The 144,179-nt window shown below is 42.0% G+C and overlaps 5 protein-coding genes and 1 long non-coding RNA gene across 8 annotated transcripts; 2 read left to right on the top strand and 4 right to left on the bottom strand.

Moving 5' to 3' along the window:
* The first annotated feature begins 17,237 nt into the window (after nt 1-17,237).
* LOC122774156 (glycogen synthase kinase binding protein) lies at nt 17,238-19,007 on the top strand. The gene has a single exon (XM_044033212.1). The coding sequence runs from the start codon at nt 17,819-17,821 to the stop codon at nt 18,338-18,340; it is 522 nt and encodes a 173-aa protein (XP_043889147.1). The 5' UTR covers nt 17,238-17,818; the 3' UTR covers nt 18,341-19,007.
* Nucleotides 19,008-31,072: 12,065 nt separating this feature from the next.
* On the bottom strand, nt 31,073-37,235 carry kcnv1 (potassium voltage-gated channel modifier subfamily V member 1). The gene is made up of 4 exons (XM_044034194.1): nt 37,230-37,235; nt 35,515-35,834; nt 34,233-34,903; nt 31,073-31,665 (listed from the first exon to the last, which is right to left on the bottom strand). The coding sequence occupies exons 1-4, from the start codon at nt 37,233-37,235 to the stop codon at nt 31,139-31,141; spliced, it is 1,524 nt and encodes a 507-aa protein (XP_043890129.1). The 3' UTR covers nt 31,073-31,138.
* A 4,611-nt stretch (nt 37,236-41,846) lies between these two features.
* On the top strand, nt 41,847-46,105 carry LOC122775030. The gene is made up of 2 exons (XM_044034706.1): nt 41,847-43,199; nt 45,146-46,105. The coding sequence occupies exons 1-2, from the start codon at nt 42,308-42,310 to the stop codon at nt 45,553-45,555; spliced, it is 1,302 nt and encodes a 433-aa protein (XP_043890641.1). The 5' UTR covers nt 41,847-42,307; the 3' UTR covers nt 45,556-46,105.
* A 1,085-nt stretch (nt 46,106-47,190) lies between these two features.
* LOC122775144 (sialic acid-binding Ig-like lectin 15) lies at nt 47,191-49,529 on the bottom strand. The gene is made up of 3 exons (XM_044034915.1): nt 49,457-49,529; nt 48,353-48,742; nt 47,191-47,860 (listed from the first exon to the last, which is right to left on the bottom strand). The coding sequence occupies exons 1-3, from the start codon at nt 49,521-49,523 to the stop codon at nt 47,424-47,426; spliced, it is 894 nt and encodes a 297-aa protein (XP_043890850.1). The 5' UTR covers nt 49,524-49,529; the 3' UTR covers nt 47,191-47,423.
* A 10,334-nt stretch (nt 49,530-59,863) lies between these two features.
* si:dkey-22o22.2 (neural-cadherin) lies at nt 59,864-141,749 on the bottom strand. Its single transcript, XM_044034192.1, has 19 exons — nt 141,670-141,749; nt 136,175-136,280; nt 133,684-133,908; nt 132,913-133,162; nt 131,847-131,974; nt 131,579-131,765; nt 129,387-129,530; nt 110,696-110,979; nt 107,063-107,692; nt 105,986-106,982; nt 105,697-105,790; nt 104,579-104,763; nt 73,898-74,133; nt 72,267-72,544; nt 71,511-71,725; nt 71,296-71,423; nt 68,434-68,546; nt 68,059-68,197; nt 59,864-59,881 (listed from the first exon to the last, which is right to left on the bottom strand). Exons 1-19 carry the CDS (start codon nt 141,747-141,749, stop codon nt 59,864-59,866), a joined length of 4,437 nt encoding a protein of 1,478 aa, XP_043890127.1.
* On the bottom strand, nt 115,073-118,755 carry LOC122774605. Of its 3 annotated transcripts, none has more exons than XR_006361012.1 (6): nt 117,854-118,755; nt 117,156-117,290; nt 116,980-117,061; nt 115,902-116,440; nt 115,682-115,782; nt 115,073-115,573 (listed from the first exon to the last, which is right to left on the bottom strand). It is a non-coding gene; the product is annotated as an uncharacterized LOC122774605 (long non-coding RNA). The 3 variants fall into 3 exon arrangements; XR_006361011.1 differs by having other exon boundaries at nt 115,682-116,251; nt 116,334-116,440; XR_006361010.1 differs by having other exon boundaries at nt 115,682-116,440.
* Nucleotides 141,750-144,179: the final 2,430 nt, after the last annotated feature.

Here is a 144,179-nt window from a genome sequence, read left to right as displayed (position 1 = left end):
CATTTTGCCAAAATGAAGAATAATTTATTTATTTATTTATTTCGGTCATGACATTTAGATCACTCATCACACATCAGTGTAGTTCACACAATACGAAAGGGAAAGTGGGAGAAGCAAAAGCTTGTCTAGTCCCGCCCCCATTATCATCGTACAATACATAATTATTCTTTTCTTATGACATTTGACCAAAACATGTTTTGGTCATCAGGTAGCACTCAGGTAGCACTCAGAGATGTAGTCTAGCTCTGGACAGTCAATCAGACTCCATGTGTGTCTGTACATGTGTCCATAATATTCCATTGTGAGTGGCAGTCTCTCAGTCTATTGCCTGGCATGTTCAACTTCCCAAAAGTCACAAAATGATCCAATCAATAGAGGTCAATTCATCTTTTTTTTTTTTCCTTCTCCTTTAGTCATCCATCTCATCTGTAGAATTCGCCTCGCTTTCACGTATCTGTGGATGTTTTGCTACGCATTTGTTGACCAGGTGTCTAATCTCTCTGTCCTTCACTTTATTACTTGTGGGTCGTGTATCTTTTCTTTGTGGTCTTGTTGAATCTGTTTTGTTTTCTTTGACTTCTGAACTGAGGTGCCTTCTACAAACAGGCTTGACAAAAACAACTCTGAGTTGATTCAGCCTGAGATGTTAAACTCAGAGTGTTCCGTTTCAGAATAACAGCAGTTAATTAAATAGAGTCATATGACTTGAATAATCAGACACGTTCCTCTGTACTTGTTTGACAGTCTCCAAGATTTGACTTGCTTTGTTCTGGATTATAGCAATGGTTGCTGGGATAGAAAAAAGGTGATGGTGAAAAGGGAAAGATGCCCAAATACTCGCTCAATGACCTGGATGACAAGCTCTTCAGGTGCATACACATATGATTCTGATGGCAATCTTTCTGCTGCTGATGTCTATGATACCACTCACTCACCTCACTTTCTGCATATCCCAACCCAAACTCACCCACTTGCCCCAGTACTCCGCAACCTGGTACCGGGAAGCCTATTTTAGAGACTGAAACATTGGCTGAGCAGGAGAAAAAATGCAGAGAAAAGTTAAGGGTCACAACAACAAAAAACTGATCCCCTGACAAGGTTTTACTACTTCAAAGCAGAGGTGCCTAAGACAAGGCAACTCTGAGGACATTGTCTTGCCCTTTAATTTGACGAATGTCAAGATCATATCCCTGTAGAAATAACGACCATCTGACGAGTCTCTGGTTTGGGGATCTAAAGGAACCCAAAAATGTCAGAGGGTTGTGGTCTGTATAAACCACCAGGGTGTGCCGTTCCACAAACATATACCTCGAAATGTGCCAAGGCCAAGATGAGTGCTAAGGTTTCCTTCTCAGTCACAGAATAGTTTGCCTGATGTTGATTAAACTTTCTGGAAAAGAAGCAAACCGGCCTTAACAGGCCTCATCACCCCCCTGGAGTAGGACGGTGCCCGCCCCAACCTGGCTGGCATCTACCTGCAGCACAAATGGTCTGTCGAACTGAGGAGCTGCCATCACAGGAGAAGAACAGAGCAAAGACTTGACATTATCAAAGGCCTGCTGACAAATCAGTAGACCACAAACTTAACTTTAAACTTTAATAGTTCGGTTAACGGAAACACAGAGAAGTTTCTACAGAAACTTCTGTAATAGCCAACCAAACCCAGGAAACGTTGGAGCTCCTTTTTAGTGGTAGGTTGGGGAAATTCAGACACTGCCAGTACTTTTGCCTACACAGGAACCACATTACCCTGCCCAACCACACGGCCCAGATAAGTTACAGTCGCCCGACCAAACTCACACTTTGCCAGGTTAACTGTTAACTGTGCTTCAGCCAACCTCTTAAACAATGCTTTTATTCTCTGTAAATGAGAATGCCACGTGTCACTGTACACAACCAAGTTATTCAAATAAACTGAACAGCCCTCTAAACCATCGACAACCCTGTTCATAAGCCGCTGAAAAGTGGCCGGAGCGTTCTTTAAATCGCTGTCTAATCGGCTGAGCTTCACCCATATCAATATTGTGCTCAACCAGCAGTGTCGAAGCCAGGACCTGATCCCCATGACTAAACTCATGGCGCTCTGTACCCCGGTCATAAAGAGCTTTCATTTTGGTCTGAGACTGCCCCAGTTTCTCCTTAGCCAACATCCCTGCCACAAATAACTTTTCACATATTTTCAGCGCTGTCAGCGGTCCGCGTACAGAGTGCCCAAATACCAAAAAAGCCTGTACTCTCATGCACTGCTTCTCTTGCCGCTAACATTAACCATGGGAGACCTTCCTCCCAGTCCCGATCTAACTCCATGCAAACTGCACGCAGAAATTATTTAAGCGTCTGATGGAACCTCTCTAACACGCCTTGGCTTTACGCATGATATGCAGTGGACCGATTATGGCTAACCCCCAGTGTTTTCAACACCTGAGCAAACATGTGCGCAAAAATTAGACCCCCAGTCACTTTGTATGACTTTTGGTATCCCAAACACTGAGATGAACTGAGAAAGTGCTTTAACAACAGATTTAGTGGTGAAGTGGATAAGCAGCAGGGTAACAAGTGCTTGACACATTACAGTTAACAAATACTTGAAACCTGACTTAGCACTAGGCAATGGACCAACACAGTCTATAATCAGATGCTCAAAGGGCTCACTTACCACAGGAATAGGCTGCAAAGGTGCGTGTTTTATGCTCTGGTTCGGTTTGCCGGTCAGCTGACACACGACTCGTCTTCACATACACAGCCACATCCAAAAGACCTGTCACTGTCATCCACAATCACGGCTTTGTTTCATCCGCTTGTGCACAACACGGCCAGACCTGGGGTAAACACATTTTTATTTTTTTAACAAAGGGCATCTTTGGAACGTTCAGGGTGCACAACAGCTGGCGTAGATTCGGCCGCACGTAACGCCGCCATCACTACCTTTAAACCCCGCTCCTGCGCACGCATCTCAGTGAAACTACTCCTGTGTGTCAAAACAAAATCATCTGCTAACTCGGCCGCTCTAAGTGCTGTAGCTGGATCCCTCTCATTTAAATAGGCAGTTACGCGCTGAGGAGCAACATTTTTGTTCCATTATAATCAGTTCAGACAGATGCTCAAATGTGGTAACTTTCTGTGCGGCACACCAGAGGTGAAAGTGAGTCGATAAGTCACGCACAAATTCAACATTTGTCTGCTTATCCCCTTTAACCCAGTATCTAAACTGTTGGCGATACGCTTCTGGAACCAATTCATATGCCTTAAGGACAGGTATTTCCATTCTCATGATAGTTTAATATTGTACTTTATATTCTTTAATTAAGAAAAGCTGATAGTACTTACTTTTACTGTAGTAGGAGTTTTCGTGCAGGATCTTTTCTTGTAATAGAGTGTTTTTACATGACATTACATTACATTACATTACATGTCATTTAGCAGACGCTTTTATCCAAAGCGACTTACAATAAGTGCATTTAAACATTTGGGTACAAATAAGAGCTAGAAGTAAGTAAGAGCTTCAAGTAAACCAAACTATGAAGTGCTAGTCATAAGTGTGATGTATACGTTTTTTTTCGGTTTTTTTTGTCATCTTAGTCGAGGTAGAGTCGGAAGAAATGCGTTTTTAGTCGGCGGCGGAAGATGTGGAGGCTTTCAGCTGTCCGGATGTCGATGGGGAGCTCGTTCCACCATTTGGGAGCGAGGACAGTGAACAGTCTTGAGTTCTGCGAGTGCCTCTGCGATCCTCTCAGTGAGGGGGCAACGAGCCGGTTTACCGATGCAGAGCGAAGTGGGCGGGCTGGGGTGTAGATTTTGATCATGTCCTGGATGTAGGCTGGACCGGATCCGTTTGTAGCATGGAACGCAAGCACTAGAGTCTTGAAGCGGATGCGAGCAGAGTCAGACGAGCGGTGATCCGTTCTGCTACATGTGTGTCGGAGCTGGGAAAAGAGAGAATGAGTTGGGTGTCATCGGTGTAGCTGTGATAGGAAAAACCATGAGAGCGAATAACCGAACCAAGAGAGTTGGTGTATAGAGAGAAGAGGAGAGGGCCCAAGACAGAACCCTGAGGGACCCCAGTAGCTAGAGGACAGGGTTCCGACACAGATTTTTACATTGCTGTATTCGCACCTTCCAACCATTTCAGTGCTACGCGGAGGCAACAGTGTGAAGTTAATTTTTCTGTATTCAGGACAATTCGACTTCATGTGACGACAAAACGCATGCCCATGCTCCATCAACTATGTGAGGGCCTCAAAGTAACCTCATCAAAGTGATACAGATAAGGCCAGAAGTATGTTGCAGCCTCTTCATTGCTGGAGACAATGACTTGGTATGCTGTTGTACAGTATAGCTTCAAGGTTTTTACAAGTTGTACTACATGGTATTTCCATAGCTTACCCCTTGCTTAAGTGGGTAATTATCAGGGAATCTCAGATTACTTTTTTTTTTTCCATCTGGCCCCGAACTTCAGCTCAAGTGGTTCAAGTAAGCATGTGAAAGAACGGAAAATCTTGGCGTACTTTCAGGACTTCCTTCTTGAACTTGAAGGTATGTACAACCTTCAATTTAAAGTAAGTAGTAGAATGCCGTATCACCCCGATCTTGTTTTTTCTGCACTGGCTTCCAGTTTATTTCATGATTCATTTTAAAATATTGGTTATCACCTATCAGGCCATTCATGGACAAGCTCTGAACTCTTGAAAGATTTACCCTCTAAACATCCCATACTTGTGTACTTTTTTACTTAGCCTAACTGTTTTTTTGGTGAGAAGATAGCTCCCAGATGTCTACTTTTTTAACTAGTAGTGCAGTTTAGAATAAATAAAAATCACAAGTACCACAGTCATTTTCCAAAAAATTACATGAGCATTTACAGCAAACCAACCCAGGCTTCTGAAACACACTGAACACAATCAAATTGTTGGCATAGAAAATGACAGATTTGTTACAACTTAACTTCAAGATTACATTACATTACATGTCATTTAGCAGACGCTTTTATCCAAAGCGACTTACAAAAGTGCATTTAAACATTTGGGTACAAAGATGCACACCCTGATCGTACAGAAGATACCCTGACTGTGTCCGCAGTCATACCGTGGATTACGGGTCACGCCCACAGACATCTCCTTTTGGAATTCAGTATCACTGTGAAATTTAATCATGAATGTATGAATGACATGCCGACTCATAGTATTTGCTTTCCAACTGTCAATGCTTGCATTGACACGATCACATTTCCAGTCGCCCACATCAAAGACTATGAGTCCTTCAAAACACTACTGCAAACTGCAGTCAAGTAAGGTGCAAGATTTGACAGAGTGTGATGTGGTTTGTTAAAACTGGTGAGAATAAGTTAAAGTGTACGTTAATGTTAATATTGATCTTATTGTATCATTCAGTCTCTGTCCCAAATGCCTGTTTTTGCATTATGGAACTTTGTTTTAGATTGTGTACTACTATTGTTTTTTCATAGTGCTCTTTAATTTGCAGTACAACTGAATTAGAAGGCACCAACTACTTCTAGAAGTTACCTGGTTGCTTCTCATTCAATTGTACTGCGAATTAAATAAATTAAATTAAAAAAATTAAAAGTTAATACTGTACTGTGACTAATGTTATGGGTACTAAAAGTTGTTCTATTTCAGCATTCAAGTCACCTCCACTCAAATCTGTATTTGTTATTATGTGGAAGAGAACTCAAAGTTACTTGGCTGCTTCTCTTTCATATTAAAATATTTCAGCTGACAAATGAACGGGAGGCTTTTATTGTGTCAATTTAACAGGAATGTAAATGTGTTTATTGTTTTGCCTTTTGCCAGAGCTTTGGCAGTGCTACTATTTAATTTTCAATATAACAAGGTACAAAGAATAACATGAGGATACTATATATTTGTAACTATTCAGTGGATCAGCTAAAACAGTGTAGGAAGAAAGAAACGCACAAACGGCCACAATGAAATTTGAGTTATCCTGTCTGACTTCTGTTACAATGCACATCATACTCACACAATGTTGGTGGGTGTTCTGGTTGCTGGATTTGTGGTGGAAACAACACACTGGGACAGCACAAATAAGCAAATAAGCAAATAAGCACTCCAAACGTCTCTCCACAGGCGTTCCACCCTAGAAACAAGCGACAAGGGGATACAGATGAGACAAGACTATGTGAGGCTTTTCACTGAAGTAAAATCTGAAAACAACTATGAAATATTTAATAGATTTGATAACCTGATAAATGTTATTACAATGAATATCATTTTCATCTAACGTTTTAGAACAAAGTAAAACTGGCATTGGATTTTTTGGAATATCAGGTGTTTTTTGTTTGTTGGTTTGTTGGTTTTTGACTTCTACGTATTCTAATTCTAAAACAGGTGAGCTCTGGTTTTCAGTTACCTCTGGTTGTGGACACTTTTCCCAGCGATAAAGCTGCCACGACCTAATCCTCGCACACTAAACATGCATCTAGCAATGTCTAGGTTTTCTACCCCTTGATCACCTCTTACTCTGAAAGACAGATAAGATACAAAATCAGGACAGTTTCATTTATGAAAGACATATTCATAAGCTTAAGTTAAGCCAAACTCCCAAAACAACAGTGTAAAAATACTGAATTTTAAGTAGAAGTCCTCTGTAGAAAAATGGTACAGTTAAAGTCCATAATTATCAGCTCAGTGTATTGTGGTAAAGTAGTGTTTTGATCCCTCTGACTGATACATTATTATATATAACATATTTAGATTTTTAATAGTGAAGCATTAGTGTTGGAACAGCATGTTACAGTTTTAGCTACTGGAGGTGGAACTTGTTTACACTTTATATGCATTCATTTTAGTCCAGTTGTTTACAACCGAAGTCCCATGCCACTCCAAAAGGCTAGCAGAGAAATTTGAGGGGTGGTGAGATGATTAATGGGAATTACTTTTTTTTCTAACCTCTCACTTTAGGTGAAATATTTGATTAATTAAACATTTATTGTTTACAGTTTATCGTCCACCTGCACCTTATTCAGAGTTCCTATCAGAGTTCTCTGAGTTCTTATCTGAGTTGGTGCTTAAAACTTTTTCTTCTTCTTTTCAGCACTGTAGCCAGGCTGACACAGAGCCACAGCTCCACTGAACCATCTATTCCTTTAACACTGAGCAGTGATGACTTTATCAACATCTTTGTGAATAAAATAACATCAAATAGAGAAAAAATTGATCATCTCCTCCCTCATATTGGGACTGACTCATCTTCTAGCACAAGAGCTTTAGAAGCACCAGGTGCACAGTTAGACAGTTTCTCCCCTATAGATCTCCCTGAGTTAACATCATTAGTTTCATCATCTAAGCCATCAACCTGTCAGTTAGATCCAATCCCCACCAAACTGTTTAAAGATGTGTTTCCTTTAATAACAGCTCTATATTAACTCAAATTAATCTATCCTTATTAACTGGATATGTGCCCCAAACGTTTAAAATAGCAGTTATTAAACCCCTTCTCAAAAAAGCGACCCTTGACCCAGATAGTTTAGCTAATTACCGACCTATATCTAATCTTCCCTTTGTCTCTAAAATCTTAGAAAAGCCAGTTGCTAATCAATGATGTGAATATTTGCGCATTAATGGCCTGTTTGAAGATTTTCAGTCAGGTTTTAGATTAAACCATAGCACAGAAACAGCACTAGTTAAAGTTAGTAACTCAGATAATGGTCTAGTCTCTTTACTTGTCCTGTTAGATCTTAGTGCTGCATTTGACACCATTGATCATGATATTCTACTGCAGAGATTGGAGCAGACTCTTGGTATCACAGGTGCTGCCCTCTGCTGGTTTAAATCATACTTATCTGATAGATTCCAATTTGTTCATGTTAATGATAAAGCCTCACTACAAACAGAAGTTAATTGTGGAGTTCCACAAGGCTCAGTGCTTGGGCCTATACTTTTTACTTTATATATGCTTCCTCTAGGGAACATTATTAGGAAGCACAACATACACTTTCATTGTTATGCAGATGACAAACAGCTATATTTATCAATGAGGCCGGATGAAATAAATCAGGTTGTTCAACTCCAGGAATGTCTCAGAGACATCAAGTCCTGGATGACCTGTAACTTTCTACTTTTAAACTTTTATACTCGGCCCTAAACACCTCAGAGAAAAACTTTCTGATCACATTGTCACTTTAGATGACATCACCCTGGCTTCCAGTTCCACTGTGAGGAACCTTGGAGTTACTTTTGAGCAGGAAATGTCTTTTGATTCACAAATAACTCATTTCCAGAAAATTAGAAACAGTCTGTCTTTACAGGATGCTGAAAAACTAGTTCATGCTTTTGTTAATCTAGATTAGATTACTGTAACTCCTTATTATCAGGATGTTCTAACAAGTCTGTTAGAACCCTTCAGTTCATTCAAAATGCTGCAGCACGAGTTCTGACAGGAGCTAGAAAGAGAGACCATATAACTCCAGTGTTAGCTTCTCTACACGGGCTCCACCCACAGTTTAGAATTCAATTTAAACTTTTCTTAGTCTCAGTCACAGAATTGATTCTGTAAGAATGAATATCCTTCCACGATATCTCTTCTTATTCCAGGCACTCCCTGTAGAAATTTCCTCAAAACAATTTTCTGAACTGGACAAGATTATTTCCAGATTTATTTGGCAGGGTAAAAAACCCAGGATTAGGTTTAAAACTTTACAACTTCCAAAGAAGCAAGGGGGATGGCACTACCTAATTTTAAGGACTATTTTTATGCAGCTCAGATTAAACCCCTGATTAATTTGTGTAACCCATCCTTTCGAGCCAGATGGAAAGATATCGAACTCTCCACTCTGATTGACCCTCCAATACAAGCAGTACTACCGCACAAACATCTGGGAAGATTTATAGACAAGGCACAGAACCCATGGATCAAAGCACAGCTAAAAATCTGGAATATGATAAAAGACGAGTATAAATTAAGTAATAAATTACAGATAATTCAATGGTGTGCCTATGATCCGGAATTTAGGCCTAACACGATTGATAAGGGATTTAAATCATGGATTTTGAAAGGAATAACGACTTACTACTCTCTCACAGAAAAGGGACAATTTAAAAACTTTGAAAAGTTGAAAGAAGACTGTAACCTTGAAAGAACAGATTTTTTTAGATTCCTCCAGGTACGTAACCGCTTTGAACATATCAGAAAGGACACTGATCTTAATGACCCAATATTGATAATTTTTATTGATGCTTACCAAAGTAAATCGAATAAGGGTGTCATCTCTAGAATTTATAAGGGTCTACTGTCTAAAAAAACACACAGTACAGGATATGTTAGGGAAAAATGGGAGAGAGAGGGTAATCTAACAATATCTGAGGAGGATTGGCTCAGTGTTTGCCAATCCCAGTGGAAATGTACCAGCTCTCATGTATGGCGGGAGTTTGGATGGAAGTGTTTGATACGCTTTTTCATTACACCAAAACAAAAGGCACATTTTGCTGGAGGTGAAGCTGTGTGCTGGAGACTGTGCGGACACCGGGAAGCCAATCATTGGCATATTTTTTGGGAATGCCCAGTGGTTAAATCCTTTTGGACAGAGCTTCACAAAGTATTAGGCAGCATGTTTAATACTAATCTACCTATGCAGTTTTCTACATTATTTTTAGGAAATTCGGATTCACAGGTCAGGCAAGCTGATGAATATTTATTTCGTATTATGATAACTGCTGGTAAAAAGGCACTGACACGGCGTTGGCTTCTCCCTGATCCGCCTACAATACAGGAGTGGATAAGTATAGTAAGTGACATTTACCTCATGGAACAAATTACCTTCTCCATTCGCCTACAGAAAAACATATTTATCGAATTGTGGTCCAAATGGGTAAGATATGTTAGTTTAGAACAGGCAGAAGTATTGAATGGATGATCCTGTATGCTATTTTTTTTATGCTTTACTCTTGAATGTTTTATTTGGCCTAACGACTAGTGTGAATTGTTTTATTTTATTTATTTAAAAAAAAAAAAAAAAACTCCCTGGTGGACATTTCTTTATTTGCTATCTTTCCCAACTTGTTTGAGTTCTCACGTATACTTTTATTTGACTTTTTGTATTTTGTTTCCTGTTTTGTATACTGAAATTTCAATTGTGAGTCGCAGAAATACCATTGTTTGTTATCTGAAATGAAAGTAATTGCTGTATTGTAATGCTCTCACAAAACAAAAATAAAAAATATAAAAAAAAAAAAAGAAAAAGAATTCAATTTAAAATCCTCCTCCTCACGTACAAAGCACTTAATGGTCAGGCCCCTTCATACCTGAAAGACCTAGTCTTACCCTAATAGACCACTTAGGTCACAAAATACAGGTTTACTTGTGGTTCCCAGAGTCTGTAAGAGTAGAATGGAAGGCAGAGCCTTTAGTTACCAGGCTCCTCCTCTCCTGTGGAACCAGCTTCCAATGATAGTTCGGGAGGCGGACACTCTCTCTGTATTTAAAGTTAAACTTAAAACTTTCCTTTTTGATAAAGCTTATTGTTAGAGCTGGTTCAGGGAAACCTGGACCAGCTCTTAGTTATGCTGCTATAGAACTAAACTGCTGGGGGATTTTCCTGTGGTGCACGCACATTCACTCTCTCACACTCAGCATTTGATTATGACTTTTTATATGTCATTAACCTTGTCTCTTTCTCTCCCTAGTTTGTGTCTTTCCTTCCTTCCCTCTCTCTCTCTCTCTGTATTCTCATCTTGCAGGTTGCAGGATCCAGATCCAGTTTTCGAGGCTATCCATATCATACATATCATCACCACTATTATTGTGCTATAATTAAAAGTCAATATCATTAACTGTATAAACTTGTAACCTGATACAGTTGTTGTGTATCTGCTCCTGGTCTCTCTCTCTCTTTTGTCTCTCCCTCATCTCCCTCTTGTCCTTTCTCTCCCCCCTTTCTGTCCCCCACCTCTCCACTGTCCCCCATTTTTCCTTTCACCCCAACAGGTCGAGGCAGATGACCGCACATCTCTGAGTCTGGTTCTGTCAGAGATTTCGTCTTCTGTTAAGAGGGAGTTTTTTCTTTCCACTGATGCCTAGTGTTTGCTCATTGTGTGAACTGTTGTGTTTCTCTGCTCTCCTTGATGTTGTCTATGTACAGACCTGAGATCATGTATGTTATGATTTGGTGCTATACTAATAAAATTGAATTGAATTGAATTGAATTGATAGTAAGTGTGTGTGACTATAGTAGTGTTTGTGAGAGAGTGTGATGTAACATGTGAGTGAAGACTGAATTATTTCTCAAATGGCCTCTCATACTCTCATTACTCATCATCCCTCTCACATGGCCAGAGAGCTCAGTCTGGTGAAGATGATGTTGTAAATGTCACACACACACACACACACACACAGTTGGATCATTGTAAACACAGTAGTTCACAGAACGTGTCACTAGAGGTCAGTAAAGACCAGGCAGACATGTTTCTACTGTGTCTCACTCATTCATTTTTCTGCTCCTTTGTTAATACAAATCCTTCATATTGATTAATCTACAGCAGTTAAGTTTGAACCCACTTTTAAACAAACATATTTTTACAAGTGAAAACAAGCGACTATCGTCATTTGTTATCCTATATTTGTTATCCATTTGTTATGCTATATTTTTGTTTTCTATTTATAAAAATAAGTATATCACTGCTTTATCTCTGACTGTAACAATAAACACTCACTATTATTATTATGATGAGGTTTAGTTCATAAATCACTGGCAGACTGCTGGTCAGTGTGTTACATAACAGGTGGTAACTGTAGCTCACACACACACACACACGAGACACTATCACTCACTGAGACTGAGTTTCAAGACACGTGTACACACACAGACACACACACACACACACACACACACACACACACACCTGAAGATGTTACCAGCAGCACATTCAGACTTTGTCTCATGAAGTCATACTGCCCTCCTGTGGCAGCATGAGGTAGTGCTCAGTTTCACAATCACACCTGCTGAACAATCCTGTTCTTGTCAACAGTAAATCAACATATTTACTCACTCTCCCACACCAAAGTCCAGAGAGAAAATCAGAAAGATTAGCTCACAGGGACACAGGAGCTGCTGGTCCTCTGCTGGTGTGGTCACTTTGTGTCATTACATTACAAACAGAACTTGCGACCATGAAGTCTTTTGCACACAGGGTCTTAACCACTGAGCCACTCCACCCCTCGTCACTGAGGTCAATCTGAACAAAGGATTTCAAACACTGAAGAGACAAAGTAAGACCTTAGAACTTAGTGATGGAGGCAGCAGTGGATCAAAAGCTCCTGTGTGTGTGTGTGATGTTTAAATCACTGATTTTCTCTATGGACTTTGGTGTGGGAGAGTGAGTGCTTTACAAAAGTCTGTGTAACAGTGAGATAAAGACGTGAACATGTTCTTCACATGTCTTACACTTACGTTAGTTTAAAAAAAGACTGTGGTACATTATGTCCTGCTTCCAGTTATAGATACATACGTCTGCAGCGCGTGTGTGTGTGTGTGTGTGTTGGACAGAGAGATGGGGGGGTGAACATGTGTGTTCATGTACAGTATGTTTGCCAGTGAGTTCACATGTGAAGCACATGCTGCAGCAGAGTTCACTCTGTGTCTGCAATGGCACGTTTCACTTTTTAAACATGTGAATCTCTTCAATTTCTTTTCTTTGTTTTATGGAGCAAAGAATCCAGAAAATATTCACATTTAAGGACCTGAACAATCACAAAAAACAGAAACACTCAAACCATTCATTCATTTTATCAGAATAGTTGATGATTAATTTAGAGAAGCGACTTTCTCTGTAAACAGCTGCTCTTCATGCATGTAGTATGTGTGTGTGTGTGTGTGTATGTGTGTGTGTGTGTGTGTGTAGGACTGGATCCAGGCCACAGCTCCACTCAACAAACACGGGCCTGGACTTTGCAGCATCACGTCGTCAGTGTGCTCGACTTCTAAATTCAGACGGGAGATTCCTAGAACCACCACTGACACTGAGCGGGACAGAAATAGCATCAGTGGGACAGCAGAGGGTCCATGGTGTCTGCACCTCAGGCACTGTCTGCTGGACTCTGAGGTCCTTCACCTAGGCGGGGTCACACCCTAAATCCTGAGAAGCGAAGCCACACCCTGATAGGCGGCATCACACTTATGAGACACTGTGTCCTAATTACGAGATATGAGACACTACGTCATAATTATGAGACACTACGTCATAATTATGAGACACTACGTCATAATTATGAGACACTACGTCATAATTATGAGACACTACGTCATAATTATGAGACACTACATCATACTTATGAGACACTATGTCATAATTAAGAGACACTACGTCATAATTATGAGACACTACATCATAATTATGTGACACTACTACTACGTCATAATTATGAGACACTACATCATAATTATGAGACACTATGTCATAATTATGAGACACTACATTATGAGACACGTCATAATTATGAGACACTACATCATACTTATGAGACACTATGTCATAATTAAAGACACTACGTCATAATTATGAGACACTACATCATAATTATGAACACTATGTATGAGACACTACATCATGAGAGACACTATGTCATCATTATGAGACACTACATCATAATTATGAGACACTATGTCATCATTATGAGACACATTATGAGACACTACATCATAATTATGAGACACTATGTCATAATTATGAGACACTACATCATAATTATGAGACACTATGTCATCATTATGAGACACTACGTCATAATTATGAGACACTACATCATCATTATGAGACACTACGTCATAATTATGAGATATGAGATACTACGTCATAATTATCAGACACTACGTCACAATTATTAGACAGTTAATTATTATTATTATTAGAGAAATAAACAGAGAATAAACTGAGTCCAGGTTTCTCTGAGAACTAGAAAGAGTGGAGTCAGGACATGTTTGAAGTTCAAACACAGTTATGTAAGTGAACACATGAACTCACTCCTGCTGCTGCTTTCACAGAATCAGTAACATGAGGTGAGACGTTTGTACATGCTACTATCACACACACACACACACACACACACACACACACACCTACACACACACACACACACCTACACACCTCACACACACACACACCACACACACATGCACACTCACAAAAACAGCACACACACACACAGCACACACAAAACAGCACATACACACACACACACACACACACAGCACACCTACATACACACACACCTACACACGCACACACACACAAAACAGCACATACACACACACACAGCACACACACGCCACACACACATGCACACACTCACAAAACAGCACACACACACACAGCACACAAAAATAAAGCATACACATACACACACACACACACACACACAGCACACACATGCACACACAGCACACCCACTCACACACACACACACAGCCACTGAACTAAAGACTTGTGGAATAAAATCTACGTCAGTTTAAGTCTATGATATCTTCAAAACATCTTCACATGACAAGCACAACAATAATAATAACAATAATAATAATAATAATAATAATAATAATAATAATTAATATTTATTACAAATGTACAAACTATTGAGTCGTGACTTCATCAGCTGAGCTCCTGGTTCACCTGGAGCACAGCAGCAGGAAGTGAGTGGACAGAAAACACACACACACTCCTCACTCTCTCGTGTGTGTGTGTGTGTGTGTGAGTCAGTGTTGGCGTAAACAGCAGCTGCTGCTCTCTCACACATTCCTATATGAGCTCATCCTCTGCCTGTTTGTTTATGTTTGAATCATAGTCTGCAGGTCAAACACCACATGAAGAAGACCAAGCATGTGCTCGCTGCTGGTCTCTTGTCTGTCCAGGACACTGTAGTGTACTGTGCAGAGACTCCAGAGTCTGAGCCTCAAACACCATGTGACTTCAGTGAAGGTTCCACTCTCTCTGCAGTTGTTATGTGTTGTTATGTTGTAATCATGACACTGAGGCTGAGGCTGAATGAAGAGAAGAGGCCTTTCAACTCTGACAGCAGCTGGACGACGGCCAACAGCTCTGGTTCACCGGGTTTATTTTCTCCATTCAAACACAGAGAGGGAGAGAGGGAGAGAGAGGGAGAGAGGGAGAGAGGGAGTCCATTTTTATATCACCCCCTCTCTTCTAAAGACACTCCTCTTTCTGGGAGAGGAATGTGAGGACGTTACACGAGGCAGGAAGTTACTGTATCTCAAACGATGGCATCATTGCTGTGAACGTGCAGAGCTCTGGTGTCGACATGTAAACAGAAATATGAATAATACACAAAACCAGTCATGAAACACTGAATGTTTGAGACACAGAGTGAAAACATGACCTTCATCTCACTGTGAGACACACTTTAACAACAGGAATGTCAAGTCTGTAAACCACTCACTCTCTCACACCAAAGTCCACAGAAAATCTGACTTTTGGAGGTCTTGGTTCAGATTGACCTCAGTGACACAAAGTGACCACACGAGGCAGCAGAGGACCAGCAGCTCCTCTGTGTGTGACGTTAAAATCACTCATTTTCTCTGTGGACTTTGGTGTGGGAGCGTGAGTTGTTTTCAAACTTCACTTTCCTGTTGTCAAAGTCTGTCTCACAGTGAGATAAAGATGTGATCATGTGACTTACTTAACTTAAAGGGGACATATTATGCAAAATCAACTTTTTAACCATTTAATACTTATATTTGGGACTCTGGAGGCCCTACCAGTCGCCAAAGTGTGGAAAAAGAATACTCAGTCATGTTTTCGTGGTTCCGCTTAGTGTAAGTATAGGCGATAAAACGCTCGATGTTGAATTCCCTGCGCTTATGACGTCAGCATGCGCATTTCACCGCGAATGTTACCGCCCCACCAGTACGTTTACTTCGCAAGCTCCACCTTAGCTCCACCTTGTCCCTGCGAGAGTGCAGGCGAGGGAGGAAGAGCGGTATTATGTCAACGCGGAGGGACAAGTGTGCTGTTGGTGGCTGCACAGTGGAGCACAGTGTTTTACAGAGGATTTTATATATGAAGCTAATGTGCCGGATAAAGTCAGCAAACGTGTGTACGTCAGATTTAGTTTTTTCCTCGAGTCACTGCTTGTCTGTGTTTTTGACCATGTGTCAAAAAAAACACGTCTGTCCCTTTAACTGATGAATGAATTCCAGTGAAACTTCACTGTAAATGTTTTGAATTGTTTTTACGATCCACTTCCTGTTTTTAACCGGGAATGTTTCCCTCTGAAGTGGAACAGCTCGTGTTAAAGGGAGAGGCGACAGTTTATCTTTTGTTTCACTTTGTCTTGTGCTGTCCGTCAGCCTCTCACTGGACTCCTCCCACTGCCTTTGTGATTGGCTCATGTACCACGTGGTGCCAGTGATAGTAGCTCCATGTATGGTCAGGAGGGGCTTTGACTGGAGCATCAGGTTCAGCCGGGCTGCTGTTTCTCAGAAACAGAAACGTACACTGTGTTCTCACTCACACTCACACACACACACGCACACGCGCACACACACACTCCACACTGCTATTGTGACTGTACACAGACACACTGCCAGACCAAACCCTGATCACAGACACATTTACTCATCATACTCAACTGTCTCCATGTTTTCACATAAACATGAAGAACACTTTATTACATCATATATATGATATATATGATTAAATGTGATTATTAAAACAAACACTAACTACTTTACACATTGTATCTTGACATATTCAGTATTAATAGTGATATGTGATAATTCAACTTTCTAACACTGGTCAGACGTGTTCTTCTCTGACACGTGAAGGTCATCTCCATCTCCACCAGTCTGACATTTTACTGGATTAATCAACATGGTGTAGTTAACAGCTGGTTAACACTTAACCCAGCAGTGAAGCAACACGTCCTCTCTGTTCCAAGGGTTACATTAGACATAAAAACAAGTGACAGATGTGCACCGCCACTATATGGATTTTCTCCTCAGACTCTGTCAGTTGTCTGATGGTCTGTCTTTGTTAGTCAGACTATGACATTAGTCTGACTAAACTGTGAGTGTAACTGCACTTGTGTCTTCTTCTGTCATGTCCTCTGTGACTGCTGTGTGTGTGTGTGTGTGTGTGATGTTTCATGTATAAAACACAGAGATGAGTTCTAAATGCTGATGAAACACTAACACCAGAGTCGTTGGTATGTGATAGGTGTGGCTGTAACCGCCACACATTACATGTGATTACACAGCACGTGCGTGTCGGTTTATAACGTGTATGTGTGTTCGGTTTCACACGCGCGGGCTGCGTGGACTGCTCCATAAATAAACGCAGAGGTCGTCTGCGGTGAAGTTTGTCGAGGTTTCATCATTTTTGTTGGATTAATAAAAGAGCTTTTGTTTGTATTGCCTGGACAGACAGACAGACGTTCAGCTCTTACGTAATGTTCACGTGGAGGGAGCAGCTCAGCGCAGCGCGTGGGTTGAGGCACTCCGCCTGCTAAACACGTAACACGAGCCTTAAAGTACACATTTACTGCCTTAAATGTGTAAAATACACGATCAGCTTTACTCAAGGACGACGCTTCCACTCCACGAGTGGCTCGCGTGAAGCGAAACACTTTATTTTGGGTAACAGAACCCCCCTCCCTCTCACAAGGAACATGGTAGAGTCCACAACGCGTCATCCATTGTTTACAAATGAACCTTGGTTGTTAGTGTGTGTGTGAGCAGCGTGGTGAGCGCGAGCAGCGGTCCCGCGGCTCTCATTCATCCAGACCGAGCACAGCACAACACACGCCGAGCCGAGCCGAGCCGAGCCGAGCCACAGCCGCCGTCATGCCGTGTCGGAAGGAGAACTACATCTTCCTGGAGCAGTCCGTCACCGTGGACTCGAAAGAAGTGGACGCGCTCGTGACCAAGATCGGCGAAGCGCTGCAGCTCCACAACAACAACAACAACAATGGCGTCGGACACCACCAGAAGAAGACGGTGTCCGTGTCCGTGTCCTGTCTCCACGGGCTCGGCGGTGCCGGCGCCGGCGCGGGGATGAAGCCGGCGGCCATCATCGGCTGCGGCGGCACCGGAGCTCCAGCGCAGAGACAGCGCGGCGGCTGCTGTATGAGGCTCCGGAGCCGGAACAGCAGCAGCAGGGCGAGTCCGTATCACATCCCCGGGTCTAACGGTGAGCAGGACTGGGACCAGATTAGGCCGTGGAGCAGGAAGAGGATCGGCGCGGTGGACGACGATGACGACCCGCACCGGCTGCTACAGGATTTAATTCTGTCGGGGAATCTGATCAAGGAGGCGGTGAGGAGGCTGCAGTTCTCCGGCGCGGCGGTGGACACCGTGTCGAGCTGATGACGGGGCACCGGACTCACCGTGGACACACGGGAGCGACTGTCTCAGACTTTAAGTCCTCACAGGACTGGACTGGTAGCCACGGTATTTTTCTAATTTCATGACATTTTCCTCAAGAATTTTTTTTCCCTTTTTAATGTTTTGTTAGCGGTTAGCTTAGCTAACTGGCTAGCCTCTGCGGCTAATGAGCCGTGTTGTTTATGTTTGAATGTCTGGGGGAGGGAAGGGGCGGGGCATCTGAGAAACAAACAGACTCACTTAAATCAACAGGAAGTCACATTATTTCGGTTAACATTAGCTCAGGTGCTAACACGCGTGTATAACCATGGAGGACGCATTTTCTGAACAGGAATGACGTTTATCAGATTATATCAGATTTAAATCAAGTTCATGTCATGGAAAAACATTTTTTTAATGATTTGAAAAGTGTGTTGCTAATATACTGTCGTAGGGATTTATTTCGCCACAGGGGGCGCCTGTGTCTCCAATCCATTCCAGAAACCTCGCAGTTTATCTTCAACTAACCTTCAACAAAATCTAGGTTTTCTTGGTAACACAGCACTGTTTTATTCAGTATTTCCTTTTACGTTCGCACTCACAAATACGGACTGAATATAGTGGCTCCGCCCACATCCTCTTTTAAATCATTAAAAAAATCAACATTTAAGCACTTGTGTTTTTACAACAAATACTGCAATAATATCACTCATCACAAAGTTCTCACTCCTGTTTGTGAACAACAGCGCCACCTTCAGGAGACCAGTGGTTTCGTTTACAGTCTGTGTTTTTGGTTGGAGCTGCTGTCAAAGGCCCCGCCTCCTCTCTGTTATTCTCCAGCGTCTGGCTCCGCCCCCTCCTGTCTCCTCACACTCACAGGATGATTTTGTGGTGCTTTCACTTCCTAAATCAGGAGTTAAGTTGTTTTGTTTCTTGTTTTATTTTTATTATTATTATGATTTTCTTGTCAGTGTAAAGAAAAATGAGCTCGACTGCTTCGTAACGAAGTCACTGATGATGATGATGATCCTGAATGTTCAGGACTTTTGTGTTTTTCCTCTTTTGTCGTAATAAACACATTTGTTTTTCACACACTTCTCTTTGGGGTGTTTTTTTTCTCCTTTGTGTGTGTGTGTGTATGTGTGTGTGTGTGTGTGTGTGTATGTGTGTGTGCACTCATTATCAGACTATAAATATACAGCAAAACATGTTTTGCTGCAGTTGCTTTCTCTGAAGCTGTGAGTCGGTCACACACCTTTGTGCCCTGCTGCGCCCCCTGCTGTTGCTGCTGCTTAGTTACTAGTGTGTGTGTGTTGCTCTTTGACTTTGTGTGTAGGTTCTATTTGTTTTTCTTGTTTTTAGAGGAAAAGGAACCATAAAAATAAACATGACAACAACAAACCAGTAATAATAATGATACTGAAAAAAAGAACTATGACATAAATCAAACATTTGAATTTCTTTTCTTTTTTGGAGCTATTAAAAGACAAACTGTTTAATTTGTCTTTTTCATTAAAGTGAAGAAAAGAAAGATTATTGTTGGGAAATTAGATATTTGTGAACTTTGTGGTTTCCCCTCTGTGTAAGTGGCACTCTGTCGCCCCCATGAGGAACTCTGAGTAATTACCAAAACACTGATCCTTCACTCCGTCAATTCAATTCAATTTTATTTGTATAGCGCCAAATCCTAACATACATGATCTCAGGTCTGTACATAGACAACATCGAGGAGAGCAGAGAAACACAACAGTTCACACAATGAGCAAACACTAGGCATCAGTGGAGAGAAAAAACTCCCTCTTAACAGAAGAAGAAATCTCTGACAGAACCAGACTCAGAGATGTGCGGTCATCTGCCTCGACTGGTTGGGGTGAAAGGAAAAATGGGGGAGAGTGGAGAGGTGGGGGACAGAAAGGGGGGAGAGAAAGGACAAGAGGGAGATGAGGTAGAGACAGAAGAGAGAGAGGGAGACCAGCAGCAGATACACAACAACTGTATCAGGTTACAATTTTATACTGTTCATAAACACACACAAGCTTCAATGAAGAAGAACTCAAATAGACCAGAAAAATATGCAAAAAAAATGCAAAAATACTTTTTTAAAAAGCTCAAATGTTTAGAAAAATATGCATATAGGACATATTTGTATATAGGACATACTGCATCTGTCAATCAAATGACATCATCTCTACAACAGAAGCAGGGACAAACATCAGTGTCATCACTTCCTGTTTCCTGTTAACATGAAGGTGGTCTCCCACACACACACACACCTGACTGCTGTGAGTGAGGAATAAACTGATTTTAGCCTCTGAACTAAACACTGTTGTCATAAAATCACGTCTTTATCTCACTGTCAAACTGATGTTTGTATACCACTCACTCTCCCACACCAAAGTCCAGAGAGAAAATCAGTGATTTTAGCTCACAGGGACACGGAGCTGCTGGTCCTCTGCTGCCTCGTGTGGTCAATTTGTGTCACTGAGGTCAATCTGAACAAAAGACTTCAAACACTGAAGTGACAAAATCAGACATTTGAACTTAGCGATGGAGGCAGCAGTGGATCAACAACTCATGTGTGTGTGTGTGAGAGAGTGTATGTGTGTGTGAGAGTGTGTGTGTAAGTGAATCAGTTTTACCTCGTGTCTCTAGATCATCTGAACTGTCCCTAAGTATAAGTGTTTATGTTTATGTGTTATTTGTCTGATGTCAGTTGGATGAATAATGAGTTCAACACATTAAAATCAGAGTCACTTTCTTGTTTTTATTCCCGTGACTGTGGTGCCCCCTGCTGGTACAACACTATACCTGTTCTTTTTGACGTGCAGATACAGGAAATGACAGAAGGTCATCAGAAGGTCATGTGTTGAGTCAGAATCAGAAAACAACAACACTCTTTTTACAGATGATCATTTCAATTTGACATACAACTGTATTTAGGGAGGAAATCTAACGTCGTCACCAGTTTAAATGTAAATATACTGACTGTGTTTAGTTATTAAACATTAAGTCAAATAAACTAAAGTCAACAAAAACATGATCATATGAAGGAGAGAAATAACACACTTCATTCACTGTTTATCTCTTTATTCCTGTTTAAACTAATATAATAAGATCTGTTAAAGTATACTTCAAAACATACTCATAAAGAATGAAAGTACACACATACATATATATATTACATGAGTCGTATTAATTATAACACATTTGAATCAAACTTCTTCAATGTGATGAGATGAAGTTATTTAAATGGTGCAGTGAGGCCTTCTCTGCACATCTCCACAAGCCAGCATCCACACAAATGAAGTCCGGTCTTATTACTTTCCATTGACACGTGGGACCAGGCAGGGATGCCCTTTGTCCCCACTAATATTTGCTTGAGTGAACCTTTGTTGATCGCTCTGAGGTCATCCTCCCTGTTTAAGGGTTGACCCGAGGCAACAAAGAATTTAAATTGTCATTATTTGCTGATGATCTGTTACTGTATATCGGACCCAATCGAAAGCATTCCCTTAATAGTGTCTATTTTGGAACGTTTCGGCATAATCTCTGGATATAAAGTTAATCCACTCAAAAGTATTTGTTATCCAGTAAATAATCTTGCACTCGAACTTCAGCAATCTGAAATTCTCTTCAAAATTAACCCTGAGGGTTCTGATACCTAGAGATCAACATAACACGAACATTGCCCTCTACCCTTTGATCACGCAGGTTAAAGCTGATGCTTACCACTGACAAAGCTCCTAGGACTCCTAAATCACTATTACAAAATTGTAAATTTAATAGGGGTCTTGCATTGCCTAATTTTACATTTTTGGTCATCACATATTCAGAAGATAACTTATTGACTTAACTTTGCAGACAATCCTTGGTGTCGACTCGAGGCACAATCTTGTAATCGATCCTCTGTCAAAGCTCAACTTACATCCCATTGGCTTTACTGACGATCCACCCTAAGGATCTGGGGTCAATTGTATATGTATATATAGATATATACATACATATATATGTATGTATGTATATGTGTATATATATGTATATGTACGTATATATATATATATACATGTACATATACATTTACATACTGTATATGCAACCTTAGGAGGTCACAAGCCAGTGTCTTTTTGAGCCGGTCCCAAGTCCGGATAAATGCAGAGGGTTGCGTCAGGAAGGCTTAAAACCTGTGCCAAAACCAAATATGCGAATCGAACCTATGACTTTCATACCGGATCAGTCGAGTCCCGGGTTAACAACGACCGCCATTGGTGCCGATAACCTACGGGCTAACAGTGGATATTGGGCTACTGTGGGTCGAAGTCGAAGAAGGAGAGGAGGAAGGCGGGTTCAGAAACAGAGAAAAAAAAAGGAAAGACAAGAGTCTGGGACTGAGAGTAGGGACTTTGAATATTGGGACGATGACGGGAAAAACTAGAGAATTGATTGACATGATGCAGAGAAGGAAGGTGGATATACTGTGTGTCCAGGAGACCAGGTGGAAAGGTAGCAAGGTGAGAAGCTTAGGTGCAGGTTTGAAGTTGTACTACTATAGTATTGATAGGAAGAGAAATGGAGGAGGGGTTGTCCTAAAAGAGGAGTTTGTTAGGAATGTCCTGGAAGTGAAAAGAGTGTCACATAGACTGATGAGTCTGAAGCTTGAAATTGAAGGTGTGATGTTAAATGTTATTAGTGGCTATGCCCCACAGGTGGGATGTGAATTAGAGGAGAAGGAAACATTCTGGAGTGAGTTAGATGAAGTGATGCAGAATATCCCCAGAGGTGGGAGAGTGGTAATTGGTGCAGACGTCAATGGACATGTTGGTGCAGGAAATAGAGGTGATGAAGAAGTGATGGGCAGGTTTGGTATCCAGGACAGGAACACAGAGGGACAGATGGTGGTAGACTTTGCCACAAGGATGGAAATGGCTGTAGTGAATCCTTCTTTCCAGAAGAGTCATGAGCATAGGGTGACTTATAAGAGTGGAGGTAGGAGCACACAGGTAGACTACATCTTGTATAGACCATGTAATCTGAAGGAGATCAGTGACTGCAAAGTAGTGGTGGGTGAGAGTGTAGCAAGTCAGCATAGGATGGTGGCTTGTAGGGTGAATCTGGTGACAAGGAAGACGAAGAGGACAAAGACAGAACAAAGGACAAAGTGGTGGATGCTGAAAAGAGAGGACTGTTCTATGGTTTTCAGGGAGGAGTTGAGAATCTGGGTGGTCAGGGAGAGCTGACTACAGCTAATGTAATCAGGGAGACAGGTAGGAGAGTACTTGGTGTGTCGTCTGGAAGGAAAGTAGATAAGGAGACTTGGTGTTGGAATGGGGAAGTGCAGGAGTATATAAAGAGAAAGAGGTTAGTAAAGAAAAAGTGGGACACTGAGGAGACTGAAGAGAGCAGACAGGAGTACAGGGAGGTGCAGCACAAGGTCAAGATAGAGGTGGCAAAGGCCAAACAAAGGGCGTATGATGACTTGTATGCTAGGTTGGAAAGTAAGGAGGGAGAGAATGATTTATACAGGTTGGCAAAACAGAGAGATAGAGATGGGAAAGACGTCCAGCAGGTTCAGGTGATTAAGGACAGAGAGGGACATGTGTTGACAGGTGCCACAGAAGTAATGGGAAGATGGAAAGAGCTAATGAATGAGGAAAATGAAAGAGAGCAAAGGGTAGAAGAGGTAACTACTGTGAACCATGAAGTAGCAGAGATTAGTAAAGATTAAGTGAGGGGGGCACTGAAGAGGATGAAGAATGGAAAGGCAGTTGGTCCTGATGATATACCTGTGGAGGTATGGAAGTGTCTAGGAGAGGAGGCAGTAGAGTTTCTGGTTAGACTATTCAACAGGATCTTAGAGAGTGAGGGGATGCCTGAGGAATGGAGAAGAAGTGTGATGGTGCCCATTTTTAAGAATAAGGGAGATGTAACTATAGAGGAATAAAGTTGATGAGCCATACAATGAAGTTATGGGAAAGAGTAGTGGAAACTAGACTGAGAGCAGAAGTCAGCATTTGTGAGCAACAGTATGTAGTATTTGCTTTAAGAATACTGGTAGACAAATACAGAGAAGGTCAGAGGGAGCTGCATTGTGTCTTTGTAGATCTGGAAAAAGAGAGAGGAACTATGGTACTGTATGAGGTGGAGATATGCTCTAGAAAGGAGAGGAATGAAGGCTAGTCGCAGCAAGACAGAATATATGTGTGTGAATGAGAGGAACCCAAGTGGAACCATGAGGCTACAGGGAGTGGAGATAAAGAAGGTGGAGGATTTGAAGTATTTAGGGTCAACAGTCCAGAGCAGTGGAGATTGTGGAAAAGAGGTGAAGAAACGTGTTCAAGCTGGTTGGAATGGGTGGAGAAAAGTGCTGTGGTTGGAACTGCCAGGCAGGAGGTCAAGAGGAAGACTAAAGAGAAGGTTTATGGATGTAGTGAAAGAGGACATGAAGTTAGTTGGTGTGAGAGAGGGGGATACAGAGAACAGGGTGAGATGGAGGAGGTTGATTCGCTGTGGAGACCCCTGAAGGGAGCAGCCCAAAGGAAAAGAAGAAGATAATATATTATCCTCAATAAAGAAACTAATACAATAAATGGTGCAGTGACAGAGTTTGTACTGTAGAGGGCAGCAGGACACCACCACATTTCAATGTCTCTCATTTTGACCACAAATGAATGAATGAATGAATGGCCACACGGTGTTATAGTGGTTAGCACTTTTGCCTTGCAGCGAGAAGACCCAGGTTCTCCCCGTGTGTGTGTGGGTTTTTTCTGGGTTCTCCGGCTTCCAGTCCAAAAACATGCAATGTGGAGGTTTGGTAAATTGGACACTCTAAATTGACCATAGGTGTGAGTGTGTCTCTGTGTGTGTGGCCCTGCGATGGACTGGCCAACTGTCGCCCGATGTAGCTGTGATTGGCACAGCACCCCCCACTACCTTCTGGTGGAGGATAGAGCGGTAGATGATGCCGGCTCCGGACAAACCAGGAAGTAAACCGTACGCGGATCTCGTGGAAATTCTGAATGATCACTTCTCTCTGAAGCCCATTATTATTACGGAGAGATTCTGTTTCCACAAACACAATCAGGAAGAGGGAGAGAGTGTGGAACAGTATGTGGTGTTTTAAAGAAGCTCTCTGGACACTGCTGCATGAGGCTTTGCACGACAGATTTGTTTGTGGCCTAAGTAATGAAACTATCCAGAGAAAACTGTGACTAACTTCTCAGCGTTTCAATGTCAATGGAAGCTGTAGCTGGAGAGTATCAGCACCTCTCTGAAATGGCATGCTGTGTCCGTATCTTCACCACAAGGGGGAGACTTTCATTGTTGGAAGACCAATCACAATGAAAGGGACTGTTACTCCAGAGAGCTGATCAAACGTACACCAAAGAAAAACACAAACCAAGGAAGCTGAGTCCGCATCAGATTCAGACTCTGAATTAACATATGGTGTCAGCAGAGGACGCAGAGCCGTCATCTTTGATGATGATCAGTCCCAAGACTGAAGGTCATCTCATTGATATGGAACTTGACACTGGGGCAGCTGTGTCCTCCATCTCAATGGAGAGGTACAAAACCACATTTACCCATTTACTTTTACAGAAGACTGATGTTGAAAACTTACCCAGGGGAAGTGCTGTTAGCAGAGGGCATGGTGAGAGTCTGGGTGAAGATGATTAAACAGAAGGTCAGCGGTCCTTTATACATTGTAAAAGGGAAGTCACCCCCACTCTTTGGTCGCTAAGGAACATAAAGCTCAACTGGAAATAAAGACACTTGAAAGAAAATGTGCTGAACTGTCACACCCAAGTTTTCAGTGAAACCCTGGAACACTGAGGGGGTTTGAAACCAGGTCCCAACACCCGAGGTTCTGTCAGGCGCGTGTAGTCCAGCAGGGAGTGATATCTCCAGTTCAGTTCAGAGCGTGGGCAGAAGAATGGTGGCGTGAGGATCTGCAGTGATTTCAAAGTTACTAGTAATCCGGCTTTATGCGTTGAACATTACCCAATACCCTGTACTGAGGATCTGCATGTGTCTTTGTCCGGAGGACAGCATTTCAGCAAACTAGATCTTTCACAGGCTTATCTCCAGGTGCTGGTCAGTGAAGATTCACAGAAATATCTCACTATCACTCACATAAAGGCGTGTTTTGTTCGGTTACCTTTCATGAGAACACCAGCGCCCTCAATTTTCCAGAAGATCATGGACCAAGTGTTACAAGGGCTCCTGGTAACAGGTAACAATGACGCTCATCATCTGAAAAACCTGAACTGTGCTCAGTCATTTGAGAAAATATGGATTGAGAGTTAAAAGGAGAAGAGAGATTTTTTCAGGAGTTCTCTGGAGTATCAACATTAGTGCCATACTGGATTCTCCTGAACCAACACAAGTCAGTTAACCTTTTTAGGACTTTTTTCATTACTATGCACGTCTTGTTCCAAACCTGTCGACCTGACTCCACCCACTGAAAAAAGGTAAAAAGGTAAAGTGAGAGTGGTCAAAAGAATGTACCAATGCATTCTGTGAAGCAAGTGTTCTAACACATTATGATCCAACACTTCCAGTGATACTTGCCTGCGATGCTTCTGAGGTGAGAGCTGTCCTTTCCCATAAATCGCGGAGTGACGAAGACAAATCATCTTTCATTTCATTTCCAAATCATTTTTGGAGTTAGGTGTTTTCACTCCTATCTGTACGGTCGACATGTTGTTAACTGATCGCCGTCCACTAACAAACATACTGAGCCCTCGCGACTCTTTCAATGACTGCAGCGGTGGGCACTCGTACTGGCACTGATCATGGAAGCGCTGACGGTTTGTCCCGTCTGCCACTTCCCGAGCATCATACGGACAAACAGGGGACAGTTGACACTTTCCATATGAACCACCTGGAATGCTTCTGTACTGATGTGAGGCGAGAGAAACCATATCGGACATTACTCTGTCTCAGGTCATGGTCATCTATCCATCACCATCAAACACCGCAGTCGGGCAGTAGTCTCTCACCGTTTGTTGTACGGAGGAATGAATTGATTTTACTGCAAGGCTGAGTAATGTGGGGAAATGGCACCGAGCTGGCACCGAGCTACGTGTGCTGGGTGAGTCTTGATGTTCAGATTGAAGAGAAATGCAAAACTTGTGTGTCCTGTCAAACACATCCAGAAAACACCTGGGGCCTCACGTATAAACCGTGCGTACGCACAGACGGCGTGTATATAAATGTACTTGCTGTGGAAGTTTGTGGAGAGCGCCGCAAACTGTTGTCAGGTGGAGACGCTGCAATATTAAGATCTGAAACTTATCAGTGTTTCAAAACAATATTATTAATGTGTCTACAGTGACAAACATGAATTATTCTGTGACAACAATAAACTGATACACCACGTAAGTCTGAACATATGTGGAGAACGTCAGAGACACACTCACACACTCACGCACACTCACACTCACACACACACACACTCACACACTCACCACACACTCACACACCACACTCACACACACACACACACACTCACTCACACACACACACTCACACACACTCACACACACTCACGCACACACACACACTCACACACATACACACACATACACACACACACACACACACACATACACTCACACACATACACACATACTCACACACTCACGACACACACTCTCACACACTCACACACACACACATACACTCACACACACATACACACACACACCACACATACACACACATACACTCATGCACATACACACTCACACACACATACACACACACATACACACACACGCACATACACTCACTCACGAACACACACTCACGCACACACACACATACACTCACACACACATACACTCACTCGTGCACACTACAAACCTCTATGTTTGTGTGTGAGTGAGTGAGAGAGGGAGTCTTACTTCAAATGACTATAATGAATTTTCCACAGATGAATCTTTTCTTTATGTAAACAGACACACAGCTGCTGACATGAACACATGAACACGTGTTAATGTTTTAAACGCTCCAAAATCAAGTTACGGACTCATTTGTTGTAGGAAAATGGGACTTGAACGTTGAGTAGAACATTTTCTTTATCTCATTTTAATCATACGATAACGAAATAACTGTAAAAAAAGTTATTCTGCCATCGCTGCACCTTTCATCACAAGAGAAAGACGACGTTGGTGCGCGGTCGTCAGGAACACACTGGTATCTTCTTCCTCCTCTTCCTCCTCTGTGAACTCTGTGTATGTAATGTGTGTAGATGATGACACAGGATCAACTATCAATGCACAGACAGTTTTTTTAAGCATCAATATTATTATTAATATTAATGTTAATATTAATATGAGAGCAGTCACTGTGACACTGACATTTAGTTCCTTCGTGTTTATCACTAATTCCAAAAAAAAACCAAGACCAAAATAATATATTTTTAAAGATTCATAAATGGACGTGTTGATCGTGCACTTTCCTTCTTTTTCTTTTCTTTTCCTCTTTCTTTGCTGCCGCAGTTGTCCTTGTTCTTCAGGAAGAAGGCGTCACAGTCATGTGTGAGTGTTACAAGAAAAGAGGGGACAGGAGTCATCAGTCGCGTTTCTCATAGCAGGCTGTTAGCTGTGTTTATTAAACAGATTTCACTCGTCCTCTTAATGCGCTCACTTCTCTATTCATGGTGTCATCAACTCATCGTGCTCCATTCCGTTCACCACAAAATGAATGATAACTTCACATATCATATTCCCAACATATGATGAAATTACAAAACATGTTTGTGTCTTTATAATCCCATTTCCACTGTTTTAATCAGCTAAACAACGTTGTACAGTTCTTATTATTCTACTGCCTGTTAAACACGTCTTTCATATGGAAACCATCATGTAAACAACGTTTCAACACACTCTTTTCACCAGAACGAGTAACATTCAAACACAACACACATTCATGCACTCTCAAACAACTGCTTATGTTCTACTTATAAACATTAAGCCACTCATATTAAATGAAATGAAAATAAATGACCAGGAGCCACAAAAACCGCATGAAAACATCGACAGGCCGCCGTTTTCTATTGTTGAGTGGAACTCCTTCCACTTTATCGCTCACAGTTTACAACACAACCGGAACCGTTGTGGTCCAGTATCCCACCAGGTCGGCGTGGGACCGCCATGCTGACCAGATGATGTCACCCTAACATCGTCCACGCCCAGCATGCTCCAGGACTTCCAGCCCGGTCAGTAAGTGGGTCACTACATCTGCAGGTCAGTCAGACATCGCCCACACTGACACTGCTACAGTCCAACGGTCTCGAGCCGGTACCTCAGGCGGGACCACACAACTCCTCCCCTCTTATACAATTACCAGCTATTCATAACCACAGCAATGGTTATGAATAGCTTTTAGCTGCTGGTCCTCTGCTGCCTCGTGTGGTTACTCACTGAAGTAAGTCTACATTAAATACATTAAAAGCTGGATTCACTAAAATAAGACATTAGAACTTAGTGATGGAGGCAGCAGTGGATCAACAACTCCTGTGTGTGTGTGTGTGTGTGTGTGTGTGATGTTAAAATCACTTAAACGTCCCTAGATTTAAGACACAAGTGTTTTCTTTATTCACTCTCCCACAGTGATTTTATCTGTTGGAAACAGGAGCTGAATCTAATGTGATCAACCAACCAAGAACAAAAAGTGCAATTTCTTCTTATATTTTTATATACCATATATATATATATATGTATATATGTATATATATATATATATATATATATATACATCTGTAGTTTAATTTGGAAGAAAACCATCTGCTTTTTAAACAGCTTCCTGACACAAACAGGACAAATCCCCGTTTATACCCAACACTGACTCTGAGCTCATGCAGAAATGTGTTCTATATCTCTGCACGTTGATATTCTCGTGCCTATTATATGGCGTATGAATATTTAAGTGAAAGAAACATTGTCGTCTCATGAGTGTCCCTGTCATGTGACCCACTGAAGCTCCTCCTCCTGCCTCTCATGTGAATATTTCCATTAAAGACACAACACCCTTGAGTGCTGAAGACGTTGAAGGATGATGAGACTATATTTAGAGACGGTGAGGAGGTTGACCTGGTTTCTCTGCGCTCAGCTGGGACTTCTTCTGTCCTTGAAATGACCTACAATCACGTCTCTGTGAACAGAACTGGGCCAACGACGCGTCCACGCTGGACATATGATGATGGGATGTTATCTCTGAGCACACACTGACCAAAAAGAAAACATGGACACGCCTTTCACTGCTGGACACGCCTCCAGCAGCCTCACGATCACTCTCCCACACCAAACCTCAGAGATAAAATCAGTCCCACACAGGAGTTGTTGATCCACTGCTGCCTCCATCACTAAGTTCTAATGTCTGATTTTGTAAAATTCAGCTTTTAAAATATTTAATCTAGACTTACGTCAGTGACACAAAGTGACCACACGAGGCAGCAGAGGACCAGCAGCTCCTGTGTCCCCGCAGCTAACATCACTGATTTTCTCTCAGGACTTTGGTGTGTGAGAGTGAGTGGTTTACAAACGTCCGTCTCACAGTGAGATAAAGACGTGATCGTGTTCTTAAAGACATCGTCGACTTAGAGTGACGCAGATGAACACATGTTTTTCAAGTCTTTTTCACTTTGAGCTACAGTTAATCGTACACATCATTGTCTTTGGCGTCGCGCTCATGACATTTTAGTGACGACACTCTCTGACCAATCAGAGGCCGGCAGTCTGATGACGTCTGATGACATGTTGAACCTCGTCAGAAACCGTGCTGGACTGTGCTGGACACGTTTCACCAGCACTCTTCTTCTGCGCTGCTGCGTGTGCTCGTCCGCTCGCATCCATGCAGGCTCATCATTTCCAGCACGCTCCTCGCGTAGGCGTCCCTCAGGTTCACTCCTCCCCCGACTCCGTCTTCCCCCGTCTCCCCCGCGAATGAGCCGCGGGCCAACCTCCTGAGCATGTCGGCGTGCCGCACGTCTGCCTCCCTCACCTTCATGGTGAAGTAGCAGGCGGAGAAGCGGTCGTTGATGATGGCGATGGGCAGAGCCAGGACCAGGATCCCCGACAGGATGCAGACAAACGCCAGCACCTTCCCCACCGCCGTGTCGGGACGCACGTCCCCATATCCCACCGTGGTCATGGACGTGGTCGCCCACCACCATGCGGCTGGAACGCTGGTGAAGGTCGTGGCGGGAAGGTCATGCTCTAACGCGAAGATCACCATGGCGAAGATGGAGATGCCGACGCCGAGGAAGAGGAGCAGGAGGCCGACCTCCTCGTAGCTCTGAGTGATGGTCACGGCCAAAGACTTCAGTCCTGCACACGTCAACCAGAGGACAAATGTCAACCAGAGGACAAGCAAGGGACATCTACAGATTTAAAACCTTTAAAAACAAATCCCTTAATGTTAAATATTTTATAAGCGTTATTAAAGGAATATTTCACCGTTGTAAAGATGAATGTCTGTTAAAACTGACTCATCTATGTCGTAGAAATGTGAAAACATTTGAGTGCCTTTTTGGCAGAGAAAAGCCAAAAGAAAAAAGATGTCATTTTGGCTCATGTAGATCATGGATGTATTCAGTGGTATACTGTGTATACTGTGTATATGTATACTGGGTATACTGTGTATACTGATGTATACTGTGTCTCAGTGTGACGGTGTGGTACGGCAGCTGCACGTCACAAAACAGGAAGGACTTAGCCCGGGTGGTGAGAACTGCACAGGGGATTGTGGGCCGCCGTCTACCTGATCTGGATTCTGTTTACACCGCACGACTCCAGAGGAGGGCCAGACGGATAGCAACAGACCCCACCCACTCGGGCAACGCTCTTTTTGCACCACTTCCATCAGGAAAACAGTACAGGATCATCAGATCCTCCACCAAAAGACTCAGGGACAGCTTCTTGCCCAGAGCTGTGAAATCAATGACCCCCTCCCCCACTCCCCCCTCGGTAGTGGACGACACAGGTCTTGCACTAAGCTGCACTTTATATTTATATTTATATTTATCATACCACTGCCCCTCTTTCCCCTGTACATACATTTTCCTCCACTGTTCACTTGCAATTTGCACACTTCACCTGCAATAACCTTTCTTGTTTTCTGTTTTGTTCATTTCTATTTTTTCTATTTGTTATTTTCTTTTCATTTCAATGTGTGCTGAGAGTCTCGGGAGGAAATTTTGTTATGCTTGCATAACAACAATAAAGAATCTTGAATCTTGAATCTTGATGGCAAACCGTGAGCACTACAGCTGGGCCTTCACCTTGAGAAGAAAATAAATAATCACGGAAAAAAAGCAACAGTACGATGAATTGAAAGCGTTAAACAACTGCAATTCTTTGTTGACAAGGATGTAAACAAATAGACCATAACATAACATCAATAACATTCCCCACAACAGGATACATTCTCAACATTAACTTCATAAAACTGGAGACCATTATGGCTGCATAGCTACAAATGAAATAAACATACTCAGTGCAAACATAGCCAACATCTGGAAATATAAAAATGATGATGGTCACCCCGTGACACCGAGGATTATTTCATCACCATGGACAGTGCTATGAAATCAGGGCGCACAACAAACCTCACACTGACAAAGAAATTCATGATCATCCTCAAACTACAATACAATTACTACTTTTTAAGATACAATAACTTACGCCGTGTGGCACAGACCACCGGTGGCCAGGGAGAGGGCCCGCGAGGGGATCCTTCCGCACATTCTCAGTTTTTTGTATGTGCATGTGTTATTTTTCCTTTTCCTTAGTGTCAGAGCTACTCAATACACTGTAATGCAGTGCATATTGTAATGAAAGTACCAGCACTTTTATAAACACAGTGACGCCCTTGATGTGACTTAAAACACAGGCCTACCTAAGGCCTTACCTCAGAAAGTTCAGCAGGTCTGATGGGCTCCATGTTTGTACATGACTGTCAGTTCAATGTTAAGCCTGCGGAAGTCAAAGTGCAGCCCGTAGTTTTCACTGTGCAGCTTCCGGTACGCTGTGCACACGTCTCCAACTAAGAATTTTCGGTCTTGAAATGTCTTTCCACTTTCATAACCTTTTCTTTTAATTCCAGTTCTGGAGTTGGACTTCCATTTTCTATTACTTGAAGTGTTTCTGTGAAAGGCCGCCTTGATGCTATCAAGCTAGCCACAACATCGCTCTCTCAACCTCGCTCAGCACTCTGGGGGGCGTGGTCTGCAGTTAGACCTGCGCTGTTAGGACTTCACAAAGGCCTAGGATCTTTTGTTTTTGGCCCGCCCACTTAAAATCAAACCGTGATTGGTCAATTTTCCCATCACTCTCCAAACCAAACAGACAGTAACCCTTTCATTGCTGATGAAACTTAACTTTAGAACATAGATGAGAGAAAATTTATTAAATGTACTGTATTAAATTAAATTACATTTTTTAAATATATATAATATATAAATATAATTTAATACTCATATTTTGGGCGTTCTCTGAAGGCGTAGAAGGCCGTGAAGGTTCCCCACTGGATGTATTATAAGAACTGGATGTAGCTCCGCCCCCTCTGCCTTGAAGACAATTTTGTCATGGTGGCCACTTGTGGTACTATGTTGCAACAACAAACACTAATGCAGCCCAAAAAGCAATTTTCCCATTGAGAACGATAGTAAAAGAGACAAAAGTGTTCACAGGACACTGGAGACATCGGGAGACATGGACACAGGCATGTATAGATCTTCATATTCTATATTTTTAATTCATGGATTTACACACACACGCACACACACAAACACACACGCAGGCACACACACACAAACTAAGTCTAAATGAACTAAGTTATGAGAGAATGTGATCCTGTGGAGGTTTGGATAGCCCCGCCCACCTGCAGTGTTTACCTGTGGAGTGTCGTCCCAGCTTCAGCATTCGCAGAGAGCGCAGCAGTCGCAGCACCTGCACCACGCGGCCCATGTTCTCCAGCTCGCTGCTTCCTCCGCGCAGACTCTCCACCACCAGCGTCACATAGAACGGCAGGATGGCGAGCAGGTCGATGATGTTGGCGACGCTACGACTGAAGTGGCACTTGTTCCTCGCACAGAGGAACCGCAGCGCGAGCTCGCCCGTGAACCACACCACGCACACGTTCTCCAGCGTGGCAAACAGCACGGGGGCGCCGACACCGACGCTCCTCGCACCAAAGTCCTCGCCCAAGTCCAGCGAGACGAGAATCATACTAATCACGGACAGAACCACGAAGAAGACGGACAGCGAGCCTAAGGTGCGGGCAGCCGGCGACGAGTCGGGTTTCTCCAGAAGGTTCCACAGACGCCGGCGCAGAGCAGGACAGGCCACGCCCACAAAGTCCTCATCGCCATCGTCCTCAGCCTCGAGCTCTGTGTGGACGGTGAGGGTTCGTCTCCGCTCTTTGCGGCGATAGTAACGTTCACGGCAGCACGGGTGTATCCGGAGCTCGTCGATGCCCCAGTACTGGATCTCCTGCAGGAAGCAGATCTCACACAGATCCTCCATGACGTGAAGGTGACCTGTGCGGTAGAAGTTCATCACATACCTGACAACGACACATGAGGGAAACAATTTATCCATGGAACAGCTCAGAAGAACATGTTCAAGTCTTCTTCCACACCAAGCCTCACAGAGAAAACCCGTGATTTTAGGAGCTGCTGGTCCTCTGCTGCCTCGTGTGGTCGCTTTGTGTCACTGAGGTCAAAGGATTTCAAACACTGAAGAGAGGCAGCAGTGGATCAACAACTCCTGTGTGCTGTGATGCTAAAATCACTGATTTTCTCTCTGGACTTTGGTGTGGGAGAGTGAGTGCTTTACAGGGTTCTGTCTCACAGTGACATAAAGACCTGGTCTTAAAGGTCCAGTCGAAAGGTATTAGCAACATCTACTGGTGACACTGCAGACTCACTTCCCTTCTCTAAGTGGGTAAAGGGAACTACGGTGGCCTTCATAGACCAGAAAGTATGTAAACCTCTTCACTCTCTGCCGTTCCCTTCTTTTTCTTCATTGGTTAATTCATCAGGTTGTGTGGGCGGAGCCATGCTACTTCATTTGTTCAAGCCCCACCTAACAGAAGTTCTGTGGCAGGTGTCTGTGTTCACCTCACATCTATCCCTTTAACTCTATTACAGCTGGATGTGTCACAGCGCCACCTACTGGAAGGTCTGTGCGTTGCGGTCAAAGAAGAACTCGTTCTCCAGGAGGTCCGCGTCATCGCAGAGCTCCAGCGCCGCGTCCCGGCTGCAGCGAGCCAGTTTCCCGAGCCGCGTCTCCGGGTGCGATGCCAGCAGCTCCTGTGACAGCGCATGGCGACGCCCACCCACGTTGACGACGAGGACGTCTCCAAGGACGCAGGACGCCATGGTCTCACTGAAGAAGACGCTGGAGTCCAAAGACAAGGCTGAGGTGCTGTCGCTGTGGAGCTCCGCCCCCAGATCTGAGTCAGAGGGGAGGGTCATGGTGGGGAGGGGGGGGGTCTGTTGGGTGGTGAAGAGGGGGAGGAGTCAAGAACAAAGGAGGTGGGATTCTAATTTTGGATGCTGAAATCAAAAGACCAAAAATAATCTCTTTAGATTAGAATATGAACATAAATGCCATTGTTAGGTGCAATCTCAATCTCAATCTTAATCTTAATCTTAATCAAAGATCTGATATATTTAAAATACAAGGTGGCGCTAATCTTCCAGTCATAGAGAGCGAAGGTAAAATGAGCGGATGAAAGTTAAACGAGGTCAAATGAACTTCTTCATCACTGCGACCTTTTAACCAGGAGGCTCCGCCCCCAATGCTGTCATCTGAATATCACATGAGGTAATTTCACCAGAAAAATTACAATTTCAAAGGTCAAAGGTCAGAGTCCACAAACAGGAGGTGATTTAAACGCATGAACCAAGAGAGGAGAGGAGTCGTGTTTTTAATCAATCCAGTTCAAAAATATTCAGTCTCACAAACGATATAAAAACATTTTATATTTAAATAAACTCTTACCTTTGAAAGACGAGATCACAAAGATCACAACGGAGGATTAATCGGTTCACATCGTCTTCGTCTTCCTCAGCAGCAGCAGCTTCTGTCTGTGACTCTGAGAAAACTGCAGCTTTACATGAGTGGATGTATGGAGGGTGATTAATGCCACATTTCACTCACAGTTCAGTCACAGAAAGACGTACAGAGTCTGAGCACTTACTGTCCGTGTACATATGACTCCGCCTCCCTAGGTGGCGCTGTATCTCTCCATAAGATAGAATTACACTATCGTTCATAAAGTTACTGATAAATGTGATGAACACATGAATTAGACTATCTGTTCCTAAAGTCACTGATAAATGTGATGAACACATGAATTACACTATCGTTCATAAAGTTACTGATAAATGGGGTGAACACATGAATTAGAGTGAAAGAATCTGGAGTTAACACATTGTTATTGTTCCTAATAATGTGATCATGAGTCTGCAGGTTTATTGTAATATTTGATGATTATTATATTTACCATAAATTGTAATTATAACTATAAAGTTCACTTTATTTGTTATAAATTTAAACCAAAATAAAAAGCATAGCAATGAGACCAAAATCATATTCATGGTTAAGATTCAATGGATCATAAAAGTACTTCATGTTATTATCATTATTTTTTTCAGTCATGTGACAGTTTATCAGTGAATGGAAGAAAACAACATCATTCCTGTAACAACACATATAAACTAATATTCACTGATCATTTTAACTGTAATGACGTCATTATACTTTTCACTTTACTGTATTCACTATCGTTGGTTTGACATTCATTTACAAATCCATGGTTTAGAGACCGAAGCTAATGTGACATCAGTATTCATGAAATCCGCTTGTGCATGTCAGTAGCGTACTCCCATCATGCCTTTCACCGTTCATGGGCATTATGGGAGTAACACTACTGCACATGCTCTGTGGAAACAAACCAAGTCAGAAACTTCCACATAAGTCAGAGACATATGTGTGAGTGAGCAACTACATAGGAATGAACAGAACCAAAGGGGCGGAGCTACATCCAGGTCTTATAATACATCCATGCAACTAAAGGATGTTAGCCTGATGCTAACATACACACACACACACACCGCTCACTCACATACATAGAAAAACATTGTGTTTCCAGTTGGTAAAAAATGTTGCATGAACGCGTTTTTGAGTGTGTGGAGGAGGAGTCAGTTGATGTTTCTGTCCTGTGATAGGTCACTTTGTAAAATGATTTTACCTTTAAAAAAAAAGAAAAAGTGATGTTTCCAGCTCGTGTGGCATTAATCAACCTCCATACAACACTGCACACAGGCTCCATTCAGTTCCTGCTGCTAGGCAACAAAAGATGGTCCCACAGCACCACTGTGTGTCTGACTTTATTTTTTGAACAAATGTGTTTATTGAAGTTTCAATTTTTACATATTTAAACACACTTACAGATGTTTTCTTATTAAAAGCTTTAAATTCTTTTGCTCCATATCTGAGTAAAAAAAACAGTGGCTTACACCAGGACATAGTTATCATCTTTTTTGCCACCATTATGAGGATTTTGAGTAGGTCATAGGGAAGCACTCCAAGAACAAAGACCAGCGGGTCATTATTTATGCTAATTTGTAAGATGTTAGAAAGTTCCGCCCGGATCCCCTCCCAGTATATCTTCAGTTTAGGACAATCCCAAAAAATCTGTGTGTGATCTCCAATTTGTCCGCATTGTCTCCAGCAGAGATTTGTCTTTGTTTTGTCAAATTTGCAGATGATAAATGGAGCTTTGAAAAAGCAGAGATTTACTTTCCATGAGGGGCTGCTGGTCAGTTTATGCCCATTCTCTTATTTATATAAATGCGATATCGTTTTTTTTATCATCCGCTTTCTTTATGATCTTGATGAAGAAACGTTCAAAATCAGAGGGCTTTAATATAAGAGACTGCCATTCTTTGTGTGAAGTCAGAGCTCAGCTGCAAAAACCTGTAGAAATCAAATGTTTCCTGGTTTGACCATCAAAGAAGTCATCAATAAAAAGAAATCTTGAATCGAACTGTCTAGGTTTGAAATCGATTATCTCGGAAATTTTCATTGCCCTAGATATATGTGTGTCTGACTTTAAACATAAATAAAGTAGTAAAGTAAGTAAGTAAAACTTTACATTTATTTATAAAGCACATTTAAAAACCACAGGTTGTGTGTGTGTGAATGTGTGTGTGCATGTATGCGGGTATTACTAATGTTGTGGGGACCTAAAACTGTCTACACAGTCACATTATGGGGACAACGTAAATAACCGCATTTTAAGGTGAATATATGTTTTAAGGTTAGGTTGAGGTTAGGGTTAGGGTTAGGGTTAGGGTTAGGATTAGGATTAGGCCAGTAGTAATTATGGTTAAGGTTAGAGTAAGTCTCCAGGAAATGAATGTAAGTCAATGCAATGTCCAACATGTGTGTGTGTGCATGTGTGTGTGAGTGTGTGTGGACAGAAGGACAAACAGGACATGAGTTGTGCTCATTTGACTTTCAAACCTGTGACCTTTGACCCCGCCCTCCTCATGCAAACGTCCTCGGACGCCTTTGTTTGACTGACAAATGTCTTTTCATTTCAGGACTGAAGGAGACGGCGGGGAGGACGAGGACGGACGAGCAGGTGTGACTGATTTTTTTTTTACTTTAAAGAAGAAAAATATAAGTTTTATTTGAAGATTTGCAGCAGGTCAGAGGTCATCATCACACCAGTGTGTGTTTTCTTAAATCAAACTTCCTGCTTCTCTTTTGTAAATTCCCTCGTGTTTCTGTTTCTAATGGTCATTTATTTATTTTCTTCATATTTAATATTGATAATTGGTTCCATCAGGGTTTTTTATTCAGTGTAAAATAAGGTATTTTTATTTGTTTTCTTCACTTGTGTTTACTAGTGTTTTTCTTTATTTGTCTCACTTTGAATTTCTCTGATTTAATATTTAGAGTTTTAGAGTAAAATCATTTGATTCGTTTCGATGTTATCGTGTGTTTAAAGCAGCATGTGCACTGACACCACTAGGGGTCAGTGTAAATGTGTTACAATAACAGTGAAACTGTTCATACTCAAAGCTAAGTTAGAATTACAACTGTAGGGGGCGCTCCACTTGACAACGTGATACTTTTAACTAATGACGAGTCGAAGTAAAACTTGTTTCCAGGTGTTTCCAGGTTGTGAGGACTCGTTTCAGGTCATTGTGGTGTCGCCATGTTTCCTGTGCTGCTTCTCTTCCTGCTGTCGCCGACGGCAACATTGACGGTGATGGCTCAGGACTCTGGTGACCACACCTCACTCTGACATAAACACACACACAACTGTAGCAGGAAGCAACAGGTCAGTACTGTGGACTAGAAGTGCAAACCATTATAACAACACGTTTACAAATCCTGAAGCGTTTTTACAAATCCTGAAAACACTTTTACAAATCCCGGAGCACTTTTACAAATCCTGAAAACACGTTTACAAATAGGGCCACACGGTGGTGTAGTGGTTAGCACTCTTGCCTGGAATGCATGTTCTCCCTGTGTGTGGGTGGGTTCTCTCCGGGTTCTCCGGCTTCCTCCCACAGTCCAAAAACATGCAAAATTGACTGTGAGAGTGAGTGGTTGTTTGTCTCTATCTGTGTGTGTGTGTGTGTGTGTGTGTGTTAGGCCCTGCGATGGACTGGCGAACTGTCCAGGGTGTACCCCGCCTATCGCCCGATGTAGCTGAGATTCCTCTGGTGGAAGATAAAGAGGTAGATGATGACTGACTGTCTTTTACAAATCCTGAAAACACTTTTACAAATCCTGAAACACTTTTACAAATCCTGAAAACACTTTTACAAATCATGAAAAGGCTTTCACAAATCCTGGAACACTTTTACAAATCCTGCAACACTTTTACAAATCCTGAAAAGACTTTCACAAATCCTGGAACACTTTTACAAATCCTGAAAAGACTTTCAAAATCAAACACTTTTACAAATCCTGAAACACTTTTTACAAATCCTGAACACTTTACAAATCCTGAAAATCACTTTTCCACACTTTTACAAATCAAACACTTTTAGGAAAATGGGAACACTTTTACAAATCATGGAACACTTTTACAAATCCTGAAAACACTTTTACAAATCCTTTACAAATCCTGAAAACACTTTTACAAATCCTGAAACACTTTACAAATCTGAACACTGAAAACACTTTTACAAATCCTGAAAACACTTTTACAAATCCTGAACACTTTACAAATCCTGGAACACTTTTACAAATCCTGAAAACACTTTTACAAATCCTGAAAAGGCTTTCACAAATCTTGGAACACTTTTACAAATCCTGAAAAGACTTTCAAAATCAAACACTTTTACAAATCCTGTAAACACTTTTACAAATCCTGAACACTTTACAAATCCTGAAAAGACTTTTACAAATCCTGAAAACACTTTTACAAATCCTGAAACACTTTTACAAATCCTGGAACACTTTTACAAATCCTGAAAACACTTTTACAAATCATGGAACACTTTTACAAATCCTGAAAACACTTTTACAAATCCTGGAACACTTTTACAAATCCTGAAACACTTTTGCAAATCATGGAACACTTTTACAAATCCTGAAAACACTTTCACAAATCCTGAAACACTTTTACAAATCCTGAAAACACTTTTACAAATCCTGAAAACACTTTTACAAATCCTGGAACACTTTTCCTGGAACACTTTTACGAATCCTGAAAACACTTTTACAAATTCTGGAACACTTTTACAAATCCTGAAAACACTTTTACAAATCCTGGAACACTTTTACAAATCCTGAAAACACTTTTACAAATCCTGGAACACTTTAACAAATCCTGAAAACACTTTTACAAATCCTGGAACACTTTAACAAATCCTGAAAACACTTTTACAAATCCTGAAACACTTTTACAAATCATGAAAACACTTTTACAAATCCTGAAAGGCTTTCACAAATCCTGGAACACTTTTACAAATCCTGAAAATACTTTCACAAATCCTGAAACACTTTTACAAATCCACTTTTACAAATCCTGAAAGACTTTCAAATCCTGGAACACTTTTACAAATCCTGAAAAGACTTTCACAAATCCTGAAACACTTTTACAAATCCTGAAAAACTTTACAAATCCTGAAACACTTTTACAAATCCTGAAACACTTTTACAAATCCTGGAACACTTTTACAAATCATGGAACACTTTTACAAATCCTGAAAAGACTTTCACAAATCCTGAAACACTTTTACAAATCCTGAAAACACTTTTACAAATCCTGAAACACTTTTACAAATCCTGAACACTTTACAAATCCTGAAACACTTTCAAATCCTGAAACACTTTTACAAATCCTGAAAACACATTTACAAATCCGAAAACACTTTTAAACACTTTTTACAAATCCTGAAAACACTTTTACAAATCCTGGAACACTTTTACAAATCCTGAAAACACTTTTACAAATCCTGGAACACTTTTACAAATCCTGAAAAAAAATAAAGGAAATATACCAAATGCTGCAAGCGGCCATTCAACTTTTGTTAATTTGTTTTGGGATTTGTAAAAGTGTTTTCAGGATTTGTAATAATGGTTTGCACTTTCAGACCACTGTAGGTCAGGGTCAGTTAGCAGCAGCAGTAAAAGATGGGAATAAGATGAACCAGGTAAAGATGTTCCTACAGTTTCTGTTTTTATTTTTTCAGACTTTTCTACCGATCAACAGAAGAACAACATTGGTACAAAATTCATTGTTGCGTTTCCGGAGAATATCGCCTATTATCATCCCATTCTGCCGTTTAACAGCATCGAAGTCACCACCCTGTACGACCAGACAAAGGTCCAGATCAAGACGCACAATCAGTTATTCTGGCTGGAGACACTGACAGCTGGAGAGACCAGGAACGTCTTCATTGATGTCTCACTGGAACTCAAGAAAACAAACATGTCTAACGAAGCTGTGGTCGTCCTCAGCAACAAGGACATCGTGGTCAACGCCATCACCTTGAAAGACAACAGTGTGCAGACAGCTCTGGTCATACCCACAGACAAACTGAGCACCAGGTACCTGATCCCACCTCTGCCCAACATCACAGGAGCCACAGTAGACACCTCACTGGCTGTGACTGAGAGAAGACCATTTAAGCTGGTCATCATCAGTGGCGACCGACCGACTACAGTGTCCGTGGTCGGACAAAACCCCCAAGAATTCTCACTTCAGCCGCAGCAGGTGGCTCAGATCCTGGTCAAAAAGGAGGACAAACTAAAAGAAGTGCACACTGACCATCCAGTGGCCGTCCTTCTCTCTCACGCTTGTGTTCTGAGAAGCAGCTGCACATGTGGACTTCTGCAGAGCACGCTGTTGCCTGCCAAAAACCACACCCTGAGGTTCTTCATTCCTCCGGCTCTGGCCAGTAGAACAAGCAACACATTGATTCTTGTGAGTTCCTCCTTATTAGTGGACTATGACCCAACCTCTCCAGTGCTGGAGACGAGCGGTGCAGCCATCCTCTACCGCCCGGGTTTACTCCTCAACCTGATCCCAGAGACGGACTTTGCCTCCTGCTTTGTGGTCAATGGCATCAGTTTGATGGAGAACTCCATTGTGATTGTGATCCACAAGGATTTCACAGATGGGGTTCGAATTGGAGACGCTCCTCTGCAGAGTCCGGGCTGGCAGAAGCTGCAAGGAACCAATTACATGTCAACAGAGGTCGTTGTGGAGCCAGGGAAGCACGTCGTGTGGCACACGTACGCCAACATGGCCGTCTACTTTTTAGGGAGCAAAAGCGACGTTCCGTATGGTAATCCAGCAGCCGCCATCAGCACCAGCCCAGGTCAGAACCCAACACTGTCAATCAAACTTCTACTGTCTCACATCAAGTATGTCCTGGTCCATGACTTTGTGCTCCACATGAGGGTCTCATTCAACTATTCACTCTCACATTCATTCATTCACTCTTACATTCAACCATTCACGCTCACATTCATTCATTCACGCTCAAATTCAACCATTCACTCTCACATTCATTCACTCACTCTCACTTTCAACCATTCACTCTCACGTTCAACCATTCACTCTCACATTCCTTCATTCTCTCACTCTCATATACAACCATTCACTCTCACATTCCTTCATTCACTCTTACGTTCATTCATTCACTTTCACAATCATTCATTCATTCACTCTCACATTCATTCATTCACTCACTCTCATATACAACCATTCACTCTCACATTCCTTCATTCACTCTTCACGTTCATTCATTCACTTTCACAATCATTCATTCATTCACTCTCACATTCATTCATTCCTCACATCATTTATTCGCCACATTCAGCCATTCACTCTCACATTCAACCATCCACTCACATTCATTCACCCAATCTCATTCATTCATTCACTCACTCTCCCATTCATCCATTCACTCTCACATTCAACCATCCACTCTCACATTCATTCATTCACTCACTCTCACATTCAACCATTCACTCACATTCAACCATCCACTCTCACATTCATTCATTCACTCACATTCATTCATTCACTCACTTCACATTTAACCATTCACTCTCACATTCTTCCCTCTTTACATTCAACCATTCACTCTCACATTCATTTATTCACGCTTACATTCAGCCATTCACTCTCACATTCAACCATCCACTCTCACATTCATTCAACCACTCTCACATTCATTCATTCATTCTCACATTCATTCATTCACTCACTCTCACATTCAACCATTCACCTCACATTCAACCATTCACTCTCACATTCATCCACTCTCACATTCATTAGTTCACTCTCACATTCAACCATTCACTCACATTCAACCATCCACTCACATTAATTCACCCACTCTCACATTCAACCATTCACTCTCACATTCAACCATCCACTCTCACATTCATTCATTCACTCACTCTCACATTTAACCATTCACTCTCACATTCCTTCATTCCTCTTACATTCAACCATTCACTCTCACATTCATTTATTCACGCTTACATTCAACCATTCACTCTCACATTCAACCATCCACTCTCACATTCATTCAACCACTCTCACATTCATTCCATTCATTCTCACATTCATTCATTCACTCACTCTCACATTAACCATTCACTCTCACATTCAACCATTCACTCTCACATTCATCCATTCACTCTCACATTCATTAGTTCACTCTCACATTCAACCATTCACTCTCACATTCAACCATCCACTCTCACATTCATTCACCACTCACATTCAGCCATTCACTCTCACATTCATTCATTCACTCACTCTCATATACAACCATTCACTCTCACATTCCTTAATTCACTCTCACAATCATTCATTCATTCACTCACATTCATTTATTCACTGTCACATTCAACCATTAACTCTCACATTCAACCATCCACTTTCACATTCATTCACCCACTCTCACATGCATTCATTCACTCTCACATTCATTCATTCACTCACTCTCACATTTAACCATTCACTCTCACATTCCTTCACTCACTGTCACATTCAACCATTCACTCTCACATTCATTCACTCATTCATTCATTCACTCACATTCAACCATTCACTCTCACATTCCTTCATTCCCTCTTACATTCAACCATTTACTCTCACATTATTCATCCACTCTCACATTCATTTATTCACTCTCACATTCAACCATTCACTCTCACATCCATTTGCTCTCACATTCATTCATTCAGAGGACGTATTGTTATGCATAATCCAGATTACAGATTAAATGTGTTGTCCTGTGACCCTCAGATTTCAGAGGTTGCGTCGTGATTCCAGAGGTCTTGTTAATAGGAGACGTGGCGGCCGGTTGGCGTGAGTCGGTGAAGTTCTGCCGGGACAGAGACCTGGAGCTGGTCAGTCTCTCCAGCTCTGAAAACATCACACACATCTACTCAGAGATAGAAAAAGCCAAGAACGGCAGTGAGGAGGACGTGTGGATCGGCCTGCGCCGTAGCTCCCACAACGGCGAGTGGTACTGGCTCAACGGCGAGGACGTCGGAGGCGTCAACTGGGACGACGGAGAACCCGGCACCATGAACGACGGTCAGTGCGCCATTATGAGTCTGAAGAGCGGCAAGGACTTTGGGTGGAGGGACGACGACTGCTGCATGGCTGCACGTCCTGTCTGCTACAGGAGGCCCCTCCTCTTCCCTCTGTAGTGGTACAGTCCGGCACAGCGTCAGTCATGTGATGAGTGATGTCATGTGACCTGTGGTAGTCATGTAGCTGTGAGGTTTGTGCAAAAGCATTTAGAAACATAATCTTTACATTCTGGTAACTGTTAATCATAATAACTCTAATAACCCTAAGTGCTAACCTTAACCCATCAGTGATTTTAGCTGGCGGGGACACAGGAGCTGCTGGTCCTCTGCTGCCTCGTGTGGTCACTTTGTGTCACTGAGCTAAATCTGAACAAAGGGTGATGTTAAAATCACTGATTTTCTCGATGGACTTTGGTTTGGGAGAGTGAGTGGTTTACAAACTTCAGTTTCCTGTTGGAAAAGTCTCACAGTGAGATAAAGATGTGAACATGTGCTGTAGATATCGTAGACTGAGACACGAAGACTGTTTTCACTCAGAGCGCCTGAGTCTCAGCAGCAGGGGGCGCTCTCAGTGCAGTAAGCTGTTTTTAACACATACCTAACTTAATATTCTGCAATTGTCCCTTTAATGTGTGATCACATGATTATTAAAACTATGAAATCGTCACACGTCTTTTATTGATTCTTTTCACTGATTTTAAAATAACCAGCACCTGTTTTAGCTATATGTGCCAGGCCCCGCCCCTTCAGCTCTCATCAGTGCATCACATGCACCGCTCTGATGATGAAATGGTAACAGTAAGGTTCTTTGATGTTTCCTCTTGGTCTCTGCTTTGATGTTTTTATTCCTTTTAGATGTTGTTGATGTTTTTATTCCTTAATGAAGATGTTTTTGATGTTTTTATTCCGTTGTGAACATGTTTGTGATGTTTTTATTCCTTTATTAACATGTTTTTGATGTTTTTATTCCTTTAATAAGATGTTTACCGATGTTTTTAATTCCTTAATGAAGATGTATTTGATGTTTTCATTCCTCTATTAACACGTTTTTGATATTTTAATTCCTTTATTAAGATGTTTTTATACATATAAATTGTTTATCTGCATTTGACCCATCCTAGAATTAGGAGCAGTGGGCTGCCACACTGAGTAGCGCCCAAGGAGCAATGGAGGTTGGGTACCTTGCTCAGGTGCCCCAGCCCTTTTGACCTGGTGAGGACTAGAACTGGCGACCTTCCAGTTACAAGCCAAGTTCTCTTTTCACTTGGCCACAGGCTGCCCTTTTGATGTTGTATTCCTTTATTAATGATGTTTTTGATGTTTTTATTCCTTAATGGAGATGTTTTTGATATTTTTATTCCTTTATTAACATGTTGTTGATGCTTTTATTCCTTTTGTGTTGTATTGTATTTTGTATTGGTTGAGGTTGTTACTTGTCGTAAAATGACACCACTGAGCGTTTGTCACTTTCAGCTGTTTGTGATTTGTTGGACATGAGGCGACGTCATTTTGGCAGTAGGTGGCGCTGTTCACATCCAGAGACATTTATAACAGAAGTATATAAACAACACAACATGTTCCATTCCATTCAGTTGTCTTTGTGGAGGACATCAGCCCAGACTGTCCTCGACCCAGCTCCTCCAGAGGCATCCTGGTGTTCCCAGGTGTTCCCAGGTGTGAAGATAGACAACAATAGATAACAAGCACAGTTTCCAAGACATCAACACATTTTTATTGTAATAATAATGTTGTTATAATTCATCACATTTGAAAAAAATCAAACAGAATATAAATAAACATGGAGGGATAGATTTGTGATATATGAGGAACTGACACAGTCACACTAACACAGAGGCTCACACTGTGATTTTAGCTGCTAAATTCATCAAATCTATGTCAGCCTCACCTTACAGTGAAAATGTGTCAGTCGTTCATACAAGCAGACTTTTAAAAATCAGCAACATTTGAACACAGTGACAGTGATGTCACTTCCTCCAGCAGCTGACTCCCTGCAGAGTTCTGCCCTGCACCAACCACACCCCCATCCCCACCAGCAGGACGACCTTTGCCCCCACAGACACAGACAGGAGCAGAAGGAGAGTGGGTGATGCCCCGCCCACGGATGGCGGGGGTCGCGGGGTCAGGACATACAGTGTGGCCTGCTCTTTGCCCAGAGGGTTGGAGGCGCTGCAGGTGTACTGTTGCCCCGCCTCCACGTCTCTCAGCTGACTCACGGTGTGGTAGTGAGTGGCGGCGCCCTGACCCAGCGGGTGGACCGGCGGGCCGAGCAGCGACCCCTGCAGGAGGTCATCTGGGCCGAGCCACTGGACGTCCGGCAGCGGTGAACCCTGAACCCTGCACAGAGCCGTGTACCCGGACTCAATGCTGCCCTCTACTGACAGAGCCAGGATCTTTGGAGGCGCTGCGACACACACACACACACAAATAATGCTGAGTATAATCAGGAAAAGGCCATTAATTAAGACAAAGTTTATCTGATGTTAGCAGCAGGTTTGTATGAATTACTTTAAAGTAAAACTTGAGTAAACATTCAAATATGTTACCAGGAAATGAGTGAGTGACGTCACCACTCTAACAACGCAACACACACTCATTATAAAATCTGAAAACGTCCAATAAAAAAGTGCAAAACTTAATTTGTGATTGTTTAAAAATCTTAATATGTATGAAAACTTTGAGTGAGGTGAGAAAAGTCTCCAGTCTTGTGAGAAGTTTAAAGTTTGAACCACGCCTCTACGTTAAAGTTTGACGACACTGTGAGGCTCCAAAGAGGGCTGCGTTCTGATGGTTTTTCCACCTGTTTTTCATTTGTGTGTATGTGGAAATGATTTGTATTTTTTTTGTCACCATGGTTACTTAAAATGCTTAGAAAAGTCGTAGCACATCATCTTACCCTCCACTCTGAGTCTTGTCCCCATCTTGTCCTCAAAGCTGACGTGTTCTCGTCCCTGGACCTCCACCCTGCAGAAGTAGCGCCCGCTGTCCTGCAGGGTGGCGCTGTTGATGCGCAGCGACAGGTCGTGTTCTCGAGGGTTTCCCTCCAGCCGGTAGCGCTGGTCCTGCTGGGGCCCCGGCTCGCACGTGGGGGCCCCGGCGCGGCAGGTGCATCGGAACAGAACAGTGGCGCTCGGCCCGTGGCCCAGACGCCACAGCACCTGCAGCGAGGCATGCTGGGAGTGCTGCGGGTGGCTGAAGGTGCAGGGCAGCACCACTGGGTAACCGTCCATTGCTCGAACCTCCGGCTGCACGTTTATGGACCAGCCGTCATCCCCGGAGCTGAGGCCTGCGGGAGGGAGAGGGGAGGGGTTTGAGTCAGGTGACCTCAGGACGAGTCAGGTCGGACGACGAGGAGACGTGAAAACATTGTTGTTTGCAAAACACGATCTCGTGAAAACTGAGAGGAGATAAGTGATGTAATCTGATTACCTGACCATGTGTTTATGGTTATAATCTGATTACCTGAACGTGTTTGTGATTGTAATCTGATTATCTGACCGTGTGTATTGTTGTAATCTGATATCTGATCATGTGTGTATCGTTGTAATCTGATTATCTGACCACGTGTATTGTTGTAATCTGATATCTGATCATGTGTGTATGGTTGTAATCTGATTATCTGACCATGTGTGTATGGTTGTAATCTGATTATCTGAACACATGTTTATGATTGTAATCTGTTTACATTAACATGGTTTTAAGGCTGTAATTGGATTATCTGAACATGTGATTATGATTCTAATCGGATCACCTAACTGTCAGTGAATGTTCTGTAATCTGATTACAAACAGACGTTGTCGTATAATCTGTGAAATCTGAACGTATCTCAGGCTGAAACATGTAAGAAACCTGGTTCAGTGATATTTCTGAGGTTTACACCGGACTTTACCTTTCTCTGTTCCTCATAATCCAAATGAATCATAATCTGATTCCGTTAAGTGTAGCAGTGAACATGTGATCCTTTTGTTGTACACAAATCACATGAGATAAATCATCTCACCTGCAACAGCAAAGAACAGCAGATACAGAATCCTGGTCCTGGTCCTGCAGGTCAGACCAGCGTCCATGATGTGACTGTGTGTGTGTCTGTGTGTGTGTGTGTGACTCAGTGTCTCACTGTGCTTCTTCCCACTTCTGAATGTTTGGGCTTTTTTTTATCATGAGGAAACAGTCAGTCACACACAGGTTCTTCCCTAATCCCAAATTAATCTGTGACGTCTGTAACTGCAGCCCAAAGTGCTACAATTTATATTTGTATATGAATACAAATTTGAACGAGTCACTGACTCGTGCCAGTTAATGCTGACACATGTCAGTTAATGATGAGTTATGTCAGTTAAAGCCCACATAGACCGGAAGCTCCAGTTAACGCTGCGTTTGTGTGTGTATCTGCGTCATTACCTCGTTTATGAAACCCTAAAGTTTCAGAACAAACAGTTCAGCCACTGCTGAGAAAATAGTGTTGTATTGTTTTCCTGGGCTCTGCGAAGCACATCGGCACTTCCTTAATTTGATGTCGTCATCAGTATACCTCACCACTCCTCTCACCACCGTAGCGCCTCCTGGTGCGGGCACTAGTCCGGGCACATCCGTACATTGAACCGCAGAAGAAGAAGAACTACTCTTGTTGTAGCTGCTGAGATGCAGAGCATCCACCGTGCCAGAGGGAGAGCTGTGTATCTGAGAGCTGGCCTATCTATTACGTCACTTCCAGGTACCTGGCCAATCAAACACAGTCCACGTTCTGGGGGTGTGGTTTTGGTTCGTTTGCAGCAATTAGGAGGTTTTTAATCATGAAAACCAGTTAATATATGTAAGTAGACCTCCATAACTAACATATATGTGTGACCATGAAAACACGTTAATATATGTAAGTAGACTTCCATAACTAATATATATGTGACCATGAAAACAAGTTAATATATGTAAGTAGACCTCCATAACTAACATATATGTGTAACCATGAAAACAAGTTAATATATGTAAGTAGACCTCCATAACTAACATATGTGTGACCATGAAAACAAGTTAATATATGTAAGTAGACCTCCATAACTAACATATATATGTGACCATGAAAACAAGTTAATATATGTAAGTAGACCTCCATAACTAACATATATATGTGACCATGAAAACAAGTTAATATATGTAAGTAGACCTCCATAACTAACATATATGTGACCATGAAAACAAGTTAATATATGTAAGTAGACCTCCATAACTAACATATATGTGACCATGAAAACAAGTTAATATATGTAAGTAGACCTCCATAACTAACATATATATGTGACCATGAAAACAAGTTAATATATGTAAGTAGACCTCCATAACTAACATATATGTGACCATGAAAACAAGTTAATATATGTAAGTAGACCTCCATAACTAACATATATGTGACCATGAAAACAAGTTAATATATGTAAGTAGACCTCCATAAACTAACATATATGTGACCATGAAAACAAGTTAATATATGTAAGTAGACCTCCATAACTAACATATATGTGACCATGAAAACAAGTTAATATATGTAAGTAGACCTCCATAACTAACATATATGTGTGACCATGAAAACAAGTTAATATATGTAAGTAGACCTCCATAACTAACATATATGTGTGACCATGAAAACAAGTTAATATATGTAAGTAGACCTCCATAACTCACATATATGTGACCATGAAAACAAGTTAATATATGTAAGTAGACCTCCATAACTAACATATATATGTGACCATGAAAACTAGTTAATATATGTGTCATATCCAGAAAGTTGTGTTAAGTTATGTTTAGTTTTGCCTTCTATTTGTTTTGTGACTTCCTGTTTTATTTTGACATCTCTCTTTCCTCTTGTTTCAGATAACTTGCCCTTCCCCTGTAGTTTTCCCGCCAGTCTGATTATCTTCCCCGCCCTGATTGTTTCCACCTGTTCCCCATTTACTTTGAGTTACATATAGCCTGTGCTTCCCTCTGCCCTGCGTCAGTTCGTCTTGTCTGTCATGCCAGAGAATCCACGCCAATTGTTTGTAAGGTTTTTGCTTTTCTTAGTTGCTACTTTGTTTTGTCCCTTTTTGAGCCATCAGAGTTTTTTCCTCGTGAAGATTCAATTCAATTCAATTCAATTCAATTTTATTTGTATAGCGCCAAATCATAACATACATGATCTCAAGGCACTGTACATAGACAACATCAAAGAGAGCAGAGACCCCCAACAGTTCACACAATGAGCAAGCACTAGGCATCAGTGGAGAGAAAAAACTCCCTCTTAACAGGAAGAAATCTCTGACAGAACCAGGCTCAGAGATGTGCGGTCATCTGCCTCGACCGGTTGGGGTGAAAGGAAAAATGGGGGATAGTGGAGAGGTGGGGGACAGAAAATGGGGGGAGAGAAAGGACAAGAGGGAGAGACAGAAGAGAGAGAGGGAGACCAGCAGCAGATACACAACAACTGTATCAGGTTACAAGTTTATACAGTTACTGATATCGACTTTTTAATTTACAAAATAATAATAATGGTGACGATGAGCGTAGCCTCGGAAACTGGATCTTGATCCTTCAACCTGCATGATGAGAATACGGAGAGAGAGAGAGAGAGAGAGAGGGAAGGAAGGAAGGACACAAACTAGGGAGAGAAAGAGACAATGTTAATGACATATAAAAAGTCATAATTAAATGCTGAGTGTGAGAGAGTGAATGTGCGTGTACCACCGGAAAATCCCCCAGCAGTTTAGTTCTATAGCAGCATAACTAAGAGATGGTTTAGGTTTCCCTGAACCAGCTCTAACTATAAGCTTTATCAAAAAGGAAAGTTTTAAGTTTAACTTTAAATACAGAGAGAGTGTCCGCCTCCCGAACTATCATTGGAAGCTGGTTCCACAGGAGAGGAGCCTGGTAGCTAAAGGCTCTGCCTCCCATTCTCCTCTTACAGACTCTGGGAACCACAAGTAAACCTGTATTTTGTGACCTAAGTGGTCTATTAGGATGATAGGGTAAGACTAGGTCTTTCAGAAGAGTGATTTTGATTTGGCACCTTGCCCAAACCTTTTGTCTCCTCCCAGTGAGTGATTATAATTTGTTACTTTTGCCTTTTGCTTATCTAGTGATTCCTCGATAGAGTGATTTTCTGTTGATACTTTTCCTCCTTTTGAGAGTGATTTTTATTTGTTACTTTGTCCAATAAATTGGAATATTTTTGGAAGTTGTCTCTGAGTCGTGCTATTGGGTTCAAGTCCTTGTTCGGTTGTGACATTACGAACTGACCAGCATGAACCCAGCCAACTCAGAACAACTGACAGCGGCCGTTCGCTCCCAGAACACCCGCCTGACTCAGCAGGAGGAGCACATGGCCTCTCTGCACAGTGGTGTGAAGGGGATGGCTAAAAGTCAGGAGGAGTTCAAAGCCTCTATGACAGCCCAAGTTAACCTCCTGGCAAACCAAGTACATCAAGTCCTTGCTCATCTCACAAGGGATCCCTCTCCCTCAGACACCATGACCACACCATCTCCGGCGGATACCAGAGCTTCATTGATCTCAGCTCCCCATGCCACGCCTCTTCGCCTTTCCCCCCCAGAAAAGTTTTCTGGTGAGTCAGGAGGATGTCGGGCGTTTATTGTGGACTGTGATATGCATTATGAACACTTGCCCTCAGCCTTTCCTACGGAACGATCGAAGGTGGCATTCATGATCTCCCACCTCACCGGGAGGGCGAGGGCATGGGCTACGGCTGAATGGTCTCGGGATTCAATGATCTGCGGATCCCTCAAGGAGTTTAAACAAGCTCTGCGGAAGGCTTTCGATCCCCTCTCATCCGACCGAGAGAAAGCACGTGAGTTGAGCAACATCAAACAAAATAGAGACTCTGTTTGTGACTATGCTATCCGCTTTCGCACCCTAGCCACGGATAGCGGATGGAATGCCACGGCCCTGTATGATGTTTTTCTCAAGGGACTTTCAGATCAAATTCAAGACTTGTTAGTGCCCCTAGATTTGCCTTCTGATCTAGACTCAGTAATGACTCTGGCCATAAGAACAGACAACCGCTTACAGGAGCTACAACGAAGCCGAATGGCCTCTGCAGCTGGTCGTCATCAGGGTCGCGCTGCTGTCACTACACCCAGTTGGCGGAGCTCCTCACGTGCTCCATCACCCATTACCCGGAGGGAGAGGCCATCCGAGGAGGTGGAGGAGCCCATGCAGTTGGGGCGAACCAAACTGTCCACAGAGGAGCGCCGTCGTCGCCTGCAGGAAGGCAGGTGCTTCTATTGCGGACAGCAAGGGCATCTGCTAGCAGCGTGTCCGGCAAAAGGCACAGGCTCACCAGTCGACAGGGGGGTACTGGGGAGACGTTTCTCCTCCACGGAATTCCCTCCTCGAGCTTTAACCCAGACTAAGGTGAGGCATCACAACACCACACTTAGTTTGGAGACTCTCATTGACTCGGGGGCTGATGAAAGTCTCATGGACTGGGATTTTGCCATGAGACTCAAGCTAAAAACAGAACAATTATCTCAGCCTATAGAGGCCAGCGCTCTCGATGGCAGTCTGATTTTTCGAGTGACGCACAAGACTGAACTGCTCACAGTTATCATTGATAACCACTATGAACTTATGCAATTTCATTTATATAACTCTGCCCAGTATCCTCTCATTTTGGGTTTTCCCTGGCTGAAGAAACATAACCCGCACATTGACTGGAGTACTGGGAGGGTCTTGAACTGGGCAGAAGAATGTAAAACCAAGTGTTTAAAGTCTTGTCATAATGTGAAAACTAGTGATAACATTGCCTCTGTTCATGTCACAGACTCTGAAACTCCTGACCTGACTTCAGTCCCAAGATGTTACCACGAGTTGAGTGAGGTATTTAGTAAAAAGAAGGCAACCTCCCTTCCTCCCCACAGGCCTTATGATTGCCCCATTGATTTGATCCCGGGGTCCCCTATTCCTAAGGGTAGACTATATTCCATCTCTGGCCCCGAAAAGAAGGCTATGACCGAGTATATTGAGTCCTCGTTAAAGGCTGGTCTTATCCGCCCCTCTTCATCTCCAGCGGGGGCAGGGTTCTTTTTTGTGGGAAAGAAAGATGGGACACTCCGACCATGTATAGACTATGCACCACTTAATGACATAACTGTTAAGAATCGGTACCCTCTGCCACTAATGTCATCAGCTTTTGATCAGCTTCAGCAAGCTAAGGTTTTCACTAAATTAGACCTCAGAAACGCCTATCATCTGGTTAGGATCAGAGAGGGGGATGAATGGAAAACAGGCTTTAACACTCCTAGTGGTCATTACGAGTACCTAGTCATGCCGTTTGGGTTGACCAATGCTCCTGCTGTCTTCCAAGCAATGATCAACGATGTACTGAGAGACTTCCTGAACCACTTTGTGTTCGTGTATTTAGATGACATATTGATCTTCTCCCCAGATTTAGACTCTCATGTGCATCATGTACGGCAGGTTCTCCAGCGACTGCTGGAGAACCAATTATATGTCAAGACAGAAAAGAGCGAATTCCATGCCGACACTGTATCTTTCCTTGGCTTTATCATAGCCCCTGGAAAGGTGCAAATGGATCCGGCTAAAGTTAGCGCTGTGGCTCAGTGGCCAACACCTGATAGCCGCAAAAAGGTTCAACAATTCTTAGGATTTGCTAACTTTTACAGGAGGTTTATCCGAAACTTCAGTGCCACAGCTGCACCTCTACATGCACTTACCTCTCCTCAGTCTCCCTTTTTGTGGTCCCCTCAAGCTGAGGAGGCCTTCCAGCAGCTCAATGTGCGATTCACTACTGCCCCCATTCTCACAGTTCCTGATCCCAGCCGGCAGTTTGTGGTGGAGGTGGATGCCTCCAATAATGGAGTGGGGGCAGTACTCTCCCAGCACTCTGAGAAGGACAACAAGCTTCATCCCTGCGCCTTCCTGTCTCATAAACTCTCGCCAGCAGAGAGAAACTACGATGTTGGGAACCGTGAGTTATTAGCAGTGAAAAACTTTGTTTTGTCTTATAGGCCGGGGTCCCAGAACACCAAGCCCGATGCCTTGTCCCGTCTGTTTGACCCCGAGCCTACTGCCAAGGAACCGGAGCCCATCCTACCACTGAACCGTGTGGTAGGAGCGGTGAGTTGGCAGATAGAATCTCAGGTGAAGCAGGCTAATGGTGAGAATCCGACACCTAGTGGTTGTCCGGAGAATCGCTTGTTTGTCCCTGTTGTTATGCGTCCACAGGTGATCCATTGGGCTCACACCGGACTGCTCACCTGCCATCCAGGAGTTAAGAGGACCATGTACGTCATTTCCCAGAGGTTTTGGTGGCCCTCCATGGAGAGGGAGGTTTGGGAGTATGTGGAGGCGTGTTCCATCTGTGCCCGCAACAAGACCTCCTCCAGAGCGCAGATGGGGTTGCTGCAGCCACTCCCTGTTCCCACTCGTCCATGGGCTGAGATCTCACTCGACTTCGTCACGGTGCTCCCGGTCTCTGAAGGAAACACCACTGTGCTCACAGTGGTAGACAGGTTTTCTAAAATGACTCATTTCATAGCATTACCCAAGCTTCCATCTGCCAAAAGAACGGCAGAGATTATGATGACTCAAGTATTTCGTATTCATGGTTTTCCCAAAGACATTGTTTCATACCGGGGGCCCCAGTTCATATCCAGGTTCTGGAAAGAGTTCTGCAAGCTCATCGGAGCCACCGTCAGCCTCACCTCTGGTTATCACCCAGAAGCCAACGGCCAGACGGAACGTCTCAACCAGGAGTTAGAGACCTGTCTTCGATGCCTGGTGTCGCAGAATCCGGCTTCCTGGAGCAAGAAGCTGGTGTGGGTGGAATATGCCCACAACTCTCTTCTCACCTCGGCAACTGGCATGTCTCCATTCCAGTGCGTCTTCGGCTACCAGCCCCCTGTCTTCTCCGAGACAGAAAAGGAGATCATCGTCCCGTCGGCCCATGCCATGGTCCGGCGATGCCACCGCATCTGGGCAGCCGCCCGTAAGGCACTCCTACGCAGTGTGGACCGCATGAAGAGGGCTGCTGATCGGAGGCGCCTACCTGCTCCTGTATACAAGCCTGGCCAGAAGGTCTGGCTCTCTACGCGGGATTTGCCTCTCCAAGTCGCCTCCAGGAAGTTGGCTCCACGGTTCGTGGGGCCTTTCCCAGTGTCCAAGGTCATCGGCCCTTCCGCTGTCCGTCTGAGTTTGCCCCGGTCCATGAGAGTCCACCCCACCTTCCACGTCAGCCGGGTGAAACCGGTTAAGGAAAGCCTCATGGTGCCCGCAGCCGCACCCCCTCCCCCTCCCCAGATGGTCGACGGCGGCCCTGTCTACTCAGTCAAGGCTCTGCTGGCTGTGCGCAACAGGGGCCGGGGCAGGCAGTTCCTGGTGGATTGGGAGGGCTACGGTCCAGAGGAACGATCATGGGTTCCTGCTAGCTTTATTGTGGATCCTGACCTCATCACAGACTTTTACAGACGCCACCCTCAGTTATCTGGGCCAGCTTCTTAAATGTGAACATACTCAACTTTCTGTCATTTTTCAGCTTCTTAAAAGTGAACATTTTCTACTTTCTGACATTTTCCAGCTTCTCAAATGTGAACATGTTATACTTTCTGACATTTTTCAGCTTCTTAAATGTGAATATTTTCCACTTTCTGTCATTTTTCAGTTTCTCAAATGTGACTATTTTCTACTTTCTGTCATTTTTCACCTTCTTAAATGTGAACATTTTCTACTTTCTGACGCTTTTCAGCTTCTTAAATGTAAACATTTTCTACTTTCTGTCATTTTTTAAGCTTCATATATGTAAACATTTTCTACTTTCTGACATTTTTCAGCTTCTCAAATGTGAACATTTTCTACTTTCTGACGCTTTTCAGCTTCTTAAAGGTGAACATTTTCTACTTTGTCATTTTTCAGCTTCCAAAATGTGAACATTTTCTACTTTCTGACGCTTTTCAGCTTCTTAAATGTGAACATTTTCTACTTTCTTTCATTTTTCACCTTATTAAATGTGAACATTTTCTACTTTCAGATGCTTTTCAGCTTCTTAAATACGAACATTAGATACTTTCTGACATTTTCCAGCTCCTTAAATGTGAACATTTTCTACTTTCTGACATTTTTCAGCTTCCCAAATGTGAACATTTTCTACTTTCTCACATTTTCCAGCTCCTCAAATGTGATTATTTTCTACTTTCTGTAATTTTTCAGATTCTTAAATGTGAATATTTTCTACGCTCTGTTATTTTCAGCTTCTTAAATGTGAATATGTTCTACTTTCTGTCATTTTTTAGTTTCTTAAATGTGAACATTTTCTACTTTCTGTTATTTTTCAGCTTCTTAAATGTGAACATACTCAACTTTCTGTCATTTTTCAGCTTCTTAAATGTGAACATTTTCTACTTTCTGACATTTTTCTCCTTATTAAATGTGAACATTTTTTACTTTCAGATGCTTTTCAGCTTCTTAAATGTAAACATTTTCTACTTTCTGTCATTTTTAAGCTTCATAAATGTAAACATTTTCTACTTTCTGTCTTTTTTCAGCTTCTTAAATGTGAACATTTTCTACTTTCTGACATTTTCAGCTTCTCAAATGTGAACATTTTCTACTTTCTGTCATTTTCAGCTTTTTAAATGTGAACATTTTCTACTTTCTGTCATTTTTCAGCTTCTTAAATGTGAACATTTTCTACTTTCTGTCATTTTTCAGCTTCTTAAATGTGAACATTTTCTACTTTCTGACATTTTCCAGCTCCTCAAATGTGATTATTTTCTACATTCTGTAATTCTTCAACTTCTTAAATGTAAATATTTTCTACTTTATTTCATTTTTAAGCTTCTTAAATGTGAAGATTTTCAACTTTCTGTCTTTTTCCAGCTTCTCAAATGTGAACATTTTCAACTTTCTGACATTTTCCAGCTTCTCAAATGTGATTATTTTCTACTTTCTGACATTTTCCAGCTTCTCAAAAGTGATTATTTTCTACTTTCTGTAATTTTCAGCTTCTTAAATGTGAACATTTTCTTCTTTCTGACATTTTCCAGCTTCTTAAATGTGAACATTTTTCTTCTTTCTGACGCTTTTCAGCTTCTTAAATGTGAACATTTTCTACTTTCTGTAATTTTCCAGATTCTTAAATTTGAATATTTTCTACTTTCTGTCATTTTCAGCTTCTCAAATGTGAACATTTTCTACTTTCTGTCATTTTCAGCTTTTTAAATGTCAACATTTCTACTTTGTGTCATTTTTCAGCTTCTTAAATGTGAACATTTTCTACTTTCTGTCATTTTTCAGCTTCTTAAATGTGAACATTTTCTACTTTCTGACATTTTCCAGCTCCTCAAATGTGATTATTTTCTACATTCTGTAATTCTTCAACTTCTTAAATGTAAATATTTTCTACTTTATTTCATTTTTAAGCTTCTTAAATGTGAAGATTTTCAACTTTCTGTCTTTTTCCAGCTTCTCAAATGTGAGCATTTTTCTACTTCCTCTCATTTTTCAGCTTCTTAGAATGAACATTTTTCTACTTTCTGACATTTTCAGCTTCTCAATGAACATTTTTCTACTTTTCTGACATTTCAGCTTCTTAAGCATTATTTTCTACTTTCTGACATTTTTCTCCTTATTAAATGTGAACATTTTTTACTTTCAGATGCTTTTCAGCTCCTGAAATGTGAACATTTTCTACTTTCTGTCATTTTTAAGCTTCATAAATGTAAACATTTTCTACTTTCTGACATTTTTCAGCTTCTCAAATGTGAACATTTTCTACTTTCTGACGCTTTTCAGCTTCTTAAAGGTGAACATTTTCTACTTTGTCATTTTTCAGCTTCCAAAATGTGAACATTTTCTACTTTCTGTCATTTTTCAGCTTCTTAAATGTGAATATCTTCTACTTTCTGTAATTTTCAGCTTCCCAAATGTGACTATTTTCTACTTTCTTTAATTTTTCAGCTTCTTAAATGTGAACATTTTCTACTTTCTGACATTTTTCTCCTTATTAAATGTGAACATTTTTTACTTTCAGATGCTTTTCAGCTCCTGAAATGTGAACATTTTCTACTTTCTGTCATTTTTAAGCTTCATAAATGTAAACATTTTCTACTTTCTGACATTTTTCAGCTTCTCAAATGTGAACATTTTCTACTTTCTGACGCTTTTCAGCTTCTTAAAGGTGAACATTTTCTACTTTGTCATTTTTCAGCTTCCAAAATGTGAACATTTTCTACCTTCTGTCATTTTTCAGCTTCTTAAATGTGAATATCTTCTACTTTCTGTAATTTTCAGCTTCCCAAATGTGACTATTTTCTACTTTCTTTAATTTTTCAGGTTCTTAAATGTGAACATTTTCTACTTTCTGACATTTTTCTCCTTATTAAATGTGAACATTTTTTACTTTCAGATGCTTTTCAGCTCCTGAAATGTGAACATTTTCTACTTTCTGTCATTTTTAAGCTTCATAAATGTAAACATTTTCTACTTTCTGACATTTTTCAGCTTCTCAAATGTGAACATTTTCTACTTTCTGACACTTTTCAGCTTCTTAAATGTGAACATTTTCTACTTTCTGTCATTTTTCAGCTTCTCAAATGTGAACATTTTCTACTTTCTCTTATTTTTCAGCTTCTTAAATGTGAACATTTTCTACTTTCTTTCTGACATTTTCCAGCTTCTCAGATGTGAACATTTTCTACTTTCTTTCTGACATTTTCAGCTTCCCAAATGTGAACATTTTCTGCCTTCTGTCATTTTTCAGCTTCTTAAATGTGAATATTTTCTAGTTTCTGTCATTTTCAGCTTCCCAAATGTAAACATTTTCTACTCTCTGACATTTTCCAGCTTATTAAATGTGTAAATGTTCTATTTTCTGTCATTCTTCAGCTTCTTAAATGTGAACATTTTCTACTTTTTGTCATTTTTCAACTTCTTAAATGTGAACATTTTCACTTTCTGTCATTTTTCAGCTTCTTAAATGTTAACATTTTCTACTTTCTGATGCTTTTCAGCTTCTTAAATGTGAACATTTTCTACTTTCTGTCATTTTTCAGCTTCTCAAATGTGAACATGTTATACTTTCTGTCATTTTTAAGCTTCATAAATGTAAACATTTTCTACTTTCTGACATTTTTCAGCTTCTCAAATGTGAACATTTTCTACTTTCTGACGCTTTTCAGCTTCTTAAAGGTGAACATTTTCTACTTTCTGTCATTTTTCAGCTTCTCAAATGTGAACATTTTCTACTTTCTCTTATTTTTCAGCTTCTTAGTTGTGAACATTTTCTACTTTCTTTCTGACATTTTCCAGCTTCTCAGATGTGAACATTTTCTACTTTCTTTCTGACATTTTCAGCTTCTTAAATGTGAACATTTTCCACTTTCTGTCATTTTTCAGTTACTCAAATGTGACTATTTTCTACTTTCTGACATTTTTCAGCTTCTTAAATGTGAAAATTTTCTACTTTCTGATGCTTTTCAGCTTCTTAAATGTAAACATTTTCTAATTTCTGTCATTTTTCAGCTTCCCAAATGTGAACATTTTCTGCCTTCTGTCATTTTTCAGCTTCTTAAATGTGAATATTTTCTAGTTTCTGTCATTTTCAGCTTCCCAAATGTAAACATTTTCTACTCTCTGACATTTTCCAGCTTATTAAATGTGTAAATGTTCTATTTTCTGTCATTCTTCAGCTTCTTAAATGTGAACATTTTCTACTTTCTGACATTTTCCAGCTTCTCAAATGTGATTATTTTCTACATTCTGTAATTCTTCAACTTCTTAAATGTAAATATTTTCTACTTTATTTCATTTTTAAGCTTCTTAAATGTGAAGATTTTCAACTTTCTGTCTTTTTCCAGCTTCTCAAATGTGAACATTTTCTACTTTCTGTCTTTTTTCAGCTTCCCAAATGTGATTATTTTCTACTTTCTGACATTTTCCAGGTTTTCAAATGTGATTATTTTCTACTTTCTGTAATTTTTCAGCTTCTTAAATGTGAACATTTTCTTCTTTCTGACATTTTCCAGCTTCTTAAATGTGAACATTTTCTTCTTTCTGACGCTTTTCAGCTTCTTAAATGTGAACATTTTCTACTTTCTGTCATTTTTCAGCTTCTTAAACGTGAATATTTTCTTCTTTCTGACATTTTCCAGCTTCCCAAATGTGAACATTTTCTACTTTCTGTCATTTTCAGCTTTTTAAATGTGAACATTTCTACTTTCTGTCATTTTTCAGCTTCTAAAATGTGAACATTTTCTACTTTCTGTCATTTTTCAGCTTCTTAAATGTGAACATTTTCTACTTTCTGCCTTTTTTCAGCTTCTTAATTGTGAACATTTTCTACTTTCTCTCATTTTTCAGCTTCTTAAATGTGAACATTTTCTACTTTCTGTCATTTTCACCTTATTAATTGTGAACATTTTCTGTTTTCTGTCATTTTTCAGCTTCTTAAATGTGAACATTTTCTACTTTGTCATTTTTAGCTTTTTATATGTGAATATTTTCTACTTTCTGTAATTTTCCAGATTCTTAAATTTGAATATTTTCTACTTTCTGTCATTTTCAGCTTCTTAAATGTGAACATTTTCTACTTTCTGTCATTTTCAGCTTCTTAAATGTGAACATTTTCTACTTTCTGATGCTTTTCAGCTTCTTAAATGTGAACATTTTCTACTTTCTGTCATTTTCAGCTTTTTAAATGTGAACATTGTCAACTTTCTGATGCTTTTCAGCTTCTTAAATGTCAACATGTTCTACTTTCTGTAATATTTCAGCTTCTTAAATGTGAACATTTTATACTTTCTCTAATTTTTCAGCTTCTTAAATGTGAACATTTTCTACTTTCTGTCATTTTTAAGCTTCATAAATGTAAACATTTTCTACTTTCTGTCTTTTTTCAGCTTCTTAATTGTGAACATTTTCTACTTTCTCTCATTTTTCAGCTTCTTAAATGTGAACATTTTCTACTTTCTGTCATTTTCAACTTATTAATTGTGAACATTTTCTGTTTTCTGTCATCATTTTCAACTTCTTAAATGTGAGCAGTTTCTACTTTGTCATTTTAGCTTTTCATATGTGAATATTTTTCTACTTTCTGTCATTATTCAGCTTTTTATATGTGAACATTTTCTACTTTCTTTCTGACATTTTCAGCTTCTTAAATGTGAACATTTTCCACTTTCTGTCATTTTTCAGTTACTCAAATGTGACTATTTTCTACTTTCTGACATTTTTCAGCTTCTTAAATGTGAAAATTTTCTACTTTCTGATGCTTTTCAGCTTCTTAAATGTAAACATTTTCTAATTTCTGTCATTTTTCAGCTTCCCAAATGTGAACATTTTCTGCCTTCTGTCATTTTTCAGCTTCTTAAATGTGAATATTTTCTAGTTTCTGTCATTTTCAGCTTCCCAAATGTAAACATTTTCTACTCTCTGACATTTTCCAGCTTATTAAATGTGTAAATGTTCTATTTTCTGTCATTCTTCAGCTTCTTAAATGTGAACATTTTCTACTTTTTGTCATTTTTCAACTTCTTAAATGTGAACATTTTCACTTTCTGTCATTTTTCAGCTTCTTAAATGTTAACATTTTCTACTTTCTGATGCTTTTCAGCTTCTTAAATGTGAACATTTTCTACTTTCTGTCATTTTTCAGCTTCTCAAATGTGAACATGTTATACTTTCTGTCATTTTTAAGCTTCATAAATGTAAACATTTTCTACTTTCTGACATTTTTCAGCTTCTCAAATGTGAACATTTTCTACTTTCTGACGCTTTTCAGCTTCTTAAAGGTGAACATTTTCTACTTTCTGTCATTTTTCAGCTTCTCAAATGTGAACATTTTCTACTTTCTCTTATTTTTCAGCTTCTTAAATGTGAACATTTTCTACTTTCTTTCTGACATTTTCCAGCTTCTCAGATGTGAACATTTTCTACTTTCTTTCTGACATTTTCAGCTTCTTAAATGTGAACATTTTCCACTTTCTGTCATTTTTCAGTTACTCAAATGTGACTATTTTCTACTTTCTGACATTTTTCAGCTTCTTAAATGTGAAAATTTTCTACTTTCTGATGCTTTTCAGCTTCTTAAATGTAAACATTTTCTAATTTCTGTCATTTTTCAGCTTCCCAAATGTGAACATTTTCTGCCTTCTGTCATTTTTCAGCTTCTTAAATGTGAATATTTTCTAGTTTCTGTCATTTTCAGCTTCCCAAATGTAAACATTTTCTACTCTCTGACATTTTCCAGCTTATTAAATGTGTAAATGTTCTATTTTCTGTCATTCTTCAGCTTCTTAAATGTGAACATTTTCTACTTTTTGTCATTTTTCAACTTCTTAAATGTGAACATTTTCACTTTCTGTCATTTTTCAGCTTCTTAAATGTTAACATTTTCTACTTTCTGATGCTTTTCAGCTTCTTAAATGTGAACATTTTCTACTTTCTGTCATTTTTCAGCTTTTTAAAAGTGAACATTTTCTACTTTCTGACATTTTCCAGCTTCTCAAATGTGAACATGTTATACTTTCTGACATTTTTTCAACTGCTGTCTTGAATATTTTCCACTTTCTGTCATTTTCAGTTTCTCAGTGACTATTTTCTGCACTTTCTGTCATTTTCACCTTCTTAAATGTGAACATTTTCTACTTTCTGGCCGGCTTTTCGAAAGCTTCTTAAATGTAAACATTTTCTACTCATCATTTTTAAGATTCATATATGTAAACGTTTTCTACTTTCTGACGTTTTTCAAGCTTCTCAAATGTGAACATTTTCTACTTTTCTGACTTTTCGAAAGCTTCTTAAAGGTGAACATTTCTACTTGTCATTTTTCAACTTCAAAATGTGAACATTTTCTACCTTCTGTCATTTTTCAGCTTCTTAAATGTGAATATCTTCTACTTTCTGTAATTTTCAGCTTCCCAAATGTGACTATTTTCTACTTTCTTTCATTTTTCACCTTATTAAATGTGAACATTTTCTACTTTCAGATGCTTTTCAGCTTCTTAAATATGAACATTAGATCATTTCTGACATTTTCCAGCTCCTTAAATGTGAACATTTTCTACTTTCTGACATTTTTCAGCTCCTTAAATGTAAACATTTTCTACTTTCTGTCTTTTTTCAGCTTCCCAAATGTGAACATTTTCTACTTTCTCACATTTTCCAGCTCCTCAAATGTGATTATTTTCTACTTTCTGTAATTTTTCAGATTCTTAAATGTGAATATTTTCTACGCTCTGTCATTTTCAGCTTCTTAAATGTGAATATGTTCTACTTTCTGTCTTTTTTCAGCTCCTTCATTGTGAACATTTTCTACTTTCTCTCATTTTTCAGCTTCTTAAATGTGAACATACTCAACTTTCTGTCATTTTTCAGCTTCTTAAAAGTGAACATTTTCTACTTTCTGACATTTTCCAGCTTCTCAAATGTGAACATGTTATACTTTCTGACATTTTTCAGCTTCTTAAATGTGAATATTTTCCACTTTCTGTCATTTTTCAGTTTCTCAAATGTGACTATTTTCTACTTTCTGTCATTTTTCACCTTCTTAAATGTGAACATTTTCTACTTTCTGACGCTTTTCAGCTTCTTAAATGTAAACATTTTCTACTTTCTGTCATTTTTTAAGCTTCATATATGTAAACATTTTCTACTTTCTGACATTTTTCAGCTTCTCAAATGTGAACATTTTCTACTTTCTGACGCTTTTCAGCTTCTTAAAGGTGAACATTTTCTACTTTGTCATTTTTCAGCTTCCAAAATGTGAACATTTTCTACTTTCTGACGCTTTTCAGCTTCTTAAATGTGAACATTTTCTACTTTCTTTCATTTTTCACCTTATTAAATGTGAACATTTTCTACTTTCAGATGCTTTTCAGCTTCTTAAATACGAACATTAGATACTTTCTGACATTTTCCAGCTCCTTAAATGTGAACATTTTCTACTTTCTGACATTTTTCAGCTTCCCAAATGTGAACATTTTCTACTTTCTCACATTTTCCAGCTCCTCAAATGTGATTATTTTCTACTTTCTGTAATTTTTCAGATTCTTAAATGTGAATATTTTCTACGCTCTGTTATTTTCAGCTTCTTAAATGTGAATATGTTCTACTTTCTGTCATTTTTTAGTTTCTTAAATGTGAACATTTTCTACTTTCTGTTATTTTTCAGCTTCTTAAATGTGAACATACTCAACTTTCTGTCATTTTTCAGCTTCTTAAATGTGAACATTTTCTACTTTCTGACATTTTTCTCCTTATTAAATGTGAACATTTTTTACTTTCAGATGCTTTTCAGCTTCTTAAATGTAAACATTTTCTACTTTCTGTCATTTTTAAGCTTCATAAATGTAAACATTTTCTACTTTCTGTCTTTTTTCAGCTTCTTAAATGTGAACATTTTCTACTTTCTGACATTTTCTCACATTTTTCTTCTTAAATGTGAAAATTTTCTACTTTCTGATGCTTTTCAGCTTCTTAAATGTAAACATTTTCTAATTTCTGTCATTTTTCAGCTTCCCAAATGTGAACATTTTCTGCCTTCTGTCATTTTTCAGCTTCTTAAATGTGAATATTTTCTAGTTTCTGTCATTTTCAGCTTCCCAAATGTAAACATTTTCTACTCTCTGACATTTTCCAGCTTATTAAATGTGTAAATGTTCTATTTTCTGTCATTCTTCAGCTTCTTAAATGTGAACATTTTCTACTTTTTGTCATTTTTCAACTTCTTAAATGTGAACATTTTGCTCACTTTCTGTCATTTTCAGCTTCTTAAATGTTAACATTTCTGCTTACTGATGCTTTTCAGCTTCTTAAGAAATGTGAACTTTTCTACTTTCTGTATCATTTTTTCAGCTGTAGAAATGTGAATATTTTCTACTTTCTGTCATTTTTCAGCTCCTTAAATATGAATATTTTCTACTCTCTGTGATTTCTCGGCTTCTTAAACGTGAATATTTTCTACTTTCTGTCATTTTTCAGCTTCTTAAATGTGAATATTTTCTACTTTCTGACATTTTTCAGCTTCTTAAATGTGAATATTTTCTACTTTATGTCATTTTTCAGCTTCTTAAATGTGAATATTTTCTACTTTCTGTCATTTTTCAGCTTCTTAAATGTGAATATTTTCTACTTTCTGTCATTTTTCAGCTTCTTAAATGTTAACATTTTCTACTTTCTGTCATTTTTCAGCTTCTTAAATGTGAACATTTTCTACTTTGTCATTTTTCAGCTTCCAAAATGTGAACATTTTCTGCTTTCGCTCAGTTTTTAATTATTAAATGTGAATATTTTCTACTTTCTGTCATTTTTAAGCTTCCCCAAATGTGATATTTTTCTACTTTCTTTCATTTTTCACCTTATTAAGTACGAACATTTTCTACTTTCAGATGCTTTTCAGCTTCTTAAATATGAACATTCATTCCTGACATTTTCAGCTCCTTAAGTATGAGACATTTTCTACTTTCTGTCATTTTTCAGCTTCTTAAATGTAAACATTTTCTACTTTCTGTCTTTTTTCAGCTTCCCAAATGTGAACATTTTCTACTTTCTGACATTTTCCAGGTCCTCAAATGTGATTATTCTCTACTTTCTCTAATTTTTCAGATTTTAAATGTGAATATTTTCTACTTTCTGTCATTTTTCAGATTCTTAAATGTGAACATTTTCTACTTTCTGTCTTTTTTCAGCTCCTTCATTGTGAACATTTTCTACTTTCTCTCATTTTTCAGCTTCTTAAATGTGAACATACTCAACTTTCTGTCATTTTTCAGCTTCTTAAAAGTGAACATTTTCTACTTTCTGACATTTTCCAGCTTCTCAAATGTGAACATGTTATACTTTCTGACATTTTTCAGCTTCTTAAATGTGAATATTTTCCACTTTCTGTCATTTTTCAGTTTCTCAAATGTGACTATTTTCTACTTTCTGTCATTTTTCACCTTCTTAAATGTGAACATTTTCTACTTTCTGACGCTTTTCAGCTTCTTAAATGTAAACATTTTCTACTTTCTGTCATTTTTTAAGATTCATATATGTAAACATTTTCTACTTTCTGACATTTTTCAGCTTCTCAAATGTGAACATTTTCTACTTTCTGACGCTTTTCAGCTTCTTAAAGGTGAACATTTTCTACTTTGTCATTTTTCAGCTTCCAAAATGTGAACATTTTCTACCTTCTGTCATTTTTCAGCTTCTTAAATGTGAATATCTTCTACTTTCTGTAATTTTCAGCTTCCCAAATGTGACTATTTTCTACTTTCTTTCATTTTTCACCTTATTAAATGTGAACATTTTCTACTTTCAGATGCTTTTCAGCTTCTTAAATATGAACATTAGATCATTTCTGACATTTTCCAGCTCCTTAAATGTGAACATTTTCTACTTTCTGACATTTTTCAGCTCCTTAAATGTGAACATTTTCTAATTTCTGTCATTTTTCAGCTTCTTAAATGTGAATATTTTCTACTTTTTGTCATTTTTCAACTTCTTAAATGTGAACATTTTCTACCTTTTGTCATTTTTCAGCTTCTTAAATGTGAATATTTTCTACTTTCTTTCAAAAAGGTTTAGTTTCACTTTCACAAAATATCCACAAATACAAGAACACACACACTGATTGACATTACCTGACTGTCCACCACCAGGTGGCGTATGCAGCCGCTGAAACTGTGGTAATGTCTTTGAGGAGATGTATCCTTGACTCCGCCCAGTTGCAGAGGCTGGAATACGTTGAGAAACCTGATGTTTTTGAACATAAAGAGTTTTCATGTGGATAAAAGATATAAAGACTTTATTTGTTTCTGCTTCACTCTGCTCAGGACTGGGTTTATTGGATGGAACATGTTTGACTCCACTCCACTAGGTGGCGACATGCATCCTTTCAGCTCATTTACGTTAGATCAGGTTGAACGATTCTATCACACCGCAAAACCATAATGTTAAAAAGCACATGTTCAGTCACTTTGACCTCTGACCTCTGGTTCCCCGGCGTCTCTCCTGCAGCTCTGCACACGGACTCGTCCACGTACTGAGCGTCAGCCTTCATCAGCCCCGCCCCCCCACACTGGTCCAGGATCAGCTGGATGGCCTGAACACACACACACACACACACACACACCAATCCAATCCAATCCAACTTTATTTGTTAAGCACTTTAAACAAACCACAATGGACCAAAGTGCTGTACAGAATAAATAAAAGTCATAATAATAAAAGGTTCAAAATTAGATAAAACAGCTTAAAATAAATTAGAATCATAAAATACAATAAGAATTAGCAGCCATACAATTAAAAAAAACAATAAATTCTATTCAAATTAAAATATGTAAAATAAATAAATAAAACCAAACGTCTCATGAAGTGTCAAAGGCCAAAGAGAAAAGGTGGGTTTTAAGAAGGGATTTAAAAACAGACAAGGACGAGGCCTGTCTTATGTGCAGGGGCAGAGCATTCCAAAGTTTTGGAGCTGCGACAGCGAAGGCACAATCCCCTCTGAGCTTCCGCTTGGTTTTAGGCACACTCAGGAGCAGCTGATCAGCTGACCTGAGAGAGCGAGCGGGTGAGTATGGATGTAGAAGCTCAGAGAGGTAGGGAGGGGCAAGACCATTCAGGGATTTAAAAACAAATAAAATCGTTTTAAAATCGAACCTGAAGTGTATGGGCAGCCAGTGGAGTGAAGCTAAAATGGGGGAAATGTGCTCAAATTTACGCGTGCCAGTTAAAAGACGTGCGGCAGCGTTTTGTACCATCTGAAGACGAGCAATGGAGGACGCACTAACCCCCACATAAAGAGAATTGCAGTAGTCCAGCCGAGTGGTGATAAAGGCGTGAATGACTATTTCAAAATGTTGCCTCGAGAGAATTGGCTTTATTTTGGCCAGCTGCCTCAACTGAAAAAAGCACGATTTAACAACAGACCTGATCTGGTTGTCAAGCTTCAGATCAGAGTCGATTTTAACCCCCAGGTTTGTGGTAGTGTGTTTTAAAAACGGTGCCAAGCAGCCCACACACATATAGTACTAACTTGGTGTCGAGGCATAAGTGAACTCAGGGGCTGTCTGGGGCACACATAATTGTATGTGTGGAGGCATTAATGCTTTGGCCGGCCCTGCAAAAATGATGTTATATTTTATTCTAATTTCAGAAATCAGGAAGTGCTCGTTGGACCTGGAGGACAGTATATACAGTGGGTACGGAAAGTATTCAGACCCCTTTAAATGTTTCACTCTTTGTTTCATTGCAGCCATTTTCTAAAATCAAAAAAGTTCATTTTATTTCTCATTAATGTACACTCAGGACCACATCTTGACAGAAAAAAACAGAAATGTAGAAATTTTTGCAAATGTATTAAAAAAGAAAAACTGAAATATCACATGGTCATAAGTATTCAGACCCTTTGCTCAGTATTGAGTAGAAGCTCCTTTTGAGCTAGTACAGCCACGAGTCTTCTTGGGAATGATGCAACAAGTGTTTCACACCTGGATTTGGGGATCCTCTGCCATTCTTCCTTGCAGATCCTCTCCAGTTCTGTCAGGTTGGATGGTGAACGTTGGTGGACAGCCATTTTCAGGTCTCTCCAGAGATGCTCAATTGGGTTTACGTCAGGGCTCTGGCTGGGCCAGTCAAGAATGGTCACAGAGTTGTTCCGAAGCCACTCCTTCATAGCTGTATGCTTAGGGTCATTGTCTTGTTGGAAGGTGAACCTTCGGCCCAGTCTGAGGTCCTGAGCACTCTGGAAGAGGTTTTCCTCCAGGATATCTCTGTACTTGGCCTCATTCATCTTTCCTTCAATTGCAACCAGTCGTCCTGTCCCTGCAGCTGAAAAACACCCCCATAGCATGATGCTGCCACCACCATGTTTCACTGTTAGGATTGTATTGGGCAGGTGATGAGCAGTGCTTGGTTTTCTCCACACATACCGCTTAGAATTAACACCAAACAGTTCAATCTTGGTCTCATCAGACCAGAGAATCTTATTTCTCATAGTCTGGTAGTCCTTCATGTGGTTTTTGGCAAACTCTATGCGGGCTTTCATATGTCTTGCACTGAGGAGAGGCTTCTGTCGGGCCACTCTGCCATAAAGCCCCGACTGGTGGAGGGCTGCAGTGACAGTTGACTTTGTGGAACTTTTTCCCAATGCCCTCCTGCATCTCTGGAGCTCAGCCACAGTGATCTTTGGGTTCTTCTTTACCTCTCTCACCAAGGCTCTTCTCCCACGATTGCTCAGTTTGGCTGGATGGCCAAGTCTAGAAAGAGTTCTGGTCGTCCCAAACTTCTTCCATTTAAGGATTATGGAGGCCACTGTGCTCTTAGGAACCTTGAGTGCTGCAGAATTTTTTTTGTAACCTTGGCCTGATCTGTGTCTTGCCACAATTCTGTCTCTGAGCTCCTTGTGCAGTTCCTTCGACCTCATGATTCTCATTTGCTCTGACATGCACTGTGACCTGTAGGGTCTTATATAGACAGGTGTGTGCCTTTCCTAATCAAGTCCAATCAGTTTAATTAAACACAGATGGACTCTAATGAAGGAGCAGAACCATCTCAAGGACAATCAGAAGAAATGGACAGCATGTGAGTTAAATATGAGTGTCACAGCAAAGGGTCTGAATACTTATGACCATGTGATATTTCAGTTTTTCTTTTTTGATAAATTTGCAAACATTTCTACATTTCTGTTTTTTTTCTGTCAAGATGGGGTGCTAAGTGTACATTAATGAGAAATAAAATGAACTTTTTTGATTTTCGCAAATGGCTGCAATGAAACAAAGAGTCAAAAATGGGGTCTGAATACTTTGCATACCCACTGTATATGTAAGATATAAAAATGTCCTCTTTACCTTGCCATCACTGATGATGTCCAGTCGATGCCAGCGGCGGTCAGTGACGGTGGATTTGTGCGGCAGCTGCAGAGTCAGTGTTCCTGATCCATGGTTCACGCTCAGAGTGGGAAAGCCGTCTCTCAGCTCTGCACGGCCACAACAAACGTTTGTCATATGACTGAGTGAGACAATGAACTCATGAGGAATTTCACTTCAGCTGTGAAATCACTCACCTACAGCAATGAAGTCCTCCTGCTCCTCAGAGTGGGCGGGGCCCAGTGGCCCGTTGTAGAGGAGCAGCCCGTTGGCCGACTCAGTCAGAAACTCCAGGGAGATGTGGCTCTGGAAGCAAGTCATGATGGGAGGGAACCAGGCGTATCCTCGGCCACCAAAGCTGTGCTTGGTCTGCTGACACTGAGGACCGTCCAACATGGGAGGACACTGACACCTGAGGGACACCACGTTCAGTGTGGATGTAGAGAACAGCTCATTATTTCGCAGTCAATCTCTAAATGACGTATAGAACAGCTCATTATTTGGCAGTCAGTCTCTAAATGATGTATAGAACAGCTCATTATTTGGCAGTAAATCTCTCGATGAATAGAACCGCTCACTATTCTGCAATCAGTCTGTTGATGAGGTAAAGAAAAACTCATTATTTGGCAGTCAGTCTCTCAATGATGTAAAGAAGAGCTCATTATTTGGCAGTCCGTTTCTCAATGATGTAAAGAACAGCTCATATTTTGCAGTCAATCTCTTGATGTAAGAATAACTCATTATTTGGCAGTCAGTCTCTCAATGATGTAAAGAACAGCTCATTATTTTGCAATCAGTCCGTTGATGATGTATAGAACAGCTCACTATTTTGCAATCAGTCTCTCAATGATGTAAAGAAGAGCTCATTATTTGGCAGTCAGTCTCGCAATGATGTAAAGAATAGCTCATTATTTGGCAGTCAGTCTATTATTCTGAGCATTCTCTGGACACACCTGAATCCCAGTGGTCCGTCCTGGCAGGTTCCACCATTGAAGCAGGGGTTGCTGGGATATGTGGAGCACGGCAGGTGGACGACCTCTCGACCCCTGCAGCCACACTGAGCTCTCGTTGAGGTCGTCAGCGACACCAGCGAAGTGTCCCCGGTGCTGAGGGCCACCGGGGTCCGGCTGAACGAAACCTCGGTGCTGCAGCCTCCAGAATGACTGCAGTCAGTGCGTGGGCAGTCGTCTACGGCCACCTGAGAGATGGACACGCCCACTGTGGCCTCCAGCTGGAGGGGATGAGAAATGCAATCAGATTCTACACAAAACTATTGAAATAAATCAATAAACGGGATGTTAATAATTAATGATAACATGTTTTTGGGTCAGCACTGTCAGACTCTGACATCACTGAGCTCAGCTCAACATCTGCTCTCAGGCTTTTAATTGACCTGAAATACAGTCTGTGTGTGTGTGTATGTGTGAGAGGACACATCCATATTAACCTCTTGTGGCATGTTTGTGTGTTTTCATGTTAAATACTGTAAATGTGATGTTTAAATCAGAACATTGTAAACTCTCTGACTTGTGATTTTTTAAAGTTTGTGTTTAATTTTTCGATGAATCAGATTATGGAGCTGGAGAAAAGATAATATTCACACGAAAGTCCACAGAGAAAATCAGTGATTTTGACATCTCACATACTGGAGTTGTCAATCCACTGCTGCCTCCATCACTAAGTTCAAATGTCTTCAGCATTTTCGGCATTTGAAATCCATCATTCATCATTATTCAAGTGACAAAGTGACCACACAAGGCAATAGTAGACCAGCAGCTCCTGTGTCCCCGCGAACTAAAATCACTGACTTTCTCTATGGGGTTTAGTGATTTACAACAGCAGTTGCCAACCTTTTTTGCACCACGGACCGGGTTTAATGTCAGATATTTTCATGGACTGGCCTTTAATGTGTGGCGGATAAATACCACAAAATAAAATGATACGACCGGTATTTTCTAAATATAATAATAAACGTGAATCCACTGTTTATGCAACTTTATTAGCAGCATCCTCGTAACATCGCGCCAACGATACTGCACAGAGCGCAGGGGAAGAAATGACCGAGTCCACCAACCAGCTGCAGATGCTGCCGCTGACCAAAGGACAAATGTGAAGTCCCGTCTGTTAATTGCGCAGCAGTCGGTAACACAGGACCCAGCAGCAGCACCCGCTCACCCTGCTTCACACAGAACAGGGTTTTCAGGGCTGTTGTGGCGATCTCAGGGTATTCTGTCATGACTTTAATCCACAACACCAGCAGAGTTATTGTCGCAAACATACTTTTAATGCCGCCGTCTTTCGTGATCTCCAGCAGTTGACCTTCTTCTTCGACCGTGACGTGTGACTGAGTCAAGCATCTTGACATGTGTCAAGAGTGAGTCATAGACAGATGTGGCGAGAGAATCCGTTCATTTTTCAAAATAAAACATTGTTCAGAATCTGATGATAAATATGTATTCTTTCTCTGCGGACCGGTACCAATTGACCAACGGACTGGTACCGGTCCATGGCCCGGGGATTGGGGACCACTGGTTTACAATATTACATTATTCCAAATACATTTATTTTATTTTCATCATGTCACCTTGTCTTTGTTTGCTGCCACGTAGCCGTGCAGCTTCTCCGTCCTGTAGTACGGTGAGCCGTGAGCGGAAAACCACACGTCCAGCTCCTTCTCCGTCTGACGGCCAGCGTCACCCACAGAGAAGATATGGACGTTTTCTGGCAGAATCTGCAGCAGCTGAGCCAACACTCGAGCCAGCCGATGGAAGCGACTGTCGTCTGCACCGTCACTGCTGAAGAACTCCTCCACTGTCAGGTCTGCAAGGACAGCGTGAACATGGTTATTACTGCCTTCATAAACCTTCACCTTCACCTAAACCTTCATCATTATCATTATCATCATCATCTTCATCATCATCACCATCACCATCACTATCATCATCATTATAATCTTCATCATGATCATCTTCATCGGTAACCCTTCCCTTTACAGTGCCCTAATTACCAGGTATTTACCAGGTAAATATATGGTCATGATCTTCTTGTGTAATTACCACCTGTATAAGAAGGTAAATACACGGAAACTACAAGGTATTAACCTGGTAAAACATAGAATGTTCTTGTGTAATTTACACTAGTAAAAGAAGGTAAATACAGGGAAACTACAGCCAAAGTACAAAGTATTTACCTGGAAAAATATACTGAAATTACAGTGTATTATTACTGCTGGTAACAAGTAAGTAAATACTGACAAACTACAACTGAAACACAAAGAATAAAATCTCCACTACTGCCTAGTACCATGTAGTTGACAGTTTGAGGTTGGTAATTACTCAGATATAATTGTATAAAATATGGAATTGTTTCTATTTAAGTTGAACATTTTTGCCCATATTTACCTGTTATCATACTTTAGGAACGGTTTTCCTCTGCTATCGTGGCCCAGTATATCTTCTTTAATATTGGGTACGTTCTTGCATATGGTTTTAGAACTTATCCAACATATACGCGAAAACTGTACTGTAAAAGGAAGCCTTGCTTGTTTCCATGCTATTACTATGCTCTTAATAAGTTCTTTGCAAATGAATATTCCATTGTCTATGCAATTAAATTAATTTCTATCATTCATGTTCCATGACCTTACCAAGTAAAATATGACAAATTACCCAGTTAGTAAGCTGAACCTGTACTGTAAAAGGAAGCCTTGCTTGTTTCCATTCTATTAACAGGCTCTTGCCATAATAATTTGTAATACATTATGCCCTTTTCCATGAAATCAACGCAAAGAAGAGTGGGATTTCCTTAGGCAGAAAGGTCTCAACCCAGTGAAGACCGGACCCTCGACATCTTCAAAAGGTATCCAGACAGTGTTCTTCCCAAAAACAACATGGAAAGCGATTTCTTTCTATAGTCTAAATTGAGCTTATTTTGTATCCATATCACACAAATAATAAAATTCATTACAATAAGATAATTTTTTTCAGTCGCAAAATCATAAAAAATAATTATTTGAAAACGAATTAGTTCATAATTTTTGTTACTCTGTTTAAGGGTCCGACAAGAGGAGGCACATGGATTCCTCAGAAATTTGTAGTTGGAGTTGGCTCTTCAATCTCATTGTATATGCGTACAGTGACTATAAAGGCATTCTATATTCTAGTACAATTGCTATTTGTTATAAACACTGTACATTAGTTAAACAGAACAAGAACAAAAATAACTAGTACCGCGCGCGGTACTAGTTATTTTCAGTACTAGTTATTTTCAGCGGCGTCCCCGCACATGTCATTCCAAATTTCGAGGGGGATCTGCAACGTATGGCAACGTTATAGGGCACTTCCTGTTTAAAATGGCCTACTTCCTGTTCGGTCAAATGCGTGTCCGTAAACGTGTTCAAAGAAGTTCCCTTGTCTTACATATCAAGTTTTGTGCAGATCGGACAATCTTAGAGTTTACTTCCTGTTTCAGGCATTCCACTTCCTGTCAGCTTTTGCAGACATGCTCAGGACAGGTCCCTGGTGTCACATATAAGGTTTTGTGCAGATCGGACAACGTATGGCAAAGTTAGAGGGCACTTCCTGTTTAAAATGGCCGACTTCCTGTTCGTCTCTGTAAACATGTTCAGGGAAGGTCCCGTAACTCACATATGTAGTTTCGTGTCAATCGGACAATGTAAGACTTTACTTCCTGTTTCGGGCGTTCCACTTCCTGTAGGGAGGTGACCTTTTACGGACATGTTGGGGAAGGGTCTGGGGTCCCATACTAAGTCTCAAGTGGATACAACAATCCCTGTTGGAGCAGCAGCAAAAACTATAAATGTAATTCTGTCTGCTGACACCAGGAGGCGCTGTATTTGAAAATGAATATTTTCATATAGATGCGTTCAGGGCCGGACTATCATCAATCCTTTGGTTCAGATCGGACTAGGATTGACAAAGTTGTAACAGTTTGTTTTTTTAGAATTTTCTACCACCACCATGAGGCACTGTTTTCAAAATGTACCGTTTCAGCAACACAGTCGTCTTCAGCAACTAACCATCATCAACTATAGCAAGTTTAGTTGGGATCAGACCTTCCATCGCGAAGTTATAAGAGTTTTATTGTCTGTTGTGAAAAATCAAAATTATCTGCAACTTTGGCGCCCCCTATCTCGTACACCATATAACATTTTAAAAAGCTTTTGATAGCTTTTGATGCTCAACAGTCATCTCACCAAGTTTGAGGGTGATCGCACAAAAGCTCTAGGAGGAGTTAATTGAAATACCGGCTGTCATATTGTCTGCTGTCACCAGGGGGCGCTGTTTTCGAAATTGGATATTTTCATATGAACGTCTTTAGGGCCAGACTATCATCAATCCTAGCAAGTTTGGTTCAGATCGGACCAGGATTCGCGAAGTTGTAGCAGTTTGATTTTTTGTCGCAAAGATATGACTTTGCGTCGTTGCCATGGCAACACCGTTAAACGATTTGTCGTCATATTGATCACGCATCATCTACCATGTATTTTGACTGTTGTCACTAATTTTGAGTACGGTACGATTATCTGTGTAAAAGTTATTCCAGAAATCGTAAAAATACTTTTTTTTGGTGTATTTTCTTTCACCACAAGGAGGCGCTGTTTTCAAACTTCACCGTTTTTTCATAGACGTCTTCAGCTATGGCCCATAATCAATCATAGCAAGTTTGGTTTGGATCGGACCTTCCATCGCAAAGTTATAAGAGTTTTGTTTTTCTGATGCGAAACATCAGAATCATTGTGAACTTTGCCGCCCCCTATGCGCCGTGCAATATTTGAAAAAACCTTTGATACCGTAAGCTTCTCAACTGGTCCACAGGGACCTCACCAAGTTTGAAGGTGATCGCACCAAAACTCTAGGAGGAGTTAGTTCAAATACCATTGCTGCGAATTCGCCAAAATCGCAAAAAAATGGCCAATCAACCCAAGATGGCGGACTTCCTGTTGGGTTTGGATCATGGTCATAATGTAATTTTTTCTTCATCCCGACCTTCTACACATGTGTACCGTATTTTCGTGCATGTGCGATAATTGTGTTGGTCATGGTGAATTTGGACAGGTGGCGCCGCACTTATTGGCCCCTCCCACATTAAATTTTTGACGCACATTCCCCGAACCTTTTTCAGACGTAAATTTACACCTGGATTGATGCGGTCACAAAAATCTGTGAGTTTTGGGGTATGGGAAAGGCTTCAAAAATGCGATTCATTTGGGAGAATTCTTGCAACCTTGTTGCTCGAACCCTAATTAAGGCCCACAGAGATCTTCAAAGTAAAGTCAGAAAGTGGCTTTAACACAGTGGGGGCTAATAGCTTTTCACATGAAGCCTTCTGATTATTGTACATGGTCCAGGTAACAGAAACCTACCTAGTTTAGTCAGTGAACATTTTCATCTCAGTGTTACAATATTTTATATTCATAAAGCATAGGGTTAGTTCAGGCAGGCCACATCAACACGCTCTATATCAGCTGTCAGCAGCAAGCAAGCCTCATCAGCTGATCACTCAGCTGACTTCACCAATGCTCCTATTGGCCAATCACTTTCAAAGAACAGTATTTAAACTGCTCTCGCCTGGCTTCTCTTGCTGCTTCTTCCACCAGCCGACTTCAACACACCGCCACCCCCAGCTCCCCCTGTTGTGCTTTCCGCCGGTTCATTGACATTGCTGCTGTTTGGTCTGTCTGGGTTTTGCTGCTGCACTCTCTGCTTATAGTTTCTGCATGCAATGCAAATGCAGCCTTAGGAGGTGTGGGTGTCATCTGAGTCAACTGAGTCATCAGATAACATTTACTGGGGTCATAAACATTAGGTATGGTGTTTGTTCTGTATATGCAAATCGAACCTATGACTTCCATACCAGATCGGTCGAGGCCTGGGTTAACAACGACCGCCATTGGTGCCGATAACCTACAGGGTAACAGTGGAAATTGGGCTACTGTGGGTCGAAGTCGAAGGAGGAGAGGAGGAAGGCGGGTTCAGAAACAGAGAAAAAAGAGGAAAGACAAGAGTCTGGGACTGAGAGTAGGGACTTTGAATATTGGGACGATGACGGGAAAAACTAGAGAGTTGATTGACATGATGCAGAGAAGGAAGGTGGATATACTGTGTGTCCAGGAGACCAGGTGGAAAGGTAGCAAGGCAAGAAGCTTAGGTACAGGTTTGAAGTTGTACTACTATGGTATTGATAGGAAGAGAAATGGAGTAGGGGTTAGATAGAGAGTGTCAGATAGACTGATGAGTCTGAAGCTTGAAATTGAAGGTGTGACGTTAAATGTTATTAGTGGCTATGCCCCACAGGTGGGATGTGAATTAGAGGAGAAGGAAACATTCTGGAGTGAGTTAGATGAAGTGATGCAGAATAGGGGTGAGATAGAGGTGAGAGAGTGGTAATTGGTGCAGATGTCAATGGACATGTTGGTGCAGGAAATAGGGTTCATGAAGAAGTGATGGGCAGGTTTGGTATCCAAGACAGGAACACAGAGGGACAGATGGTGGTAGACTTTGCAAAAAGGATGGAAATGGCTGTAGTGAATACTTTTTTCCAGAAGAGGCACGAGCATAGGGTGACTTATAAGAGTGGAGGTAGGAGCACACAGGTAGACTACATCTTGTATAGACCATGTAATCTGAAGGAGATCAGTGACTGCAAAGTAGTGGTGGGTGAGAGTGTAGCAAGTCAGCATAGGATGGTGGTTTGTAGGATGAATCTGGTGACAAGGAAGACGAAGAGGACAAAGACAGAACAAAGGACAAAGTGGTGGAAGCTGAAAAGAGAGGACTGTTCTATGGTTTTCAGGGAGGAGTTGAGAATCTGGGTGGTCAGGGAGAGCTGACTACAGCTAATGTAATCAGGGAGACAGGTAGGAGAGTACTTGGTGTGTCGCCTGAAAGGTAAGTAGATAAGGAGACTCGGTGGTGGAATGGGGAAGTGCAGGAGTATATAAAGAGAAAGAGGTTAGTAAATAAAAAGTGGGACACTGAGGAGACTGAAGAGAGCAGACAGGAGTACAGGGAGGTGCATCACAAGGTCAAGATAGAGGTGGCAAAGGCCAAACAAAGGGCGTATGATGACTTGTATGCTAGGCTGGAGAGTAAGGAGGGAGAGAATGATTTATACAGGTTGGCAAAACAGAGAGATAGAGATGGGAAAGACGTCCAGCAGGTTCGGGTGATTGGGAAGATGGAAAGTACTTTGAACAGCTAATGAATGAGGAAAATGAAAGAGAGCAAAGGGTATAAGAGGTGACTACTGTGCACCATGAAGTAGCAGAGATTAGTAAAGATGAAGTGAGGGGGGCACTGAAGAGGATGAAGAATGGAAAGGCAGTTGGTCCAGATGATATACCTGTGGAGGTATGGAAGTGTCTAGGAGAGGTGGCAGTAGAGTTTCTGGTTAGACTATTCAACAGGATCTTAGAGAGTGAGGGGATGCCTGAGGAATGGAGAAGAAGTGTGATGGTGCCCATTTTTAAGAATAAGGGAGATTTTCAGAATTGCACTAACTATAGAGGAATAAAGTTGATGAGCCATACAATGAAGTTATGGGAAAGAGTAGTGGAAACTAGACTGAGAGCAGAAGTCAGCATTTGTGAGCAACAGTATGGTTTCATGCCTAGAAAGAGTACTACAGATGCAGTATTTGCTTTAAGAATGCTGGTAGACAAATACAGAGAAGGTCAGAGGGAGCTGCATTGTGCCTTTGTAGATCTGGAAAAAGAGAGAGGAACTATGGTACTGTATGAGGAAGTCTGGAGTGGCAGAGAAGTATGTTAGACTGGTGCAGGACATGTATGACAACTGTGAGACAGCAGTGAGGTCTGCTGTAGGTGTGACAGAGAAGTTCAAGGTGGAGGTGGGACGACATCAGGGTTTGGCTCTGAGTCTCTTCTTGTTTGCGGTGGTGATGGACAGACTGACAGATGAGGTTAGACAGGAATCTCCATGGACTATGGAGGACTAACACCATGGACTGATGTTTGCAGATGACATTGTGATCTGTGGTGAGAGCAGAGACCAGGTGGAGGAAAAGCTCGAGAGGTGGAGATATGCTCTAGAAAGGAGAGGAATGAAGGTTAGTCGCAGCAAGACAGAATATATGTGTGTAAATGAGAGGAACCCAAGTGGAACCATGAGGCTACAGGGAGTGGAGATAAAGAAGGTGGAGGATTTGAAGTATTTAGGGTCAACAGTCCAGAGCAGTGGAGATTGTGGAAAAGAGGTGAAGAAACGTGTTCAAGCTGGTTGGAATGGGTGGAGAAAAGTGTCAGGGGTAATGTGTGATAAAAGAGTATCAGCCAGAATGAAAGGAAAGATATACAAGACAGTGGTGAGACCAGTGATGCTGTATGGTCTAGAGACAGTGGCACTGAGGAAAAGACAGGAAGCAGAGCTGGAGGTAGCAGAGATGAAGATGTTGAGGTTCTCTTTGGGAGTGACGAAGATGGATAGGACCAGGAATGAGTCAATCAGAGGAACAGAACATGTTAGATGTTTTGGAGATAAGGTCAGAGAGGCCAGAATGAGATGGCTTGGTCATGTACAGAGGAGTGATAGTGAGTATATTGGTAGAAAGATGCTGGGGTTGGAACTGCCAGGCAGGAGGTCTAGAGGAAGACCAAAGAGAAGGTTTATGGATGTAGTGAAAGAGGACATGAAGTTAGTTGGTGTGAGAGAGGGGGATACAGAGAACAGGGTGAGATGGAGGAGGTTGATTCGCTGTGGCGACCCCTGAAGGGAGCAGCCCAAAGGAAAAGAAGCTTATAGTTTTAATGTAGCACCCTCATGTCAGGTTGGTCCTAACAAGTTTGATGTGGCTAAAAATGTGAGACTTTTACGCAAATACACTGATGCTCGGAGGTATATTGACTAGTCGTGCGCAGGAGGCTTACTCAGCTCTAGGTACTGCTGAGAGTGAAACTTAGTCATGTGTGAAAAATGCAGTACTAACAGCATATGAACTTGTGCCAGAGGCGTATCGCCAAATGTTTCGTGGAATGCGTAAACGACCTGATCATAGTTATATGGAGTTCGCGCAAGAGTTAACTGTTCAGTTTACTCGTTGGTGTTCAGCTTCAGAAATACAAACACGGGAAGAATTGGTTAGTCTACTCTTAGTTGTGCAATTTAAGAATTGTCTCCCCGAGCAAAGTGCGGTTTACATAAAGGAACACCATGTCACAACTGTGTCTGAAGCTGCTACATTAGCTGATGACTACGCCTTAATTCATAAAACAAAGTTCTTTGGTACACAGCCTTTCCGAAAGGATTGTCTGGCAAAAAGTAGCCATTCATTCCATAAGTCTAAACCTGACATGCCTTCGAGCCAGGTTGAACACCATACACAGAGCAAATTAGACCCGACTAGAGTTGCAATTATTGTTTGGGAAAGGGGCATTAGAAATTTGAGTGTCCAGTGTTAAAAAGTAAAGACAAACCCAGAGGTGCTGTTAAACCCTCCATATTGTCTGTGTCTCTCCATAGTCAGCATATCAGGGAGAACATGCATGCTTTAAATTTGTCGTTCTCAACCTTTATTCTTGATGGGTTTGTGTCACTAAGTGCTGACGGAGAGAAAGTCAGTCAGTCATCATCTACCACTTTATCCTCCACCAGAGGGTCGCGGGGGGTGCTGTGCCAATCTCAGCTACATTGGGCGATAGGCGGGGTACACCCTGGACAGTTCGCCAGTCCATTGCAGGGCCACACACAGATAGAGACAAACAACCATTCACTCTCACACTTACTCCTATGGTCAGTTTAGAGTGTCCAATTTACCAATTCCCCACATTGCATATTTTTGGACTGTGGGAGGAAGCCGGAGAACCCGGAGAGAACCCACGCACACACGGGGAGAACATGCAAACTCCATGCAGAAAGGCCCTTGTTCCAACCGGGGCTCGAACCCGAGACTTCTCACTGCAAGGCAAGAGTGCTAACCACTACACCCGACGGAGAGAAAGTCCCAATTAAAATACTGGTATATAGACACTGGTTCAATTGAGTAGTTTATTTTGCAATCAGTTTTGCCTTTCTCTACTTTGTCCGATACTGGCCAGACTGACTGGAATTAACCTGAATGTTCTGACTGTTCCTCTGCATAGAGTACACCTGGATTCGGAGTTGATCAGCGGAGAAGTGCTGCTTGGCGTGCGCCCTGCGTTACCAATCCACAAGGTCTCTTTGATAGTGGGAAATGGGTTGGCCAGAGGTTGTGTGTGGGCTAATGTAGTGCCTCCCATTTACTGTCATTGCAAGGCCTGTGTCTGCAGTAACGTGCTCAGCCAGTCGTGCTGAATCCAAAAAAACATCTGATGATGGTCATGCACTGCCACCACTGACGGATTTGTTACAGTGCAAGCAACTAATTGATGCGCAAAAGTCGGACTCTGCACTGCAGCCTCTGTTTGACAAAGCACATAATGATGATGATTTACTCCCGGGTTATCAAGTAAAAGATAGTGTCTTAATGCGTAAATGCCCACCACATAGAAATGCCTTAATAAATGAACTTGTATGGCAAGTAGTGGTGCCATCACCATTCCGCAAATCAATGAAAAAAATGTCAATGTTATGAAAAAAGCCCATGATGATGCTGGCCATATGATCATGTTCTGCGTTACTGCTATTGGCCTTGAATAAAAAGAGACATGGCTACTTATGTAAGAACCTGTCATGTTTGCCAATTGACTGGTAAACCAAATCAAAAGCCCAAACCTGTGCCTCTTCGTCCAATCGTCCCTGCACCTAAGCCCTTTGAGCATCTTGTGATTGACTGTGTGGGTCCATTACCTCGGTCAAAAACCGGTTCCACCTATTTGCTGACGGTGAGTCAAAACTACCCGTTATCCTGCAGCATATCCTCTTCGTTCAATTACTGCCAGATCCATTGACAAAGCCTTAACCCAGTTCATCTCTATATTCGGATTGTGGCACGAATTTCACATCAAAGATATTCGCACCGGTATTGCGCTTATTGGAAATTCACCATAATAAGGCTTCTACGTATCACCCCCAAAGCCAGGACATATTAGAGCGTTTCCATCAAACACTTAAATTGATGCTGAGGGCTTACTGTGAGGAACTGGGTTGCTCTTGGACCTGGGCTGCTCTTGGCGGCTAGGGAGGTCACCCAAGAAAGCACCGGTTTTAGCCCATATGTGCTCGTTTTTGGCCATACAGTGCATGGTCCAGTGGCATTTTTGCTGGGTAATGGTGTTTCGAGCGATCCTCCACCTTCTTTGTCTGCTTATGTCGACGGCTTTAGGCGACGACTATATGTGGCTGGAAAACTGGCTTGAGAAAAACTACAAAATGCGCAAAAAAAAATGAAACCGATGTTTGATCGTAAAGCTGTGCATCGCGCTTATAATCCAGGGGAGCAAGTGATGGTCCTTCTCCCAGTGATACACTCACCGTTTCAGGCTAAATTTGCAGGTCCCTAAAAAGTGATTAGCTAAGAGCAAAATGACAATTATGTGGTGGCTATACCTGATCGAGCAAGACGGACGCAACTATGTCATGCCAATCGGAGGTCACCAAAGTTAATGTTAAATCTGTGTGTAGGTATGCACAATCTATGTCTGACAGCGTAATCTTCTCTGGTCCTTTGCCCAATGTAACCAGTGATGACATGTATAGCCGCATGTCGTCATTCAATCGCTGGCTGTCGAGGTGGTGTCCAGAAAACAACATTGGGTTTTTAGATAACTGGCAAAACTTCTGGGGGAAACCTGGTCTCATGAGGAGAGACGGCGTCCATCCCACTTTGGATGGAGCAGCTCTCTTATCTAGCAGCTTAGGACATTTTATTAGAAACCCATGACAATCCAGAGTTGAGACCAGGACACAGAGTTGCAGTCTTTCATGCTTCTCTGTGCTTCTTTTCGAGCAGTCACCTATTAAAAACCCCATAGAGACTGTGTCTGTCCCTCGACCTACTAAAGTAAAAACTAAAGTAAATAAAGTAAATAAACCAATAACAAACAGAAGAGGAGTTAGACATTCTAACTTAATAAAGATTAATACCAACAATAAAATAGAGTCAAATAATACCACTTTCAAATGTGGACTATTAAATATAAGGTCTCTCTCCTCAAAATCTGTTTTAATAAATGATCTTATCTCTGACAATTGTATTGATTTATTCTGTGTAACTGAAACTTGGTTACATGAAGACGATTACGTCAGTCTAAATGAATCAACTCCACCCACTCATGCTAATACCCATATTCCTAGAAGCTCAGGCCGAGGAGGAGGAGTAGCAGCCATTTTTAATACTAGATTATTAATCAATCCCAAACCCAAACTAGGATATTCATCGATCGAAAGCCTTACTCTTAATCTATCTCATCCTAGTTGTAAATCACATAAACCAATTATAATAGTCACAGTTTATCGTCCACCTGCACCTTATTCAGAGTTTCTATCAGAGTTCTCTGAGTTCTTATCTGAGTTGGTGCTTAAAACAGATCAAATCATAATTGTAGGGGATTTCAACATCCATGTAGATGTTGACCGTGATAGTCTTAGCTGCGCATTTAACTCGCTGTTGGAATCAATAGGTTTTATTCAACACGTTAATAAACCAACTCATTGCCTTAATCACACCCTCGACCTTGTTTTAACTTATGGTATTGATATTGATAATTTAAACATAGTTCCTCAAAACCCTCTCCTTACTGATCATTATTTACTCACATTTAATTGTACAATAATGAACTACAATAACATAAATAAGAAATACAGCTACAGCCGGTGCCTGTCTGATAATAATATTAATACATTCAAAGAGACAGTGCAACCTTTATTTAACTCGGTGCCATATGTCAGTACATCTGAAGGTACCTTTTGTGATTTTACTCCCGCCCTCATAGATAACCTTGTTGATAGTACAGCAGCCTCACTGCGTACTACATTAGATTGTGTTGCCCCTCTGAAAAAGAAAGTGGTGAATCAGATGAGACGAGCACCATGGTTTAACTCCAATACTCGTGCTCTTAAACAGACGTTACGTAGATTAGAAAGAAAATGGCGTTCCAGTTACCTAGAGGAACTTCATATAGCCTGGAAAGATGGTTTTGTAGCTTACAAAAAAGCCCTACACAAAGCTAGAGTTGCCTATTATTCTTCTCTAATTGAAGAAAATAAGAATAATCATAGATTTCTTTTCAGCACTGTAGCCAGGCTGACACAGAGCCACAGCTCCACTGAACCATCTATTCCTTTAACACTGAGCAGTGATGACTTTATGAACTTTTTTGTGAATAAAATAACATCAATTGATCATCTCCTCCCTCATATTGGGACTGACTCATCTTCTAGTACAAGAGCTTTAGAAGCACCAGGTGCACAGTTAGACAGTTTCTCACCTATAGATCTCCCTGAGTTAACATCATTAGTTTCATCATCTAAGCCATCAACCTGTCAGTTAGATCCTATCCCCACCAAACTGTTTAAAGATGTGTTTCCTTTAATTAACAACTCTATATTAACTCAAATTAATCTATCCTTATTAACTGGATATGTGCCCCAAACGTTTAAAGTAGCAGTTATTAAACCCCTTCTAAAAAAAGCGACCCTTGACCCAGATATTTTAGCTAATTACCGACCGATATCTAATCTTCCCTTTGTCTCTAATATCTTAGAAAAGGCAGTTGCCAATCAATTATGTGAATATCTGCGCATTAATGGCCTGTTTGAAGATTTTCAGTCAGGTTTTAGATTAAACCATAGCACAGAAACAGCACTAGTTAAAGTTAGTAATGATCTTCTCTTGGGGTCAGATAATGGTCTAGTTTCTTTACTTGTCCTGTTAGATCTTAGTGCTGCATTTGACACCATTGATCATGATATTCTACTGCAGAGATTGGAGCAGACTCTTGGTATCACAGGTGCTGCCCTCTGCTGGTTTAAATCATACTTATCTGATAGATTCCAGTTTGTTCACGTTAATGATAAAGCCTCACTACAAACACAAGTTAATTGTGGAGTTCCACAAGGCTCAGTGCTTGGGCCTATACTTTTTACCTTATATATGCTTCCTCTAGGGAACATTATTAGAAAGCATAACATACACTTTCATTGTTATGCAGATGACACACAGCTATATCTATCGATGAGGCCGGATGAAATAAATCAGGTTGTTCAACTCCAGGAATGTCTCAGAGACATTAAGTCCTGGATGACCTGTAACTTTCTACTTTTAAACTCAGAAAAAACTGAGGTCATTATACTCGGCCCTAAACACCTCAGAGAAAAACTTTCTGATCACATTGTCACTTTAGATGACATCACCCTGGCTTCCAGTTCCACTGTGAGGAACCTTGGAGTTACTTTTGACCAGGAAATGTCTTTTGATTCACACATAAAACTCATTTCCAGAACAGCCTTCTTCCACCTGCGGAACATTATGAAAATTAGAAACATTCTGTCTTTACAGGATGCTGAAAAACTAGTTCATGCTTTTGTTACATCTAGATTAGATTACTGTAACTCCTTATTAGCAGGATGTTCTAACAAGTCTGTTAGAATCCTCCAGTTAATTCAAAATGCTGCAGCACGAGTTCTGACAGGAACTAGAAAGAGAGACCATATAACTCCAGTGTTAGCTTCTCTACACTGGCTCCCCATACAGTTTAGAATTCAATTTAAAATCCTCCTCCTCACGTACAAAGCACTTAATGGTCAGGCCCCTTCATACCTGAAAGACCTAGTCTTACCCTATCACCCTAACAGACCCCTTAGGTCACAAAATACAGGTTTACTTGTGGTTCCCAGAGTCTGTAAGAGTAGAATGGGAGGCAGAGCCTTTAGCTACTAGGCTCCTCTCCTGTGGAACCAGCTTCCAATGATAGTTCGGGAGGCGGACACTCTCTCTGTATTTAAAGTTAAATTAAATACAGACAGCAGAGGGAGATGTGGTAGTATCGCGAGACTGCGATACTACAAACATTGCCACACAGTATACTATCAAGAAGGAAAAATAAGGGAAAAAACTACTTGTCAGTCACATCTCCTTTTCTGCACGGGAAGAGGGCAAATACGGGAGACTGGAGGATCTGGAGGACTACATCGACGAGTACTTTGAACGAGTCGTAATGGGGAAACCTAAACAACCAGCGGTTACCCCCTCCTCCAAACGCAGTCGCCCGGAGGACTCACCTGGAGCAGCCTCATCAGCTGACAGCGACTTCACGGAGATTCTTACCTCCATCAACGCGAAGCTGGACACCTTTGATGGCCGACTCTCTCTGGTAGAGATTCTGCACAAGGAATTCCAATCGCTGCGAGAATCTCTTGAGTTCAGCCAGCAACAGGTATCCCAGCTCGCGGCAGAAAATAACACACTTCAAGGGTCGGTTAAAACGCTCACTGAGGAAACGAGGCGCCTCAGAGAAGAAAATACTCACATAAAGAACTCAATTACTGATCTACAGGCACGCAGCATGAGAGACAATTTAGTTTTCTCTGGGATCCCGGAAAAAAACGAAGAAGACGCAGAAGCGACAGTTAAGAACTTCATTATAAAACAACTCAAACTCCCGGCAGACACTGTCAAAAACATTCCATTCCACCGGGCCCATCGTCTAGGAGGAAGACGACAGGAAGGCCAGCGACCACGTCCGATAGTTGTCAAATTCGAACAGTTCAAACAAAAGGAGTTGGTCAAGAGCCGAGGCAGGGAGCTGCGAGGAACGGACTTCAGCGTAAACGACCAGTTCCCGAAAGAAATCCTGGAGCGACGCAGGAGACTGTTCCCGGTGAGAAGAAAGTTTATTGACGGCGGATCCCGGGCAGTAATAGCAGTAGACAAGCTCTACGTCAACGGTCAGTTATACCGGGACAAAGAGGTAACCCCCTGGCTCTACTAAACACACGGTAAACCGATATATCGCTCACATTAAATCAATACAATAAAACCATAATTAAATCCACACTCACATTATTCCTTCGCTCCTTCATTTAATCCGCCACTAAATTCACAATCACTGCACATCTCCGTAGCGTACACCAAGGTAAAAAAGAAGACGGTAAGAATATTGTTGGACTTTGGTTGGTTATTTCTATCACTGTATCCCTCTATGTGTTTTTCATGTTTATGTTTTTATGTTTTTCTATGTTCATGTATTTCTAGAGTATACTATGTCACAATCGACAACATGTATCCTGTAATTAATGACCACATCAAAACGAGGCCCCTGCATACAACAGCACAAACGCATGCACTCTCTCTCTCACACACGCACATATACATGCATACACATGCTGAACACGTAAACTCACGCACATATGTACATCCACATACAAGCTGTAGTATTGCAGTTTATCAGACAGACAGACGCACACACATGCACATAATACACACACAAACACGTTACAAGCACGTAGACACATACACACACATCCACATACAGGCTGTAGTTTCGCACATAGGCTGTCAGACAAGCACACATGCACACACACACATGCATACACGCACACACATACCCTATCCTAGACAACAGCACTCACACATAGGCTGTCAGACAGGCACACACACACACATACTTACATGGGAACACACACACCCTGTGTTGAACATCAGCTTGTGCACATGCACAGAAAACACACACAGGCTACACTAGATAAATAAATATGGTTAATAAGATGAATACACTCAGGCTTGTCACTTGGAATGTGCGTGGAATTGGCTCGAAACATAAAAAACTTAAAGTCCTCAACCACCTAAATAGTCTCCAAGCGGACATTGTCTTACTACAAGAGACTCACTTAGCTAAGTCAGATTGCCAGCTCACCTCATCACAATTTCCCCACATATACACAGTAAGCTACAACTCTAGACAGAGAGGAGTCGCCATCATGATTAATAGAAAATTAAACTTCATACATAAGAACACTATGATAGACCCAGAAGGTAGATTTATAATACTTCACTTATTAATCAATAATACAAACTTCTGTATATCTAACATATATGGTCCTAATGTTGATGACCCCTCCTTTTTTCACACATTCTTCTCCTCACTGTCCACTCACTTAGACACAACACTGATAATAGGAGGGGACTTCAACATGGTACTCAATCCAGAACTTGATAGGCTCAGTAAGGCAGGAACAACACGGAACTGGCAATCAACAGAAACACTTAAACAATACATGAGTGATTATGGTCTTTGTGATGCTTGGCGCTCCTGTCATCCAGCTGATAAAGAATACACCTTCTTCTCACCTGTACACAATTCCTACTCTAGAATAGACTTCTTTCTCACCAACAGCTCAATTCTATCAGACGTCACAGACACTCTGATTCACCCTATCACCATTAGTGACCATGCACCAGTTTCACTAAAGATAACTAATAAGGCCATCACACCACCAATCAGAAACTGGAGATTTAATACATCATTACTAGATGATCCAAATTTCATCAAATACTTTGAAAAAGAGTGGTTAATTTTTCTAGAAACAAACGACCTGCCAGAAACACAACCAGATGTCCTCTGGGAGGCAGCAAAAGCAGTTATGAGGGGTAGAATAATCTCATACTCCTCATTTAAAAAGAAGAAAGAAAACCTACTGGAATTAGAACTACAACATAAAATAAAAACATTAGAGACTGCCTATGCTGCATCCCAAGATGAGAACCTGCTGAATAATATAAGAAAATTAAAACTTGAATTAAACAAAATAATAGAAAGGAAAACGCAGTTCCAACTGGAGAGATTACGCTTGGAAAACTTTGAACATAACAATAAATCCAGTAAATACCTAGCTAACCAACTTAAATTAAACAAAGAAAAAACAACTATCCACTCTATAAAAGACCCAGACGGTAAACTAACCCATGCACCGGAAGAAATAAACAAAATTTTTAGAGATTTCTATAAAAACTTATACTCATCAAACAATAACTCATCAAGTACAGACATAAACACATTTTTAAACTCCATAGATCTACCAAAACTTAATAATGAACAGGTTCATTCTATGGAGTCCCATATCACAATAGCTGAACTAAATGAGGCCCTACACCATATGCCAAACAGGAAAGCCCCAGGACCAGACGGATTCCCAGTGGAATTCTACAAAACATTCTGGTCCATACTAGCACCAACATTCTATAAAATGATAATAAAAATCAAGGAAAGTAACACTCTCCCCACACACATAAATACAGCACATATCTGTCTCCACCTCAAACCTGAGAAAGACCCGTCACTCCCATCTAGCTATCGCCCCATCTCACTCATAAACGCAGATCTTAAAATCATCTGCAAAGCCTTAGCAAGGAGACTGGAAAAAATCACCCCCTTCATAATTCACCCAGATCAGACAGGATTCATTAAGGATAGACATTCAACTAATAATACACGCAGATTAGTAAATGTAATAGACTACTGCACAATTAATAAATTTAGAGCAGCAGTGGTTTCACTAGATGCAGAAAAAGCATTTGATAGAGTAAACTGGAAATTCCTAATTGCCACAATGGAAAAATTTGGATTCGGAGAAGAACTCATCTCCTGGATCAAAATTTTATACAGTTCTCCCATTGCCTCTGTCAGAACAAATGATCAAACTTCTCCAAGCTTCACTCTCCAGAGAGGCACCAGACAAGGCTGTCCACTCTCCCCGTCGCTTTTCGCCATCTTTATCGAACCACTCGCAGCGGCTATTCGCACAAACAAAAATATCAAAGGTATTCAAACAACAAAACTACATCACAAAATAAGCCTCTATGCTGATGATGTATTACTTTTCCTCCAAAACTCACAAAGCTCTCTCTCTGAGACTATTACACTTCTTAATAAATTCTCAGCCATATCAGATTACTCGATAAACTGGGCAAAATCGATCATCCTACCAATCAACCATGACTTCAAATCATCACCATCCTGTCCTCTGAAATCTGGAAACATTAGATATTTGGGTGTAAATTTTTCCTCCAGGCTGTCAGATCTAGCACAATTAAACTATACCCCACTACTTAAATCAATAGAGGATGACCTCCTACGATGGAATTCCTTACCTATATCACTTATGGGAAGAGTTAACACCATGAAAATGATGATCTTACCAAAAATCAATTACCTGTTCTCAATGATTCCAACTAAACCCTCACCAATCTGGTTTAAATCCTTAGACTCTGCCACCACAAAATTCCTCTGGAAAACCAAACCAGCACGCATCAGTTTAAAAACACTCCAAAAAGCAAAAGCCTATGGTGGTCTGGAACTTCCAAACTTCCACAACTACTTTCTTGCAAATAGGCTTCACTATGTCCAAAAATGGTTCCAACCCAAACCACTGGACAGTCTGTGGCTAGACATCGAACAAACACTCTGTAATGAAATTAAAATCTCCGATCTACCATTTATAAGCAAAACCATTAAACAGCATCAGTGCTTTAAAAGCATAAATATAAATACCTCCTTGTCAGCCTGGTGGGAATTTATCAAACTCACTGGGTCCTCGCATATCCCATGTAAATATACCCCAATCTGGAATAATCCAGACATACTACGGAATAAAACAACACTAAAACTCAAATCATGGCAAGAAAAAGGTATAAGGCACCTGGAACAAATTCTTCAAGATAACAAATTCATCCCATTCCATAACTTAGTGGAACAATATGGCATTAACAGCAACACGTCCTTTGATTATCTACAAATAAAATCTGTAATCCAGACGAGGTTTAAAACCAGTAAATTGGATCTAGAACTACCTCCAATGATCAAACAATTTCTAAACCTTATGTCTCCCAAAATGGTGTCTAAAACACATGCACTATTGACTAAAAATGATTGCATAATCTCTTTACCAACCACAAAATGGGAGGCGGACCTATCCATCAGCCTAGATGAAAATTTCTGGTTACAGATATCATCTAACACATTCAAATTGATAAAAAATCCAGACCTACAACTAATACAATACAAAATCTTACACAGAACACACTACACAGGACAAAGGATGTTCAGAATGGGGCTCTCACAATCAAATATCTGCACAAACTGCAACGAAAACACAGCAGATAACTACATGCATGCTATATGGCTATGCACACCGGTGTATAACTTCTGGTGTAGGGTATGCGAGGACCTCTCAGCATGTCTCGAATACACCATACCACCTTCCCCCACGCTATGCATACTGGGTGATTTAAACGTAATACATATAAACATGGAAAAATCGCACGTATTAATCAACAGCCTAAGCATCGCCAAGAAAACTATCCTCTTGAACTGGAAAAACAAGAAAAACTTAAGTTTAAACCAATACAGAAATTTAATTTCAGATCACATCTCTATGGAGAGAATGTCTGCTTCCATAAAGAAACAATTACCTATATTTGATTTGACCTGGACACCTCTAATTGATTATATTTCCTAGGGCGGGTTGGTGACTGTGTCTTCCCTGGTCGGTCCGTGGTGTTGCGGGCCGTGCATCTGGGGTACTGGGGATGTCTGGTGGTCTGTATGGGTTGGTGGCCCTGGGTCTACCGTCCCTCGGTGGCTGTGGGTCTGCCCTACGGGGGTCGGGGTGGATTTGTGGGGGGGCTGCCACCTTGGCCTGGGGGGCCCGTGGGGGTTGGGGGTGGTGGGCCGTGGGCTGGGGCTGGGCTGGCGCCGCACTGCGGGTGGGGGTAGGGGGTCTGGGTCTCTGTACGCTGGGGCCTGCGGGGCGCTGGGGGGTGGGGTTGGCCCATAGTGGGGGGGGGGTGATCCTCCCTGGGTTCTGCCCTCCGGGGTGGCGGGGCGGTACACGCTGCTGTGCTCCTGCTGCGCTCTGGAGCGGACTTGTGCGTCCTCCGTCCCTTGGGGGGGGCATGGTGGGGGGCACGCGGGGGGGCGCCTTGCTTTGGGGACCCTTGGGGTGGGAGATGGGGTGGAGCGTGGGCCTGGTCTGGACTGTTCCTGGGCTGTGGGCGGGGCCGGGGTCTGAGGATTGCTGCCGTCAGTAATGCCGTGATGGCCTGGGTGTGGGTCCTGCCTCGTCGGGGCTGGTGTGCTCACCGGGGTCCTACCTTCTGGTCGGGTGTGGGGGTATCTGGTCCTCCGCCCCGGCGGCACTCATGGGATGCCATGGCGTGTCCCTGGCCTGGACGGGTTGCTCCCTTCTTGGCCGGGGGTGAGTGGGAATGGGACATATGGCCCTGCCAGTCAGGAAGCTGGCAACCTACTTGGGGGGGCACTCTTGCCCACCCCCTACGCCCCCCCCCACCGCAGATGATACATCTAAACACACACATCTAGGGCACCGGGGGGTGTGTGGCTGAGATGGTGGGGAGTCGGGGGGTGGGACCATCACATGATGGGGCCACTCTCCGTTCCCCCGATGATCTGCCACCCTTCCCCAAATTTTATCGCATGTTAGACATTAGGGCCTGGTGGGCGAGAGACACGTCGACGGCCCCACTGTCTGCCAACAGTGGGACGCCCGTGCCACATCTCCCTCCGCCATTTTAACTACACCCCAGATACCAACATACATCGTATCACACACCACACACATGCACACACCTCCAAATCAATCACCGGTGGGCTGGGGTGGGGGGGGTGGTCGTGGGTGCACTCCTGAGCGCTCGATTCCTGCCCACCCCCTGGCCGTGTGGGGACTGGCGGTCTGGGTGGGGGCAGCAGTGGTGGCCATGAGGCGTCGCTGGACGTGGGGGATCGGGTCCCCTGCGCTCGGTCTGGGGGGTGTCCGGGAGGCATGGTTGTGGCTCATCATGACGCACCTCCCTGAAGGTACGGTGGTGGGCGGCAGTCTGCCTACCCGGCGGGGGTCGTCGGCGGGCGCAGATGCTCCTGGATGTTGGGGGACCCCTCTCCGGGGCACCGCGGGGTTGGGCGCGGCGGGTCCTTGGACCATTGGCCCTGCCTCTACCTGGGGGGTCTGGACCGGCTCGGGGGTCTGCCTCTCTTCTGTCTCTGGGGGCCCCCTTGGCTGGTGGCCCTACGTGGACCTCCGCCTGTCCCTCCCTGGGCTGGGGGGCGTGCGGTCGGCTTCTGGGGGGCGGTGGGGGTGACGGTGGTGGGTATCTGGCCGTGCCTCCCTGGTGGGCGGTCTGGGGGGGCTCTGCTCCCCCCGGTGGTGGGCTGGCCCTGCCCTTGGGCGCTGGCGGGCTCTGGGTGCGGAGGCCCTGGGCCTCTGCGGCCTGCCTGGGTGTGGGGTGGTTCGGCCTCTGTCCGTGGTCTTGTCGCCGCCGGCCCCCTCGGGTCGACCCTGGGTGGGGGGGGCTTTCCCCCCGCATTCCTCCGACGGGCCCCCTGCGGGGCGGATGCGTTGCTATGCTGGGAGTGGTGGATGTGGGCCTCTCCTGCCCGGTACGACTACTGGGCGCCTTAGGCGCCTGGATGATTTTCGGGCCGTCGCTGGGGACGGACCGGACATTGGCACGGTCCCCCACCCCAATTCCAATCATACCTAATGACAACTCCTGCACATATACACTGATATACACGATCACACACACACACACACTAACACGCTAAGATAAATTAAATTTAACTGATATAACTGTTGTAAGCCCGGACATACTCTCTTGATGTGGTCATTAACAATTACTATATAAACTGTACCTGAAAGTATGTTCTGTATACGCTAAATAATTTCAACTGTTCAATGTTATTAACCTGTTACTAACACACTAATGTCACCCTTAAGTTGCCTAGGTTCTGTCTTATCAGGTATGTTCTGTCTACTTTATATCATCTCAATTTAATGGTACTAACCCATGTATTATACTGTTGTCCACCTTGCTCTCCCTCTCTCTCACTCTCGATCTCCTTCTCTCTTCTTTTTTCTCCCTCTCTCTCTCGCTCTCTCTCTCTCTCTCTCACTCCCCCTCCCTTCCTCCTCTCCGCTCACTCCCCATCCCCTTGTCAGTCCACTCCCTGTCCCCCTGTCCGGTCCGGCTGCCCGCAACACATAATCATAAAACAAATAAATAAAAATACTGCAGTTATGAGTATCCCAGACTCGTCCTGCACATATCAAATCTGTCCGACACCAAAAGGCATGCAGTCAATCATATTACATGCCCTGGGTACTAGACAGGACAGGTTAAAAAAAAAAGTTAAATTTAAAACTTTCCTTTTTGATAAAGCTTATAGTTAGAGCTGGTTCATGGAAACCTAAACCATCTCTTAGTTATGCTGCTATAGAACTAAACTGCTGGGGGATTTTCCTGTGGTACACACACATTCACTCTCTCACACTCAGCATTTGATTATGAGTTTTTATATGTCATTAACCTTGTCTCTTTCTCTCCCTAGTTTGTGTCTTTCCTTCCTTCCCTCTCTCTCTCTCTGTATTCTCATCATGCAGGTTGCAGGATCAAGATCCAGTTTCCGAGGCTACGCTCATCATCACCATTATTATTATTTTGTAATTAAAAAGTCGATATCAGTAACTGTATAAACTTGTAACCTGATACAGTTGTTGTGTATCTGCTGCTGGTCTCCCTCTCTCTCTTCTGTCTCTCCCTCATCTCCCTCTTGTCCTTTCTCTCCCCCCATTTTCTGTCCCCCACCTCTCCACTGTCCCCCATTTTTCCTTACACCCCAACCGGTCGAGTCAGATGACCGCACATCTCTGAGCCTGGTTCTGTCAGAGATTTCTTCCTGTTAAGAGGGAGTTTTTTCTCTCCACTGATGCCTAGTGTTTGCTCATTGTGTGAACTGTTGGGGTTCTCTGCTCTCTTTGATGTTATCTATGTACAGTGCCTTGAGATAATGTATGTTATGATTTGGCGCTATACAAATAAAATTGAATTGAATTGAATTGAATCTGCTTAAGCCTTACTTCAAGCGTGAGAATGTACCTGATAAAACTGAACTATCCGCTACAACAGTTATTGATTCCAGCCCACTTCTCATCCCATTAGTGACAGCAAAAGGTGAGGAGACCACTGAGTGTCTTTCAAAGTGTTTTGCCCTGTCTGTCTCCTCCCCGCCAGCAGTGACAGCACTGGAAGATGCATGTGAATCTGATGATACAGTCTTATCAGGAAGACTTAAAAATTCTGAAACACTAGCTAATCTACCGATACTTTTGGATCATCTGACTCTAGACCAAGCGTCTGAGGCATTGATAAAAGTGTTCCCTATATTGTTTTCTGACACACCTACCCAGACTTCTGTAATTAGCCATGACATTGATGTTGGAGGTGCCCCCCCATACGTCAACGTTTTTATAGAGTCTCGGGCGAAAGGAAAAAAAAATTGGAAGCAGAAGTGCAATATCTATTGGACCATGATCTTGCAGAACCGTCCTTTTCAAGCTGGGCTTCTCCATGCCTGCTGGTGAATAAGGCTGACGGGACCCATCGGTTTTGTACAGATTATAGGTAGTTGAACAGTGTAACTAAACCTGATTCATTTCCTCTACCACGTATTGAGGATTACGTGGACCAAGTGGGTTCAGCCAAATTTGTTAGTAAATTTGATTTATTGAAGGGTTATTGGCAGATTACCTTAACAACACGTGCATGTGAGGTCTCTGCATGCATTACACCAAGTGGCCTATACGCCTATAATGTCATGAGTTTTGGTTACGGAATGCACCCGCCACATTTCAGCGCTTGATGAATCAAGTAGTCGCACATTTCGAAGGGTGTGCGGTCTATCTGGATGATGTTGTAGTGTATAGTGTATAGTAGCAAATCTCACCATCAACCTGGCGAAGTGTGTATTTGCCAGGGCAACGGTGACCTACTTAGGCAAAGTAGTGGGTCAGGGCTTTGTGCGCCCAGTGCGTGCTAAAGTCGCAGCCATAGATAAATATCCACCACCCACTAACAGAAAAGAGTTGTTGAGATTTCTTGTTTTAAATTTTCTGTTTAAGTCTTAGAACCCCAAATCTTTAGTAATAAGTATATATCACTTAATAATGTTCATGTTAACTTTGGTACATATTGTTATTGTTCACTGCGCCTTTGTTATATCTTGGTATTAAACATTCCTTTTTGTGTGGTACAGTTGCATCTTACTCACTGAGTAATTTGGCATGTTTTACCGAGTAATGTTGTGGAACTTTTAAGGTTCAAGTTTGTGTTGATTTCATGGAAAAGGGCATAATGTATTACACATTATTATGGCAAGAGCCTGTTAACAGAATGGAAACAAGCAAGGCTTCCTTTTACAGTAGAGTTTCATCTTACTAACTGGGTAATTTATAATGTTTTACCTATTAATATAGTGGAACTTGTATTGTACAAATTAATTTAACTGCATAGACAATGGAATATTCTATTGCAAATAATTTAGAAAGAACATAGTAATAGCATGGAAACAAGCAATGCTTCCTTTTACAGTACAGGTTCAGCTTCCTTACTGGGTAATTTGTCATGTTTTACTTAGTAAGGTCATGGAACATGAATGATAGAAATTAATTTAATTGCATCGACAATGGAATATTCATTTGCAAAGAACTTAGTAAGAGCATGGAAACAATCAAGGCTTCCTTTTACAGTAGTTTTCCTGGTAATTAGGGGACTGTAAAGGTAGGGTTACCCATATGACAACCATCATCACCATCATCATCACCACCACCACCATCATCATCATCATCATCGTCATCAAGAAAGTGGTGAACCAGATGAGACGAGCACCATGGTTTAACTCTAATACTCGTGCCCTTAAACAGACGTTACGTAGATTAGAAAGAAAATGGCGTTCCAGTAACCTAGAGGAATTTCATATAGCCTGGAAAGATGGTTTTGTAGCTAAACAAAAAAGCCCTACACAAAGCTAGAGTTGCCTATTATTCTTCTCTAATTGAAGAAAATAAGAATAATCATAGATTTCTTTTCAGCACTGTAGCCAGGCTGACACAGAGCCACAGCTCCACTGAACCATCTATTCCTTTAACAATTCAATTCAATTCAATTCAATTTTATTTGTATAGCGCCAAATCATAACATACATTATCTCAAGGCACTGTACATAGACAATGTCAAAGAGAGCAGAGAACCCCAACAGTTCACACAATGAGCAAGCACTAGGCATCAGTGGAGAGAAAAAACTCCCTCTTAGCAGGAAGAAATCTCTGACAGAACAAGGCTCAGAGATGTGCGGTCATCTGCTTCGACCGGTTGGGGTGAAAGGAAAAATGAGGGACAGTGGAGAGGTGGGGGACAGAAAATGGGGGGAGAGAAAGGACAAGAGGGAGATGAAGTAGAGACAGAAGAGAGAGAGGGAGACCAGCAGCAGATACACAACAACTGTATCAGGTTACAAGTTTATACAGTTACTGATATTGACTTTTTAATTACAAAATAATAATAATGGTGATGATAAGCGTAGCCTCGAAAACTGGATCTGGATCCTGCAACCTGCATGATGAGAATACAGAGAGAGAGAGAGGGAAGGAAGGAAAGACACAAACTAGGGAGAGAAAGAGACAAGGTTAATGACATATAAAAAGTCATAATCAAATGCTGAGTGTGAGAGAGTGAATGTGCGTGTACCACAGGAAAATCCCCCAGCAGTTTAGTTCTACAGCAGCATAACTAAGAGATGGTTTAGGTTTCCCTGAACCAGCTCTAACTATAAGCTTTATCAAAAAGGAAAGTTTTAAGTTTAACTTTAAATACAGAGAGAGTGTCCGCCTCCCGAACTATCATTGGAAGCTGGTTCCACAGGAGAGGAGCCTGGTAGCTAAAGGCTCTGCCTCCCATTCTACTCTTACAGACTCTGGGAACCACAAGTAAACCTGTATTTTGTGACCTAAGTGGTCTATTAGGGTGATAGGGTAAGACTAGGTCTTTCAGGTATGAAGGGGCCTGACCATTAAGTGCTTTGTACGTGAGGAGGAGGATTTTAAATTGAATTCTAAACTGTACAGGGAGCCAGTGTAGAGAAGCTAACACTGGAGTTATATGGTCTCTCTTTCTAGTTCCTGTCAGAACTCGTGCTGCAGCATTTTGAATGAACTGAAGGATTCTAACAGACTTGTTAGAACATCCTGCTAATAAGGAGTTACAGTAATCTAATCTAGATGTAACAAAAGCATGAACTAGTTTTTCAGCATCCTGTAAAGACAGAATGTTTCTAATTTTCATAATGTTCCGCAGGTGGAAGAAGGCTGTTCTGGAAATGAGTTTTATGTGTGAATCAAATGACATTTCCTGGTCAAAAGTAACTCCAAGGTTCCTCACAGTGGAACTGGAAGCCAGGGTGATGTCATCTAAAGTGACAATGTGATCAGAAAGTTTTTCTCTGAGGTGTTTAGGGCCGAGTATAATGACCTCAGTTTTTTCTGAGTTTAAAAGTAGAAAGTTACAGGTCATCCAGGACTTAATGTCTCTGAGACATTCCTGGAGTTGAACAACCTGATTTATTTCATCCGGCCTCATCGATAGATATAGCTGTGTGTCATCTGCATAACAATGAAAATGTATGTTATGCTTTCTAATAATGTTCCCTAGAGGAAGCATATATAAGGTAAAAAGTATAGGCCCAAGCACTGAGCCTTGTGGAACTCCACAATTAACTTGTGTTTGTAGTGAGGCTTTATCATGAACGTGAACAAACTGGAATCTATCAGATAAGTATGATTTAAACCAGCAGAGGGCAGCACCTGTGATACCAAGAGTCTGCTCCAATCTCTGCAGTAGAATATTATGATCAATGATGTCAAATGCAGCACTAAGATCTAACAGGACAAGTAAAGAAACTAGACCATTATCTGAGTTACTAACTTTAACTAGTGCTGTTTCTGTGCTATGGTTTAATCTAAAACCTGACTGAAAATCTTCAAACAGGCCATTAATGCGCAGATATTCACATAATTGATTGGCAACTGCCTTTTCTAAGATTTTAGAGACAAAGGGAAGATTAGATATAGGTCGGTAATTAGCTAAAATATCTGGGTCAAGGGTCGCTGTTTTTAGAAGGGGTTTAATAACTGCTACTTTAAACGTTTGGGGAACATATCCAGTTAATAAGGATAGATTAATTTGAGTTAATATAGAGTTGTTAATTAAAGGAAACACATCTTTAAACAGTTTGGTGGGGATAGGATCTAACTGACAGGTTGATGGCTTAGATGATGAAACTAATGATGTTAACTCAGGGAGATCTATAGGTGAGAAACTGTCGAACTGTGCACCTGGTGCTTCTAAAGCTCTTGTACTAGAAGATGAGTCAGTCCCAATATGAGGGAGGAGATGATCAATTTTTTTTCTAATTGATGTTATTTTATTCACAAAAAAGTTCATAAAGTCATCACTGTTCAGTGTTAAAGGAATAGATGGTTCAGTGGAGCTGTGGCTCTGTGTCAGCCTGGCTACAGTGCTGAAAAGAAATCTATGATTATTCTTATTTTCTTCAATTAGAGAAGAATAATAGGCAACTCTAGCTTTGTGTAGGGCTTTTTTGTAAGCTACAAAACCATCTTTCCAGGCTATATGAAGTTCCTCTAGGTTACTGGAACGCCATTTTCTTTCTAATCTACGTAACGTCTGTTTAAGAGCACGAGTATTGGAGTTAAACCATGGTGCTCGTCTCATCTGATTCACCACTTTCTTTTTCAGAGGGGCAACACAATCTAATGTAGTACGCAGTGAGGCTGCTGTACTATCAACAAGGTTATCTATGAGGGCGGGAGTAAAATCACAAAAGGTACCTTCAGATGTACTGACATATGGCACCGAGTTAAATAAAGGTTGCACTGTCTCTTTGAATGTATTAATATTATTATCAGACAGGCACCGGCTGTAGCTGTATTTCTTATTTATGTTATTGTAGTTCATTATTGAACAGTTAAATGTGAGTAAATAATGATCAGTAAGGAGAGGGTTTTGAGGAACTATGTTTAAGTTATCAATATCAATACCATAAGTTAAAACAAGGTCGAGGGTGTGATTAAGGCAATGAGTTGGTTCATTAACGTGTTGAATAAAACCTATTGATTCCAATAGCGAGTTAAATGCGCCGCTAAGACTATCACGGTCAACATCTACATGGATGTTGAAATCCCCTACAATTATGATTTGATCTGTTTTAAGCACCAACTCAGATAAGAACTCAGAGAACTCTGATAGGAACTCTGAATAAGGTGCAGGTGGACGATAAACTGTGACTATTATAATTGGTTTCTGTGATTTACAACTAGGATGAGATAGATTAAGAATAAGGCTTTCGAACGATGAATATCCTAGTTTGGGCTTGGGATTGATTAATAATCTAGTATTAAAAATGGCTGCTACTCCTCCTCCTCGGCCTGAGCTTCTAGGAATATGGGTATTAGCATGAGTGGGTGGAGTTGACTCATTTAGACTGACGTAATCGTCTTCATGTAACCAAGTTTCAGTTACACAGAATAAATCAATACAATTGTCAGAGACAAGATCATTTATTAAAACAGATTTTGAGGAGAGAGACCTTATATTTAATAGTCCACATTTAAAAGTGGTATTATTTGACTCTATTTTATTGTTGGTATTAATCTTTATTAAGTTAGAATGTCTAACTCCTCTTCTGTTTGTTATTGGTTTATTTACTTTATTTACTTTAGTTTTTACTTTAGTAGGTCGAGGGACAGACACAGTCTCTATGGGGTTTTTAATAGGTGACTGCTCGAAAAGAAGCACAGAGAAGCATGAAAGACTGCAACTCTGTGTCACTGAGCAGTGATGACTTTATCAACGTCTTTGTGAATAAAATAACATCAATTAGAGAAAAAATGGATCATCTCCTCCCTCATATTGGGACTGACTCATCTTCTAGCACAAGAGCTTTAGATGCACCAGGTGCACAGTTAGACAGTTTCTCCCCTATAGATCTCCCTGAGTTAACATCATTAGTTTCATCATCTAAGCCATCAACCTGTCAGTTAGATCCTATCCCCACCAAACTGTTTAAAGATGTGTTTCCTTTAATTAACAGCTCTATATTAACTCAAATTAATCTATCCTTATTAACTGGATATGTGCCCCAAACGTTTAAAGTAGCAGTTATTAAACCCTTTCTAAAAAAAGCGACCCTTGACCCAGATATTTTAGCTAATTACTGACCTATATCTAATCTTCCCTTTGTCTCTAAAATCTTAGAAAAGGCAGTTGCTGATCAATGATGTGAATATTTGCGCATTAAAGGCCTGTTAATGCGCAAATATTCAACTGACTAGTTAAAGCACTAGTTAAAGTTAGTAATTCAGATAATGGTCTAGTTTCTTTACTTGTCCTGTTAGATCTTAGTGCTGCATTTGACACCATTGATCATGATATTCTACTGCAGAGATTGGAGCAGACTCTTGGTATCACAGGTGCTGCCCTCTGCTGGTTTAAATCATACTTATCTGATAGATTCCAGTTTGTTCATGTTTCTTCATGATAAAGCCTCACTACAAACACAAGTTAGTTCCACAAGTTCCACAAGGCTCAGTGCTTGGGCCTATAATTTTTACCTTATATATGCTTCCTCTAGGGAACATTATTAGGAAGCACAACATACACTTTCATTGTTATGCAGATGACACACAGCTATATTTATCAATGAGGCCGGATGAAATGAATCAGGTTGTTCAAGAGACATTAAGTCCTGGATGACCTGTAACTTTCTACTTTTAAACTTTTATACTCGGCCCTAAACACCTCAGAGAAAAACTTTCCAATCACATTGTCACTTTAGATGACATCACCATGGCTTCCAGTTCCACTGTGAGGAACCTTAGAGTTACTTTTGACCAGGAAATGTCATTTGATTCACACATAAAACTCATTTCCAGAACAGCCTTCTTCCACCTGCGGAACATTATGAAAATTAGAAACATTCTGTCTTTACAGGATGCTGAAAAACTAGTTCATGCTTTTGTTACATCTAGATTAGATTACTGTAACTCCTTATTATCAGGATGTTCCAACAAGTCTGTTAGAATCCTTCAGTTAATTCAAAATGCTGCAGCACGAGTTCTGACAGGAACTAGAAAGAGAGACCATATAACTCCAGTGTTAGCTTCTCTACACTGGCTCCACCCACAGTTTAGAATTCAATTTAAAATCCTCCTCCTCACGTACAAAGCACTTAATGGTCATGCCCCTTCATACCTGAAAGACCTAGTCTTACCTTATCACCCTAATAGACCACTTAGGTCACAAAATACAGGTTTACTTGTGGTTCCCAGAGTCTGTGGGAGGCAGAGCCTTCAGTTACCAGGCTCCTCCTCTCCTGTGGAACCAGCTTCCAATGACAGTTCGGGAGGCAGAGTCTCTCTCTCCCTTTTTGATAAACTTATAGTTAGAGCTGGTTCAGGGAAACCTGGACCATCTCTTAGTTATGCTGCTATAGACCTAGACTGCTGGGGGATTTTCCTGTGGTACACGCACATTCACTCTCTCACACTCAAGATTTGATTATGACTTTTTATATGTCATTAACCTTGTCTCTTTCTCTCCCTAGTCTGTGTCTTTCCTTCCTTCCCTCTCTCTCTCTCTCTGTATTCTCATCTTGCAGGTTGCAGGATCCAGATCCAGTTTTCGAGGCTATCCATATCATACATATCATCACCATTATTATTGTGCTATAATTAAAAGTCGATATCATTAACTGTATAAACTTGTAACTTGATACAGTTGTTGTGTATCTGCTCCTGGTCTCTCTCTCTCTTCTGTCTCTACCTCATCTCCCTCTTGTCCTTTCTCTCCCCCCTATCTGTCCTCCACCTCTCCACTGTCCCCCATTTTTCCTTTCACCCCAACCAGTCGAGGCAGATGACCGCACATCTCTGAGCCTGGTTCTGTCAGAGATTTCTTCTTCTGTTAAGAGGGAGTTTTTTCTGTCCACTGATGACTAGTGTTTGCTCATTGTGTGAACTGTTGTGTTTCTCTGCTCTCCTTGATGTTGTCTATGTACAGACCTGAGATCATGTATGTTATGATTTGGTCCTATACAAATAAAATTGAATTGAATTGAATAGAATTGAATCATCATCACCATCACCATCATAATCTTCATCATGATCATCATCACCATCATGAAAATCATCATCATCAACCTCATCACATCACCATGATAATCTTTATAATGATCATCACCATCATCGTCATCATCTTCACCATCATGATCATGATCATCTTCATCATCATTATCATCTCGTCACCATCATCGTCATCGTCATCACCATCACCATCACCATCATGATCATCATCATCATCATCACCACCATCACCATCACCATCACCATCATCTTCTTCATCATAATCTTCACGGTCTTCATCATCATGACCATGGACTCACTGGACAGACGTAAGGACGCGGCGTCCTGCAGGATGTCCTGCTGCAGACCTGTGACGTCCACCTGTGCAGTGGAGGTGACGTCGGGCCAGGTGTCGTCTGACACACGCACCTGCAGTTGGTACGTTCCAGGCGGTGTCCCCTCCTTGATAGTGAGCTGACCCGAGCTGTGGTTCAGACTGAAGAACCTGAGAGAGAAGTTTTTAATGATGCCTGTTACTACAGGGATCTAGATTTCTGTTAAAGTGCCTTGTCCGTATTAAATAAACAAAGTAAATGTACATCTTGTCTCTTTGTTCAGTGACACATTTCATTTTATTTTCTGTTACTGGGAGATCACATGTTCTTCTTCATCTTATCTTGTTTGTTCTTCTTCTTTATTTCTACATGTGAACGTTGTGGAAACTAAACCTGATCCTCACTGTGAACAAATGACTACCTTTTCAGCTGCTGTGATCAGGGCGGGTGACACCAACTATCTATGCTAATTCACCCTCTCTCTCTCTCTATCTTTGTTCTTGTTCACTCTTCTTCACAGGCATCTCGTTAGAGGAGAAGGAGGCAGCAAGCGTAATCAGGTGCTGCTTTCACTGTGTCTGCATGACGCCCTCACAAAGCTTCACTGGGAATTTTCAACACTGCTGGTTATCAAGTATTTATAGCTCACTTCGCTCTCTCATCCCTCCATCTTGATCCCTCATTGTCTCTTTGTTTCTCCCCCTTTGTGCTGCCTCTGTGTCTCTTTTTAAAATTTTCTCTGAGCGTCGTCTGCTGTGACACACAGGAGAACACATCTTCTCTGGAGGCTTGGATTTTAATCTCTGTTTCTGTTCATGCAGCCTTTGATGTATTATTGATGGATAGGCTTTGTTGGTAGTACTTTGTAAAAAAACTGCTTTTGCGCACCAGAGCCATGAAAGACATGGACATGGACATGGACATGGACTTGGACATGACTCCACGGCTTGTGTTTGGGGGTCAGGACAGGGAAAGGGAGGGGGGTGAGAAAACACTCATGTTCAGCCTCAAGAATAAAAAACAACATTACTACAAATAACTGGTAAAACCCCAAAAATCTTGTGTCTGGACAGGAAAGAAGACTTTATGTCACATCACAGCACCTGCTGGGTTTGCCCTCAAGTTGGTAAACCTTCTGACTCCAGTCGTCCAGGTCAGGGGCCTGAACCTGACCCAGCACCGTAGTCGGGAGGATTCCTGAAATAAAGTCAAACTGAGTCAAATTCTCAATGTAGCTACATGACATTAGCAGCTAACATAGCTATATGACATTAGCAGCTAACATAGCTATATGACTTTAGCAGCTAATGTAGCTATATGACTTTATCAGCTAATTCAGCTAGAAGACTTTAGCAGCAAACGTAGCTATTTGAATAGAACTGGTCAACATACCGGCAAAACTGTAGACAATGAAGTGGGTGTGTCCTGGGGAGTGGGCGTGGTCGTTCCTGTCCCCGATGACAACCGTCAGCGTGCTGGTGGAGCTCATTGGAGGAGAGCCACTGTCAATCATGAGAATCTGTAGGCGGTACTCTTTTTGTCGCTCGCGGTCAAAGGACCGCAGAGCCGTGACGGCGGCACTGCCGTTCCCGAAGTCAGTCAAGTTGAAATTGGTGGCATCTGAGGTGAGAGCGAGCAGCCGTATGGAGAAGGGCCCGGCGTTGGTGGAGGTGTCGTGGTCAGTGGCGTGGAGGAGGAAGGAGGTTTGGTTCATTGGCACCGGCTGAGGCGCCGCCATGTTCTCCCAAACGAGAGGTTTATACGTGACCTCGAACTCTGGCCCGTTGTCGTTAACATCGAGCACAGTCACCGCCACGACAGCGGTTCCGGTCAGAGGCGGAGTCCCAGCATCTGTGGCGAGGACCATGATCCTGTGCTGTGAGATTTTCTCTCGGTCCAGTGAACCAGTCACAACCACCCACCCGGACTGGTCCACCAGGAACTGACTGTGGGGGTCAGACTCTTTGGAAATGCTGTAGGAAAAATGTCCGTTTCGGCCGGAGTCCAGATCAGAAGCTGTGACCTGTGTGACAATTGTCCCCACGGGGACATCTTCAGACATGGCCGCTGACTCGTAGAACTGTGGGAAGAAGACAGGGGCGTGGTCATTTGAGTCCACCACCTGAACGAGGCAGTAGGCCAGACTGAAGAAGTCAGCGTCCTCTGCCTTCAGGGTCAGATTGAAAGTCCTCTCATGGGGCTTCTCAAAGTCCACCTTCTTTTTTAGTTTAATCAAGCCACGTCTGTTGACTCTGTCTGTCTCCACAAAGAACTTCCTGTCCTCGTCCCCTCCGACGACGCTGAAGGTCACCACGGCGTTCTCACCTTCATCTCCGTCTGTGGCAGAGACGACGAGAACCTCGCTGTTCACCTCCAGGTCCTCCGTCACCTAACAGACACACACACGTATGTGATGGTCACATGACTGAAGATGACGTTGACAGGTTTCTGTCAGACAGGTAAACTCACCTGAGCAGTGTAGACCCGCTGAGAGAAGACGGGTGCATGATCGTTGATGTCTGAAACTATGATGGTGGCTGTTCCTGTCCCCGTCAGTCCTCCTCCGTCTCTGGCCTCCACCACCACCAAATAGCGGTCCTCCACCTCCCGGTCCAAGTAACGCAGAACCGTGTAGATAGTTCCTGTAGTGGCGTTGATGGAGAAGAGGTTGAGGTTGATGTCGCTGCGAATGTTATTGACGATGCTGTACGTCAGCGCGGTGTTTCTGTCCTCGTTGGGGTCGTCCAGGTCCATGGCTCGCATCTCCATAACGGAGGTGTCGGCTGGCGAGTTTTCAGGGACTTGGCCAACAAAACATCCGTCCACTTCCAGAGCTGGACAAGGGAAGAAGGGCGCGTTGTCGTTGACATCTCGCACTTCTAACAGCACATCTGCGAATCCCGTGAGTCCGCCGCCCTCTTCATCCGTGGCCAGGACCAGGAACCTCCAGGCCGGACGCTCCTCGCGGTCCAGACGTCGTTGGGCGTAGATTCTTCCGGTGTGTTCATCAATGGTGAACTCACCACCAGCTCCCTGACCGTGGAGCGAGTAACGAACGGCAGTTTGGTCGGCCTCTTGATCAGGATCTGTAGCTAAAACCTGAGGAGTTATTACAGCAGTTCAGTCAAAGCAAAGCTAAACACTTATGATGTCTACATCACATGATCATGTCTTTATCTCACTGTGGGACTGACTTTACAACAGGAAAATGAAGTTTGTAAACCACTCACTCTCCCACACCAAACCTCATAGAGAAAAACAGTGACCAGTTCTAATGACTAATTTTGTCACTGCAGCTTTTGAAATCCATCATTCAACATTAAGTGACACAAAGTGACCACACGAGGCAGCAGAGGACCAGCGGCTCCTGTGTCCTGTGGGTGAGTCTTTATCTCACTGTGAGACACAGTGAGATAAAGACTTAAACTGTCATAGATTTTATGAACTGAGTCTTTTGTCTAAATCTGTTGGTCCTTGTGTCTCTGTTGGCTGTCTTGTCTTGACTCTGACACAGAGGGCGCTCTCGGTTCTCAGTGAACACACAACTCATGTTACCCTTAAAAAGAATGACGGTTGTTGTCTTGTTTTTTCTTATCAAAATAGTGAAATGGCTTTTTGTTGTCTCTCTCCCTCTTGTCTCTCTCTCTCTCTTTGACTGTGTCGTCTCCTCTCTTCTCACCTGAGGGCTTTGTTTACCTTTGATGTTTCCTCCTCTTTCCTGATGTCGCAGCACCACCGAGGAGGTGAAGCCAAAATATATTACTAAGAATAAATTGGATTTTCAGCATGTATTCAGCGTGTGTTCAGCGTGTGTTCAGTGTCACATCACTGTGAGTGAGCAGAGCCAGCTGTGACCAACAGCAGCATCAAAGACGTCCACTGACGTTGGCTGAACCTCTGACACTCTTTCTACTGTATATCACACGATGTTCATATAAATACACTTTGTAATGATTTGATGGAGCAGCTCTCTTATCTAGCAGCTTAGGACATTTTATTAGAAACCCATGACAATCCAGAGTTGAGACCAGGACACAGAGTTGCAGTCTTTCATGCTTCTCTGTGCTTCTTTTATTAAAAACCCCATAGAGACTGTGTCTGTCCCTCGACCTACTAAAGTAAAAACTAAAGTAAATAAAGTAAATAAACCAATAACAAACAGAAGAGGAGTTAGACATTCTAACTTAATAAAGATTAATACCAACAATAAAATAGAGTCAAATAATACCACTTTCAAATGTGGACTATTAAATATAAGGTCTCTCTCCTCAAAATCTGTTTTAATAAATGATCTTATCTCTGACAATTGTATTGATTTATTCTGTGTAACTGAAACTTGGTTACATGAAGAATATTACGTTAGTCTAAATGAGTCAACTCCACCCACTCATGCTAATACCCATATTCCTAGAAGCTCAGGCCGAGGAGGAGGAGTAGCAGCCATTTTTAATACTAGATTATTAATCAATCCCAAGCCCAAACCAGGGCTTTTTACCTTATATATGCTTCCTCTAGGGAACATTATTAGAAAGCACAACATACATTTTCATTGTTATGCAGATGACACACAGCTATATTTATCAATGAGGCCGGATGAAATAAATCAGGTTGTTCAACTCCAGGAATGTCTCAGAGACATTAAGTCCTGGATGACCTGTAACTTTCTACTTTTAAAATTTTATACTTGGCCCTAAACACCTCAGAGAAAAACTTTCCGATCACATTGTCACTTTAGATGACATCACCCTGGCTTCCAGTCCCACTGTGAGGAACCTTGGAGTTACTTTTGACCAGGAAATGTCATTTGATTCACACATAAAACTCATTTCCAGAACAGCCTTCTTCCACCTGCGGAACATTATGAAAATTAGAAACATTCTGTCTTTCCAGGATGCTGAAAAACTAGTTCATGCTTTTGTTAAATCGAGATTAGGTTACTGTAACTCCTTATTATCAGGATGTTCTAACAAGTCTGTTAGAACCCTTCAGTTCATTCAAAATGCTGCAGCACGAGTTCTGACAGGAACTAGAAAGAGAGATCATATAACTCCAGTGTTAGCTTCTCTACACTGGCTCCACCCACAGTTTAGAATTCAATTTAAAATCCTCCTCCTCACGTACAAACGCTTAATGGACAGGTTGGAGAAGTTGAGCCACTGCACTCGTTCCTGCAGAACCATAATCCCCATCGCTCGTCCCGTGACCTGGACCGTGCAGCGCTGGACGCGAAGACACGGATCAGTGATGACCGGTATCTCCTCCCACATGACAGGGTCCTGAGTTTTCCCAAAATCTTTGCATAACTCGGCCTGATAAGCCGCGAGCAGTGAGAGGACATTGAGTGCTCTGGCTGAGAGCGCCGCCGCTTTATAAGCCTTTTCAGTCAGGGCTGACTGAAAACGGTCAGATTTGGACGGCAGACTGGGGCTCCGGGAGGCCCACTGACCGTCGTGGGTGAAGGTTCGCTGCAACGAGTGGCTCCATCGGAGGCATACAGAGTAGACCCAGGCTCTCCATCGCTTCACAAAACGAGGGAGGAGGCTCCAGGACTCGGGCTCCTGCTGCTGTAAAGACAGGCTCTCCACGAGTGTGCAACCTCATCCAGCAGCTCTGGGAAGACGGGGGCTAAGGGCAATTTCTTCCCCTCGTAGCGGGATCTGGTGGTCTCAGCAACTACAATGGGCCAGGGTTAGCCAGCCGGGCAGCAGCGCGTTTACACAGGTCGAGCATGTCTGAGCTTGGAGGGGAGAAGCTGGCGTGCAACGGAGTGTGCCGTTAGAGTGGCACACTTTGCTGAGGTCAATGAGAATAATGACTAAACTCTTCTCCTGCACACAGTTTCCAACCTCCACACACAGTTTCTACACAAACAAATCGCTGTGGTTGTTGTCTAACCCTGTGTGTTGTTTTCATTTTCATATGACTCGCAGTTTTTCTTAAAATCACCTAAAAGCACAGGTTCGATCCACACAAACGTTCCTCCACTGTTCCTCCATGATTTTGTTATTTGTTTCTCTGGTTTTCAGTAAAACAGTATTTCTGATTCAGTGGGAGCTCAGGAACCACAGTTTGAGAACCATGGAATCTAAAGGAGTGACTGACCTGCAGGATGAAGACGGGCAGCTGTGTCAGCTCCTCGCTCACCGCGGCATGGTACTCGGTCTGACTGAAGAGCGGCGCCTCGTCGTTGCAATTCACCACCTGAACCACCAGCAGCGTCTCATTCTCCCACTTCCCGTCGGAGGCGACGAGCCTCAGCTCGTAGCGCCGTTCCGCCTCGTAGTCGAGCGGCTGAGCCACGTACACAGTCCCCACCTCTGGCTCCACGTCAAACCTGCCTGCGCTGTTCCCCGACGTGATCTGGTAACGCAGCTTGGCGTTAGCACCTGGACGAGACAGTGAGACGAGGACGGTCAGTGGGTTTGTCCCTGTTTACATTCAAGTTGGACTTTAGGTGGCACTGTATGTGTGTATGTGAGACAGTCTGACTGTGTTTACATGCAAGAGTAATCAGACTATGAATCACATGATCCAGGTATGTTAGTCTGACTAAGACGAGCTGGAGTTTAGTCTGACTAACATTTACATGACTTTAAGAAAAGTGAATTTTCCTCTTAGTCTAAAATCTGACTTTTAACATGAATGTAAACACACTGAGTGTGTGTGTCATAGAATGCTAGGCTGTTAGCCACATTAGCAGAGAGTGCACATGCATTATTGTTCACATAACTACCGACAGTATATTACTATCTATAGCATCTCATCCTGTGTGTCCTGGGGAGGTTTTAAAATACTGACTCTGTCTTTCTCTAACACACACTAACGCACACACACACACACACTCACACACCCACGTGTGAGACAGTGTGTGTGACAGTACTCATCAACCAGTAGAACAGGGGACTTCGGCATCGTTAAACAAACACAAACAGGGGACTCACCGTTGAACAGGGGACATTTTTCAGGTCCCCTCTTTGTCATGCTTTAAAACAACCTAAAATCATGTCTAAGATGCTTTTTTAATATTAAGCAAAGTGGGGACTTGGAAGTATGTCAGTGTTAAAGCTCATACTCAGCAGCACTCCTGGTGGCTCGAGCAGGGATTTTAACACATCATTCACACACGTCGTTTCTTAAAGAGGACATATTATGCAAAATCAACTTTTTAACCATTTCAGTACTTATATTTGGGACTCTGGAGGCCCTACCAGTCGCCAAAATGTGGAAAAATAATACTCAGTCATGTTTTCGTGGTCCCCCTTAGTGTAAGTATAGGCGATAAAACGCTCAATGTTGAATTCCCTGCGCTTATGACGGCAGCATGCGCATTTCACCGCGAATGTTACCGCCCACCAGTAAGTTTACTTCGCGAGCTCCACCTTAGCTCCACCTTGTCCCTGCGAGAGTGCAGGCGAGGGAGGAAGAGCGGTATTATGTCAACGCGGAGGGACAAGTGTGCTGTTGGTGGCTGCACAGTGGAGCACAGTGTTTTACAGAGGATTTTATATATGAAGCTAATGTGCCGGATAAAGTCAGCAAACGTGTGTTTGTGTGTTCGCACCACTTCACATCAGACTGCGGCCAGCGGTCGCCGTATTTAGTCAGCGACGTACAAACACACACATTGTTAAGAAAAGGTCACATAGAGCTCATAACTGACCATTCTGACACGTCCTAATTAAACATATTTGTTCAGTACGTCCTCCATGACCGGAGCACAGACTCAGTCTGATACAGTCACATACAGCAGCAGTTTATGCAGCTTGCCGCTGACAATCAGCGGTGGCGATCAGCGGTGCTGCACTCTCTGTGAAGCTGTGCTGCACTCTCTGTGATAATCAGTTAGGGGCATAGGGACTGCCTAAACTGTCACTGTATGTGTGAGTGTCGTCACGGGAACAGACCTCCGACACATGGATACTCCGACACCGGAGCTGGTCAGCGGTGGCGAGGTCTCCGGAGCACATGCTCCGGTCTGATACACTCACATACAGCAGCAGTTTATGCAGCGATCAGCGGTGAATCAGTGGTGCTGTTCCTAAGTGTTTTTAACTGATTTACAGTTGGACAGTGTTTGGCTCGATCCTTATGTAGGACGTCTCTTCCTGTGACGGCACTCTCGCTGTTTTCTGCGCACGCTGCCATGTTGATATTGTCAGAGAATTAGTGGAGGGAGGGGGAGACGAATAGAGCTGTAAAGGGCTGTAAAGAGGACAAATTAGAAACCCCCTGGAAGAAGTGGGTGTGTGTTTGCCTGTGTCTCATTTGCATATAAAGGGACCATGCACGAAAACCGAGCGTTCTGAAAGGGGCGGGTTTAGCAGGATTATTGAACTGCTATGATTCTTCATCCTTATGGTATTTTGACCAAAGCATGTCACTGACATATTCATTAGGACACCAGGGAACTACTTTAATGGGGGAAATAGGGTATAATATGTCCCCTTTAACACTCCTCCATTGTCTGAATGGCTCGCAGCCCCAGACATTCTTTCAGATAGTAGCAGGACTATTAAACTACTTAGTGAAGAAACCTGTCTATTGAAACACAATCTGTTGTTTTTGAAACAAAATATAAAGGTTCAGCTTTAGGAGATTTCAAGAAGATAAGTTTCAAGCTTGACACTGTATTAAAATAAAGTTCTACCCAGAAAGCAGGAGACCAATATGTATTTTAATATATTAAAAAGAAAAAGAAAGGGATAACATTTGAAATAAAATGGTCAGAAGAATTAACCTTTATTTTCTATTTTAAATAAGCACTAACATATTTAGAGTCTGACTTAATATTCAATTTTGACAAGAACGTTTGAAAATTTTCAGCCCCAAAATACTCACCAAACCAGTTTTCACAAGGCCTGGATGTCAGTTTTGAACTTGTGTGCTCAGTCTTTACTTAAAGGAATACAATTTGTTTGTTGTTGTTCATTACAGAAAAATTTCCACACTTGTATAGCATGGAACGACACAAGTCCGCCGTTGGCTGGCGAATAATGACACGAGTCCCCTCTTGTATAGCACAGAGCGACATGCACACTCCAGCATGGGTGAAAAGAAGAAATAAGCATGATTATTTAAAACATAACTCAATATCTCAACCAAATAATTCAAGAATGAAACATGATTAGTTATTATGTTCTTTGTTTTTTTTGTTTTGAATACAGTATAATTGCTCTATTTTAGCGGAATTAAAATGATGGGCTACCCACAGGGCGAGGGAGTGATAATTATCTGAAAATCTAAAAATGGGGAAAGAAAAGAAAAATTATAAAATGGTTTATAGCCAGATCTTCTACACTTATCGGAATTATTTTTATTTGTTCATTTGTATTAGAGCAAAGGTCCACACTTAGATAGTGTGGAACGACACAAGTCCACTGTTGATTGGCTCATTGTGTGAACTGTTGGGGTTCTCTGCTCTCCTTGATGTTGTCTATGTACAGTGCCTTGAGATAATGTATGTTATGATTTGGCGCTATACAAATAAAATTGAATTGAATTGAATAATGACACAAGTCAGCATGGAACGATACTTACACTCCAAAATGGATGAATAACAGAAAAAAGCAAAATGAATAGTAGTTTTTTGTTTGTTTTGTTTTTTAGTCACAGCTCAAGTATGTCTTGAGACAGTGGTTTATTAAGTTTTTTGTAAAACACATACAGGCTAAAAGTGCATTTTCTACCCAGTTTCAAGCTGAAGACTGTTAAATAAAGGCCTTGCCCATACAAGGCAGCAGAGTAATTTAGTATTTAAAAATCTAGAAAAGCAAGTAACAACAAAACAACCAGCATTCAGGTAGAAATACAATGGGCAGAACTACGATAATGTCTTAGAATTTCATTTTTAATCACTCTAACATCAGACTTTTAAAAATGTTCAGTCCTAATAAACTCCTGATGCATTTTTTTAAAGTCCTAGCTTCCAGTCAGTTTTAAAAAAATGTAATTTATGCCTAAAATAATCTGCAAATATAAGAATGTAATTTGCTTTTTAATACACATTACAGAAAAAGTCCACCCCTGTACTGTATGGCATTGGTTAGTAAATAATGACACAAGTCCCCTCTTGGATAGCATGGAGTGATACTTACACTCCAAAATGGATGAATAACAGAAAAAAGCTAAAATGAATAGTAGTTTCTTGTTTGTTTTTTTGCAGCTTTGTAGTCTCCTGAGATATGATTTATTATGTTTTTTTGTAACGAAACACAAAGACTTCCTGGCCAGTTTGATTCAAGTTAAATTAAGGGCAACCCATGAGGCAGCAGAGAATTTGTAAAACTTATAAGAAAAAAGTTACAGTAAAACCATGAACAATAAAATGAAAATGGGCAATGGTAAGCTGATTTCTTTTAATTTTTAATGTAACGTCTGACTTTCACAAGACCCTTAAATATTATTAAGTTCTAAAAATCTTTAATGTTCATATCACATGCTCCTATAACCACAAAAAGAAAAGACATCAAGAAATGCATATTGTTTCAAAGCCAAAGTTTATTTATTTACATTAAAACCTATATAGACACTTTCTACATGATATACTATAAAGACATATCACATGGAAAATCTCATAAGCTCACTATAAGAGCCATTCACTGATGCTCCGTTTATGTGAACTACCAATGTTATGACCCTTACGTTGATGATCTGTTTACATGAACTATATGTGTTGTGACACTTAACACTGATGCTCTGTACTGCAAGTTCCCAGTATTTATGCACATAACACTGATAATCCATGATGTGAACTCCCAGAATTCAGTCACAGAATGTTGATGATCCATATTGCAAGCTAATACATTTGACACAAATTTCTCTTGATAGCTATTATCTTATTGTGCACAAAGTATTTAATTGCCTTCCAGTCTCTTCCTTTATCCCGGAGAATCTGATTTTCATTCATTTTTTGAAGGAAGTCCTTAAAATGGTGTTCAATGATAAGTCTCTCGAGTTGGTACCAGGGATTTCTGAATTTCCCTATAAATAAGTAAATAAAAAAAAAATTAAATGTCCACCATTAATTCTTAACAAATGTCAAGGTTTTCCATGGATACAGTACTTTTTAGAGTCAACAGAATGACATACCCTTTTTTATGTCCCCAAGTGCCTTTCTTGAGGTAGCAGCCTTTTCTTCAGACTGTTTTGGATATCAGCCCTTCCTCTAGAATGTGCATCTTCTGACTTTCCTGAAATCACATAAGTGGCAGTGTTAGAGGCGGAGCTGAAGTCCATGAACAGGATCCAGGCATACTTCCCTGGTTGATCAAGGATGATGCAGGATAAAGTGCAGTGATATGTTGATTACATCATCGGCCGACCCGTTGGCCCAGTAAGCAAACTGCAGGGGGTCCAGCAGGGGCTCACTGATGACCTTCAGGTGGCTCAACACCAGTCTCTCAAAGGATTTCATGACCACAGATGTCAGAGTGACAGGCCTGTAGTATTTAATCGTGTGATGTCAGGCTTCTTAGGGACCGGGATGATAGTGGAGCATTTGAAGCAGGAGTGCACAGCTCTTGAGCCTTCCTGGTTTTCAACCTCAGGAAGAGTCTGCACACATTCTCCTCACAGATCTTTAGTGTCGATGGGGGGTCAGAGGGGACAGGGGTGGGGGCTGCACGCATTCCTTTTGTGGAGGTGAGTAGAGAAGGTGAGCTGTTGGGAGGTGTGAAGTGCTGCTTTTAAAACCTGCTGGGGGGATGGGCTCATGTAGTTGGTAATATGCTGAAAGCCTCACCAGACTGTTGTTGGTTAGCTGAAAGCTATTATTTAGCTCTCCCTGTAGCTCCTCTTAGCTACCCTGATCTCATTGGTCAGTTTGTTCCTGGACTGCTTGTGCTTTTCCTAAAACAAATGACATTGACAGCAGGAAATTACTAATTTTAAGTATACAAGTACTTAAAAGTATTTGAACATGACATTGTCTTTACATATAATGTGGGCTATATTAATCCTAGCTTCAATTCTTCTTCAAGGGTAGAGTTAGTCACAATATGCTAAAAAGGATTCATGCCAGCTTGCAAAGTTTCAAAGGATTATGCAAATCTACAATATTGGTTAGGAAGAGAGTTGTCCTCACTAGTTAAATGATGAAACTCCTGAGATATAGTGTAAGAAAATTTATAAATATAAATACATGTCCATGGACAGTTGGGATATCCGTAATCGTACACGATTTCTTCTCCTGCGTTTATTTTTGTGATTTCAAATGCATAGAGATGTGGGCTTTTCTATTCATCAATGATTTGTTGGTCACATAGACACAGACAAGAATCAATCACATTCTGTGTTCATTTGAAACAATACTTATACTGTTCAGTATAGTATTTTATATGGCATAATTGAAACAGATGATAAATAAACATAGTGACTATAGAACTTACTAGTTTTATTTTGCAGTTTGGTGAGATGTGATCGTCATTTATGAATCTCCCCAGTCTTGCTGTTTCCTTACTGCCATCAACACTGCAAAGTGAAATTTTTTTTTTCTGTTTAGAAACATTGTAAAACAAAGCTGAATTATCTCAAGAAGTTAGAATATTATTTCTATTGTTCTTACCAGAAGGTCTGTCCCTGAAAGAGTATAAATACAAAAATGCTGCATCTGCATCTGATTAGTTTGAGCTGGAGATAAGTCTTCTGATTTACTCGAGCAAGAATTCTCCTGGCTCAATAATTGTGGTGGCACCATAACCTGAACAAAGGTTGTTAAACAGATTAGACTTACATTCATTCATATTTAGCTCTTGAATATAAGTATTTATGAGCATAGGTTTAAAGAAATGTTACCACATATCATGAACAACCAACACTATCTTAATGCATGATAAATTTCTGTGCTTTGAGTTTGAATTAAGAAAAGGCTTGCTTTGTAAACAATTACTGTAGCCTAGCAATATAATTACATTACAATTCCGTACATGGTTTATAATGGCAGTGACTATTAATTTAAATGTTCAATTCATTCGTATCATTCTTACACAAACACATCACAATATTACAACTATGAACTATGACATGTATGTTCATGGGATTTAATTGTCAGCACCGTAGGAAAGACAAAGCAAGTGGTGTGTGTGTGTGTTGCCCTCTCTTTATCTCACCAATGACAGTCACACATATGATACCATGATTTATATTGTAACAATATCCACTTCCACTTCCTGCCTAACAATTATCAGAATTAATCTAAAGATTTTTTCTTTGACATTTTGACAAGAAGTATTGATAAGATAATCCTTTATTCTAAAAACATACTTTTTTCCTTGTTGATGAATTTCTTCTGAAATGTGTCTTTATCTTGTCCAGAGGCAATGAAGTGCAGGGCTTCCTTTTCAGGATATACCCTCGTGGATGTCATTTTTCTGGGAAACATTTGAGAACATACATGATAAACTGTCTTGACCAACAACAATTTTATTTAAAATGATATATGATGAAAAACATGATCTTTTGAGTAACTCTGGGAAAGGCCATGATGCTACCAGTATTTCTTAACATAGTTATACCAACATACTGAATTGACAGATCCATGGGGGATTTGTAAAGATTAGGAACTTACCTCTTGTTTTAAAGATTGAAGACAGAAATCGAGAAGATGTAGTACAAGGTTGAGTTTCCTTCTCCAAAAACTTGCAGTGGTCAAAATGTTGCAACAAAGCTGGCTGTGAACCTTCAGTGAGGAGTATACATACTCAGTCCCAAACAGCTATCTGGGCAGTGATTGGCTGTCAGGATCAGACATCAACTGCTGTCTATAGATGAAACCATAATGCAAATGTTCTCTGGCCATGGAATTGTCAAGCTTCCTCCATGTAAATGAACGGTGCATCAGAGCAGGTCAGACATGCTGCTCTAAACTCTATTGTTGTGAAATGGGCCTTTATCTGGCCAGACATATGACAGTTTCCTGTGCATGGGCAGATGAGACAGAGACGCTGAAAATTCTTCAATTTACTGAGACTGTTACAAGTACAAGTAGTGGAAAAGTTAGAGACTGAACTGAAACATTTAATCAGACCAATAAGTTGCTGTAGCATAAGATTTTCAGTGGCTGATGTGGACAATTGGAAGACAGAAAGGCTTGCATGGCCACCATGACAATATTACTTGTCATTTAGCAGACGCTTTTTATCCAAAGCGACTTACAATGGAATCAAGTACAATTAGCCAGGGGTGGAATCGAACTTGTGACCATGATGTCTTTGGTACACAAGGTAGGGTCTTAACCACTGAGCCACTCCACCCCCACTTATGTCTCAATATTAACCTCAAAACTTAAATCACACTCTTTGAAGAAATTTGTCCCTTAAAGTAGTAATTTAAATGATATGAAATGTTGGTTGTTTTTTGGAGATAGTATGAATATGTTTCATATAATTCTGTAGTTAATTGTGGATAGAAACAGCAGAGATCATAACTTTTAATGTTGAATTGTGGTGAGTGGTGTAATTTATGCAACTATACATGCCTAAGCATGTGGACATGTTTCCAGGTTGTAAAGAGGACCTTTCATGGAGAATTTTGTTTTGAACTCTGACTCTAAATAGTTCCACTTGGGTTGTAAAGAATTACAAACAGTAAGTCCCCTCTTTGTTAGGACAAAATGACCCTTATATTACAGACATATAAGACATATACGGACCTATTTTATACCACCAACAATCACAAACCTGTCCCTCAGAAAAAGTGGATGCTTCTGTTAAAACAGCGTAGCAATGGTGTAGATGGGGAGAAAGTGCCAGTGCACCTGGCATGTCAGGGGAATGAGAGAATGAGAGAAAACATTATATTTCATCTGACCTCACTATATCCATGAATGACTTTAACATTTCTGACTTAAATTTAACTTTGAGAATTTTTTTTAATTATTATTATTATTATTATTAATCCCAGATAAAAGTCAATTTTATAACACATGTCAAGTGTGAAGCAGAGAGGTTGAAGATGGAGATAGGTAACATATACAGACATATACACTTATACACAGAGATTCCTTCACTGACATTAGACTGCTGTGCTTGTGTTTAATGTGCACGTATACATGGGGAGACAAAACATTATGAGCATTCAACGCTCCTATGATTCATTAAGAGACTAAATGCAACACCTTTGCTCGCTGCACCTTTCTTTGCACTGGGTTTATGCACAGTTTAAAAGTGGACTTGGAAGTCCCCTCTTTGTTAGAACTAAATGACATGAGTCCCCTGTTAGATGGTAAGGAGCAACATTCACACGCCTATAGTACAAAAAAAGACACCTATCTTATACCACCAACAATCACAAACTTGTCCCTCAGCAAAAGATGCTTCAGCATAGCAATGGTGTCGATGGGGAGACACATCATTATAACCCACGTTGGAACGTGCAGCAGCACTCCCCTTCTCTACATGGCTCTAAATGCCCTTCTCTACATGGCTCTACATGATTCTTCTCATGTAGAGCCAACCTGAGAAGGGGCATTAAGCGGGCAAAAGCAGCGTACACCAGGAAAATCGAGGGGCACTTCGCAGAGGGGGGGCCACACGGTGGTGTAGTGGTTAGCACTCTCGCCTTGCAGCGAGAAGACCCGGGTTCGAGCCCCGGTTGGAACAAGGGTCTTTCTGCATGGAGTTTGCATGTTCTCCCCGTGTGTGCGTGGGTTCTCTCCGGGTTCTCCGGCTTCCTCCCACAGTCCAAAAACATGCAATGTGGGGATTAGGTAAATTGGAAACTCTAAATTGACCGTAGGAGTGAGTGTGAAAGTGAATGGTTGTTTGTCTCTAGTTGTGTGTGGCCCTGCGATGGACTGGCGAACTGTCCAGGGTGTACCCCGCCTATCGCCCGATGTAGCTGAGATTGGCACAGCACCCCCCGCGACCCTCTGGTGGAGGATAAAGCGGTTAGATGATGACTAACTGACTTCGCAGAGGGGAACCCCCGATCGCGCAACACCCGCGCCACGGTGCACATCATCAGAGCATGACAACTACGAGCACAGATATGAGCCAGTGCACTGCAAAACCTGGAGTGGATCACAGTGTCCTCCTGTCTCTGAACAAACAGGACTCTACAAATCATATCCTCTTTGAACAATTAAATGTACAGTCTTTATCCAATAAATCTGGATTTATTCACGAACACATTAAGGACAAGGGGCTGGGCATTCTCTGCCTCACCGAAACGTGGCAGCAGCCTGAAGTTTATTCAGCTCTAAATGAGGCTTGACCCTCTGGGTATAATTACTTGAGCAAAGCCCGTACAACTGGCCGTGGTGGTGGCTTCGTTGTTTTACACCACAGTGACATTGAATTGAGCCTTCTGTCTGCCCCAAATTTCTGTTCCTTTGAAAATCTGGTACTCAAATGCAAACACCCTCTTAATGTAACAATAGCTCTTATTTATCGTCCTCCAAAATCAATACAATAACTTTTAGGAATCTAAATAACATCGATTCCCCCTCTTTCAGTCATCATCTCCAGCTTCTTCTCCCACCTACATCCTCCTCAGTCTCCAACCTCGTGAATTTTTACAACAACAGTCTATCCTCCATCCTGGACTCTCATGCACCATTGAAAAAAACGGACAGTCTCCTTCTCCCGGTCTGCCCCATGGTACACAAAGGAGCTGAGGCAAATGAAAAGGTCAGGCCGTGTCCTGGAGCGAGCCAGTGTAACATATGGCCTGACGGTGCATAAGTTGGCCTACCGGGAACATCAAAGATGTTACGCTAAAGCCCTTTCTGATCTGGACCTGATCAGAACACTATTCCACAATCACCAACAATAACCCAGGTAACTCCAAGCAGCTCTTCTCTACAGTAAATCACATTCTCAAACCTCAGATCACTCCATACTACACTCATACAGACAGTAACTGCAACAAGTTCCTTGAATTTTTCACCTCCAAAATTGACAATATCCACTCATCTATCATAAAAACGCATAGTCCCATTCAAAACATCCCAGCAACTTTCAGCACACAACATTTCTCACATTTCATCCCCACAACGCAGCAGGAGGTCGAGAAGATCATCCGCAGATCCAAACCATCCACCTGCTCTCCTCTGCTCAAAACACACAACCATTCCATTACCCCTCTCATAACAAAAAATCACCATTGACCACAACATCCTCCTCCATCGTCTCCAGCACTTCATCGGCCTCTCTGACACTGTCCTTCATTGGTTCTGCTTCTATCTCACTGACAGGGCCGAGCATGTGGTCCTGGGGGATGCTAAATCTCGCCCCCACACTGTCACCTGTGGGGTCCCCCAGGGCTCCGTGCTCGGTCCAACCCTCTTCACCATTTACATGCTTCCCCTCGGGTGTGTTGTCAGCAGGCATGGAATTAATTTCCACTGCTATGCTGACGACACACAACTCTACCTTAAGGTCTCCCCCTCTGGGTCCCCCTCTGCCACTGTTGCTCGTCTCGGCTCCTGCCTGGAGGAGATAAACTTTGTAACATCTCCAAACTCCGTTCTCTCCCTTCCAGCTGCAGAGAAAGTCGTCCATGCCTTTGTCTCTTCCAGGTTGGATTACTGTAATGCACTCCTCATCGGGATCCCTGGCAGGAGCCTCAAAAAGCTCCAGTATGTTCAGAACAGCACTGCCAGGGTCCTGATGAGGGTGCAGAAGTACAAGCACATCACCCCCATCCTCCGCTACCTTCACTGGCTCCCTATCTCCGCCCGCATTGAGTACAAGGTCCTCCTGCACACACACCACTGTCTGCATGGTGATGCCCCCACTTCTCACTGACCTCCTCACACCACACACGTCAGTCTGGACCCGGTCAGGTCAACAGCAACGTCTGCTCGCACCCAGGACACGGCTCAAGACCATGGGGGACAGAGCTTTCGAAGCTGCCGCTCCCCGTCTGTGGAATGCCCTTCCTGACCACCTCAGGGCTCCACAGACGGAGGATGCTTTTAAAAAAGAACTCAAAACCTAACTTTTTAGAAAAGCATACAGCTAATTTTTTTTATTTCTTTTTTTGTTTTTTACTCTGTAGCACTTTGAGATTTGATGTTCGAATGTAAAGTGCAATACAAATAAAATCTATTATTTTATGAATCAGAGCACCATGGGCATGAAAACCCAGCAGGTCGGACAGAGCTGAGCGTTTGAGTTTGAGAACTTCAATATGTTCTCGATCTCCTGTGGAGTCTGCTCGGTTTTGCAGTTCCACCACTTCTCTCTCCAGATCTCTCATGACACTGAGAGTGTACTGCAAGCAAAGCTGTTTGATCTGAACCTTTCCCACATCCCACCACTGCTGCAGAGAACAATACTCAGACAGACCTGGAACGACCTCGCTCACACTCTGGAGAAGAGAATTCCCCGTACTGTCCCTGTGACTTAAAACCAGCTCCCCATTCCGCTCCCTTCTCCAGTCACACTCATTGTCAGAGGTGCTGTGTGTCTCCTGAATAAAAGTGACATTTAGTTGTTTAGTTTGGATCAAATTAAAAAGTGCAGCTCTCTTTGTGTCCCGACGAGCACCGTTAATGTTTAAAGAGCCCAGTTTGATTTCACACATGATTAAAGCAGATTTACAGCCCAGCGGAATCATCTTTATTGCGGACACGAGTCTCCCGTGCCGCGACAGTTCCTTCATCAGAGACTTGTTACTTAGAAACGGCGGTACGTTTGAAATAATTTAGTGAACCGTCCACCACCACACAGCTCTCAACCAGTTCATTAGCTTTGTCAGTGCTGTCCAAAAAAATTACGACAGCACTGTTCATTCTTGAGGCGGATTTTACTCTGCTGTAGCCCACGACTGCACCCACAGCGAAGCCACGCCTCCCCTGACACGCCGACATCCGGACACAGTCTAACGGCATGTTGGCGAGTCAGTTTCTCCAGCCCGGAGACTCCAGGTGCGGCCATTACCTGCAGGACTGCTGCAGCACCAAACACAAATAACTCTAAAACTATAAACTGTTAACAACTCAAAATCAGTGGTCACAAAAGAAAAATGAAATATCAACAAAAACCACCAAGCAGCAAAAAAGAAGAGGATAGAATAAGTCAGGAAAGTTTCACTCAGAGAGAGAGAGAGCGAGAGACTGAGAGAGACAGAGAGACAGAGAGAGAGACAGAGAGAGAGAGAGACAGAGAGAGACTTTTTTTTGACTTTTTAACACAATATTTATTTTTCCATTTAACATAAAATAAGTTACTGACAAATGTAGAGGTATGGATGAATAATAAATATAAATATAAATATCACAAGCAACCAATTAAGTGATTAATCAATTAATCAACCAATCAATTAATTAATCAATCAAAAACAATCGAGCGATCAAAACGAAAACAGATATTCAACTACTCACATACACACATAGACACTCTCACCCTCTCACACACAGTTAAAAATGAAGGACCAGTGAACCGTCTTCTGCCAGTGAACATAAAACCTGTCTGATTGCCCACTGAGACCTGAAGGCGTCCAGCTGCCCAGTCAAAGCACAGAAGGCGTGTTCCACTCTAAGACGAGTGGCCACCAGGCCCTTCAGGCTCTGGACCACATCGGTCCAGCTCTGACTAGATAGCTGACTCCTCCTGGTCCTCCAGATTGCCAACTTGGCCATTCCTAACAGGAAGTTGACCAAAACCAGGGTGTGCTTGTTGCTGGCTCTGTATTTAGGGCCAAAGACAAAGAGAGGGGAAGCAAAAGCTAACCCCAGAGGCTCCACCCACTCATGCAGTAGTTTGAATAAGCTCTCCAGTCGAGGACAGAGCAGCACCAGATGTTCCAGGGTCTCCCCCCGCTGGCAGAAAGGACATCCCTCCCCAGTGTTTGGATCAAGGCGAGCTATGTGTCTGTTTGTAGCTTTTGCTCCATGTATGATCCTCCACTGGAGGTCCCCCACCCGTTTCTCAACGGGGGGCTTATACAGGAGCCTCCAGTTACCTTCAGAGACAGTTCCTGCAGAAAACACCCGGGTCCATCTGGACTCCAGGACACCAGCCAGCGAGCACAGGTTCAGAACCTTCACACAGCTTAGATAGAGCTGCTTCTTGTCACAGGAGCTGAAAACTCCTAGTGCTGGTGTTTTCAGAGACAGAAGCAGCCCACGCTGTTCTGTCCACCCGTCTACAGCAGGACTGACAGACAGGGAGGGGAAGACGTATTCACAGTCATCATCCCATTGGTCAGTCAGAGTACGGTTCATTGTGAAAGCTCTGAGCGGCACAGACAGACACTGCCAGACGTCCTCCACAATCTTCTGCAGAACTCTGGAAGACCTGATGTCCGTGATCTCACAGAGATCATGTTGGGAGGCTTTGGCGAGATGACCCAGTTTTATTATTCCAGCCTCAACAAACTTAGTCCTGGTGGCAGAAGACAGTGTGTGTGTGGGCAGAAACCTGTTGAAGAAAAGTGGTTCCTCATATAACCACCTTCCGGGTGTGGGGTCAGGAGTTCTGGTGATGGTTAGTGTCTGCCAGGCATTGATCATAGAACTGTAAAAAGGTGTAAGTCTAGTCAGATCGGCCTCCGACGTTTCCATTAGGAAGAGCTGCTTGTCCAGCCCCAGACGTCCGGCTCTCCTCAGCAGGATATGTGCGGTGGAGAACCAGCAGAGGTTGCTGCCGTACAGCAGCCTCTGTGCAGCCTTCAGCCTGAAGGCAGCGGTTCTGGACACAGCGTCAATAAGTCCCTGTCCCCCCTCTGCCACAGGAAGGTACAGGGCCGATGCCTTCAGTCAGTGTTGACCAGACCAGAAGAAGTTGACTAGGAGCCGCTGCACTTCCTCCAACAGCCCCGATGGTGGCGTCAGAACCGCCAGCCTGTGCCACAGAGTCGAGGCAACCAGGTTGTTAGCTATCAGGGCTCTGCCTCTGTATGACAACTGAGAGAGCAGCCATTTCCATTTAGACAACTTAGCTTCAACCTTGTCCAGCACTCCCACCCAGTTCAGTCTCTGCACCTCTCTACTGCCTAAGTGGATCCCCAAAACCCTGATCCCCCCCGCCCCCACTGGAGATTACCCGAAAGACCAGGAAGAGTACCAGGGTCCCAGCGACCAAGCAAACAGGCCCCACTTTTCCCCCAGTTCACTTTGGCAGAAGACGCTCTTTCATATGGCGACAGGCTACTTTGTAGTTCCTGAGCTTCTCTCTGGTCTTTAATAAAAACATTAACGTCGTCCGCATAGGCTGACACAACAACTGGAGGACTCTGGCCCAGCTCGGCCAGAACCAGACCCCCCAGCCTGCTCCTCAGCCTATGCAGAAGGGGCTCGATGGTGATGCTGTAGAGCTGTCCTGTGATGGGGCAGCCCTGTCTGATCCCTCTCCTGACTGGAATGGGACGGCTCAAGCCTCCCCTCACCTTCACCACACAACATGCCTCGGAATACAGCAGCTGCACCCAGGACAGGAAACTCCCACCAACACCAAAGGCCTGCAGGGTGGAGAACAGGAAGTTGTGGTCCATGCGGTCGAACGCTTTCTCCTGGTCAAGAGAGACCAGACCAGTCTTCAGCCCCTCCATTTCACAAATGTCAAAAACGTCCCTCATTAAAAACAGGTTGTCCAGCATGGATCTCTCCGGACACAGTAAGACTGTTCTGCACCGATTAAAACCTCCAGGCATGTTTTCAGTCTGTTGGATAAAACCTTTGATAGCATAAAAGAGCCACCGGCCTCCAGTTCTTTAAAAGAGTCAAGTCTCCTTTTTTGGGGAGCAGTGAGGGGACCGCACGCCAACAGGAAACAGGAAGTATCCCCTTTTAAAAGACTCTTTAAAAACATCTAGTAGGTCCTGTCCCAGAATATTCCAGAAGTGTTTAAAAAAGTCAGCAGGTAAACCGTCCACTCGAGGAGATTTCCCTGACGCCATCTGGAACACAGCATAGGTCACCTCCTCGAGGCTGATGTCACAGTCCAGCACCTCCTGGTCTCCCACACTGAGCTGAGGAAGATGATGAAGAAGCTCTACAGCAGCCGCCTCATCACAACCGTCCGCCCTGAACAGTTCTGTGTAGAAGTCCACTGCATGCTTCCTCATCTGCGCTGCTTCTGTGGTGACTGTTCCATCAGGAAGACGGAGACACACCATCCTCCTCCTCTCTACTGCAGATCTCTCCAGGTTAAAGAAGAAGGAAGAGGGCGCGTCCATGTTCTGGAGTTTAATGAAACGAGCTCGGACTAGAGCTCCTTTAGCTCTTTCATTTAAAAGAGAGCTCAGCTCTTTTCTTTTTTCTTTAATTAAAATGTTCTGGGAGTCACTGTGTGAGACAGAGACACTCTCCCTGTCCCTGATCTCCTCCTCTAACTCCTGCACAGCTTTCTGAGTTTTCACAGTGGAGTAGGCTGAGTACTGCTGACAGTAGACCCTGATCTGGGCCTTTCCCACCTCCCACCACTGACTAAAAGAGTTAAAATCCGTCTTCTTGGATCTCCAGTACTCCCAGAACAACTTAAAATTCTCACAAAAAGTAAAATCCTGTAGCAGTTTAACATTAAAATGCCAGAAAGAGATGGATTTCTGTGTGTGGGATAAAACCAGCTCCATTAAAACTAAGTGATGGTCTGAATAAACCACAGGGAGGATCTGACAGTTAAAATCACGTGCAGTAAAAACATCAGAAAGGTCAACTCTGTCCAGACGAGCAAAACTGACTCGACCATCTGACATCTTCACCCACGTGTACTGTCTAACGTCAGGGTGTTTCATCCTCCACACGTCCACCACGTGACTCTTCTTTACAAGCTGAGATAAAAACAAGGACGACTGGAAGTGTGACTCCTCTCCTGTTCTGTCCAGAGTCACATCTGTACAACAGTTCCAGTCTCCTCCTAAAATCACACACTCTCTGTTGTCACGCTTATTCATTTCTTCTTGGTGTGTTTTAAAAACTTCTCCCCGCTCAGAGCCCTGGTTTGGTGCGTACACATTAATCAGATTAAAAGTGTGACCCTCCAGTTCAGCTTTAACCATTAAAACTCTGCCTTTGATAATCTCTGAGTTTAAAATAATCTTAACATTTAAAAGGGGAGAGAATAAAACCGCCACTCCAGCACTGAAGTTGGTGCCATGGCTGAGGACGTACTGTCCTCTCCACCATAAAGCCTAGTCTACTTCATTCCCACTATCACTGTGTGTCTCCTGGAGAAAAATGACATCCAGTCTTTTCTGTTTAAAGGTTTCAGAGACTAAAGCTCTTTTAAGTGCGTCTCTACCTCCATTAATATTTAAAGAGGCCGCTCTCAAGACCTTCATGATAGAAAAGAAAAGACAGAACAGTAAAATCCAGAAAAGAAGAAACACCAAGTGATAATTGATTATTTTTATTTTGACGCTTTAAATTTTTTCCTTTTCTTAACGTTCGCAATGTTGGAGTTTTTGCGAAGGTTTCTCACAAGTTTTTTTTAAACGAAACCTTTTCTTTTCGTTCAGCAGGTCTAAGCCCACCACCTTCTGAAGGGTGGTGGCAGAAGTTATAAACTTTCCTGTGTCGGGGAAATAGTCAGTCACATTTACTGTTTTTCCAAAGGTTTCATCTAAGAACAGATTAATCTCCTCCAGAGAATATAAATCAACATTCTGTGACACACTGTCAGTGAGAGAGGCAACATCTGACTCTGCCTCACTCACCTGATCTGTGATGTCAACTTCAGCCTCAGCCTGTTCCTCCCTGACCTCAGCTTCAGCTGACACCGGAGCGACGACACCAGGCCGCCGACACCGGGAGCCATGGACACCGGAGCGCAGACATCCGAGACACCGACACCGGGAGCCACGGACACTGGAGCGTCGACATCCGAGACACCGACACCGGCTGCCACGGACACCGGAGCGTCGACATCCGAGACACCGACACCGGGAGCCACGGACACCGGAGCGTCGACATCCGAGACACCGACATCGGCTGCCATGGACGCCGGAGCGCCGAGCCCGGCAGTCGCACCTTCCCCTGTGTTCACCTGAACAGCTGATCTTTGTCTGTGGGGACACGCAATCTTTTTATGTCCCACGTCATCACACTCAAAACACTTCATGTTTCCAGAGGAAGCATGGACCATATAAAAACCCTCCTCATGCTTCACTCTGAAGGACACGTCCAGAGTGTGAGTGGGAGAGTCCAGGAACATGAAGACCTGTCTTCTCAGAGACTGAACATGTTTCAGTTTCTGGTCCTTACAGCCCAGAGTCACAGACCGGAATGCACTCGCCATCCTCCCGAAGCGCCTCAGTTCTTGTGCTAGCGCCTCGTTGGGGATGAACGGGGGAACCACCAGAGGAGAGACCTGTATAAACTCCTCATTTACAAATAAACCGCTCTCTATGAGTGGGGGAACAAAAAGCGCCTCCTTAAAAAACACAACCACAGCTTTGTTCATACGGGACGCATACAAATGTTCCCGTGTCCCAGCTGCTCTCCTACCGCCAACAACACCTGCTCCACTGTGGTGTTCAGCTGCGGCACCAGCCGCACTCCGTGTCTCAGAGACAGAGACGGCGTCTCAGGAGACGCCATCTCCACCGTGAAACACGGAAACAGCGACACCACACACACACACACAGAGAGACACAGAGAGATAGAGACACAGAGAGAGATAGAGAGAGAGAGACAGAGAGAGACAGAGAGAGACATTAAGAGTGTAGGATGCTTTGACAATGTAAGATGAGAGAGAAGTGAAAACTGTACTGTAAAGCAGTTATGTAAATACAGACCATAATACCAACTCTTCTTCCTCTGATTGTATTTGGTAGTAACGAGGAACAAAGAGAGTTAAAGGAAATGTAGCGGAGTAAATAGTATATGTAATAATAAAAATAACAAAATCACCTTCATCGTGGTCGTTGGCAGTGACGGTGATGAGGATGAAGCCGACCTCCTCGTTCTCCTCCACGCTCACCTCGTACACGGGACGAGCGAACGCCGGCGCATTGTCGTTAACGTCCGTGACCAAGATCCTGACGTACGACGTGTCTGAGGAGGAGAGGACGACAAACACACTGAACTACTGTGTGTGTCTGAGGAGGAGAGTACGACAAACACACTGAACTACTGTGTGTGTGTGTGTGTGTCTGAGGAGGAGAGTACCACACACACTGAACTACTGTGTGTGTGTGTGTGTGTGTGTGTGTCTGAGGAGGAGAGGGTACCTACAAACACACTGAACTACTGTGTGTGTGTGTGTGTCTGAGGAGGAGAGTACGACAAACACACTGGAACTACTGTGTGTGTCTGAGGAGGAGAGTACTCACAAAACACACTGAACTACTGTGTGTGTGTGTGTGTCTGAGGAGGAGAGGCACAAAAACAATTGAACTACTGTGTGTGTGTGTGTGTGTGTGTGTGCTGAGGAGAGTACCACAAACACACTGAACTACTGTGTGTGTGTGTGTGTTCGAGGAGGAGAGTACCCACACCACTGAACTACTGTGTGTGTGTGTGTGTGTCTGAGGAGGAGAGGTACCACAAACACACTGAACTACTGTGTGTGTGTGTGTGTGTGTGTGTCTGAGGAGAGGATGACAAACACACTGAACTACTGTGTGTGTGTGTGTGTGTGTCTGAGGAGGAGAGTACGCATGAACACACTGAACTACTGTGTGTGTCTGAGGAGGAGAGCACGCACAAACACACACTGAACCACGTGTGTGTGTGTGTGTGTCTGAGGAGGAGAGGCACGCACAAACACACTGAACTACCGTGTGTCTGTGTACCTGAGGAGTGAGAGGACGACAAATGTGTGTGTGTCTGAGGAGGAGAGCATGACAAACACACTTGAACTACTGTGTGTGTCTGTGTGTCTGAGGAGAGGAGTACAACAAACACACTGAACTACTGTGGGTGGTGTTCAGTGTTCGAGGAGGAGAGTACAACAAACACACTGAACTACTGTGTGTGTTCCCAGTGTGTCTGAGGAGTTGAGTACAACAAACACACTAAACTACTGTGTGTGTCTGTGTGTGTGTGTCTGAGGAGGAGAGTACAACAAACACACTAAACTACTGTGTGTGTCTGTGTGTCTCTCTCTCATCTCCTTCTCCACCAACTCACAGAGCTGGCAACCACCTTGACCTCATCTTCACCAGAAACTGCTCCACCTCCAACCTCGATGGTTAGGTCTCCCACCACAGACCTAACCATCACCCTCAACAACTCTGCGGTAACTCCTTGATGACCATCTCTCCCTCACTGCCAACATTGCTGCAACAGCTCGATCTTGCAGATACATGTTGCACAACATCCGAAGGATACGGCCTCTTCTAACCCAGAAGGCGGCACAGGTTCTGGTCCAGGCTCTTGTCATCTCACGCTTGGATTACTGCAACTCCCTTCTGGCTGGTCTCCCTGCATGTGCCATACGACCTCTGCAACTCATCCAGAATGCAGCAGCTCGACTGGTCTTCAACTTACCAAAATTCTCCCACACTACACCGCTCCTCCACTCCCTTCACTGGCTTCCTGTAGCTGCTCGCATCCGCTTCAAGACTCTAGTGCTTGCGTTCCATGCTACAAACGGATCCGGTCCAGCCTACATCCAGGACATGATCAAAACCTACACCCCAGCCCGCCCACTCCGCTCTGCATCGGCAAACCGGCTCGCTGCCCCCTCACTGAGAGGATCGCAGAGGCACTCGCAGAACTCGAGACTGTTCACTGTCCTCGCTCCCAAATGGTGGAATGATCTCCCCATCGACATCCGGACAGCTGAAAGCCTCCACATCTTCCGCCGCCGACTAAAAACACATTTCTTCCGACTCTACCTCGACTAGACGGCGACGACAAAAAAAAACAAACAAAAAAAAACTTGTACATCGCACTTATGACTAGCACTTCATAGTTTGATCTACTTGAAGCTCTTACTTACTTCTAGCTCTTATATGTACCCAAATGTTTAAATGCACTTTTGTAAGTCGCTTTGGATAAAAGCGTCTGCTAAATGACATGTAATGTAATGTGTTGTGTCTCTATGTGTGTTTGTGTGTGTGTGTTGTGTGTGTGCGTGTGTGCACGTGTGTTGTTACCAGTGTTGGGTTGACCTTGTTGACCTGGTCTTGCTGACTCTGACCCGTCCTGTGACTGAACCTCGATCAGATACGAGGATTTCTGCTCGCGGTCGAAGGAGGTGTGAGTGACGATGACTCCGCTGAGAGAGTCAATGCCAAAGAGCTCGGAGTCTCCGCTCTCGTCCTTCAGGATGGAGTAGAGGATCTGAGAAGGAACGTGAGGACATGAAGAAGCTGACGGAGGAGAAGAAGAAGAAGAAGAGGAGGAGGTGTAGATGTTCCTCACCCTCCCATGAAGACCAGAGTCCAGGTCTATGGCCGAAACCTGAGCCACCGACGTGCCGATCTCTGCGCCCTCGGGAACCGTGGCCTCGTACGTGGATGACAGGAAGAAAGGAACGTTGTCGTTCACGTCTGAAGAAACATCAAAGAAAACGAGAGAAGTGATTTCTTATTGCAGGAGAACATGAAATGTGATCAAAGAAATAAACAGGACACAAAGAAAAGGTTCCACCAGGCCTTACACCAGGGTTTACACCAGAGTTTACACCAGAGTTTACGCCAGGGTTTACGCCAGTTTTGGGTTTTGCAGAGTTTACAGAGTTTTACGCAGAAGGTTTACACCAGAGTTTACACTGGGGTTTCGCCAGGGGTTTCACGGCGAGTTTACGCAGAGTTTACACCGGCGTTTACGCCAGAGTTTACGCCAGGGTTTACGCCAGAGTTTACACCAGGGTTTTACCAGGTTTACACCAGAGTTTACCTAAGGTTTTACGCGGGATTTCAGAATCTCGCCAGGTTTAGCCATTTGCGAGTTCGCCAGGGTTTACAGCATAGTTTACGGCAGGGTTCACGCCAGGTTTTACGGCAGAGATAGCGCCGGGGGTTTCACGTAGAGTTTACGCAGGGTTTACACCAGAGTTTACACCAGAGTTTACCTGGGTTTCGCCAGAGTTTACCTGGGAAATGCTAGCCGGGGTTCATGGGGTTTACCGTAGGGGTTTCGCCAGGGTTTACAGCATGGTTCGGCGGGGTTCCGCTGGGTTTTACGGCAGAGTTCCATAAGGGGAGTTTTAAGCCAGAGTTCTGACAGAGTTTGCGCCAGGGTTCCATGGGGGTTCACGGCAGTTTACGTCAGGGTTCACGGCAGAGTTTACGCAAGGGTTTACGTCAGGGTTCACGCCAGGGTTCACGGCAGAGTTTACGCAAGGGTTTACGTCAGCGTTTACACCAGGGGTACACCAGGGTTTACACCAGGGTTTAAATTGGACATTTCTATGAAAATACAATATATTTACTGTATCAGTGATATTTCAGTTTTGGTAAGTAAGTGCAGTCATGTGACTTCTCACCCGTCACATTGATGTAGACGCTGGTGAACGAGGCCAGAGGAACCGCAGCCATGTTCTGCACTCTCACTCTCAGCGTGAAGAACCCGATCGTCTCAAAGTCCAAGTTCTCGGCGACCAGGATGGAGGCAGAGCTGTCGGCCCGGTTGGGTTTGATGTAGAACCGCACCGGCATGTTGGTCTCTGGGACCTGACCCTCCTCCAGGTTATAAGTCACACGAGGGTCACCGAGCGGCGACGTGGCCTTGACGGTCTGAAGAGGAGGAAGTGATGTTGGAGGTGGAAGTTTGTAAACCACTCACTCTCCCACACCAAACCTCATAGAGAAAATCAGTGAATTTAACATCACACACACAGGAGTTGTTGATCCACTGCTGCCTCCATCACTAAGTTCCAATGTTTTATTTTGTCAATTCGGCATTAAAAATTGTTCGCTCACATTTACCTCAGTGTCCCAAAGTGACCACACGAGGCAGCTCCTGTGTCCACGCAGCTAAAATCACTGATTTTCTCTATGAGGTTCGGTGTGGGACAGAGAGTGGTTTACAAAGTCAGTCTAACAGTGAGATCAGAGACTTAAAGTGATGTAGATTTCATGACAAGAGTTTTTTGTTAAGTGACTAAAATCTGTTTTTTCCTTGTGTCCCTGCTGGCAGCCATTTTGTTTTTGTAGCTCAAACACAAAATGGCCAGCTTGTGTTTGAAACTAAACTCACTTATTTTGTCACTTCAGTGTTTGACAGTCTTCAGTCAGATTTACACGACGTCACTCACCACAATCTTAGCGTCTCGGACGGTGTTTTCGGGGACAGTGACCCAGTACTCAAGCTCCTCCCACTGCGGCGGCTGGTTGTGAACATTAGTGATGATGACGGTCAGATCCACAGAGCTGCTGCGGTTTCCTCCATCTGACGCCACGATCTGCTGACTGATCCTGGACGTCTGCAGGGACACCACAGACAGAGGACACCACAGACACCACAGACAGAGGACACCAAAGACAGAGGACCACAGACAGAGGACACCACAGACACCACAGACAGAGGACACCAAAGACAGAGGACACCACAGACAGAAGACAACACAGACAGAGGACACCACAGACAGAAGAGTACATAGAATGCTTGTATCACACATATATGTTAGTTATGGAGGTGTACTTACATATATGAACTTGTTTTCATGGTCACATATATATGTTAGTTATGGAGATACTACACTTTTATATAATAGCGATTTCGCTAGTCACATATATATGTTGGATTATGAGTCTACTTACATATTGGACTTGTTTATGGACACATATATATATTGAATTATGGAGTCTATATTGCACTTGTTTCCTTAGTCACATATATATGTTTGTTATGGAGGTCTACTTACATATATTAACTTGTTTTCATAGTCACGTATATGTTAGTTATGGAGCTCTACTTACATATATTAACTTGTTTTCATGGTCACATATATGTTAGTTATGGAGGTCTACTTACATATATTAACTTGTTTTCATGGTCACATATATATGTTAGTTATGGAGGTCTACTTACATATATTAACTTGTTTTCATGGTCACACATATATGTTAGTTATGGAGGTCTACTTACATATATTAACTTGTTTTTATGGTCACATATATGTTATTTATGGAGGTCTACTTACATATATTAACTTGTTTTAAATAAAAGACTCTATATTGCACATTCTTATAGCCTCTTTTTTCCTTTCACCACAACCTGTCTTGGCAGATGGCCGCACATCTTTGAGTCGTGTTCTGTCAGAGTTTTCTTCTTCTATTAAAAGGGACTTTTTTTCTCTCCACTGATGCTGTACAACATTAAATTGAATTGAATTGAATTGAATTGAATACGTTGAATAAAACAGTAATGAAAAAAAGCAGCCTAAATGCTCTGTGTTCTAAGGGTATAGACAAGTCAAAACGACAATACTATAGCGTTAGCTGAGGCGAGATAAAAGTCGGATCATTTCTAATTCAGCATTTGACACGAGAGATCTGAGTTTGGAAATGTTACGTCTGCGGAAATAACAGTTTGTGAAGAGCTGTTTTTTAAAAAAAGTATTGTTTGATAATTATTGACACAAAATCGAATTCCACATTTATGCAGCAGACAAAGCTGTCAGCGCGAGAAAAGACGGCTCGGCGAGCACACCGTAAGTGCACAAAGATCGTTATTTTTGCAAACCAAGCTCAAAATCTATAACTGCAAACAATGTTTTTGTCTCCTTGTAGACACACACACACACACACACACACACAGAGAGACCATGTCAAATGTCTCCGACATCGACTGTCCATGGAGAGGTGGAAGTGCTCAGACAAAGAGAGTGATTAATTATTCAGAGAGTCTCACTGCAATCCATTACATCACATGCATTATGAATCAGACTGATCTACAGCAGCATCTTCACAATCTATCGCTCCTGACGACGGAACCTGAGCGGCGCGGAGGCAGCTAACATCGTTACACACAAGTGAATAAAGGCTTATAACAACAGAATTGATACGTTTTTAAATTTGCCATTTTATATTTATAACATAGAGCTGTGGTTATAGACTGTCTATACAGTAAAAGGAGATAAAGCTTTACAGTTTTGTAGCCTCATAACTTTTTAAAACTTTCAAATCAAATGTAAACATAATTTACACAACTGACATCATGTCTTATTGGAAAAAAGACCTTAAACCAGCGACTGAGACCATGAAGTCATCAGAAGTAGAAGTAGAAGCTTGTTTTCCCATAAACCAGGGTTCTCAAACCCGCGGCCCTCCACTGAGGGTTCATTTTTCATCATAAATTGTTTGTATTAATTGTGAACTATATGTCATTTCATACCAAACAACACTTTTATTTTGTCGCCTGATGTAGCTGAGATTGACATAGCAACCCCCGCGACCCTCTGGTGGAGGATAAAGTGGTAGATGATGACTGACTTTTATTTTGAAATGTCATCACAACTATTGTTCTTGCAATATCATGATTACGGTGTTTATTTTCAGCAGTGTCACTGTCTGTTTTTGCTGGAAAACACAGCTCTGTATAAATGTGTTGAGTGCTAATTAAGAAAAAGTGCCCAGTGTTTACTTAAGTGGTCATAACATCATCGTTAAAGTAGAATCAGCTCCTCGTCCGTTCAGATTTACTGCTTTTCCATTTTTAATGTCCTCTCTTGTGAGTGAAAGCGTGAACACGTCACTTTTCCAGACCGGATCAATCCTCCGTCTAATCCCGGATTTGACACTCACCTCCATGGTGGTCAGGTTACATCGATGGGTTCCAGCAAACCAGCCGTCAGTGGAGCACTGGTCGATATCCACGTCCTGGAGATTGATGTCCACTCGCACCACGCCCCTGGAAGACAGGAGGTCATCGTTAAGTGACGGACGGCAGCTGGACAATCAAGGCTGTCAGTGCAAAGTGTCTGATGTTTTTACAGGTAAGAGCTGTTAAAAGGTAGAAAAAACTGTCCTCGCTTCCTGAAAATGTCCTCATATCCTAAAAATGTCCTCACTTCCTGGAAATGTCCTCATCTTACAAAGAAGTCCTCACTTTCTGGAAATGTCCTTGCTTTCTGAAAGTTGTCCCTTTCTAAAAATGTCCTCATTTTTCTGGAAACGTCCTCACCTCAGGGTACAGTACAAAGAGAAAACCTAGTTTTTTTTCTGGTTTTATTTTTCTCTTAACTGTCAAAATAAACATGATATAGATTATTATCAAATGTTATTAATGTGGTAAAAACCTGTGGTCCAAGCTTTAAAAACAAAATAAAACTCATAACTAGTGACGTGACAGTGAAGTATGAGATTTTTGTGACTAAAAATAACTGAATAAAAAAAAAACAGAATCATCAATAACGTTCGCTCCTTCACGACTCTGAACAGCCGAGCTCAAAAAACGCCAGAAGCAGCGGAGAGAAGAGTGAAAGAGTGAGAATGAGGTCAGAGACAATGAACGTCTCAGAGAGGACTTTCATTCAAGTTTTGACAAAAATAGATTCTGTGTCTGTGAGTGGAATCGTATCAGGCTACAGTGAAACGCTCACGTCTCAAACTCAAACACATCACGTCACTTTTGTTATTTATAGATTCATTTTGCATGAAAATAAGTTTATATATATATATAGATGTATACATGTATACATATATATCATGGTTTCTATGTCATGAATAAAAAAAGCAGTGCACATCTGGATTAGGACAATTAATTGAATTAAGTGTAACCTGGTGACAAAGGCAGCAAAATACTATATTTCCCCACCTGTGATTTCACAGATGGGGTTCGAGTTTGGTCGATCATTAGTTGCCATGGATACTATTAGTTACCAGCAGCTTCGGGTTAGCGGGGGGGGCTAACGTGCAGTCATGCTACAGTGGCTACACACACAACACTGAGGATGTCACACTGGGGGGGTGTGGTTAAATCTTCGATTCCACCTTTGCTTTCAAAGGTCGAGAGTTTGACGTTCCGGGAACCAAAAGAGAACGTTCTCTAAAGGTTGTGTGAAGGTTGTGACAAAGCAACATTCTGGGAATGTTTATCGTACAGGCACAAAAATTGGTACACACGTGTAAAATATTGGGGTGAAATTTTTTTTACATTATGACCATGATCCAAACCCAACAGGAGGGCCGCCATCTTGGATTGAATGTTCACTTTTTGGCGATTTTGGCGATTTCGCACCAATGGTATTTCAACAAACGAGCATTCGTGCGATCACCTTCAAACATTGTTGAGGTCACCGTGGACAAGTTGAGGATTTTTTTAGAGTTCATTAAGAGTCGAACATAAAGGGCATAAGAAGCAGAGGCTCAGAAAAGGCTGTAGTTTGATTCCCAGGCAGCGTCTTCTCACCAAGCTGTGAGCGTTTACACTCACTGAGCCGCCTAAAGCTCAGTGAAGAGAAAGGTCAGCGTGTGTGAAAGTGAAGGTCAGTCTCTCTGATTCTTTTCATCGCTCTGGCATATGTCTCTCTTCTTCTCTTCTTCCTTTTTTGACCCGACAGCTAAAGCACGCAGGACAAACCGACAGCCCAATATAGAATCGTGTACAGAGCAAGAAAAGCAACAGCAACAACAACAAAAATCTATATTTTATTCCGTTTGTTTGGACGAGTCTTTTCAGACGTTTGCTGTTCAACAAGAACCTCTGTGCTGCCTCACGGTGACCTCAGCCCACGTCCACACTTTTCCTCTTGGAGGTTTTTAGAATGGTGCACAGCTGGAGGCCACATGTGGAGAAAACAACAATAAACTTAGTGGAGGGAGACGTGGTGTACTTGGACTTCAGCACAAGCGTCACGACCCCTGTGTCTATTATTAACCAGTAACTAAATTAATAGTAGCATCAGACATGTGACCTTATTAACGTACTGGAAATGTTCTCACTTTTCTAGAAATGTCCGCACCAAGTTATTTTACAATCGGTGTTTTTTAAAAAATGTCTTCGCTTCAAATAACAAAGGAATCATTTGAGACATTCAAGCAACATCGTAATTTTTGAGGTTTGGGAAACTTTTTCTGCCATTTTATGAACATTAATCCAGAAAATAATCGTCAGATTAATCGAACTGTGACAAAAATTCATCATAATAACAATAGTTAAACAAGTTCTTTGATTTTTCAGCTTCTTTAATTTGAATATTTTCCTAATTTCATTGAAAAACATCATCATTTTGAAGTTTTCAGGACCTTTAAAAGGGTAAATAAAATAAAAAATAAAAAGTAAATACAAAATACTTTATAGGAATGAATCCACTAATCAAGAAAATAATCGTCAGATGAATCAATAATGAAAACAGGAGCACTTCTTTGAGTTTTTAGCTTCTTTCAATTGAATATTCTCTCATTTCTTAGCACATGCACATACATGCACGGAAATTGGTAATTGTGTAGAAGGTCGGGATGAAGAAAAAATTCCGTTATGACCATGATCCAAAACCAACAAGAAGACCGCCATCTTGGATTGAACTTTGACTTTTTGGACGATTTTGGCAATTTTGCACCAATGGTATTTGTATGAACTTGTCCAAGAGCTGGAATGCGATAATTTTCAAACTTGGTGAGGTCACTGTGGACAATATATATATGTATATATATGTATATATATATACATATATATACACACACAAAGTGTCATCAATGTAATTAAAATGATTAAAACGTTAAATGTTATCTGCAGCGTTCTGTCTCTGAATGTGTGACTCGTTCGTCTAAGCATTTTGACGAAGATGGTTAGTGATGTGGTGATATTAAGCCGGGACACTGAGGCGTGTAAACGCCTCATCCCATCTACTGCTGGATGTTGTGGTTTCCATGGCAACGCCCCGAGTCAAACCACCCGCCGTCGCCTTGTGGTGAGAGAACAAGTGAACTGAGAGCAGGAAGTGGCAGAGGAGCGAGAGAAGAAGCTGCTGCCACTGCTGCTGCTGTTGAGTGACAGAAACACCACAAACACAAACCTTCTCCTGTAGTTAAAGACTTTAACACAACTCCTTCATTAGTGGGTAACCATAGCAACAGTGTGGCGGTGTTATTCGCCCTAATGCTGACGGGGGAAGCAGCATTAGCTATAACAACAACAGAAACGACACATTTTAGTTTTATTACTTATGTCCAAAAATATGTAAATATACACTTTTACTAAATTTAAATTTTTCTACTTTTGCTCGTCTTTCGTTACAAATTAAAGGACAAACACGATATTATGAGCCATTGTTGTCACATCTGACACCATTTTGGCTCCATATGAACTCAGTGAGGAACTGATGGTTTGATTGTTGTCCCCATGTTCCTGTGACCTTTGCCCTTTGTCCTGACTCCAACCTTGCATATCAAAAATATGAATCCTGTACATTAATGAACAGGTTGTAAAATGTAAGATTTAAGATTTTATAGCTTTAAAAAAGTTTGACTTAAAATTGTCATTATGGTGTTAAAGTTGATTGTGACTTTTAGACTTTTAGTTTTCGGGTTAGGATTGTGTTTAAGTTAAGGGTTGGACATTAAGTTGTGATGGTTAAGGTAAGGGGGTTCCACAAATGTGTGTTTGTGTGTGTGTGTGTGTGTGTGTGTGAGAGTAGAGGGGCGTGGCTTCTCCTGTGGCAGCTGATGAGTCACACCTGTTTCCACTCATGATCCACCTGTGTATAAAAGCTCAGTCTTATATATAGTCACATAACTCCTGATTCTCTTGTCATGTGCTTGTGGTTTTTAGTATTTGGGGTAATTATTTTCTGGGCTTTATTTCATTTTGTTTTCAAAAGCAAAAGTGCAATTAGGAACAACACAATTTGTTCTTTATTATTCTTATATATTTCTATCCTTGTTTCATGTTCTTTGAATAGTAGTGGCTGTAACACAAGAATTTTCCCTCAGGGATCAATAAAGTATTCTGATTCTGATTCTGATTACCAAAAAAGCTGTAATTCAGTTGTGTAGGAAAGTGTAAAACACACAGTACATGTTCTATAAAATGTACATATTTCAGTTATTAACCTTGCATTTTATTAATTTATTCATCTTCTTCCACTTAATCTTCCACATGAGGGTTGCTGGTGCTAATCCCAGCTCGTAAGTCTGTATATAAAGTACCTAAAAAGTAGAAGCACAAGCATGTTACCAGAAAATGACTTTGGTAGAAGTTGAAGTTTGTAATATTACTTAAGTAAACGTCTTAAAGTATAATACATTTAATGTACTTACATATCAAAAGTCATTTTCTGATATAAAATGTACTTAAGTATCAGAAAAGTAAAGTTTCAGAAGTAAAAATAAAAGTGACATGACAAACAGCCACTGCTGTCCTGCTTTATTCTCATTTATGGAAAATTAAGTCTAGTTATTTTTAAACCCAGACTCTCGTCTACACGTTGTTTCAAAACCCAAATGTATATTTATATTGCCTTTAAAAAAAAGCAAATTATTCTCCTGGCTACTAAAATGATGACTCTATTTACGTCATAAATGTTTTGTGTATTTATTGTCCTTTTATCGTCGAGAAAACAACAAAACCAAACAAATGACACAAATGTTGCCACAACCACTTCGCAAAGTCTGTTTTGACTGCAACAATAACAAAATATTAGTCAATTATTAAGTGGATTGCCAACAATTACCATAATAGATTGATCAGTTTGAGTGTTTTTTTGTTTTGTTTTTAAATAATTAAACCAATGTGAATATTCTCTGGTTTCTTTACTTATATAACAAAATAACTAATTAAAACGAAAAATTAACCAATCAATCTTGAAAATAATGAAAACAATAATCATTATTTTCACTATAAAGGCAGTAAAGTGTGATATATAAAGCTGAAAAACAATTTAATCTATTACTAGGAATAAAAAAATGTACGTCAACCTAAAAAGATAAAACAATGCAGAATCACAATATCGGCGAGAAAAATCGCAACGATTCAGACTGACTTTATGATGTGAAAAGCTCTGACAAATGATCTGATGTAACAAACATAAAATGTCGTAAACGTAACAACAAAAACCACATCTCTTGAATCCATCATGGCTGACATGTTGTTAATGTTAATGTGTTAATGTTGCTCTCACACACACACACACACACACAGAAAAGTGCTGCTGTGGCACATGTTGACCAGGTGTGCGGGAACTGATTTACAGTTCCTTGCTCCCGGTGGGGAAAGCGGGCGAGTGCTGCGCCGCTCTCTCTTTGCCTCCACTTGTGTTATTAATAAGTGCTGCTCGGCTTCTGCCCGAGGGCAGACTGACCTCGCTGTTTCCCACCACAGCTGCCACCACTGCTGCCAGTGCTGCTGCCGCTGCTTGTTTTGCTGAGACATTAGCTCCATTTCAGTTCTCCGTTTTGTCATAAAACAGAAAACCATACGACCGTTTTGCTTTGAGGTTTCATTTTCGAGAGTTAAAAGCAGAGCAGAGAAAAAATAAAGTGAGAGTTCTCCCTTTATCTATATGAAGCGTGTATGTTTGTAGGTAAATTATTAGCATTATTATTATTATTATTATTATTATTATCATTATTATTATTACAACAAATAAAAGATAGCAGAAGATGTTTGAGATATATTTACATATTTAGTCCATATCAAAATGACAAATCTGGACTTACGTTACAAAGAGTACTGAAATATTCTACTCAAGTAAAAGTACCACTATTTTGATTTTGTATTTTACTTAAGTTAAAGTAGCTTGTTTAAAAGTAAGAGTAAAAGTTATTTAGTTACTTTAACAACACCAAACTAAGTTAATTAACACCAATTCACCTGTCCTCATCATTCATTCACTTGTCCTCGTCATTCACCTGTCCTCATCATTCATTCACCTGTCCTTGTCATTCATTCACCTGTCCTCATCATTCATTCACTTGTCCTCGTCATTCACCTGTTTTTTAATTCTGGCCAATATTTTGACTTTTGCTTTTTTACTCGGTTACGGTAATGAGCAGCATGGACAAACCCTGTCATGGTAACAGAAGGGTTATTATTTGCTTGGCCTGTATTGCTTAAGTCTACACAGAGAGCTAATATAACTTTTTTTATTATTTACCAGCACTTTTTGTCCGGCTTCCACCTCTCCAGGCAGTCTTTCACATCGCAGCCAGAAAAGACATATGGCGTAGAAAATAACTTGTGAAAAACAACAAACAGAAGGAAAAGGGAAAGTTTAAGGTAATTTATTATTATTATAATAATAACAATAATAATAATGATGCATTTTATTTACAGGCACCTTTCAGGACTCTCAAGGTCACCTTACCAAAAATAATTACAGAAAGACAACAATAAAAACATTTTGACTACACGTAATATAAAACAATTTAAATAAAACAATTAAAATACAGACAAAACAGTAACAGTAAAACCAGATAGATTATGAGGGGTAAGCCAGTCTGATCAGAGTTTGTTGAGTTGGACTATAAGTTAGACGGGTTGTGTCACACAGGTGTCATACGTAGTTTTGTCAGTTGGATAGTGTGTGATGGCAGAAGAGAGGCTGTTAATATGAAATTGAGTTTCGGGAGTGAGTCAGCAAGAGTGCAAAGAAAGCGGGGACAAAAGAGAGTGGGATGTCTGCCCTCCTTTCCTGCATCCCTTAATTAAGATTCTTGACATGTCTGAAGGGAATCCTAATTTGTTTTTTTATCCATTCATGCCCCTTCCTTCCCTCTCCCGTCTCCTCCTCCTCCTCTCTGCTGTCTCTCAGGCATGTGCGTTGGACCCCATGCTGGACGACTCCGTCATGTTTGCCAAGCGTCTAAGGACCCTGGATCAGCCCGTTACTCTGTGTGTGGTGGACGACCTCCCCCACGGCTTCCTCAGCCTCTCGCAGCTCTCCAGGGAGACGAGGGAGGCCGCCAACGTCTGCGTGGAGCGGATTCGCGCCGTCTTCACCCAGGAGGACACTCCCCCGGAGCCACGCAAGCACCGGAAGCTGGAACGGACCGACGGGGGTCTGTCAGCCTTTCCCGGAGAAGCGGCCTCTCTCTTCATTGGACCCGTTGAAGAAGAGGAGGACGCTGTCGGGCGCGGGGTCAAAGTTATTGACGAAGAGGACTTAGTTACTGTTGCGGCCCAGAGCAACACTGATGCTGGTGAAATTGGAGCTTAAATGAGGTTAGATTTAAATTAAGGGACTGCTATTCACATGTGGAGTGAAGGAAGAGACTAAATCAAAGTAAGACAAATGTAGGCAGTTTTGTGCCTAAAAGACGGAACGATAAAACACAGAAGGAAGGAAGGAAGGAAGGAAGGAGGTGATAAAGGGGAGTGCTGGGCTTTTAGGACGGAAATCTAACCATAACACTCCAGTGAAAACAGAAGAAATCTAACCATAACACTCCAGTGAAAACCCACGAAAGACACGTTTAAGAATAACGTGGTCATTTAGAAGCTACTTAGATCTAGGACAGCACTCACACACACATGTAGCGCACATTTACAGTAAGTAACAGAGCTGCTGTCGGGTTTAAGCAGAGCAGAAGATTTCTGGAGACGAAGCCTGAATGGTTGATTCATTGAGGCCGAGCCAGTGGTCTGTGGCCCCGGTGAGAAGACCGTGGGCACATTTTACGCTTCTGTATCCAGTCGTCTCCCATCAAAATGGCCACTTGTCCTTTACAGAGCTGCTCTAAATCACATTTAATAGCTGCACACTGTGTTCTCCATTACAGTGGTTTGGCATTCAATACAGCTCACTCAGTGAATAATAAATGTGTTGACTTTCTCTGTAATAGAATTACCAAGCTGAAACACAAAGACGAG

Source organism: Solea senegalensis, linkage group LG9 (genome assembly GCF_019176455.1).
Source record: "Solea senegalensis isolate Sse05_10M linkage group LG9, IFAPA_SoseM_1, whole genome shotgun sequence".
NCBI classification, from domain to species: domain Eukaryota; kingdom Metazoa; phylum Chordata; class Actinopteri; order Pleuronectiformes; family Soleidae; genus Solea; species Solea senegalensis.
This window is presented reverse-complemented; position numbering and strand designations above follow the sequence as displayed.

Bases quoted from the DNA above. Each gene is read 5' to 3' on its own strand.
- LOC122774156 (XM_044033212.1), top strand. From the start codon at position 17,819: ATGCCGTGTCGGAAGGAGAACTACATCTTCCTGGAGCAGTCCGTCACC.
- kcnv1 (XM_044034194.1), bottom strand. The intron at 34,904-35,514 runs GTAGGTGGCGCT...TGTCGTTGTCAG, and splicing joins CGCAACGCACAGACCTTCCA to GTATGTGATGAACTTCTACC. The intron at 31,666-34,232 runs GTAAACACTGCA...TGACGTGTGCAG, and splicing joins GCTGGGACGACACTCCACAG to GACTGAAGTCTTTGGCCGTG.
- LOC122775030 (XM_044034706.1), top strand. From the start codon at position 42,308: ATGTCTAACGAAGCTGTGGTCGTCCTCAGCAACAAGGACATCGTGGTC. The intron at 43,200-45,145 runs GTCAGAACCCAA...TGTGACCCTCAG, and splicing joins CGCCATCAGCACCAGCCCAG to ATTTCAGAGGTTGCGTCGTG.
- LOC122775144 (XM_044034915.1), bottom strand. From the start codon at position 49,523: ATGGACGCTGGTCTGACCTGCAGGACCAGGACCAGGATTCTGTATCTG. The intron at 48,743-49,456 runs GTGAGATGATTT...TCCCTCCCGCAG, and splicing joins GCTGTTCTTTGCTGTTGCAG to GCCTCAGCTCCGGGGATGAC. The intron at 47,861-48,352 runs GTAAGATGATGT...TGTGTGTCGCAG, and splicing joins GACAAGACTCAGAGTGGAGG to CGCCTCCAAAGATCCTGGCT.
- si:dkey-22o22.2 (XM_044034192.1), bottom strand. From the start codon at position 141,749: ATGGAGCTAATGTCTCAGCAAAACAAGCAGCGGCAGCAGCACTGGCAG. The intron at 105,791-105,985 runs GTATGTTGACCA...ACTTTATTTCAG, and splicing joins CATTGTCTACAGTTTTGCCG to GAATCCTCCCGACTACGGTG. The intron at 68,198-68,433 runs GTCAGAGGTCAA...CAAAAACATCAG, and splicing joins GAGACGCCGGGGAACCAGAG to GTTTCTCAACGTATTCCAGC.